Genomic DNA, 112,634 nt, shown 5'->3' with positions numbered 1-112,634 from the left:
TACTGCTGGGAAATAGCAGTATCCCTGCCTCCAGAAATTGCAGATGGAGATACAGAGGTACAGCATCTGTAAGGTTATGATGTACCCAAAATAATTACATTTTTGTAGGTTTTTGGTTTTTCTCCAAGCATTTTTAAACGGAGTTGATATATCTTTTGAGATGAATGCCAGCCTGCAGGAAAGTGGGTGATTTGGCCAACAGCCCTCACTCGTGCACAGCTTCCAGAAAATAAAAACACTTTTTTAAAAGGAATTAACTGAGTATTCTGCACTGAAACAGGTGAACACAAAATAGCTGAGGTTTAGTGCTCAGGTCTTTCTGAAAACCAGAATCCCTCTGATGCTCACTCAGCTGTGCCATTTGAGGTGGGACAATCTTGCTGCTGATTCAGGTACCCCGGCTCAGAACTGCACCCGCCCTGCACAGCCCAACCTTCTGTCCCACTGCTCCTCTGCACAGAGCAGGAATGTCCTGTGGGGCTGTCGGATGCTTCAGCACCTCCCCAGGCTGTTTGGCAGGAGCTGGAATGCCTTTTGTCTGCATCTCGAGGACTGTGAAGGCAGCCTGGGGAAAGAGTCGCAGCTTTGCTGCTATTCAGCACATTCTTTTTTTTTCTTTTCCTCCCCTGCTCTCATTAATTACTTCCTCATGTGCTGGTTCCTGCCTGAGAAACACTGGGGATTCCTGAGGTTTTGACAGAGAGGACTCTGGAAAAGGTTAAAATCCTGACTTAGGGAATGCCAGTCTGAGAGCTTCAGCTGATAAAGCTGCTGCAGTCCAGCACTTTTAACTCCACTGTAAGATATTTAGTTCCATATTTCTGCACCAGATACAGAGCCAGGGAAACTGTGCAGCCCAGCAGAGAGCAAAAGGGATTGCTTCTCACTCGTGCTCTGAGCTGTGTGCCTGCTATTGGAGTCCCAGCACACTGTAAGCAGATCCCACATCCCCAGCAGCCAGGGATAAAGGCCTTCCTTTGGGTCCTCAGGAGCAGCTCTCATCTCAGCCTCTCCAACATTAAGGGAAAGCCAAACCATTCCTTCCTTCCTGTAACAAGAAGTGACAGCTTCTAATTAGGATCCATTAGAAGGTACCATAGGGAACCAATGGGTCCATTTCTCATCAAGGAGAACAACTAAGACATGGAGCCATAGAAATGGAAATCAGCTCCTGCTCTATATGAGGCCATCACACTCTCCCCACAGCCAACCATCAAGCTGATATTAAAGTGGTTACAGAAAGACCTCTACACATGAAAACTTCTTACCTGCCAGTATTTCCAGCTCTACTTGTCTGACCAGTGTGAGAGTGTCAAAGTACTATTGCCTCTTTCCTCCCTGCACAAATAACAGAGGCCATATTTGGAGATAAAATCTGCACAAGTGCCTGTTGCTCTCACATCGTGTGGCTGTACACACAATCAGCCCATTTGGCATGCAGGCACTCAGCTCCTGCACGAAAATGCATGTTGTAGCCAGCACTGCCTGTAAGCTCAACCTCAAGAAGCAATTATAATCACAGAAGTTCTCATTCTTACATAACACCAAGTAACAAACCTCATGGAAAGTGATTCCACAGGTTCTGTTTACAAGATTTAGAAAAGGAAAAGCCCCTTTGGTGCATACACATCCAAGGCCCTCTTCTCTAGACGATGAAGGACTGTTAATGGTGAGCTCAACTGAGCTCTGCTGAATACCCCAAGGAGCACAACACTGGACAGCTGTGATGATACTCAAGCTTTTTATCTCTGAAACCCTGTGGCTGCTCCCATCTTTCCTTACTCCCCGCTCATCTGCCTGCTCAGTGGTGCTGTCCCCTCTGACAAGGTCACCAGCATCTGTGCCAGGAGTAGGGTTTCATGGCCTGGGTTTTCAGACACTGGGAAAATGCAGGAAAAATGAAAGGTTAGCTTCCTTCTCTCCTCTGTGACTGGGAAAAGAAGGCAAAGTCTTGATTCGTTGCTGATGTAATCCCACTGACTTCACTGCAGTCACACTTGGGATCACTTTGGGATGTTGAAGGCTATGGTGATGCTGCAGGATGCTGCATTCACAAGCTTTCTCAAGCATTAGCATTCTGATGTGCTAGAAATTCATGACACAATATAGCACTGAGAGTCTTAAGATAATAAGGAGGCAAAGCTGCCTGCTGTCACCATTGCTACCTAATTATAGCAGCATGGACAGACTTTCCTTGTAGAATTCCATATATCACACTCATCCAGCATGACAAATAACCGTTAAAAAGAGAAGACATTTCTGATTTTGGAACCCTCTAATTTTAAGGCTAGAAATAGATTAATTGAATGACCATTTACTTATTTGTATCATGCAGCTTTCCCTCCTGCTTCTAGGTGTGCATCTGCTGAAGTGGGTGGGGTGGGAGTCAGGGACAGAACTCATTTTTTGGTAGTTCATAAAGTTTCCTCACTGGACTCCTCCTCTCCACCCTGAGCTGGAGAGAGCCATCCCAGACCTCCACCAGCCTTCCCCTCTTGGGAGACATAACAAAGGCCAACTGCTTAGCAGAGATGGAGGAATTTTGCAAGGAGAGCACCACGAGGGCTGATAGTGACCCCTCATACAGAGAGTAGTCCCCGGTCACCTGCTCAGACACACTTTGTTTAGATGTGATCGTTTTGTGTGGCTGACTTCCTCAGTAGCTCTGGAGGAATCACTGCCCAAAAACTAGGAAGCTTTGAACAGAAGAAGAGTGCCTGTCCTTGCATAAAAGAGCAATCCACCTTTCTTTGGACCAGGACACCTTGCCTAGCCCAGGAGCTGTCCTTCAGCCATCCTCAGTCTGGTTTATATCCAGCTTTACACTGTTGACATCCTTGCATAATCTCCTTGTGGAAATGTTGGCATATTTTTCCTATTTTTCTTTGTTTCTCCAATGTTCCAATAGAAATATTCCTGAAGTGCTGGGAGCTGAGCTAACTTTCTTCAAGACCACACTGCATCCATCAGTTCATAGCAGAAGAATGAAGGCACGATACATTTCTTCCATTGTCTTTCAGCTTATATGGGACTAGAATGCTATGTGCTTTTTGGTACTGTTTTGTGCTTCATTTGTGTTTGTGAAAATGACCGTGTAATAGCAGCACAGACTCTGGCACAGATGAGTCTTTATGTTCTTTGTCAACAGAAACTTCCAGTGCTGCTCCCAATGTTTTATGCTATTGCTCCATATTTTTGGGTAAAAGAGCCCAACACACACAGCACAAATACTTAATGTGTGAATCAAATCAAGCATGTCCTCTTCTGACCCAAAGAGGTGGCTTTCACCTTCCCTAGATGTTACTTTTAAACAAATTAATGCAGATAATTCCACAGTGTGCTGGGAACTCTTCCAATCAGTTTTTCAAATACCTGGTGCAAAACGTTAAAACAATATCACTGCCTTGGTCTTACTTGCCTGAATAACTCATTTAATGATTACAGGCCAGTTGTACTACATTGCTTCTAATTACATCATTTTAAAGCTGTACACCTCTACCAAATTCAAGAGTTATCAGATTTACGCCCCTGCACGTCACACAAAGCTGGATTCATACTTTTCCTATTATTTGTCAGTTACCTTATTTGCCTTTAGGTTTATTAAGTACAGATGGTGTCCCAGGACACACAGGCCTTTTAACATATACATCTATTAGCTTTGAAAAGATTCCTGGTTTATTTCAAATCTCCTATTGTTTAGACTTGCTTCTGAAAGGCCAAGGCTCAGGATATCAGGGAACAATTCAGTTGTTAGAACCTCGAAGATTCAACCCCTAAAGTCTGTATTAACCTCAAGTCATACTCTCTCCAGTAAGAAATGTGGTTTAAAAAAAATCAGGATAGCTGTTTTTCAGTGCTGAAAGGATCAGAGAGGGATTCCCCTTGGGTGTGGATTCTATTAGGCTGTGCTTCCATTTGCTTCAGAGAGAGACTTAGGAGTTGGACTTCCTCAGAGTTAATTCCCAAAGCTGGGTGTTGGATGTAGGTCACTTTCTGGCTTGTTCTGAGACTCAGCTGAGTTTGAAATACTGCAGTTCTCACTGAAGAGTGGAAGCCACACATATCCTTTTTGTTCTATCCAGGTCATTGCCTCTGAAGGCATCACCACAAGGCATACTCACAGCTTCAGATTTATGACATGTGAACCAGGGGAAGGTGCCATTTCCAGGCTTTGCTTTTAGGGAAATAATTCTCTGATCCAGTCGTTCTACATGCAAATTCTGGCATTAAGCATGCAAAATAGCCAGGATTTAGCTGCTGAGGAAAGCATCCCATATATGACCCGACGTCGCATCTCAGACAATCTGTTTTCCCCTCAACAGCCTATGTATTTTTTCCAAAGTCCTGTCCAATCATCTTCAGAAAACATCTCCAGATTTCTGCTGCTGGAGTTGCCATCCTGGGGACAAGGCATCTCACCACATGCTCACATGGCTGCAAAACGTTAAGGGGAGCTTCTTCCCAACAAAGTCTCCTTAGCAGGGCTGAATCCACGCAGCTTGGATGCCCCTGAGCGGCTCTCCGTGCCCGTTAGGTGAGGTGCCCGGGGTCTAAGCCTGCAGCCTGCGACTACTTCTGTGTAACAGCGGCATCCAGTGGGCAAGAAGAGATTCCTCGCAATACGTTTGGAAAATCCGGCCGGGTCCTTGAAGGAGGAAAGGTTTCTCTCCAGCATCCAGAGTTACGTGTCCTTCCTTCACCGGGATGAGACTTCCAGAGGGCAGAACTGCTTACAGACGAAGGCGACCAGTGGCTCACAGTACTTGGCCACGTTTTCTGCAGGAAAATAATAGCACAAAGCCACAGTGCAACGCCTTCTGGGACGGGAAGGTGCTATTAGACAAGAAGTCCAACTAAAGTCTGCCAGATTTTATCTACTCCTTTTTGTCTTTGCATTGTCATCCCAGTGTACACTTCAGTGGTCCAACCAACATCACTTTTACACAGCACAGTGGACAAAAGCCAACATGGAGCTCTCTTTGGCTTTTACCAAGCACCACTGAGAAGTTTGGCTTAGCGCGGTCTTTGCTATGGCAGCAGCTGCAATGCTGCAGCTTTTTCCTCAGATTTTTGCTCTTCTTGGTCTTTATAAGTGCAAAGCAGTGCCTGTTGTGCAAAGCCCTTCTGAGCACAGTGCTCTGGGCAGCGTTGCTGGCAGAGCAGGGCAAGAATCACAGAATCGTGTGGGTTGGAAGGAACCTCTAGAGATCATCGAGTCCAACCCCCCTGCCAAAGCAGTTCCCAACACCAGGTTGCACAGGTAGGCATCCAGGTGGGTCTTGAATATCTCCAGATAAGGAGACTCCACAACCCCCCTGGGCAGCCTGTGCCAGTGCTCCGTCACCCTCACTGTAAAGAATTCATGTGGATCTTCCTATGCTGCAGTTTGTGGTCATTTCCCCTTGTCCTGTCTCCACACGCTGCTGAAAAGAGTCTGTCCTCACCACTTTGCCCCCCACACTTCAGATATTTATAAACTTGGATCAGGTCCCCGCTCAGTCTTCTTTTCTCAAGGCTAAACAGACCCAGATCACTCCGCCTTTCTTCATAGGGGAGATCCTCCAGGCCCTTCACCATCTTTGTGGCCCTGCACTGGACTCTTTCCAAGAGATCCCTGTCTTTTTTGTAGCGAGAGCCCAGAACTGGACACAGTGCTCCAGACGAGGCCTCACCAGGGCAGAGTAGAGGGGAGGATCACCTCCCTCGACCTGCTGGCCACGCTCTTTTTAATGCACCCCAGAATACCATTGGCCCTCTTGGCCACGAGGGCACACTGCTCATGGTCAACCTGTCGTCCACCAGGACACCCAGGTCCCTCTCTGCAGAGCTCCTCTCCAGCAGCTCATCCCCAGCCTGTACTGCTGCATGCGGCACTCCACAGCCACGCTGCCGTACAGGGATAAGAGATCCACGGGAGCATCTGCAGCGATCCTGCAGGAAAAGCTCCTGAGCTCGTGCAGATCGCCCTTCAAATCCAACACTCAACCGCTTCGAGAAACGCCTAACTCGGACCAAACGCCGCCATCCTCCACAGCGGCCTCAGCTCAGGCGCTCAGCCCCGAGGCCTGGAGGGCCCGGCCCGCGCCGCGGGGCTCCTCCCGCTGCCTCACGGGATTTGTAGTCAGCTGCGCCTCCCGGAGCGCGGAGCGGCGCGCGCGAAGAACTACACATCCCAGCGTGCCCCGCGGCCGTCAGCGCGCGGGGAGAGGCCTGGGCGGGGCGCGCGGGCGGCCCCGGGGGAGCGGGGTCGAGCGGAGCCGCCGCTGCAGCAGCGGCAGCCGCGGGGCGGCCCGGCCCGGCACGGCGCTTCGGCCCCGGGGGTACGAGGGGCGGCGGGAGGGAGCTGCGGGAGTGCAGGCGGGAGCTCGCGGGGCCGCGCCGCCTGCGGGCTTTGGGTTACCTCGGGGAGGTGTGCGGCCACCTCGCGGCCTGGGCGGCACCGCGGCCCTCGGGGTGCGGCGGCCGCGTTGTGTCGGTCCGAGCTCCTGGTGTCCTCTGTCCCCAGAGCGGCGGAGCAGGTCAGCGTCCGGGCTCCTGCAGCAAGGATGAATACGGGAACGACACAAACGCGGCCGTCGGTTCAGGACAGCGGCTGTGTGAAGGGCTCTCTGCGTTTTGCTCTCTCTGCTCTCTGTCAGGTCTGTGCCTGTTATTTTTTTGTTCCTTTTTTTACCTACATTGGGCGCTCAGCTCTCGGTGGCTGCTTTTCTTTCTGCTGCACTCAGCTAAGGGTGAGCCTGCTGTGGGATGTGTCTGCTTGCTCCTGCTGGATTCCTGCTCCCTTTCCTCTGGACAGCCAGTGCTAGCTGCCCCGCAGGGTGTGAGCGTGGCTGCTCCCTGCTCTGAAGCAGGTTCTGCATTTGAGTTCTGCTTGCTATGATGAGAGCTGACTGAAGCGTTGCAACTGATTCCTGCTGAGCATTTTCTAGTGATAGAGTATATGCTTTGTTATGAATATAGCTTGGAACTGAAGCACACGTGTCTTTGTTCCCCCCCCTCCCCCCTCCTTTGTTTTTATGATATTTGCAATATTTTCTGAACTGACAAAGAGCAGTGACAGCAAAGGACAAACTTAAAGGAGATGCTTCAGCTGCATTGCGAGCACGGTGTGCATTTGGTCTGATTTCTTTGCTGACACTCAACTCTAGAACTTACTTTCTTGAGTAAGAATTAAATGAGGGCCTCATTTACTGTAAGTAATGCATGTCTTTAAGGTTGGAGCGGTGCCCTGTGTCATATTGATTGCAGAAATCTAAAAAAGAAAGTTTCAGTAGTCTGGGCAAAGCTAGCAAGCTGCATGCCCTGATGGGGTTCACTTTGTGCTCTGAGTTATAGCTGTCTACTTTTGTGTGTAGAGCAGCTAACTCCTGCTGGGCCAATGACGTTTCCCTTTGGGAAGTTCTTCCTGAAGATGGACAATTAATTTGGCAGTAGATGGCGCATCAGGTGACTCACATCGTGGTCCCATAACTCCTGTTGTTGTGGTTGGCATTTGGGAGTGTAAAGGAACAGCATTGCCTGTTTTATTGGTTTGATTCTTATCAAAACTGCAGCTCTGTTAGCACTGGAGTGTTCTCCTGCAGAAGGAGTTGGGTGTGTGTTTGTACTTCAGTCAGGTAAATAAACGAGGCTGGAATGGAGAGAGAAATTGACATGTATCAGCTCAAAAGTGGGCAGAGATTCCTTAGATCTGTGTGGATATTTCAGCTTCCTGAGTAGCCAAAAATGTATATATAATTATTATGTATGTAATCTTATGAGTTTGTAATTATTCTGTCTCTGTACTAGAGACCATTGGATGTTCTCTTCCTTAAGCAAAGATTGAGAACGTGGATTCTGTTGTTTCTTGGGAAGCTTACAGAATTTAAATCTTTTTGCTTTCTCTGCAGTGAGAGCTGTGGTTTTGTTTGAAATTTCCCAGAATAGGGAGCGAGTCTTCTAGCATTTAGCCCAGCTGTATGTGGGAAGAGGCAGCAGTGGAGTTGTATTGATGCTATCAGGACAGTAAATAGCTTGATCTTAGACCTTGATCCACATTTTCTTGCTTTTTTTTTTTTTTTTTTTTTGCCTATGTGACTACTATGGGCCAGACTCTGGAGAGCAGAATGAGAACATGAGTTCTCTTGGCTCTGTCACCAATTCCATCTATAACCATGGCTCCAATTCCCATCTGTAAAGCTATCCAGAGCTGAAAGATAACATCTCTGCTTCTGAAATGTGCAGAATTGTAAGAGAATTGGTGTATGTACTGACCCGCAAACCTTTATTGAGTACCAGGAAGGAAAGTAACAGCTTACTAGTCAATTCATTCTGCTCCTATGCAGCTGATGTCTCTCTAGCCAAAGGCATGTCAGGATAGATTAGACTTAAACCTTTTGATCTGCTTCCAGTGCACAGAAAGGGCGAGTTCTAGGCTGGAAAATGGCAGGAGTGCAATGTTGACTGTTCTGAAAGCCTGAAGGGGAATCTGGAGGTTGGTAGGACGAGCTATCAAGGCTCAACAGAGGTTCAGATGGTTTTATGCTGCAGCTTGCTCTAAGTGAGTAGATTCTTTTTGATTTAAAAGGTTGAAGAAAATTCTGTTCTTGAATGGTTTGTGATCCTGTTGAATCACCACTGAGGGCATCGGAATCTATAAAACCTACAGATAATCACAGAATCACAACAGTGTGTTTTCTCCAAATCACTGCTCAGCCCCATCAACTTGATTTCAGGGATGAAATCTTCCTCTTGATTCTAACTTGTGCAGTAATGTTAGTGTTCTGTTTTTTAATGACTTGTTAGGGGAAATAACTGCCGTTCTGGACAGATGAGGCAATAGTGCAAGTAGGTTAGAGGACTGTGAATTTTTAAGTTATTGAACCCTTGTTTTCATGGCAAAATAGGACTTGACAGCTGGTGTGAAGGACACAAACTTAGCTTCTAGTGCTCAGCACCAGCAGCTATGGGCCAGATGCTCTTGACTCTGAGAAATAGATCAATGTCTAAGAAAGAGCACACTTGAAATCTGGGGAAAGGAGAGATTACTGGGCTTTGGAATATGTTTCTCTATGGTTCTGCATTTTGAGGTGATTGAAAATAGGATCAGATGGGATTTTCCTGAGGTGACCAAGCCCATGCTTTGCCACAAGGCACAGTAAGTTACATAGCAGCCGTTCCTAATAGATGAGTTGAGCTCGTTCTTTAAGGAGCAGAGATATTTCAGTTTATCTGGATGAGTTGTACTTGGTTTATGAAATATGCTATTGAGGAAAAAGTAGATTTTGCTCAGCTACTGAGCTTTTCAAGGCTTTAGGCAGCAATCTGCAAGCTGTCAGGTCCAATTAAAGCAAATGGCTGGAGCTGATATGTTTTTCTCCCTCCTGGAGAGAGCACAGTTCATCAAAAGCCAGAAGGAAATTTCATCAGGCTCATGAGCAATTATCTTATGGGATGTAATAAGAGATGCACTAGATGCCCAGTGTGAACTTTCATTTATAATCACTCTTAATTCTCCAATGAGCAGATGAGCACTGATCCCACCAATTTGGAGCCTGAAGTTTTTATGCTCAGTAGAGGGAAATTGTTTTGTAGAATTTGGCTGATGGTGACGTGTAACTCTGAATGTCAAGCATGCCTGACTTGACAGAAGGTCTTCCACGTCTCTGTGGTATGCTGAGCATCTATTGTGGGAAGCTTGTGACAGCTGTTGATTTTTGGTTGACCTGAGGTGTCTCCTGGAGGTTGTCTTCTCATTTGTAGGGGCTAAAGTAAATACTGACCTACTTGCAACTCTGTATTCCATCAGTCCCAGATGTTAGTCAACCTTGAATTCATTCATTACAAACAGAACTATTTCTGTTGGTGGTGGTAGGAAGTGTGGCTTACAGTGTCACTTTCTTTTCACACATTTATCAGTAAGGAAATCAGGTCTTGGTCCATAGGTTGTGGTGGCAGAACGTAGATGGACTGAGGTTATGCAGATGAGTGCTTAGTTTTCAAGGTAAGGAATCAAGCTTCTGGGAAAGATTTGCACAAAAATACTGTTACTGATTATGAACAAAATATTAACAAAGCTGCTGCTTCTTTGAAGTCAGTACTCTTTATCAGGCTGGAAGAATAAATAGTCAAATTGGTGTGATGACCACAGAGGGCAACGACATGAAAGCCAACGCTCTCATCTCACAGCTCAGTACTGAAATACAGTCAGTATAAGCTGAATGCAAAATTCATCTTAGGCAGAAGGGATGAGCAGGCTGGCATCTGTAAAGGACAAGTGTCTATTGTGGAGGTGAAATGCAGTCAGTGGGACTGTCCTTAAGCACAGTGCCTAGCAAGTTATTTTTAGTGTTTCCCCGTGTCCCAGTATTTCAGGATGTGTGCCTGCTCTTCCACAAAACAATTACAGTGGAGTTGAAATGACAAGATGTTAATCCCTCAGCAAAGGCTTTTAATCACCTGCTTTATTCTGTTTATGTAATACAGTTAAATGTACTTTGAGAGCAGGTGAGGGATGGGGTTTGGGAATGGTTTAACCTCACTCAGGCTTTTTCATGGTTGATAGGTTTTAAAAAGCAGCTAGCTATTTTTAATTTTTCTTTCTGCTGAGAGTGGTCTTTCAGTAAGGGTGGCTTCTTTGGGCTGATGGTGATACTTTACCCACAGAAGCATCTCTGCTCTTCCCTTCAGCTCTGTGCCAGTGATGCCATTTTGCAAAACTTGGGTTAAACAGCAATCCTGACAGCACAAGGGAGAATATCTGGTGAGCTGTGAGACGAAGTGTTGCTGAGGCCTTGTGGCTTAGCAGTGCAATATTAAACTGTGTACTTCAGCCAATTCTGCAGCTCCTTTTGGTGGGCAAAGGAGGAGTTTCACAAATTTATGAATTTCACAAAGATAAAGCAAGTGGCTTTTGTCTTGACATCACAGAAATAACTGCAAACCAGTGAGGTCTGTCGTGTAAATAGCATCTTTTTTTTTTCCTGAGGGATATGAGTTGAGGACCAAAGAGCAAGCACAAACCTGCTCGTTTGCTAATAAACCTCACAGCTGGAGTTGTGCCCACTAAGGCCGTATCAGCGCCGACCCAGAAGGGTCCTTGTCCTTTCAGCATCCTGTGAATGTTTGCATTCCTTTTGTCTGATTGCTGCCACTTGCAGCTGTTGATTGTTATGGCACTGTTACACCTGTAATCATTTGAATGCTCTCTGTTTTCAGTGGAGCAGTCCCATCAGCATTAACTCACTGTGCTGCTGAGGCTCCTTCTGCCTTCTTTGCTTCACAGAGTGTGAAATGCCTTGGGAACTGCTGAGATGCAAGTTCACTTCCAGTTCCTGCAAGCCAGTGTGATAAACTCAAGGCTGTGGTTAGTGCTTTTTGGGGGTTTCGCTTTTGTTTCACTCTTTCATGACAGTTGAACTCAGGGAGGAGTTATGGGTCTCAAAACAGGATTTAAAACTCCTTGGAGTTAGAGTTCCACTTCTAATTAAAATAGGCTTTACCCACCTCCCAGTTGTGCTGAGGATGCAAAAGTTCTTTAACTCGTTGCGTGGTGTGCCATGCCCAGAAGGTTATGGGGAAGAGTGGGTTTGTGGCCACGTGGCACTGCCGTGAGCACAGTGCAAACACACGGGTACTGAGCAAAGAGATACTGTGCTTTGGGCAGTGATGATGTGCCTGGTTTTGTCAGGCAGAGGACGGAGTGTTTTCTCCTCCTGGTAATGTTATGTATTTGGTGTCCTTGAGTGGGAATTTGTGGAGGAAACCTTGGCTCCTGCAGCAGCTGCCCAGTTCCCTGCGATCCACCGAGGGGAGGATTTCACCCTCAGCTGCTGAGCTCTGTGCCTGCTGTTCCTGTGTGCCACTGGAGCACTTATTCGGATGAAATAGGAATGTTTGTTGTTGCTGTTTTACCTTCTTGTTTATTGCTGATCTGAAGGAGGAAGAGGTGGTACAAACCTCATGAGGTTTTAGTTTCATAAAAGCGATAAATATTGGTGTGCTTCAAACTCAGCAATATTGCATCCACCTCCACAAAGGGATTCAAGATGAAAGTGTTGCCCAAGGCGTCTGTTTGTAATGATTAGATCTGAAGATGCCATGGAGTTCACAAGGACATCTGCTTTTGGTGCTGTTTGCGTGAGAGGTGTTGGGAAGTCGCAGTGATGTGCAGCAGAAAAAGCCTGAAGCTAGAGAGATGCAGTGACTGAACAGAAGTCAAGCTCTCTGCATGTTAGAAACTCAATTTTGCATCACATTACTCCTCCATACATTTAAAAGGGGATATTTGGCTGGAGGAAGAGTTTATTTTTAGGTCCCAGCAGTTTCACTTGCTTTATTGGTAGGCAGTAGTGTTAACTGCATGTCACATGGCACAGTGCTGCTGCTGTGTCTGAGTCCATGTCCTGCCTGCTCAGCAGCTGCTCTGTCAGCCTGGGCTGAGCTGCCTCTGTGTTGTGGCACTCGCTGAGATTGCCTGCGTGTTTGGAAGTGGCACAGCTTGGCCCTTGGCCTTCTGTGGTTCTGCTGCTTGTGAGTTTTGGTTTTGTCATTTGCTTTATTTACATATTTCAGCAAATATGGATGTTAGCTTGAGAGGGAGACCCAGGGATGCCCGAAGGTTGCTGGAGCAGATTGTTCCAGAAGTCTGAGCAGCAGCTCTGGCCCTCAGTATTGAAAGCTGTATTCCTGTAGTTCTAGTAATGAGATCTGTGAACCTATGAACTGGGCTTTGACAATCCATTTGATTCAATTCAGAGCTGTGGATGTGCTGCATCCGTGTGGTGTTCACCTCATTTACTGATTGTCATGGCAACAGGAGGAAAGGCTGTCCCAGGCTGCTACTGATCTCAGTCTGCAGTGCTGATTGCATATCAGCTGCCCACCCCTTGTTCCTGCTATAGCTAGCATTGATAAACAGCAGCAAAGATGCTCACACCCATCATGCTCAGTGCTCTGCGATGGATCTTTGGGTTTCTTATGCAGGCATCTGTGTGCCTGAGTGGTCTGGCTAGTTTGCACGTCCTTCCCATGTGTGCTAAAGCTGTGAGCATGCTTTTTAAATAAAATGCAGGTTTATCTATTCAGCAGGTCAGACCTGTTCTGGAGCCTCGTCATTTGGGGAGGGGAGGGGGAATAATTTTGGATTTATTTATTTATTTAGTGGGGTTGGTGTTAAATTTACCCTAATACTATGAAGAAGCATGACTTCTGGTTTCCTTGCTAAATGCAGCTGTCATTTTTAAATCACCAGCTGAACTACAGCTAATATCAAATAGAAGGCAGTCAGATATATCTCAGTAATGTCATTTCTTTACTCGGTGTTTCTTTTGATGGTGGTTACAGCAGAGTGGGATAAATACTTCAAGGTGGGGTTTGCGTTCTTTGTGTTTGAGAAGGGGAATCTAGAGGACCTGCTGGTCCTGCTACTTGAACATGAGTTTGTGTACCAAGGGTAAGAGCTGGAATGGCAACTGCTTGCCTCGCTATGAAAGCTGTTGCTGTGATGTGTTGAGTAACATGGCTTAATTTTATGTTGCCTTTGTAGGTGTGCTGAACATGCAGCAGAAGATGCTGGCTATGCTGCTGTCACTGCTGCCCATCTCCAAGGCCTCCTGCACGAAGGAGTTCTGAGGGTTGTTGTGCAGAGCAATGGACTTGGACCCCTATGCCAGCATGCAGGTTGGGATGCGGGTAGTTCGTGGAGTGGACTGGAAATGGGGCAGCCAGGACAGCGGAGAAGGGAACGTTGGGACTGTGGTTGAGATCGGTCGGACAGGCAGCCCAACCACCCCAGATAAGACTGTGGTGGTGCAGTGGGATCAAGGCAACAGAACCAACTATCGGACTGGATTTCAAGGAGCTTACGACCTTCTTCTGTATGATAATGCACAAATAGGTAAGTATGGCATGGAAATGGAGCATAGAAATAGCTCTGTAAAGCCATCTTCTTTAGCAGGTGTAACAATGCCTCACATACTAGCTGGCGTGTGAGCTTTTCGCTACTGTTTGTGGTCTGATGCTGAGCAGTAGTGAAATATGTTTTTTCCCCTTAAAATACGCTACGTAGTTCTAACAGCCTTGTCAGCCTGGTGTATCTGAAATTCACATGGAGTTGTATTCCTTTATTTTTGTCCTAGGCGTCCGTCATCCTAACATCATCTGTGACTGCTGCAAGAAGCATGGCATACGAGGGATGCGGTGGAAGTGCAAGATGTGCTTTGACTACGACCTGTGCACTCAGTGTTACATGAACAACAAGCACGAGCTGTCACATGCCTTCGAGCGCTACGAGACAGCGCATTCCCAACCGTAAGTGATGCTGCTGGGGGAGGCCTGTCGGCTGCACGGTGCTGCTGTCTGAGGAGGCAGTCTGAGCTTTAAGGCTTGTGTTTATCCACCAGATTAGGATGTTTCCTGAGCTTGTGCTAATATGACAATCCAGACAGATCCTATTGTGAAGTGAGTGTCATGATTTCCACTGTGTGTGTTCAGTGGAAATATATATTTATATATTTTACTCTCAGTATTATCGTTAACTCTAGGTAGGTACTCAGGAGTATGTGTTTGCTTCTGCTGTTTGAGTTCTAGTCTCAATAAAATCTGTGAGATGCTGCAGCTTTGGGCTGAACAGTACTTGGGGAGTAGCAGCCCTGAATGCTACATATACACTATTTTTGAGAGGGAAATTGCTGGGCAAGATTGCTAGGTAATTTTCTTCTCAGAACTCATATCCTTTGCAGAAATTGTTTTATTTTCTGAGAAACCTGGATGGCAGAAGATGTAAACAAGCATTGAAAAGAAAATCTGCTTTGTATCTGACATTATCCAGGGTGTTGGTTAAATTAGGCAGCGCAGAGCTTGCTGTCAGTGTGAGAAGAGAGTGTGGAAGGCTGCCTGTAAACTTGCTAGACCTGGTATTGTCCTGTGTGACTTGTCTGACTTTGCCAGCACACTGCAGTACCACTCTGGGATATTGCCTGAAAAAAACATCTGAGCCTTGCTAGGGTCTCTGGAGGTAGATTTTCACTGGAACATTTTTGTATGTTAGCAGGAACTGTCAGGCAGCTAATAAAAATAATTAAAAATAATTCCCAAAGCTACAAAACAAGTGGGGGACACAGTGTGAGTGTGTCAGCTGCCAAAATGCTTGCTGGGAGAGCTGGGTAAAGGGGAGAGTAAAAAGCAGAGGTGGGTGTAACTGGGTTGTATGACATCCTTCCTGCTGTTCGGAAGTGGCAGGTGTTGAGTGTAGCTGTGCTGGGGGACAGAGAAATTAGAAATCCCATAGTGAGGAAACTTCCATTTGTGGAAAGCTGCAATTTCAAAGATGAATGAGAGGCACAGGTTGTTGTTCTTGGCAGTCACTAAGCTTTTAAGAAACCATTTGGGCAGAAGTGCTCTTTGTTTCAGCTCCTTTGACTGAGCTGGGTGGTGGAACACTGTGCTATAACTGCAGTGCGTGTGGGCTTTATGCAAGAGCTTTCATACAGGAAGCTCATCCTAAACCAGTCTTGCTCAGAAATTACTCTGTGGAAGCAGGAAGGAGGAACACCTTTGTTTTAACACAAATATAATTCTGTGATTTTTGTTGTTGTTCTGGTGGTCTTGGACTGCATTAGGGATGTTCTGATTTAAGAAATGTATATATACATAAAACAAATGGCAGTGCTAGTAGGGAAGATCACACTTGAACAATGCTATGAGGTCTGAGCTGCAAAGACACTTTGCCTTAGGCAGTGCAGCATCCTTTTAAAATTGCTTACTTATGAATCAGTGAGGCCTTAGTGTTGTGAAGAGGCTGTCTCTTAGATCATTCATCTCCACTTTTTTTGCTCAATAAAGCAGAAGCGAGAACCTTTGGCAGCTCCCCAAGGACTGAAAGAGAAAAAAAAAGCTCCATATTTAAAAACATGGTAACTGCTTTATGGATTTGGCTTTTCTTGTAGCGTTCTTGTTGTTGTTACTGCTGTTTGAGTGGCTCTGAAGTACAGCACTGAGATAAGTGCCTCTCACCTCCTTTTCTAGCAGAGAAATGGTGATCCTATGGTTATGGAAATGAGGACATGAACGCCTCGAGCACGGCGTTACTCTGTAAGAAAGTTTGTGTGAATGGGGCGGGACATACCGACAGGTCTGACAACATCCCATAATCCTGGTTTCATGCAGTGGTGATGGGTTGATGTGTAGATTGTGCTTGTGTGCTCAGTTGACTCTCTTATGAAGGCCTATGGAGTGCAGCTGTGTTCCAGTGCTTTCACATCTGCTGTCCTTTTAACCAGAGATCAGGAGCTGGGACTTAGTGGGCTCCCTGTGCTCTCAGCCCTTTGTGAAGAGATGGGCTGCCACCGTGGCAGTGTTGTAACTGCTCCCATTGCTCATCTGTTGGTAGAGGAAGACAAGAACCCAGGCAGGACAGCTGCAGCAGTGGTGATGTGATGGCCTTGTGCAGTGAGCTGTTGCCATCCCTACCACGTGACATCTGTGCAGCTAAACATAGGCATGACCAACAAGTACAGGTTCATAGCACCTCACTAATCCTGGGATTTTAAGAGGCCTTAAGTTCAGACACACTGCAGAGCATCCCCAATCAGTTTTCTAAAGAGGTTTTGAAGACACCTTTACCTGAAAGCTATTTTGGCTCTTCACTGACCTACTTTGAGCAGCTGGTGGCAGGAAGTATTGATTTTTGTATATTTTGCCATTTGAACTTCTCTTCCTAGCATCTACCAATTGCTGGCATTCTTTATTGATCTTATTTGGTTTGTATTTTATGACTGTTAATTCTGAGAGTGGCTCTCTTTCTTAAGTTAAAAGGCTGGGCTGCTCAGTTTCACTGCTTTATGATCTTTTATCCACTTGCTGAATATTATATGCTTAGTAATTGGAAGATAAGTCAGGCTCTGTAAGCAAGACAGCAAAGCAGAACTCCCCAGGTTTTGTCCTGTCTAGTTCACCACTTAGACTACTAACTCAGACACATTAAAAGAGCAAGTGTGTGCTGTCACTTACATGTGTGGACTGAAGGCAGCTTTAACAGCCCAGCCTTCCTTCCTTCTGTGTTTGCTTATAATGAAGGCTTGAGCTAATACTGGAGCTGAGTGACAGCTGTTGGGTATTTCATTACTAGATGGTGGAGGGGATGTGTGTTTGTTTACTGGAGCAGCCTCTTCAGTGTGTGTTATTTATGCAGTGTCACATAGAACAAGGAACTCTGGTGTGTGATGTTGAGTTGAATCTGACTATTGTTTGATCTGTTTGGTTCCTAATGTTTTTTTTATGTTTAAATATGATTTTATTGATAGGAATTTATTTATGAATATATTCTGTTAATGAATGAGTAGAATTCTAGCTTTAAAAAGAGCCTGATTTACCAGGTAAACTGAGGCCTCAGACTTGCAGCTATTTTTGTGGACTATACCTTGGCATGGCAACATAGGATTGACAGTGGAAATTTTTGGTAAAGACAGATCTTGAAATAGGTTTGTGTGATCCTGATCCCTCCGTCAGTGTCCTTGTCTTAGCCTGATTCATGCAGGAGCAGTCAGCATCCGCCCGCCATCTGTCAGAATGTCCTTTATCCTTTGCTGGAAGTGCTTCAGGAGAGCTTTGTTAGGGAGGATTAGAGAACCTGCAATTTCTTATGTTGATGTCAGTTTTACCTGGAGGTTTTGCAGGATCTTTCTGCTTTTTTTTTTTTTAATACATCCTAGAGGATGAGTTTGTACCCACTGTCTCTCTAAAGATATGGGATGGTCCCATTAACACAGTACTAATGGCCTGCTGCCTCGCAGGAAACCACCTCTCTGCATTCTGCTCATTTAAGCATTTTCTGCAGTGTGGAGGTCTCTGTCTTGCACAGCTGTGCCTGGTAGGAAGGGGCTATAACTTCTGCAGTAGCAATTTGAGACCCTGCGGATTAAAAGCAGCTCCTTTAAATTTCTCCAGGTGAGTTGTAAAGCACGGATGGTGCCATTTTCCTGGCACAGCTCTCAGTGATGTGAGTGGCTGTGTAAACACCTCATTGAACGTTGAGCACAGGCAGAATATCAGCAGGGGGTGGTTCCCAGTGAGCTGAAGAGATGAATAGCTTCATTCTGTACAGAACATGTTCCCAAATGTCTTCTGGACTCCATAGTAATTTAATATCATCGGAATTTGTCGGACAGAAATGACTGCAGACCTGGAATGGCTGTGATAATTAAAATTGTTATTAAAGGCAATACTGCAGTCATTAAATTTATCCCTTAGGTATTTCTGCCACACACTAATAACTTTGGCTCTTATCCAGCATTTGGAGGAAAACATACTGAATTAGATTAAAGCTTGGGGCATCTGGATCTTGTATCATTCTTCTGAGCTGTTGATCAGCAGTATGGTTCAAGACACCGTCAACATCGTAGTGAGACCAGGGGAGGCAGCAGTTATGGTGGGTTGCTTCCAACACTGAAGTGGAATTGGGGATGGAGATTCTTACCTGAAGATGGTGTTGCTCTCCTGTCGTTTATTTTAGAGAACTTCAGGGTACCTGAGTTAAAGCTGGGGATCTCTTAGCTGTGTATAGCTCAGACTGTCCTGAGGAGGCAAGGTGAGTAGAAGTGGAGAAAATGGAAGAGTTCTTGTCCCTGTTCTGTGGAAGGGATGTAGAGGTGGTGACATGATTTGGTCAAGGCTGGTGGCAGAACAGGAACTGCATTTAGCCCCTGTGTGGTGATATTTTCTCTCTTGCTTCCTACTGTCATGACTGCAAAGCACTGGAAACGCAGTGAAAAACAGTGTGCTGAAGCTCAGCTGTTTCAGGTGTGATACACAATTCCATGCTGCTTTTTGAAACCAGTCTATAGCAGTGTATCCTTTTAAGGCATGGGCATGATACAGCCATTCAAAATAATGTTTTTCATCTTCCCTGTGTAGAGCTATGATCTGGATAATGTGAAATGAATTATTGGAAGAGCGTGTGTACGTAATCTCCCTCTTTTTAAATACTCTAGGCTGTAGAGCACAGGTAGGAATCTGTTAGCAAGTTGAGAAAGGTAAAAGGCTTTTGGTGGATAAGTAAACAACGAGTTCAAGCATAAGCTTTTTATCCTTCTGAGTCTCCACCTTCTCTCTGGAGGCATTAGATGGGAAATGAACACAGTGCTCTGAGGCCGGCCCTATTCCCGGTAGGCTCCCCCCCCTTGCCTTGCAGAGCAGCTGCTGTGGCTGGGAGCTGCTGGGAGCCTGTCAGGACGAGATGGAGAGTGAAGGTTATGGATTGCAGCCCTCTGCACTCACCTAGAAAAGCAGATTTTACCCTAGGAGACCAAACTGAACCAGCTGGTGAGGGCCTTGGTGGCTCAGTATCTTAGAGAAAGCTTTCTGCTAAGGAGCAGAAACTAGGAAGACCAGCAGAGAAGTTGCTGTAACACTATGGGAATTGGAAGCTGCTTTAACAGGACATCAGACCCTCTGTTTACTATCACGTAGGTAATTTTTTTTCCTTAAGATGAGCATGTATGCTTGAAATGCAGGCTGCTGGGTAGATAAAGGTCTTTGTTATCCTGGAAACAGTCTAGCCATAACACTACTCTAATCTGCTCCGCTTTTCAGAAAGTGAATTAGGCAGTGCAGTCTGCAGCTTAAGTTATGAAATGTGCTGAACTCTTCATGACTGAGCTGAGACTTCTTGAGCCATTAATGCTTTCATGCAGTGTGTGCTCTAGTAACACCCACAGACATTGCCTTAAAGTCACAGTGGGGTTCTGGGGCTGCTGAGAGTCAGTGTCCTCCTCTCTCTGGGGCGATGTCAGGCTTTCCAGGGAAATTAGATTCCATCCTTACTGTGTCTTTATTTGCTCCTCTCTCAGAGGCTCTGTTTTACACAAGTTTTTATTGTGAGATCTATGTTAGCTGACTTAGGTATTCAACTTGGGGAAACCTGTGGATTATCCCAAGTGGCACAGCTGGCAATAAAAACACATGCCCTGCTGCTGTAATGTTTAGGATCATTTGATGGTATTTCTTGCAAGGCTTCCCCTGTTCTGTTTGAAAATGATTGAAGGTAAACCCAGATCATCTTTAGCCCAGCGTATTTCTCACTAGTTGTCTTTCTGCTGTCAGTGCAACAGTACATAAGAGTTCTGGCCTTCCTGGTGAGACCAGCTTGTAGGATCATAGTCTCCATTTTTTCCAATTGCTTTAGTTCATGCTTTAGGTGTTTTTCAGAACTCAAGCCATGCTTTGCTGCAAGTATGGATCAGAGCTTCATAAAGTCTAAGTAGTAATAACACATTTGTTTTATTTTGTTTTTCAGAGTCCTAGTGAGTCCTCGACAGAATCTGACTCGTATCACATTAAAAGGGACTTTCCAGGGGGCTAAAGTAGTCCGTGGCCCAGACTGGGAATGGGGTAACCAGGATGGTAAGCTGCTTTTGAGATATCCTATGAAAGACCATTGGACTTTTCTCCCTTCTTTTTGTTTTTTTGCCAGATTGCTAATTGAAAATACATGTGCTGAGTGGTAGCTCTTAGGGGGACTGTTTGGCTGCTGCAGGCCTCTGTTACTTACTGTATTTGTTTAGAAATGTATCTGTGACATAGACACTGTGCATTCATTCAGGGTGTGGGAGGGAAGTTTTGGTGCTCCTGTTTCATAGATGTGAAAACTTCTGGGAGCCATTCTGGAAGACTTACATAGAACAAAGAAATAAAGACCTGAAATAAAGCTGAAAAAGCTTCCACTCAGTGGGAATTAAGGTTTGTCTGACTTTGTGTAAAGTATCCCTTTTGCCTTGGAATGCTTTGGAATATTCTTGTTTGGACACATAAGAACAGTGTTGAGGAATAGTTTGACGTGAAGCACTGATGAAGAATTATTTGCTGTTGTTGCTGGAAAACAAGTTTTTTTGTCTTTTTTTTTTCTGAATTGTAACTTTGGGCTGAAAATACAGAGCCGAAAATGCCTTTACCAGATCTGCTCTTGGACTATAATTCAGTGATAGCAGTTTCTGTGCAGTGCTTTAGGGTTATGACAGTTTTACTGTGTTTCTGCTCTGAGTTTTGTACATGCTGTACTGTTTACAGCTTCTTTTTTTCTCTTGATAATTAAGTTGCAAGTCTAGAGGTTTCACCATTTATTGCAGCTCTGGGGTTCAGTGGAGGACGTGATTACTTGTAGAGTCTGAGAGCAAAAGAAGCTTATGTTCAGTCCAGCTTATCCATCATTTTGAGATCAGATCAACATTTACATGTCTGAGACGTGTGTTGGTTGCGATGGTCATGACCTGAAAGCATTGGTATGTGTGAAACAATTGAGAGGAAATGCAGGGCCAGGTGCTCAGTTGTTCTCCACTGGTGCTGCCTTGTATATGAGCTGTCCCCATCTGCTGCTGTTTGCTCTTCAGAGCTTAGCTTCCTGGTAGCACTAGCACAGCAGCTCTGTTTCCATTTAAGGAAGGAACAAGCAGTGGTAATACTTAGCCTTGCAAACTCTCACACAGGGTCCTGGTAAGTATGTATTAATTACATGGTCTTGTATGTCTCTGCTAAAGACAGTAGCATCTAGTTGAGGAATCTGATTGAATGGTCTTGATTCTGTTTGCATTTGGCTTTTGAATGATTCTGTTGCCTGAAGCTGATTGCAAGTTCTGCTTGCCTGTCGCTAGATTTGCTGTGGATAACAAGTTGTCCCTCGTGGTTGAGGGAATGGCCGTGTGCCTGGGCAGGTTTACCATCTCATTTATGCATCTCCACGTTCTGAGCTATTTCACTGGTGTTCATCTCTGCTTTGCAGGTGCACACATCTTAGCTTATGTTCCTCTACATCACAAATGCTGGGGAGGGGATGAAAGACTTTGGGCAGATTTTACAACGTTGTGTTTTTGTTTTGCCACAGTGTGGTGCCGTGACGCTGTGTTCCCTAGCTAGGCCATGTTTCTGTAGGCCAAGAGCAATGACTGTAACTCTTCTACAGAATTCATCTTTTCCATATTTGTATTCAAATATGTTTCAGTGAGCTTTATTTGGAGATTCTCTGAGCTGATGGAATTGACTTGTCCTGTAGTTTAATTTCCCTAATTAAGGTGTGCCTTCTGCAAATGAAAGTGGAACACGCCAGATACAAGGAAGGTGTATGAGCTGCTGGTCAAGTTTGTGTTGGTTGATTGTCTTCATTGTGTATGGTTGGAGGGCACAGCTTCAGGCAGCAGGATGCTGATGTTGAAGCAGGTGTGTGCTTCAGTTCACCACATAGAGCACCCATGATAGTGGTCTGTGAAAATCCTTCCTGGCAGCAGCATCTGTCAGTTTCATCTTCCCCACCTGCTGACTTTCAGCTTTGTGCTACTGCTTCATGGTGAATAGTTGGAGAATGGACAAGTTTTCACCTTGCTGTTGACTTAGCTAAGGAAAAAGGTTCTTAAATTTTATCTCAGTAAGCATCTCAGAGTCAGGTGTCTGTTGGTCTCTGGGAAAATTCAAGGTGGGCATTATTTTTCTCCCCTCCCTGTCAGGTGGTGAAGGAAAAACTGGACGTGTGGTTGATATTCGTGGCTGGGATGTGGAGACTGGACGAAGTGTGGCCAGTGTCACATGGTCTGATGGTACCACAAACGTCTACAGAGTTGGACACAAGGGAAAAGTGGACCTGAAATGTACTGTGGAGGCATCTGGTGGCTTTTACTACAAAGAACATCTCCCGAAACTAGGTGTGTGAGTACAAGTCTTCTGTTGAGAAATTGTTACTTGCACTGCCATTTCCTGACACTAAAGCTCATTTTGCTTGGAAAGTGGGACACGAGCATGTAGCTCTAGAGAATCTCTGCATGTGTGTGCTTTAAAAAATATGTATTTATGAACACACTGTTTTATTTTGGGGCGGTTAGTGTGTGGGAACTGTTGAATCATGGCCTGAACCACTGATTGATCACCCGAGGTGAGCACTGAGTCAGCTGCAGGAGCACAGGTGAAGGCAATGCACCTGTGTGACTGGAAAGGGTGGAATCTGGCTCCACCTCTCCCAGACCCCATTTAAGGGCTGACCACCACTGGGGAAGGATCTCCTGTTGGAGATCCCTCCCCTGTGGAGTTATTGGTGAACCTCAACCATCTGGAAAAGGTGAGCCTCTCTTTGTTCACTGACTGTCTGTTTACCATCCAGATAAGCCTAGCAAAATATACCATCTTCCTCACTATTTTCTCTGAATACTACTCTTTTGGCTTATTCACCCTACAGTTAGCAAAGTTGTTTGTCCTTTCAGTGGTAAGGTCACATAAGACCATCGGATGCCCATAGCTGTATTCCAGGGGAGGGCCCCAAGGGTCTTCTGTCAGGGCAAAGTCACAATACTGGAGGCTGATGAAACTCCCATGGGAATGCCTGCATCTGAAAGCAGAGAGTTCGATTGAAACGTCAGCTTTGTTAATTCAAAGAGAAGAGAACTCATTTTGAGCACTTTGTGAGTGCTCTGAACAACAGTTTGGGTGACTGAATTGCTGAGGACAGCCACTGATGCCTGACACAATGGGACAGGCATCATTCAAATCCCTTCTCCCCTGGGAAGGGACAAAATTGTGCCTTCTTAGAACTGCCTCATGTTTAATTCATGCCATTATCCAGTTAGAACAAAATCTTTTTGATCTATCTACATCGTGCTGCCCCATAGTGTGTGTACAGCATGCTCCAGAAATAGAGAAAGGGGTTTACATTATCCTGCACCCATTAAACCTTATGCTAATGTGCAAACCGTGTTACAAAGACATACAAGACACAAAATTTATTACTGCATCCCATATGTGTGTGGGTGGTGTCATTCTCCTTAGGAAAACCAGCTGAACTGCAGAGAAAAGAAAGCACAGACAGACATCCATTCCAGCATGGGGACAAAGTGAAATGCCTGCTGGACATCGACATCCTGCGGGAGATGCAGGAGGGCCATGGGGGCTGGAATCCTAAAATGGCTGAGGTATGCTGCAGCTTGCTCCTATTTTCTCAGCACCTTATCACTCACTGTCTCAGATTGCAGAATTAACTGCTCACTAGGAAATAACTGGGTTATAGAAGGTCCCATGGTACACAAATATGATGTGTTGAGTGGATCACAGATAGAAATTCTGTAGTGGTAGGACACTGGAGTCAGTGAACATTGTGTGAGCTTGCATTTAAATAAAATGATAACAGCTAAATGAATAAATTTGCCATTTAAATTAATGGAGTATGCCTTAGTGATGTCATACTGCAGTGTAGTAGCAGTATTACTATCCCACCTTTATCATTTGGGAAGATGAGAAAGTTCGTACTATATTCTCAAGCATTTTTGTTTTGCATTCTTGCTTTCCTCACTATTAAGCAATGTAATTTATGTAGGGGTTTCCTCTGCTTCTTTTTTCCCTCCAAAGTTCATTGGCCAGACAGGGACTGTGCACAGAATCACAGACAGAGGAGATGTGAGAGTCCAGTTCAACAGCGAAACCCGCTGGACTTTCCATCCTGGAGCTCTGACTAAGGTATGTGCTGATAGGTGAGCTTGGCCAGAATAAAATGCTGCAGGGAATAGCTGTCAGCTTGGCCTGCTGTGTTAGGACACAGTGTGTCTCCAGCAAGTGCCAAAGATATTCTACTGTTGTAACAGCAGGGTAGTGTGCACTATCAGTGCTGAGGCAGATGGCTGTGAATTGTGGGAGTTGGGCTTCTGAGCTGTCCAGTTGTGTGAACCTTTGCATTTCAGATGTTGGAAGTTCTTAAATTCTGTTTCTTAATTTCCTTTGGTCAGAGTGGTAATGATTTATGATAATTCAGCTTTCTGTAGTTACTGTTTTCATCTGAGATGAGCCTTTGTCCACTTCATTTCCATTTCATTTTTTGTTCCTTGTATCTTCGAGCTATTCTGTCCATCTTTTTTTTCCCTTGCTTCTCTCTAACTGTTCTGGGTGACCTGAGTCTTTTAATTCATCTCTTCTAATTTTGTGTCTGCATTTCTAAAGCTGGTAGCTCTGGCCTTCCCCCAGGGAGCTGAGAGTTCACAGTGTGGATTGTTAGAAACAGGGCTAATAAGTATGGAGGGAGCTTCAGGAAGAGTACAAAATTGTGAAAGATCTGAACGAGGTCACAGTGAAAAGAGGGGAAAAAAAACCCACAAAAAACCCCAAAACAACAACAACAAAAAGCATCAAGCAAAGTGGAAGGATTTCTTGTTCAGTCAGGATTTCTGGGAGTGGGGGCTGATTGCTATTTTTTTTTTCTTCATCTCACCAAGGCTTATGACTTTTTTTTTCTTGTAGCTCAACACTTTTTGGGTTGGTGATGTTGTCCGAGTGATAGATGATATGGAAACAGTGAAACGATTCCAACCTGGTCATGGGGAGTGGACAGATGAAATGGCACCTGTGAGTACATGTCACTTCCAGGACAGTGCAGCAGCTTCCTCAGTTTTTCTCAGCTACTAGTGATGATGACTGGGCTCACATTGCCCTGCAGTATTCCTGACCATTCTGGGTAATATAACCCTATCACAGCACTCAAAGCAGAGTGGGTAGGTGGGGAATCTGACAAGTGGTTTGGCTACCAGTAAGTCAAATAAGAACTTTCTTCAACCAAAGTCCTCTTATTGCCAAGAATCGTGAAGGGCTTGAGGCAGGAAATAGTGCTTGAGTGGGGAAAAATGCTCAGAGCAGATCAGTATGGCTAACAAATACGAGGGTCCTTCAGGAGTAGTTAAATGCACAGAGGCCTTTCCTAATCCCAATTTGATCAGACCTTGGCTTGTTGTTTCATCAGCTTTTTCCTGACATTTGTAATATGTCTGTGAACCCTTTTTGTGTAAAACCAGTAACAGAGAAACTGCTGAGAACCTTTTGGTATCCTCAAAGTGGGAGCTGTGTTTGTTTAGTGTTTCTTTTCACACTGCAGGTGTGCTGCCTGCAAAACCTCTCAGGAGCACTGCCTTGGTTCTGAGATGCTGCATCTTTCCTTTTAAAAATCATTTCTGTCTTTCAATTGCAGACTCTAGGGCACATTGGCAAAGTGATCAAAGTGTATGGGGATGGAGATCTGCGAGTGTCAGTTGGAGACCAGTCCTGGACGTTTAATCCAGCTTGCCTGACAGCTTATCAGAGAGATGAGGAAGCAAATCTCATGACAACGGAGAATGCAAAGGAATCAAAAAGTGAGATAGTGAGAATGGAGGTCTGGATTGTCAGAGGCTGAGAAATGTTTGTTCTGGTTGTAGTACAAGCACTGCATTTTTGTCGGTTTTAAATTCCAGCTACATGTTCTTCCCTCAGTGGAGCTCCAAAATCAATCTGTGCCTTAATGGGGAAGTAAAGTTGGCCTTGGTGAGGAAAATAGGTAATTCAGGACTCAGCAACGCTAGCCATAGTACTACCCTAGGCTGAGTATTTGCTTCTGCCAAATCTGTTTGTTTCTGGCTGTTCTGCTGCATTTCATGTAGGAGAGTACTAATTCTTAAATGCTTGTGAAATATTCTCAGGTATCTTTGTGCTGTCAAATCACTGAGTACTTACTCAATCTGCTCTGAAGTTGGACTTGGGAGTCACGTGACATGAGGCTTGTAAAGCCAAAGTTTTGTAAGCTTCAAATCAATAAAGCTGTAACTGTGAGCCAGGAGGTACAGCAGGGCCCATACAGTGGCTGTGCAGCAGTACTGTGCCAGCAACACAAATGCATACATGTGGTCTTTGGTGCTCTTAATCTGTGGCTGTTTTTTATTCCTATCCAGGCACTTTGATTACTGTATTGGAGAAATTGCTGTCTCAGAAGACAGAATCAGACCACGCAGGGTGTCTGGTCATTTGGGCAGCACTCAACAATGCAGCCAAAGTTCGAGAGCTCCTTCAGAAGTACCCAGACAAGGCAAGTCCTCATCTGAATCCTGAATGTTTACTTTTTGGTGTGCTTTAAAAATGATATCATAAAATTTTGTACTCGAGTGAGGAGTGGGAGAGAAGTTACAGATTTCTCAGACCTTGTATTAAATAATTTTGCTGCAATTTACTATTAAATATGTAAATATGTGCATGTTGTATGATGTCAGAGTGTGGCATTAAAGCACGACTGGAGCCAGGTCCTTATAACATATTTCTAAAGGTTACTGTTCTCAGATGTCCTGTATGGACACTGCACCTGTAGAATTAGAGAGAGGTGTATTTTATATACATGAAGAGAATAGCAAGATGTTCAGGAATCGAGTCCCTGTGTGAAAAGAGAGCAACAGGTCGTGTGTGACCAAATGCATTTGTCCTTATGTGACCTTGCTAAATGGAACTGTTAGAAACAGGAAAGAGAAAAGCTGCCCAGATTCTGATGCTGTGCATGTCTGTACAGTGTCCTTATCTGGTGTCTGACTGGAGCAGGGAACTGGGCTAGACTTGCTGCTGAACAGCTCATATGCTTGTGATGTGCCAGTCTGTTAGGATCCCATCTACTCATCACTGCTTTTTCAAGCTGTCTATTGGAAGGTTCCATCTCCATCCTTATTTACAAAGTAGATGGGAGCTCTGGAGATAGGAGTAGCTGAACACCTGCGGTTGTTTACAGATAAGGAAGTGCCAAGAGACAGGAATGCTTTGTTACTACTTATCTCTATTAGAGTTCTACTTTATATTCTACCTCTGTTCAGATATTTCTATTAATGTATTGTTATTTGTGTAAGAGATGTACACCAAGGAAAGGCAAGTTAGAATTGTTTGCCTAGGGGTTTCCAGCTTATCAGCGTTGTCTGTCTTGTGTAAATGTAAGAATAACAGTGGTCTCCAAAGCCTCCTTGCTGGAACAACTTACCCATAGTTATGAGTGAATCAGGGGAAGTCTTGCCTGTCCTGCTCTCCTGATTGCTGCACAGAACCAGCTGCAGGAGGAAAAAAAAAAGCTGTTCTGCTTGCCAGTCAGCTGAGGTTCTGCCAGCTCCTTCATCTTTTTCTCTTTAGCCTCCTGCTGATCTCAGTAGCTTCTTTTCCTTTTTATGTCTTGCCTTTCATACAGCCTCCTTTTGTTCTTCAGTCCCTTTAATTTTTGGAAAAGCTCATTGCAGCACCTCAACACTGATTTACCCTTCAGCCGTTGTGCCCAGTAAAGTACCTGGAGTAACATTAAGCAATGGGGACTTGGCATTTTCAAAGCCAATTTGATCTCCTCATGCATTTTCCAATTAGAAAAGGAATAGTTGGCTGCAATGTCAAGAAGTATTCTGCTTGCAGGCATAGAAGGATTTGGCATCGGTGCTGCAGTCAGAGCCCTAGTTTCAAGCTCTGTTTGCTTATTTCTCCCTTCTTGTCTAAATGTACTATCCTTTTCCCCTTTAGGAATATTTAGGGAGAAAGTCAGCCTCATAGCTGATGTAGGTAAAGCAGAGCCAGCAGGGCACAGATTCTGCTTAGTATTTCTGAGTACACCACTGTTCTGCATCCAGAGACTGATACCCTGCTGAGGCTGAACTCAGGGCAAGGTCTTTCCTTGCTGTTTGCTATGTCTCTGTCTTCCCTGTAGGTTGACAACAAGAATCAGGGGAGAACTGCACTACAGATTGCCTCCTATCAGGGGCATCTGGATGTTGTGAAGATTTTGCTGCAGGCACATGCCACTGTCAATCTGAGGGATGAAGAGGGGGATACAGCACTGCACTATGCAGCTTTTGGGTAGGAGATCTTTTTTTGCTGGCTTTGATACAAGACTGGAAGGGCTACAGAAGGACATTTCATAAGCCAAGAATTCAAGAATCAAGGGTGGGGAATTGATTTAAGAGGAGGTGCATGGAGTGGGACTAAGAGGGTACAAAAGCCAAGAAGTTTTATCAGCCTACAAGAAGCGAGAATGTATTGTTTGCACAGCATTGACTCTGTCTTACTCCTTACCTTTAAATCAGAAACCAAGCTGATGTTGCCCGTGTGCTTATTGCTAAAGGAGCTGGTGCAGACCTGTTAAACAACGCCAAGTGCACAGCTTTGTATGTTGCTGTCAGTCAAGGATTCACAGAAGTGGTGCGGGCCCTCTGTGAACTCAACTGTGATGTCAACCTCCCAGTAAGTTTTGAGTTTCAAGGATTTTGTTATTGCTTGTTATGTTTTATGTGTGGTGATGTTTTTTGTTTTGTTTTTTGGAGGTAGTTGCGGGGGAAGGAATTTGATTCTCTTGTCTTGCATCGTTTGTTGCTTTGAATTTGAAGGCAGTTCTCTTTCAGTATGCTACTGTGCTCTGCACTGGGGATGTGTGCCTCTAAATTTAGTACTCAAATTCCAGTTTTGGGTATACACTTTTGTCATTTTTAAGTCTGCTTAGCTCAAGCCAGTAGTACTCTTCTGCTGTGCCTTCCAGTGAGAGCTGATCTCCTAATGTGTGATGTTGAGACTGTCCTGTTCCAGCACTGATGGCACTGTTAGAATTAGCATTGAGGAATTTGAAGGACAGTGGTGGTGAGCTGGATCCAGCCTGGTTTTTAGGGTTTGTTTCTGTGTTTATAGAGCTGGACAGTGCTGGCTCAGTCTCTCAAATATAGGAATTTAAACATGTGTCTACTGAGCAGTGGTATCAAGCTCTGAGAAACTAATTTCACATGAAACTGCTCTGCATGACAGTGATGTTTGATTTGGAGTTGATGTGACCTGGAGGACTATAATGTTCCTGTTTTGCACAGTCCCTCAGTGTGCTTAATTGAACACTCTTAAGTAACCTGTGCTCTGCTTTGATGTTTCTTTACAGGATTCTCATGGAGACACCCCCCTGCATTATGCTATCACTGCAGATTACAAAGTCATCATTGAGATTCTCACTGAGGTACCCAACATCGATTTCACTGTCCAGAACTGTCAAGGCTTCAATCTCCTCCACTATTCTGCTCTGAAAGGCAACAAGCTGTAAGTGAATGAGCAATGGTATGTGTTCCTGGGGAACACACAGATTGGTTAGGCACTCTGAGACTGGGTGGTGATAAAATCTTGCCAAATGCTTATTGAGACAGCTGTGAACCCCAATTGGACAGCACCTAATTGAGGTGGGGGAGCTGTCTGCCTATTAGGGACTTAATGTAGTAAATTCTTTGCTCTACCACTAATTCTTCTGTGGATGTGTGGAGGGTATGTGTGGTGTCTGTGGTGGGGGACAGGTGGCAATTTTGGTGTACTCTGCCTGCTTTACAAAAAGCAATAATCATCTTAAGAATCTGAGACTTTTCCTTCTTTTCCTCCCTTCTCTTGTTTTTAATTGTTATGGCAATATGTTAATTCTCTGCAGAAATGGTTACTCAGCAAAGAAGGGAAAAGCTGAGACCATTTAACTTGCTGCACCCAACCTGAGGTATTTCAATCGATACGAGTGTAGGATTGTGTCCATTAAATTCCAACTTGCTGCACTCCTGTTTTGTTTCTCAAAGCTAACTCTGTGTACAGTCCTATAGATCTTAAATGCACGTTAAACCAGAAATAAACTGAATATTTCATAAGAATTAGACAAAAGTAGCTGAGAAGTGAACATTCCTCACAGTTATCAGCATCAAAAGAAGATAAATAACAGCAAGGTGTTCTGTTCTCTGCCCTCTGCATAATACACAAGCTGTATCTAGCAGCCCATGGAACTACACAGTTCTTGGCAGACCTCAAAAGAGCCAGGAGATCTGTACAAGTACCTACAGCTTGGTTTTCTGGCAAACAGTGCAGACAGGCTATGCCATTTCACTGCAGCACACTTCCTGACAGTGCATGCAGTATTTGAAGGCAGCTGAGAAATGTAATACTCTGCCTTGTTAAAGCTGCTAGCAAAGATCTGTTATAAATAATCATTCAATACCTAGGAGAGATAAAGGCAGAATTTGCCCTGAAAATATGTGTAAGTGTAGTGACACTAGCAACTGGAAAGGAGTGTGGTTCTCTGCAGTGATTGTACTGACAAAAATCATCAGTGTAGGTATGTACTGTTTTATTCTTGTGATTGTCTGCAACATGGTGGGAGCGTTCTGCATCACATCTGCCAGCTCAATTTTAACAGGCATAGTGCTGCTTGTTTAAATTTGAAGAACATTCACAACTGCTGATCAGATGAGGCAGGCCTGTTTCTTCTGCATTGTTTTCCTTCTTGATGAAGTAACCCTTCCATCTCTGGTTTACTTCCAATACTGTAGAGCTATAAAGAAGATTCTAGCAAGAGCTCGACAGTTGGTTGACTCCAAGAAAGAAGATGGCTTCACTGCCCTGCACCTTGCAGCTCTCAATAATCACAAAGAAGTGGCAGAAATTCTCATCAAAGAGGTAAGAAGCAAAACAAAACTTCCAATTTCCAGCTCTTCCACCCCTGAAGTCCCATACTTTCTCCTAAGCACTGTTGAGTTAAACCTGTGTGTGGTGTAGAGGTGTGTTGGTTGTATGGCTGAGATACAGAGGGCCGAATCATTTAGTATTCTCTTGGAGTTAAATTTCTGTCCTGACAATGGACTTCAGAGCTGGAGCATCAACAGGCATCACAATTGCAGCACTCCTCTTCAGTCAAACTCAGCAGCAGCCACAATTCCTCTTGTTTGATGCAATACTTCTTTTCAAGGGTCGCTGTGATGTCAACGTCAAGAACAACCGGAACCAAACACCTCTGCACCTCGCTATTATCCAGGGGCACGTAGGGCTGGTGCAACTGCTGGTCAGTGAAGGTAGTGATGTAAATGCTGAAGATGAGGATGGGGACACAGCCATGCACATTGCCTTGGAAAGACAGCAGCTAATGTCAGTCCTGATGGAGAAGCGTGAGGGGGAGATGGGGACATCCCTCTTTTCCAAGGTGAGCTGGGAATAGGTGACACATGCGTGTGTCACACTGCCCTGGGGGTTTTGGTGTCTCCTTTTCTGGAGATATTCAAGACCCACCTGGTCACCTTCCTGTGTGACATGGCGTGGGGAACCTGCTTTGGCTGGGGGGTTGGACTCGATGATCTCTTGAGGTCTCTTCCAACCCCTGTGATTCTGTGATTGCTGTTGTGAGTATGCTCATATTTGAAGCGTGGAACTTCGTGTAGTCATGCACTAATTTGTCCTGCTACATCCCATGTTTTTGTTAGTATTGCATGCTTCTTTCTTTGACATGGGAAAGGTCATGAATCTGCTCACAGAGCCAAGAGTCTTTGGGTTTAATTCGTGCCCCAGAACCACAGAAATTCATTTCTGTCTGATGGCATGGAAAATAAGAGGCTAGCTAACCACAAGCACCCCAGTTATCTGCAGATGTTAAGCAGGATGTGAAGGATGAGATATACTATGTATGATGAAAGTTGTGTTATTATAAAGCCTGAGCTGGATCTATGTTGCACCATATCCATGAAAATATAAGAAATATTAGGCCGTGGTTGAAAGACATGCCCATGTCTTTCACATCAGCAGAAAATTGTTGACTTCAGATGAGTTTGGATCATGTGCACATAAGGTTGGCTTTTTAAATAGCTACCACTTCAGGTTCTTTGTGCCAACTGCCCATCAGTTGTATTTACTGTGGTGTTTTCAGTATACACTTAGTAATTCTTTTCCACTGACTGAAGGAGTGAATACCCATTAGTTTGGTTAGTAATGATTAGTTCCAGTTAAGACCGGTTTTATACCCACTTGTTCCTGGATCACAGGGTTTGAATCTGCTGTTTATGTGCTGAAGCACATGAATTGCAGAATTGCATTCACCAACTGTCAGTTTGTGTCAGATTAACATTTCATTTTAAATTTAATACAGCTACGTAACAGACTTTTTCTGTTAACAGAGTGTTTCTCAATGTATTTTAGCTGCAGGCTTCTGGCTTTCTTGGAAACATAGAGCTGAATGTTGGAACTGCAATTGCATGTTACTTAGCACAAGAAGGAGCAGATATTAATTATGCAAACCATCGGGGAAAGTCTCCTTTAGACCTTATTACAGACGGAAGGATTGTCCAAATCATCAAAGACTTCTCACAGAAATTCAGGTAAACCATGTCCTCTGGGATAGCTACAGTGTCTTTCTTTGCAAGATGCATTACTGTGGTATTGCTGCATGAAGCTTCTATTCTGAGAAGGATGAAGCAACTCTAAAAATTGATGTAGTTGCTGGCACTGTAAATGTTAGTCATGCCACTTTCTTCATTTCTTTTTGGAAAGATCAGTCATTATCACAACAGGAGTCTGAGCTGTTCTCACTAGTGCAATGAAGATTGACAAGTTTGTGCTACCTGAGCATCTTTGCCACGTATGGAATGTTTGCCAGGGATCAGTGCAGTTTTACCAGGTCACTGAAGAAGGACCTGGAGTATGTGGCTCAAATTTGGTTACGTGTTCTTGGTTGCAGGGAACAGCAGGTTTCTTCAGACTGCTCAGCCATCACCTGCAGCCTTCGCCGTGTGCATACCACTCCCAACACAATGACCAACCTTAGTGTCTCAAGTGTGGCAGTCCCCACAGAGTGCCTGGTCTGCTCAGAGCTGGCCTTGCTCATCCACTTCTTCCCATGCCAGCACAGCATTGTGTGTGAAGGTAAGTCCGTTCTGGCTTTCCTTTCCTGTTCCACCATGTGGCCTCCCTGTCTGGACTCATAAGACAAGGTCTGTTGAGATGCAGAGCTGAAACATGACCTGAAACAGCATGATTTCAACACTGTCATCACAGAGTGTCCAAAGCTATCTGTGATAGGCACAGAGTGATCTGAGCACCTGCTGATAGTCAGCCCAGGCACAAGCTTACAGATGCTGTGGGTAATTCAAGAGGCAGGATGGATGTTTCAGTTGTAGCTGAGAGCACTTTCTACATCAAAACCTCCAGAGAAGGATTTCCCCTTCTCTGACTGTTGTTACTGATTTGCACTTCAGATGTTTTAATGGTAGCTTGCTTGAAAATATCAGCAGGCTTTTTATCTCATTAAGGTGCCTTCAAGTCTGAACACAAGGAGCTTAGTAAGGACTGTGTATGAGGACTGCTTCCTTTTTCACAGAACTAAGAGCTGTTTTGCTTCCAATGTGCAGCAATTCTGCCAACACAGAGCATTGAGAAGTTGTGTTGTTTGCTACTGCATAGGAAAGATTAAAGCATGAGATGAGAATGTAGCTCAGAAAAGAAGACAGTGTCCTCATTTCCATCTCTTAATCATCCAGGGAGTTCTCAGGCCATTTAAAAGCTGATGTTCTCAAGTCTATTTTCTTCTTATTGTTCTTGCACCAGTGGGCTCAATTGTAATCACTCCTTCTATCATTTTGATAGAATGCTCCAGGAGAATGAAGAAGTGCATCAAATGTCAAGTGACAATAACCAAAAAACTCAAGCAAGGTATGTTTGCTGTACCTACTGTTCAGTGCTATGAATTGAGAATGGTGCTTCACAACATTTGTTCCTTCTGGCAGCAATCAGTGATTCTCAGTGGAAAAAATAAAAAAAAAAGAAGAAATAGGGTTGACTTATTATTTTGCAGGAGGAGTGGGGGAGAAAAAGGGATATGGTACCCACAGCACTGATCACTTTCAGAGATGAAAAGTTAGATTCAACTGGCATGAGCCAAACTCAAGCTTCATAGACAGGACAGGATGTTTGCTTTTATCTGTCGGTGTACTAAAAGCTATTGTCAGCTTCTTTACCAGTCAGCAAGATGGCAGCAGCTTTGTTTGCCTTGGAACTAATCCAGGTTGTCCACTGAAGCTTTTTTTCATAGAGGAGATGACAGATGATATCTTCTGTAGCTGAGATGACTCTCAGGGCACTTGTGTAGTGTGTCCTGCTGCTCATGTCTTAATGTTATATGCATCTTGGAGTCAGGTTTTCTGCCTTGATGCCTGGACAAAAGCACAGGGGAGCAGCAGTCTGTCACATGGCATCTGATACACACAGCTGGCAAGGACAGAAATTCTCTTTGGAACAAAATAATGCAGGAAAAAAACAGAACAACAGAAAACAAATTTACATGACAGCAGGCAGGTTTTGTCTGTGCTCCAGACTGCTAAGTGGCATCAAAATGGCAACAAGAATTCCAGAGGGAGATATTTACATGCAGATTTCTGCTGCAGAAGGAGCATCCAGGTCTCTGAGTATACCTGCAGGACTTCCCTATGGATGATGTTGTCAGAGTGCCTTTAGCAAACAGCTGCTTCCAAAACTTGCTTTCCTTCTAAGGATTTGAAGTCACTTCTTGCACTACTGAATTGCAACATATTCCAGAATGTTGAGGAAAGGGGCAACTAAATTGAGATGCAAAGCCACCTAATCCAAGCATAAGGAGCAGAAGATCAAACAGTGATGTATTAAGCTGAAACTGGAAAGAATCTATTTACAAAAGCTGGTGGTTGTTGAGTATCTGAGGTCCTTTCATCTGATTTAGAGCCAAGTATCTTTATAAAGTCTACCAAATTCTGCATGTAGCCTTGACTGTAGGACTGAATTTTGTGTAGCTGCTTGTATGCATGTCAGTCTACGTGGTGTTGAATGATTTCTTCTTGTTTTATACCCCATGTGTCCTGAGAGACTTAAAATTAAATCCCAAGTGTAATCAAGGAGGTTGAAAGAACATAGTGCTGATAGCACTGCGAGGATTCCCAGGCTGTATGACAGAACATCGCAGCCAGCTTTGAAACCTTTCACTTAAAGGTATTGCAGAGCAACGAGGCAGGAGGTATCAAACAACTTTGTTTCCTTTTATTTTCTCTATTTTAAAAAAGAAACATGTGGACTGAAAGAGGAAAAAAAAGTCAGTTGAGCAACAGAACAGAGGAAAGCACCACTGCCCAGTTCATAAAAAGCATCATCTCAGGCTCCATGTTGGCTCACTGAAGAGGGTTTAGTCTGAACAAATTGCTGCTCTTTGAGAGGCAGCCTGGTTAAGGAGATGCTGCATGAGACAGAGCACAACAGCAACTAACTCTCTTCCTGCTCTCCCACCCCTGCAGACAGCACCGAGGTGGAGTGCAGCCCAAGCTCTGAATCCACAGATCAGAGGAAGCTGATGGAGGAGCTGCAGAACCGCTACCGGCAGATGGAAGAGCGCATCACCTGCCCCATCTGCATCGATGACCAAATCAAACTGGTCTTCCAGTGTGGACATGGCTCTTGCCCAGACTGCAGCACAGCCCTTACTGTCTGCCCCATCTGCAGGCAGGCTATCCGGGAGAGGATTCAGATCTTTGTCTAAGGATACGCTTGCTTCCCTCCCCGTTCCCACCTCCTTTACATCCTTTTTGTTTGCATTTTAGATGAGAAGCACCGCTCAGTCTGGCTACCTGCAAAGCCACTGCGAAAGGGGGGAGAATCAAATGTGACTTGGGTGAAAGTGGAGGGGAGGGGGTGTCCTGTGCTCAGTGACATAAGGGTGAGGAGTGGTGCTGCAGGGCAGGCAGCCACCTCACCTTGTGCTGCTGGTCCACTGGAAGGACACGAAGGGAAGAACGCTGAAGTGTTCTGCTGAAGGCAGAAGAGACTTCCAGACCAGAGGCAGATAGGCTTCCACATGCAGATGTTTGCAAGGGCATCCTGCTCCAGTGACTGCATCGTGTCTAGTGCCCTGCAGTGTCAGATTTGCAGCCTTGCATTGCTCTGGAAGGAGATGCTGTAGAAGGATATACCTTTGTACCTTGGCAGGCGGAGGCAAAGTGTATGCTTGCACTTTACACGAGGAGATCGGTCGTGGCCATCAGTCCTCCTTGTTGCCTGTCAGTGGTAGGGAGGTAATGTCCTAAGACAGCATGCTCTCTGAACTAGTACTTAAAGGCTGTACAGGATTTGGACTGACAGACAAATCTGGGTGTGATGAGATCCTAGAGAACACAGTGTGTGTGTGCCTTAGAGATAAAGTAGTGAACACTGATTGGAGAAAATATGTTGTTAAAACAGAAACTTCTCTAAGTGACACTCTTCCATATTTTATTTTTTGCACAACGGTGTGTTCAGAGACTCCTGAGCTTTCTAACCATAATGCCAAAGGCAGGTGTTAAATGCTCCAATCAGAGTGTAAAGAAAATAGAGTAATAATTAAGAAATGAGAAGGAGTTCATTTTTTGTTTCTTTGTTTTACAGCAGAACTTAATAAAATAAAATTATATTTTCCTGAGCATTAAAATGAATGTACAAACAGTAGCTGAAATATGGATCTGGCTGTACTGTGTTTTCCAACTGTCTGACTGAAGAAATATTATCTAGTGAATCTGTCCTATAAAGTAACTGCTGGCAAAAGTGGCATCCTGTAGGGCTAGTGTGCCATGCGTGTGTATGTATACATATGTGTTTGCGTGTGTGGTATATATCTTTAATGACACAATTATACACAAGTGATACTGTTTGTTATACCTTGCAAGCACTATTTAAGTCAAGAAAAAAAAAACAGCAAAAAATACTGTGTTCCTCTGCTATCTTTTTTCATTTGCAAAGAGATGGCAAATATTTTAATGGAATCTTTGTGCAATACGTGGTAGCTACAGCTATGTCTGTTACTTCATCATCCTCCCTTAGTTATGTGAGAAAGCTTTGTGTCACTGTCTCTGATTATACATGATCTTTCTTTAAATGCTCATTTCATGATGCCATATTTCGGGGTGTTTTTGACAGAGCTACACAAAGGGATCAGATTTAACCCCAAGTTGGGATTTAAGCATCCAAATCAGCTGAAGCTGAGTTTCAGAATCAGCTTTGGTAAAAATCAGAGTTACGGGTGCTCACTGATTTATTTCCTAGAAGTTTATGTTGGAGTAACCTCCTTGGGATTAAACAAAACCCGAAGTGTTTGCCCTGTTGTGACAGGGCATCAAGCAAAGAGGAGCATGCAAAGGCTGTTCTCCAAAAGTATGAGACTGAACTGTCACTGTAACGTAAGAGCTTTACCACTGTTTGCTACGAATGAAGATTTTTCCAGAATGTGTACTGCACACCACATGCCAAGTATTTTCTGAAATACAGTTCTTTTATAAACCTCTTCTCCACGTCCAAATGTGATTTACCAAAGGTGGAACCCATTGATGCTGTATCATTTGTGTTAAAAATGTACATGCATGTTCTGGTATTCAGGAGGAGGGTGCAGAGGTGAGCACTGTTCAGTGTTTGCTGTGTTATTCTCATCTCTGACACTTAAATACGTCAGTTTATGCATGAAAAAGCAGCAGGGAGCGTTTCCTTGGGGTTTTTGTGGTATTTCTTTGGAAGAGTGGTGAAAAGGGTTCTGAGCCTTTATTCCCCTTAAAGGAAAAGAATCTTAAAATGGTTCAGTTGGAGGAGATCTTCAGTGATTGAGTCTGAGTGCTGGGCTGCCTTGTTGGAGCATGTTACTGAGGGCATTGTCAGAATGCCTCTCCAACACTGTGGATGTGGAGCAGCAGCTCACCAGGAATCCTGCACCACTGTCTGACCCTCCTCAGGATAACAAAGCTTTCCTTAGTGTGCAGTCCGAGCCTCCCATGGCACAGCTCTGTGGGAAGACTGCAGGTTCCTACATCTCAGTTGCACAGCTGGTGCAGTAAGTTGAGGTTTTGGGCTTTTTCCCCCTACTGTAAAGTTTGTGTTACTAGGTTAGAGTACACTGTGCCTGCTGAATGAATACAGAAATTGTTTGTAAATATATCTTTGAGGTTAGGATTATATTCTTTCATCTTTCTGTTTCTGCTGTGATTGCTTTTGGTGCCTGAGGAGCAGGAGCTGAGCTGTTAAGCAACACTTTGACCCTTTCATTTTCCTAGTGAGAAGAGGAGAACTGCTGCATCACAGCTGAGGAGAAAGGAGATAGGCAGTGGACACACAGAGAGAGAAGCAGAAGGCAAACAGGTGCCTGCACGTGCCAGGTATGTGTTTTGGCAGGCTGTGCCCCCACGGCAGGTTCAGCTCTGTGGGAGGCTGAGGTTCAGGAGGGGAGGAGAGGGTCCTGCTGCTTTCGAGTGTCCTTGTAAGCCTGGCTGTGAGTAGTGCCAGGATCAAAGTGAGGTGTGGCCAGCTGAATGCCAAGCTGGGTCAAGCAGTTATTTGATGTATTGCTGACTTGTGTAATCTATCCTGGTCTGTAGAATAGTTCCTATGCTTTGCTACAGGCTTAAACCTGAAGCATGAGAAGAGAGATCTGTAGTAGGCAAGAAAGGAGCCAAGAATCCAGACTGAGATTGTGAAAGAAGAGGGAAAGGGGCAAGATGGGAGAAGGTGTTGCTTCCTTTTGCTGCCAGTTGATGTTCTTACTGCTCATGGGACAGCAGTGGGTTGAAGAGAGGTGTGGTGATGGCAGTAGGTAAATGGTCCTTTAAACAGCACGAGACAAATACAGCTGTTAGCTGTTCAGCATGGATACTGAATAACTTCGATGTTTCTGTCTTGGTCTCTCACAGATAAGACTGAAAGGTCTTTGGGAAGTTAGATGGGAGCTCTGTGTGTTCCGTGGGTCTTCTGCACCTCCCAGAGTGCAGCTCTGTACCTTGTGCCAGTGCTGGTTTCCAAAGGGAAAGATCACGCAGTATAAAACTTTAGTACGGGGCAGCAGCTGAGATAGGTTAATGCTAAAACTAATGGGCTTTATGTAATCCTCCTAACTGAAATGTCAGCTCACATTTCTCAGCTGACCTACAAAAACAGGAGATGTTTTTTCTTTCCATTAAAAGGGCTCTTCTGGTTGCAATTTTTCTGCAGTATTTAGGGTGGGTGTGAGCGCAGGCTTCTCACAAGGCTGAAACTGGTAACAGTATTCCTAGGATTACTTGAATCCATTGCAGCATTTGCTGATCAGTTCTGAGAGCTCTGGCTGTGAAAATTACCAAGTTTACAAAATGTTCTCTCTCTTTGGGCAGTAGGGGAAAACCATGTGCTCTAATCCGGCATTTGTGGCTGTTTCAGAGTGAGGTGTAATGAATCAATTCTCTGGATGCTTATTTCTGGTTTCTATTCTCAAAATGAGGACTGTCTTTCTCAGTCTCCTGTTATTGAAGAATTTATTTGCTTCCTGTAGAGCACAAAGGAGTCGAGGTGCCACTCTCCCTATTTATTCCATTTTAGTGAAGCCTCAGGAAACGCTTCATAACAAATCTGACCACTTTTATTTTCTTACTTTTTTATGCATGCTGTCACTTAATTTTTTCCTGGCAGGTAGTGTGCTAATCCAGCTGGGAGACTGGTATTTGAGTTGGCAGCTGGTCTCATGAGCAGGCTTTTCATGCAGTTGGATTTTCATGGAAAATTGATTTTGTAAACCTGCCATTATTCTGGGCAAAGTCAGGACACGAGCTCGCAGGGAGGGTAAAGCCCTCTGCCCATTCTTCTGCTTTCTGAAATCTGGAGGTTCTGCCCCGTTTAGAGTCACATATAACCATGTAGAACTGTGTTTGCAGCATTTCCTTTTGCACTGGTTCTCAGTTAATATGTTCTCAGTTAATACAAACAGCCACTGGGGATAGCTTCCATCTGAGCAGACAAAAGATTTATTCAGCACAACCAGGTGACAGCTGAAACTGGAGCAAGCTCATAGTGCAGCCAGTGCTAGGGGGGCTCTTCCCATTTCAGAAAGTATTTTAAAATCACCTTCTTTTTTGCAATTCAAGAAAGATAGATGAACCCTTGCCATCCCTGAAATGAACTGCCCTGCCAAGCAGTGCAATGAGGTTTGCCATCCCTGCAGAGGAGGCTCCTTTCTCTATCTGGGTGGGCATTCAAATGCCATGGAGGTGCTCTGCACTGAGTGCTGCGTTGTTACACCAAGGGTGAGGAATTGCAAGCCCCTCCCAGGGAGCTTCACAGAATGGAAAACACAGCATGTCAAAGGGTTCCTTTTCTGGAAACATCATTAACATCTGCAGCAGTGTGTGAAGCACTGCATCACAGCCTGGAAGACTGGATTCTCAGATAAGGGAAATTCCTTGCAGTAGAGCAAGGTTATCTCTTAGGTCTTCAGTGTTAATTAGCCCTCCCTTAGCAAACTCTTCCTTTATCTGTGAAATAACTTGCTAGTTTTTTCTGGTTCACACACTTCCCTCCTGCTAGTGTCAAAGCCAAGCTCAGTTCTGGGTTGCTGATTGGTTTTCTCAAGGCTGTTTGTTTATAATGTACTTTTCCAACATGGTTTTCAGTCTGTGAGCAGCATTTTCACCCCGAGTCCAGGATTTCATAGTATGCCTGGAGCTTTTTTGTCCATTCCCTCCCCTGTTGCAGTGAGAAGTATTTCTTTCAGAGTTTCTAAAGCACATCCTTTGGAAGCGTGGCCAAAACTCCACAATTTACAGACAGCATGAGACTGTGGGAGTAGAGGGAGGGAGAGGGCTTGTCTGAAGGCAGAGTCATGAAAATAACCCATCACTCCTTTGATTTTCTTCCCACTAGTCTGTTCTTTTCCCATGATTTGAGGAAGATGGGTCCACCCACAAATGGGTTACAACTGATGAACGTAGCCTACCAAAGGGCAACAAGAGAAACGCCCCTACAACCCAGGGAAGTTATTCCTTTGGGGACACACTCTGTTATCTGTACATCAAGAAAAAAGTCTCCTTCATTTCCTTCTTGAAATTCTAACCACTACCTGGCCAGGCCTAGGATGCTGAGCTCCTAACTGGGGTCAAGACCATGTCTCTGGTAACACGAGGTCAGGCCAGCACAGGCACTTCTGCAAACTGCAGCTTCAGATTGACACTTGAGCAAAGTATTCCATTTCCCTTGCCAGCTGGAGCAAGCCCTTGTTTTCAGCTCTTTGCTATTCAGCAGACCATGGATTTTTCTAGGAATATCAGCTGATTGCTGCACGATAGGAAGAAGGTGAATACCTGGGGACTCAAAGAGCATTCTCATTCTCCTCCTCCCTGGGGAGTGTTGCTTCCTGCTACAGCAGGCACAGCCCTTCCTTCCTAGTGTGTGACCTACTGAAAAAGTACAACTTCTAACTGCCATGCCCCCAGGAACCATGCAGGAATTTCTTTTTCCAAGTTGTGAGATGAAGGGATAAATATTTAAGTTCTTTTTAAAATAAAAGCTATATGAGGATTTGCTAATTCTTTTCACATGGGCCACCAAGGAGCCAATATGTGGTAAATCACATTCAGCTGTGTGCATTCCCCCTCCCCTGCCTGTGGCCTGGGTTTGGACCTGTGCCCTGGAGATGAAACACTGGAGCTCTCGGTCCAAGTCACCAGACGTGGTCAGGTCCTTTCTGTCTTCCCCACCCCTGTGTAGGACCTCTCTGTTTAGGACAGGGGAAGCTGATGGGAGCAGTTTATTTCAGTGCACTAATCACAGCAATTAAGATTGAAAAGTGTAAACTGAGACTGCAGTTAACTGACTGCAGTGCCTTAACAAGGGGAGTGTGGTGTGTTGTGCAAATTATCTGCTCCTTTCTGTTCCCCAGGGTCTCTAGCTGACTACTGTGGGTTTTGTGCAGCATTTGTTCCCTTCTGACAGCCGTTCAGAAACAGCCATGTCATGTGACATTTATTGCATGCACAGATCTCAAGATAGTCATCCTTGACTGTGTAGAAAATCCCAGCTCTCTAAAAATGATATCTGGGTTCTTGTCACTGCTTCTGACAGCATGAAAATAAACCAAAACCAGTTCTGTCCCTTGTTTTCCCATTACACCATATGGATTTCCTCAGACTGTAATGTGTTCCACTGCATTTAGACACTGTGCAGAAAATAAAGCCAGGAATACTTTTTCTGACCAAATATAGTCAGGCTGACAGTTCTTGCCTGTAGTCCAAACCAAATATCCACACTTGAGGACTTGGGACTAGCAAAATTCAGAACTCTGAAGTCACAAGAGCACTTTTCCTCTCTTAAATAAAAGCAGTCCTTTTCAGGAGTCAGGATGCCTGGCACTTCACGGAGAATATTTTCAGCTATTGAAAGATCCAGAGGTGAAACTTCAGGGTTTGGACTGCCCTCTGCCCTTTGCATGGGGCAACAGTGGTTCCTAGGAAACATCTCAGAGAGGCTTTGGAAATGGGTTTCTCCAAATGTACTTCTATGGAAGTTGTAGATCCTAACTTTTGGGGGAGATCTGAACTGAGGCATCTGCCTTATAAAAAGCATTCTGCTTTCTTTACAGTGAGACAGAGGAAATTCTTAGGTCCCTCAGGGTACGTGTGAGTTCTCAGTCTGGGTTCAGGTGTGCCAGTCACCTTCAGAAGCAGTAAGGCACCAATGGGGTGCTTGGGAGACCTGGGTTCAGGTTCCAGCTCTGCAAGATCCCATCCCTGACTACACAGAGCTATGGTCTTAACCTATAAGATGCAGATTATAGCAGTATATAATAATAGCAGTATAATAATCATCTGCCCCTCTTCAAGGCAGGTGTGAGGCAAAATGCTCAGACACTCTGGTAGGAGGAGAGGGCACGTGTAACAGAGCGTAAGGTGAGCTGAGATGATTTTCACACAGCACTGACTGACCTTATGGAGGGCAGAGGCACTCACTGCGTGCTTCTCCAAGTGTCTGCCCGGGGCACTCAAGCTGAGGTCCCCCAAATCAGAGTCATTCTGAAGCATTTGTCTGTCTCAGCATCACAACCCCTCGTTAGGAGGCTCCCAAGTGCACAGGGAATTGGCAGGAGTCAATAGCCAAGTTCTGTGGATGAGGGAGTTGATGTTCACTTTTATCTGAGTTTGTAAACTCCCTGACTAAAATTTCCTGACTGAAGAAAGCATGCCTGCTCTTGCACAGCATCTCATTTTTCATTCTGCTCCTGAGGACAGCCTCTGACAAATGACAGCTCCTCTACCATGAAGCATCCCTGATCAGGCATTCCAGGGGCGTGATGCTGGCTTCTGGATTCCTTTTTCTGCCCCCTCCCCCAATTTTTTCATTACATAAAGCTGACAACTGCAGATTTGTCTTGTGTTGATTATACAGTCAGTTAAAGAGGAGAGTTCATGGCCATCCCAGCTTGTTTCACTTTGCTGCTTTTCCTCTGCCAGCCCAACTTTCAGCTGCAGTAATCTGATACGACTTGGCAGAGGCCGAGAGAATCTTTGGCACATTGGAAAGCAGCTTAATGTAAAGTCTGCTTTCTTTTTTTTTTTCTCTTTTTTTTTTTTTTGAGAGAGAGAGAGAGAGCTTTTTGAAACTAGTGGTTCTGCACAGCTTTGGCAGTAATTGCAGGACTCCTCAGAAATGCTCCACATGCATCTGTGAGCAAAAGGATTACCAATGCATTCTGCGAAGGGAATGTCTGAGTGTCTGTCTCATCTCCTCTAAAAAGTGGTAAAGAACGACATGGATCCAATAGAACAACTTTCTGCTGACAGAAAGAAGAGCTTCCTCTCAGAGGACAGTAAAAAGAGCAATGGCTACAGAACCGCTGTGGGATTCCTATGCATATTCCCCGTGGTGGCTTTGCTGGCTATTGCAGGAGATCCAGCTGGAGCTGCAGTTCAGAAAAGTCAGGTAGGGGAAGGATCTGATCCTCAGGAGCTTGGGAGGGGAGTGGGCATATCAGGTGTGTGTGTTCTTTTTAGAAGAATGATAAATTCAGGAAGCAGTCTAACCAATATGCAAGTAACTGTCAAGGCAAGCAGATGTGTTTGTTTATTTGTGCCCCTTTATGCAAGGGATTCTAAGAGGTACTGATGCATCTAAGTAAAATTGGATGTGTGCACAAAAGCTCTATCAGAGCTATAGCTGTCCTGAGTACCTCTGCTTTCCCAGCCTGCTGTGATGTGGCATCCATAGGTTCTGCTTTCTGTGGCAGCTGAGATTCCTAGGAACTCCATAGGCTGGGCTTATGGTTGTAAGATCTAAACTGAGAGTTATGTTAGGTGACAGCAACTGTCCTTCAAGGTTTATTCATTAATACCATATAGTGGGACAGACTGGAATTCAGATGGAACTGGGACACTCAGAAGTTGATCTTAATGTTCACTTTTAGCTTTGAGTTATAAAAAGAGAAAATATTATTTTAAGTGCTTTCATCCCTTCCTGCTGCTTGTGTTTATGGCAAATAGATCCCTCACCTGTGTCACATATTCAGGGCTATTATTAAGTTGGTTCTGAGTCACAGTTATGTTACTGTATAGTTTTGGAGGGGAACTGCATGACCAGAGAGAGAATGACATTTCTTACAAGTCAGTGCAATTAATGGAGGCCTGATTACACATGGTGAATAATGCAGAAGAGGGATGCTGACCTTACCTGCCTCTGTGTGTGTTGGTGCTGCTGCAATTGTGCAGCTCAGACATGAGCAGAGAAGACTGGTTTCCTGTTGAAGTCTCCTGTTGAGATTCAGTCCCTCAGCCTTTCACCAGTCAGGACTGCAGTCATGGAGCATTTTCAGCAGCACCTGGCAGCTGTTGCTCCTTGGCCTTGCCATTGGTTTGCCATAGGCCAGGGATGTGCTGTTTTGCCTCTCAAAGCTTCAGCTGTTCCATGTGTGAAATGAAGACAACTTGCCTTCTGTAGAATGTGCTGTGAGGCTGAGCAAACTCAGACTGGTGTTGCTTTTGTACCATTGCCACTGTACATCCTGCTTCGTGCTTGCCTTGGTGCCTCTGGAGCAAAGATGAGCCAGAGATGGCCAGTGTCTTCTTGCTGAAAAGGGGAAGCAGAGCAGTTAAACTTCCAGAGATCCTTATTGGGTCCTGTTCTTTTTCCTCTGCTACTCAGGACTAAAAGACTCATATAGTTTGAGTCAGGCGTGTCACCAAATGTGATGGCTTTAAGCACACTCCAGGGTTTCCAGGGCTCCAGTTTACTTTGAAGGCATTTCAGATTCACAGTCCAGCTCTATGAAGTGCTCTCAGCACAAAGAGTTGCCTGTTTGATGCATTTATTCAGTATTTCATTTCTTCTGTGGTTAGGCTGGAGAGCAATAGCGAAGTGAAAAGGAAATGAGAGCTTTTCAGGAAGAGCTGCAGAAGAACTGTGGCCAGAAGCTGCGAGGCCTCATTTGTGCTCTGCCTGTGCTGTGCTCCGAGAGGAGAGGAGTGGCAGCAGTGCCCCATTCTGGAGTTATGCAACAGCTCCAGGGAACCACGGTCTGCTCTCTGTGATCCAGCACTCAGGAGTGCCCCAGGAACTCCTCACAGTACCACCCCTCTTTTGCTCTGTCTTGGTTTCGTTCAGTGTGCTCAGAGCAGGCCTGCTTTGCCAAGTCTCATCTCCTGGACACCTTTGAGGGAGTACAGGTTGTGCTCCCCAGCCTCCCAATGCCCCATACCTGGTAGTTTGACTTCTACGCTGTTTAATCCTGCAGTCTCTCCCACCTTTTTCAACCTCCTTTTTTTTTTCTTTTAAGGAAGACACCACATCACCAGGTCTCTGTAAAGTGAGTGCCTCTGCTTTGCACAGCCCAGCCTTCCCTCCTCGGCCTCCAGCACGGAGAAAGCGATACACGATCACACCTGGACACCTGAAATGGGACCACTTCAACCTGACCTACAAGTATGGACTTGCATTGAGGATTTTTTTTTTGCTGTGGGCATGGCTATCAACCATAACATTGCTAATCCTTTTGTCAGTGACTGCATAGCTCCTGAAACCACTCTAAAGTAGGAAGTGTTTCTACAAATGCTCCACCTTGGCTGTGGGCTGTGTGAAGCATCCTTACTGCATTAGAAGCTACTGCAGGCTGAGACTGTCTGGGACAGATTCAGGCTTCAGACAGATGTGTTTCCCAGAGCTGGAACTGCCCTCAGCAGTTAGTGAACTGACTCCTAGTTCTGCCATGCTGCTGTTTTTAGAGCTCTGTATGAACTTAAATCATCGTTGAGAAAAGCTGCTGTTGCAGTCTGTTGGTGCTGCTGAAATGCAGCTGCTTCAATTTGTAGCAACACTGCAGTGGAACTAGTAGATGTTAGGGTTGAAATGGTTTTCCAAAAGAGCCTTGTCTAAAATGATGTGCTAGAAGGAGAACAAAAGCTTAAGTTCAGAAGATATGTGGTCATAGAGAATTTCCATGAGTAAGTTAGTCCCGGTGGGGGCTTTGTTAAATATCCTTAACATCTAGTCCAAGCTACTCCTGTTTTGAACCCATTAAGAGAGTGGAAGGACTCGATTGTCTGCTGCAGCCTAGAGAGCATTCAAATGATGTCTGGGGCAGGAACAGCATTTTCCTGATGCTATTCTGTGTTCCTTCAGGATCCTGTCCTTCCCGAGAAACCTCATAACCGCCAGGGACACGCGCAAGGGACTGGCGGCTGCCTTCCGAATGTGGAGTGAGGTTTCACCATTCAGCTTCAGAGAGGTGCCACGCCATGTACACAGTGACCTGAAAATAGGTGAGGCTGCAGGACTGCTGTGTGCCTGCTGGCTCCCTCCCATCCCATGGCTGGAATTGTGTCTCTTCTCCTCCTCTTCCTTCTGCCCTCCCCCATCACTACACAGTAGTTACCTCCTGTCTTTCTCAAGCCTAGAAATATGTTAGTGCTGAGGTCTTATCTGCTCAGTCTCAAACCCAGATGTAAATTCTTCCTGGGATTTATGGCTTGTGTGCAATAATTATTTCTTGTGCAGATGGCCACGATATTGAAATAACGAGCAGATTTTCCATTGTTTCGCAATTTGCTCTTCAGCCTGCTGTTGCATGACACTGCTTTCAAGCACATGATGTGCTGTCAGGGGCCTGTCCTGCAGCCACTTGTGAGCTCCAGGTGGCCCCATTCCAGTGGCCGCAGTGTGTGCTGTGAAGCTATTGTGATGCTAGCAAAAGGACAGCAAGCAGCTGCAACTCTGTGGCTCTCCGTTTATTTGTGTTTCAAGTTGAGTGATTACATTCTGGGGTTATCATCTCAGTGTCCAACTTCACTCAAAAAAAAAACACCTCAAAGTTTCTTTGTGATGTTGCAAAAAGTGCTCTGTGTTCCTCTCTGAAAAGTAGATTGGTTTATGTGCATCAGAGACAGCTGTAGATCCAAGGTCTTTGCAGAGCTGATTCCAGTTTGCATCACAGCCCTTCTTCCTTGCAATTGCTTTGCACTGATTTTTCCTGTTGTGTATATAAGTTGGAAAGTGTGGGATACAGCAAGAGATTAGTTAGTAAACCACAAGTTTACAGATGTCTGTCCTACCCTGCTAGATGTACTAAATCTGTTCCCTTTTTGCAGGCTTCTACTCGATCAATCACACAGACTGTCTGGAGTCTCTCATTCACCACTGCTTTGATGGAACAACAGGGGAACTTGCCCATGCCTTCTTCCCACCCAACGGGGAAATCCATTTTGATGACCATGAATACTGGATATTAGGAAATACCCGGTTCAGCTGGAAGAAAGGTAAGACCTGTCTCTGGGAGAACACAACAGTGCCAGCAGGATTTATATCTTAGTCCCAAGTGCCACTTCTCCCACTGATTCTCTCTCATGGCAGCTCCATTCTTTTACATGGACGTAGTTATGCAGCTGATACAGTTCAGCCACCTCTGTGAAACCACAGTAGCACTTCTGGGTTCAGAAGGCAGGAGAGTGTGAGGGTGACTTAATACCAGTTAATAATGACTGCTTCTCTTCCCAAAGCTGAGCTAGCTCAGCTATTGGCTTAAAGAAATTTGGAAGCAAAGTAGAATGAAAGTTCTGTTCTTCCAAGTCACGTCAGCAAGGTTTAGGAGAAATCTTCAGGAGACAAAAAAAAAAAACCACCAAGGATTCCTATTTAATGTACTGATAAATTAAGCACGTATGCAAGCTGCCCCCTTCAGATTATTTCTTCCCATAAGCAGTTGGATTTGACACAGGAATTGTGGCCTGTAGTTATGCAAGATATCAGGGTAGGTGTCAGTAATAGCTCCTCTTGTGAGTCATCCTTCAGTTAAAATCCATCTCTGCTGGAAGAGGCTTGAGGGTACTGCTGAGAAACGTCAGTTCAACCCTGTGAGCAGGAGTCAATCAGAGGCTTTTTCAGACTGGAGCTAGCAATCTCACTCGCCATCATTTCCAGTTACAGCTCAGCACTGTGGGAACAAAGCAGCAGAAAGCTGCCCAGAGAAGCCAGGGGAGCTTGCTGCACATTGCAGTCATCAGCCTTACAGTCTTCTGAGTCTGGCAAGAGCTGTTCTTTGAAGTTAGAAGCACGGATAAATAATTTCTTGACTGCTTACACCCAAATAGCTACAGGAAAGTTAAAACTGGCAACCTTTGATAAGGCCACACCTTCCAAGTGCTAAAAAAATTCTTCTTCTGGCTTCACGATGGGATTAGCAAATGTACTTCACTACAGTTAGCTTTTTTCCATTTTTCTTCCAGGTGTTTGGCTTACAGATCTGGTACACGTAGCAGCCCATGAAATAGGACACGCCTTAGGACTCATGCACTCCCAAAACCCAAATGCTCTCATGCACATCAATGCTACTTTGACTGGGAAAAAGACCATCTCTCAAGATGAAGTCTGGGGAATTCACAGACTTTATGGTGAGGAAATGAGGGTTGTGCTCTGGGCTCCTCTTTATACATCTGCCTGAAGTGCCACTCCAATCCTGCGGAGCTCCCACGGCGTTGGGTACTCAGTACTGAGCTGTGCTCAGGAGGAATGTGATTCCCTTTTATGCAAAATGAAAAGGTGCTCCTGCATGAAGTGGCACAGTATCTAGCTCCATGTTCTTCTAGTAGTGGCATCATGTTGTATTATGCTCCCTGTTTTAGATTCCTTCGCACCCAGCACTACCATTTGTGTTGAACAATCTGATTTGGGTGAGATGTGTTTGTTTCTCAGAGGACTGCGTCTCCTGTTTCAGGATGCAAGGACAGATTGTTCATGTGCCCACTGTGGGCACGAAAGGGTTTCTGTGAGAAACGTGAGAAGCTGATGAAAAAGCACTGTCCATTCACCTGCGACTTCTGCTACGGTACCTAACTTCTCTTCTGGGATGCTGGTGGGTTTGGGAGGAGGTAAAGCTAAGCAGCTTTTGCTACACTGGAGATCAGGGGCTGCAAGTGACCAGCCACACCCTGTACTAAGGAGAAGTGTAGCAGAGATATCCTCCTATACATCTGAGCCAAATCAAAGGCTTGGAAATGGACTCGGAGTTTGTTTAATTATTTGTGGACTAGAACATGAAGCCATCCTTTTCGTCCCTAATTTAACTGAGCCAAGGATAGGCAGTCTCTGATCTCATGTCCCAGCTGAGATGCTGATGTGTCAGATTCAGAGATAAGAGATGCAGTACAGTACCTGATATAGTGATGGGACAAGAACTAGCCAAACAAAATCTCAGGCACAGCTCCACAGAAAAGGAGACAATGTTAATCACCTTGCCTAGTCTCAGTTTTATAAATTCAGGTAAGGGACTGATGCACAATCACCTCCTGCTGCTACAGCTGTGGAACTGAGCTTCAGATAATGCCTGCTGTCCTGAAGAAGATGCACTGTATGACAAAAACACAAAGTGTAACAGTCTGTTCATAAACTGAACTTCTGTTCCTCCACATACACAAAGTGGGCAAGTTGATTTTCATCCATCACTGTCAGTTACATGATTCAACTGTCAGAACAAGATTGTTCATGTGCAAATACAGCAGTGTTAAATGTGCATCCCAGAACTGCTCCGTGGGAGGCATTTTTAACAAATAACTTTAAAGTTCCTCAGGTTATAACCTAAGTCTGTGAAAGTGTTTTGGGATGACTGAAGCTTGATAATGAGACATGCTAACTGTCACACTTTCTTTCTCTGGTGGATAGAATTCCCATTTCCAACAGTTCCTCCTACTCTGCCACCACCAAGGACAAAAACCAAGACTGTTTCTGAAGGCAGGAACGTCACCTTCCGCTGTGGACAGAAGATCATCCATAAAAAAGGCAAAGTTTAGTAAGTGCTCTGTCATTTATTCTAACCTTTTAGAACACTTTGCAGCATAAATACCCCAAAGAAGAAAGAGTAAGGAAGTATGACAGCACGAAGTACAGCAGAGTGCAGTTCAGCTTTTGGCACTCTTGAGCAGAAGGAGGGGTGGCTGGCTAACTGTGGGAAGGGAATGTGCAAATACTGTTTATTCCACTGTGAAACATTTATTTCAGAAGCAGAACTATCAGATGTAAGCTCAGCAGAAGAAAAACAATAAACTCCAATACACATATATAGCATAAGGATAATTGTTAGCCCATGTCCCTGGGCTGAATTCTGCAAAAAGCTAGTGTCAAATTTACCCATTTAATTCACAGTTCATTCTTAATAATGAGCACGTTATTTCTGAGTGTATCTGAACTTGAGAGAAATACATCCAAGTCCATGGGTTAGTTTAGACTCAGGAACCAAATTCCCATTTGTTTTCAGTAAGATCCAAACTCCTAAAGTAGTCAGGACAGCACAACCTGTTACAACTACCATCATGTATGTGAAAGAGACAAAAGAGGTTAAATTTTGCTGTCTAAGTCGATCTGTGCTGTGGTGCACCTAACTGAGGCACAGCTCAGCAGCAGAGAGAAGGGCACTAACACATGCTGCATTGCACTGCATCTGTTATAGTTCAGTTTCTATTATTTCTTTTATGACAGCTGGTATAAAGATAAGGAGCTTCTGGAATACTCATATCCAGGTTATTTATCCTTAAATGAGGATCACATGAGCATCATTGCAAATGCAATTAATAAAGGAACTTACACATGTATAGTAAAGAAAAAAGAAAGAATCTTGACCACTTATTCCTGGAGAATCAGACTGAGACATTAACAAGGAATGAGAACTTCTCTGTTTCAAATTCACAACGTTTCTTCAGCATTTTGTATTTAAACTCCAATAGTGCAAATGAACTTCTAAATCAGCTGCTTCCATACCTTGAGCAAGAGAGACTCTGGGACTCTGTTACTGGAAAAAACTCTTCCAAATTAGTTTTAAAGGTAAAGCATCAAGCATGTGCTGTACAGAGAATTAAAAAAAGAAATTAAAAAAAATCAAGTGTAAGATTTTGCAGTTAACCTGGATCAGTGAAAACAATCAGTGCTGAAAAATGAGAACATAACCCTTCAGCAAACAAATGGATGAACAGACTGATGGCTCAGCTCTGTTGCAATGGAATCAGAGGTATTGTGGGAAGGTAATCCGCCCTAAGTGGTTCTTTATCTTTTTTTATATCATGACATGTAAGTTTACAAGAATGTTGTTAAAAGAAAGAATTACTTTTTCTTTTAGTTGTCTGAAGATGTAGGGTCACAGCAAACCTGATTTACTCCATTTCACGTTTTGACATACATACTCAGTTCAGCTGTGCACAGAGTATCTCCCTTCCACATCCCAAACCTGCTTTCCTGTGCTGTGTATTTATCATCTGTGCAGTCTCAGCCCAGCGTAACATCTCCCTCCATCTGCTGCTCCTCATAACTCATCCTTTTGGTGTCTGATCAATAAGCCTTCTTGACCCCTACAACAGAGGTAAGCTCATTTCCATCACACGCCCAGTCACCATCAGGTGAGGTGGATGCACCACATCCAAAAGAGAAATGGAATTTGTTTTCTAGGCAAAGCCCAGGGCACTCGAACTATCAGTGGGGAATTCATTTGTGCAGTTACAAACCCTGACAGTCATTATATTTAATGAGTACCTGAAAGAAAGATCCTTGTCCAGCATTAAAGCAGCCTACTAAAGCAGCCATTCATCCCTTTTTACTTGCTGTCTTGTCTCTTCAAACACATTTCTTCCTACCTTAAGCATCTCATGTATTGAGCATAGGTCAGCATTCTAGGAAGAGCTCTGTATACTAGGACAGCAAAAGCACAAGGGGAAAAGTAAGAAACTGATAAGAACAGTTTGTTTGGTACAATTGCAATGACAGTACTTTTACTGGCAGCCATCTAGCACGAGCTGTGCACATCTCCATTTAACACCACGTGGATCTCAGCATCTTAAAGCAGCTCTGTCTTCAGGCTTTGGAGGAAAGAAACAAGAACAATGAGCTGATGAGCACAGCCTTCAGTAGCCATCACAGGGGATGACAACACTTTAGCTGCCAGGATGCTTAATGCTCGAGCAGATCCACAGTCCTTCATTTCACAGCCTTGTAAAAAATATCATGATTACTGAGTTTTGTGCTGTTTACCTCCCTTGATCTCTCCTCCTGCCCCGTGCTTCTGGCTGGCAGTGTCTGTGCTGGAGTTTGATGGCTACAGGCCTGCTTTGCCACAGGACGTCCTGTAAGATGCCACCTTCAGAAACTGGCTGCTGCCCTCAAGGCCAGTGGAAAAAGAAACCAGGGAAAAAAAAAAATCACAATTTAAGACACCACGCCACGAGACAGCTCTGCAGTCCACCATTCCACAGACACAAATGGCATGGCCCAGCACTCCACTGTGCACATCAGTTCTGGCTGCAATTTCAAGGCTAACCCAACAGATTCTTCAAGGAACTTGGGAAAAAAAAAAAAAAAGAGGAATTTCTGTGAAGAAGACAAGAAAAAAAAAAAGTGGAGCTCCCTCCATCTCCTGTCCAGGACCACTGTGTGACAGCTTCCATCTGCTGAAAATTAGATTTGCTGGTATGGAAAACCTCACAGATTTGGTGAAACCCTCAAGGTAAGCAACAAAACTGCCTTTCTCTTGGAACACTTTGATTTTATAACAATAAAAACTGCAGTAAGCCAACAATAAAATAAATACCTAACCTACAACTGCCCTGTGATTACACTGCACACGTACAACTTTCATGTTTTTCTCAAAGCTTTATCTTTGCAGATTTTCCATGGTTGAAATCACTTATTTAAGATGACATAATTTCAAAGTAATTGAATTCTATTGCACTGTTCCTGCTGAAATAGTCCTGAAGATATTGTCTCTTTGCTTGCCTTTGCATAAATTAAGGTGGTTAAAGCAAACAACTCCTCTCAGAGACAGAAGTCCAGATTTGTTAACCCACATTGGAGCAAATGCTTTCCAACTGGGTATGCTGCACCTGGTCAGGTAGTTAAATGTCATTGCTGGAAAGTAGTTCAGCTTTTATGTCCACTTTCACTTCTCACATCCTTTAGTACAAATAAATAAGCTTCTGCTCTTTACCTTTACCCAGCACAGAGAAACTCTGCTAAAACCATGTGTACCTCAGTTAGTAAACCAGAACAACTGTTCCTCCATGAGTACAAGACAACCAGGCCCAATGAGAAAACACTACTTCACACAGACACACACAAAACAGCTTTGAAAATTTATAGTTCTGGTACTTCCAGAATCCAAGGCCTTCATCCAGGAGAAATAAGAACACATCCAGGAGAAATAGGAACAACAGCACCACCAAAACACTGCTCTTACAATGTACTGGAATGCCCATCACTTACAGCCAGTTCTGACTGCCTGAGCACCCCAGTATTCTCCAAATCTCCCTGTGCCAGAAAAGGATGATAGCATTATAAATTAGAGACTGAGAAGACACTGATGAGGAAAGACTGGAATATGGCAATATACAACCAGTAAAATGAAAAGTTGTTATTTCTATGGAAAAAGGACATTTTAAAAAGAAGTTTCTCTAGAAAATAAAGCTTCATTATTAATTTGTTTGATTTATAAAACAATATAGTACATTTTTTTGCTCCAGTGCCATTGTAAATACATTTATACAACACATCAAACCAGCAGTGCACTCAAAAACATCACTGAGTGTTGAGCCTCACCCAGCTTCATCTCTCCAAGGTACACAACAGGAGAGAAACAGCTTAAACATTACGATTTCTTGACCAAACAATATGCTCAGACACATAGAAGTAACTTTACCCCAAAAACATATGAAGGTTCTTTGGCTGGACTGACAAGAGCTATATAATGTCAGCACAGACTGGGGAGGAAAGAGGGATAAAAAAAAAAATCTTCACGTTTCCACTGTAGAAGACTTAATACCACCAACATCCACGTTTTCTGCATGTGAAGAAATGACATCCTTCATGCTGTTAAACAATTAAAAATGTATTTTAATTCTACAAATTTACAAGGAGAAAACAGCAAGAACAACAAAAAAGAAAAAAAAAATGGTTCAAGGATTGTACTTCAAGTTTTCCTTTGTCAATTTTATAACAATCCTTGGCTCTTCCTGTTAATTCCAGTCCTCTAATGGAATGCAGCAGTTATACTCCAGACCCAGCAAAAGTCTTTGAATCTGGGATGCCATCTGACTTTACCCCTGTGAAAGACACCAGTTCTCCCTGCCGTGAAGAACAGAACTGGGGCACTCAGAAATCCACTCACGTGAACGCTTCTCTTTTTTTTCCCCCTTCACACTGAGTTTAAAACTTGAGGCTGAAGCCAGGCCCAGCAGCAGATGCTCCTTGATTCGTGGTGGTCAGATGAAAACCGGTGTCCTTCAGATCGTCGTCGCCCTGCGGATGAACACAGTTCATTTATTGGTGTCTGTGCACACACGTTCACCTCTCCAACACACAAATAAAAACAAAGAACGAACCCTGAAGTAGCTGTAGGAGAAGATGGTAAGAAAATACTTGATGTAGCAGCACTGTAGCTCAGTTTGATACAGACTGTGCTCTTTCTGTTGCTATTACAGTAGGCCCAACAGCTGCACAGTGTCACAGTCCACGCTGAGACACGGAATCGTTAACAAGCTGCTAATAATTAAGGCACTTGAGACAGTACCATGCCCTACTTCAGAGGGCCTGTTTTTGGCCAGCTTTTTCCTCAAAATTGGCAGCCCAATTCCCACACATCAAAGAGCAGCAGCCTTGTATTTTACAGGTCCCTTTCCAAACACTGGTTTTGTTCCAGCACAGTGGGAGTCAGCGATGCTTACCAGCTGACTGTAGCCAAGGCCTCCCTCGGGTGGTCGGGGGCTAGTGCCACGTTTCACCCTTTGTTGTTCACTTTTGGCTGGCCACGTAGGAAACATGGAGGGGTCAATGGGAAGGGGAGTCTCTCGGAAATACTCATGCTTGAGACCATCTTCAGCAGTAATTCTTCTGGCTGGGTAGTACGTCAAAAAACTGAAAAGAATTCAGGAAGACAATGAATTAGGAGAGAGGACAAAAGACAGCTGGGCAGAAAGGAGAACATCTTCAGCCTCAAAGGTATAAATTCTTCCGAATTCAGAGAGCTTGCACTCACTTGTTCATCAGATCAAAGCCCTGATCAGAGAGGAGCGCTCCAAATCTCTTGCGTAGATTGTTATAGGGATATTCTGTGAATGTCATCTTCTTCACTGCTGGCAGCTCATTGTAACCGGGCCAGATTTTTTCACTTGGAGTACCCAGATCCTACAGATTAAAATGTCTCTTTAATAAACTCATTCCAGAGTGCAGTCCTTCTGCTCATTCATGATTTAGCTACAGGAGTTGATAAATATCCAGAGAAAACTGATGAAACACAAAACATTCTCTTCACCTACCACTGATGCTGTAGAACAGAAAATCAAAGTAGTGAGCCTTTCATTAAGGCTGAATCTCTACAACAAGCACTTCTCTTTCTTACTGCTCCAATACAACTGCCTCTAAAACCAGCCAGTGAGAACAGAAAGGTTTTTAAAATGTTACCTTAAAAACTTTGTTGATCTGATCAATTTCTGACTTCCCTGGAAACAGCGGTTTCTGAGTTAACAGCTCTCCAAAGATACACCCAACAGACCACATGTCTATTGCTGTTGAATATTCCTGCAAAGGAAGAATATACTTTATAAAACCAGAGAAATAATGTAACGAGGTATTCTAGTGGCAGTGCAGCGTTTGGGGCTGTTTTTTGGCGTGGTTCGTGGCACTGAAGCTCTCCAAAGCCATAATGATTTTGCCCAGATTTCAGTAACAGAAGAGGTAACCAGGAGGGAACGTTGCCACAGCGTTCACAGTCCCTCATCCTGTTCTTTGTGCCTGAAATTTCAGACCATGACAAAGAAATCTCGCTGCTTCATGACAGAGACAGTTCCCAGCAGTCCCTGAGAAGTCCACGAGCACTGCCCCAGCAGCAGTCTGAAGGAGAACAGCTCAATCTGACACCCACCCATCCTCTGAGGAAGGCGAAACCTTTTTAGCTTTGTTACTGGGAAAAATAAAACTGAAGTTTCAGAATTTCCACTCCTAAATCAACCTAAAGAATCAAGCACACGTACTCTGCTCATGAACTGGAAGATGAAGTTAGTCTGAATAGTCAATCCTTTAGCTCCCGGAAGAATAAAGAGAGGCATACCTTGGCACCAAGCAACAGCTCTGGAGCCCTGTACCAAAGTGTCACAACCACTGGGGTGTAAGGCTTCAGTGGGGACCCGTATTCTCGGGCCAATCCAAAATCTCCAACCTGAATGAAAATCAGTTATCAGCAGTGTTATCAGCACTGACCACACCAACAGACAGCACCAATAGGAACTGGCCATTCTGGCTACTGTGTGGGCAGCCTTCAAAAACAGCCACACAGATGTTGGTGCAGACAAGGTTAATGGCACTGTCACACAGCAGGAAGAGCTCTGACTTCACAACTGTGCTAGGAGGAATTCAGCACTCACCATACCAGGCTTATGAGTCACATTCTAGCACAGATCTTAAGAGCTGTGGCAACACAGTTTCTGTACCTATTACAAAGTTCACTGTTTTACAACTGCAAGTTTTAAGAACTACACACCTTTAAAGACTAATGCAGAACGTTCTGACCAGCTCCTAACATTGCTATAATGCAGCATAGCTCTGCAATATTGCACTCCTAAGTGTGGAGAATTTCATAGAGTTCTTACCTTTAAAATGCCTGAATGGCTGAGCAGCAGGTTGGAAGTTTTCAGGTCCCTGTGAAGTATCCAGTTGTCATGAAGATGCTTGACTCCTCGTAGTAACTGAATCATCAAGGTTTTCACTTCACCTGAAGTGATTAAAAGAAGCCAAATACATTTAAAATAAGAAGTCTTGTCTTCAGTTGTTTGGTTTTTTTCTTTTAAATTAGAGAAGAAGGACGGAGTTGGGGGGAAAGGAGATGTCACATTAGAAGCACACTAAAGCCTGAAGTATAAAACTGTGTCACAGAACAAAACCAGACCCAAAGAGCTGCTAGTACAGTCTGGATAGCTGGAATGCATCCAAATAACGCTCAGAAATTAATACTTCTCAACATGGGAACTGGCCAAAAATAAATCACAGTGTTCACAGGGGAAACTCCCCTCTCAATTTCACATCTGAACCTCAATTTCACCCTGAGCATGCCAGCTGGATTCATCAGCCTATCATCACTGCACGTCCCAGCACTGCCAGCTGACCTCCCTCTCTTAACCTCTATCAGTAGAATCAAATTGGACAGCAAGACAGCAGCAGCCTCTATTCCAAAGAACACTCAGAGGACATTCCGAGGCCATGGACGTCATCATGCAAGCTAGGCCACTGATGTCAGTGCAGCCCAAAGGGAACGGGGTCTTTCTAGGTCAGTTTTCCACTTCTGACAAGTAGAGGACACTGTGGCCAGCAGTACCTGGTAGAAAGGGCTGTTTCATTGTTTCCATCAGACTCTTGAGATCGTGTTCCACGTAGTTCATAACGATGTAGATCTTATCCATGTTACTGCCTACAACAATTTCCTAAAAGCACAAGAACAGCCATCAAAACACAGCTGATCCCTGCAACACATCCAACTCTGTACAGACGAGCCCGTTTATTTTATGGGTGGTACACTACCAAGCTCTGCTAGGAACGCTATCATTTTTACAAGGCAAGTTAAAAGCCAGCAGGAAACATTTCAAAAACAAAAATCCTAGGAGATGGAAGGTAGCTGGTCTTACTCTGACAGTGACGATATTTAGGTGCTGTGCTTTCAGAATAGTATTTATTTCTCTGAGAGAAGTAATGGGGAAGCCTTCCTTTTCCTTCTCCATTTTCAGTCTCTTCAGAGCCACGATTTCATCTGCAAAGAGAAGAGAATTATTAGCTGCAGACTCCCCGTCACATAGCTAATAAAATACATGCCAAGAGGTTTCCCAGTTTCTTTTACTACTGTAATGTATTTGAATGGAAACCATTACTTGAGACATTAGCAGAGTCAGACTGCATTAACAGAGCAAAAACAAAAGCAAACTGAAAAAAGATTGCCAAGTTGAAGGAAAGAAAACCCACAATAACAATTCAAAAGCTGCATTGTGGGTTTTAGTGCATCCTAACATAACTCACCTGGAAAGACACTACAGCTAAAGCTGATTGGACACTGAAAAAAGTGTCCACTACTCAAAGTGTTACCCAAGTGAGTTATTTCAGTATATCTGCATGTTACTGCAGAGTAATGGCTGTGTCAGCTCAGGATGGCCTCGAGGGAGATACAGAAGAAGGAGCTGATGGCACTTATCCAGTGAATGAGTGACGTCAGAAAAAACACCCCAGAGGGGATCAAAAGGTCACATTATTCTAAAGCAAACAGAAACGGAGGCATCCAGAATTTAACCCCACTGCCAACATCACAGCTTGTCAGCTGGACCTGAGAATAACCATTGTTTAACTGTCAAAGTTGGCTCTGGAACGCAGCTCTGGTCACACATCTCTTCACCATCTGCCACCTCCACTTCAAATCACAGATATTTAATTTACTGCACCTCTGTGCTCTTTCAAAACATCCACATGCAAAACAGCAGCACATCGGGGGGGAAACTGAGGTCAGAGCCAACAGAGCAGACTGTATCTTACATTACTTTTTTCCAAGGGAACAGGGAAGCTGCTCTAATGCCACTTCTGCCACAGCACCCAACCAAACATTTCTTCCACTTGGGCTCGGAAGAGGACCCACGAGTGACCCCGTGTTGGTTCCCATCTTCCAGGGCATGCAGTCACTCCCACAGGATGCTTACTGGTATGGACCAGACCCGAATTTTGAGTTTTCAAAACAGAAATCCACTTGTACATGAAATTTCTTCCGCAGCAATGTAGTGCCCTATACACTCGTGGCACGCAGAGCACTGCTGCTGGGAATGCTCTAAGCAGTGGCTGTGCTTAGAGGGGCACCTAGTGGCACACTCATTTCAAAGCCACTGACCAATCCACGTTAACTGCAGCAAATCACAAACCAGAAATAATTGCCTAATGGACCAGCAAGTGAAATCAAGTTAAGCAGTTCTATGGTGTCATGACTGATACAGAAATTAATTCTGAACTCAAATGGCTGCAAGCAAAACTTATGTCAAAATCCATATCCTAAGAAAAAGCATACGGTGTCCCTGAGAAGGAGCAAAGTATATTTAGAGATTTTGTACATTAATGTGAGGTGCAGAACTACAGTTTGCATAACTGCAGACCTAAAGCTACACCTACGACAGGAGCAGAAATTGGCTACAAGAAAAATTATTACAGTTTTCCCCTTTCTTGAGGCAGAAGACTGATGCAGACATCAGCTTTGTGCTTCAAATGCAATCTGTGTGACAAGAAACCCCAGCTGTACTTCCCACTCTACCCCAGACCTCCTTCTGCACTCCCTGTAAAGTTATTGGGAAGCTGAATTTGTAAAGCTCCCCTGGAGGTGATGCAACAGAACAGCCTGCAGAAATGCACAACACAGCACCTGAACACAGCTGCTTCAGAACAGCAAAACAGGGCAGTGCTGCAGAGCACTGATCCACAGTTCCCAGGATGTGCAAATAAGGCTATTTTCCCCAAATCTCAACTTGATACCAACCCCCACAAGTGACAGGAGCTGTCACAGTAACATACACCTTCAGCAAAATGTTTCTCACCAGGATGGCATTTATGACTGTTAATAGCATGCACACAATACGAACCAGTCTTCTTGTCTTTTGCTCTGTACACCACACCGTATGTTCCCTCTTCAATCCTGTTCAAACACTGAAACTCCTCCACACTACGACAGCCCTGAGAAAACAGAGAGAGAATTCACTCCTCACGCGTCCGCAGGAGCACTGCACTCAACTGTTTAACAAGATGTAAGATAAACCGAAGCAACTTCACAGGAACAGGGACAGTTTACCAACAGAAGCACCAATGCCACACACAGGTGTGCATTTTGTGTGCAATAATGAATCACCAGGACGTATTCTGCCCATCACCTCGTGCATGAACACTACTGCAAACACGTGTTTCCCATCTGAATGAAACCCATTTGCCTATAACGTTTCCAGGCATCCTTAAGAGATCCCCTACCTGAAGGGCAGGAAGGTACTTAGGAAGCTCCTGCTTCAGTTCAATAGGGGAGGAAGCTGGGGAGTCAGGGATGTAGTCCCCTTCAGTCATGGCGTTGGACTGGGGGCTGCCCTCCCCTACCTCCTCTTCCTCCACCTCGCTGCCTGCTGAATCGCGATCAAACCTCGACTCTGTAACTTTAAAAGTCAGAATCAGTCCTGGAAAGAGAGAGTCCTTCACAACAGTTAAGTTCAGCATTAGACAAATAAGGGAAGTGAGAAACTGATGGCTGTGAGACAGAAGGTATGCAACTCCTGCAAGTGAAGCTCAGTGAAAAGAAACTGAACTTCTGTTTGCAGAGACGACGCTTTCAAACGCTCCAGGTCACCATCACATACATGCAACCTTCAGATGAACACAGCACGTCAGAAAAAGAAATCTTTATGCTAACAGAATGAGAAAAAGAGACCTTGTATCTCTCATTCTGATCATAAAGCTCTTCTGGTGAGAGGAAAAAGCAAGGAACCCAAAATGAGGAAGAAGGAAATATCTCCTCGTTAGAACAGGGTCTGATTTGCACTGAACTTAGACCCTGGAAAGCCCTTCTGATTCGGACATCACACAGTGCCTCAGAACCATGGCAGAACTGCACCAACAAATAGATTTGAAACACTCTTAGAAACAGATGTGACTGCACAAACAGAGCCAGAGACACGTTCAGTATTTGCATTGTACCAACTGGGATGTGGTTTCCATTCTCCCGCTCTTCCTCTTCACTCATTTCTTCTTCGCTCACCTCTTCTGCAAAACAGAACCAAGTTCAGCTGGATCAGCCTAACACGTGTGGAGCTCCTTGCAGTGCAGACTGAGCACTCTCCTCACTCATCATGCCTGTTCCACCACTGCCTAATTGCACCACTGCCTAGTGACAGCACATCTGCTGTTTCACTTGGGAAACAAAAGCTTCTTCAAACTCAACAGCATCGGTTGGGAAACTGCTGAATGTCTGCCCAGTCCTTCTGATGGACTTTAAGGAAGCACTCCCAGCCACAGCAGCCTACTGGGCCCTTTTCTGTACTACATAATGACAGCAACAGCTCCAAGATTTTTTAACTAAACCTTTTTTAAATGATTATTATGTTCAAATATTTGTAACAAGCATGAAAACAAATCTGGCATTTGCAACTGACACCATTCAAAACAGCAGAGATATTTGTATGTCACCACCCCCACAGAGTGTTCTCCACAAAGCATTTGTTACTGTGCAACACAGCATCATTTAAACGGTGTTACACCACTCAGGAAGACAAAAACGGCTTTCAGTTCTCTAATCCGGTGTCTTAGACAAATAATTGGCATTACCTCTATATAAAAGGATAGAATATGACTTGTACTTGTTTTTTTCTTTTTAGTTATCTTGACCTGTGAGGTCTCAGCCTATCCTAGACTAGGAGAAAAGGAAAACATTCAAATAAAACACAGAATGAGAAACAAAGAAAAACCAGAAGACCCCACCAGCCCACGTAAGGAGCTGTGTCCTGGTGCTCACCAGCTGACTGCTCCGACACCTCCTCAGAATTGCTCCCCGTCTCCTCCTCCTCCTCCTCCTCCTCCTCTTCCTCCTCCTCTTCTCCCTCTTCCTCAGATCCTTCACTGCTCGACTCTTCTTCCTCTTCTTCTGAGCCCGACCCTGATTCCGCTGAGGACCAATACACAGTAATGAGATGCACTATGGAGTAACAGTGCTTCCTCAGCAGACAGCTGCCCAACGAGCATCTGCTATGCTGCATTTAGTTACCTGATGAAGACTCAGCTGAGCTTGTTTTTCTCTCACTGTCGCTGATGTCTTGCAAGTCTGAAAGAGGGTCTCTCTCTTCTGGTTTCTCTTCTTTCACTGTTGAGACCATAAGAATCAAAACCAAGGTGCCAACAGAATTTCACTTCTATTTTTAAGACTCTGAATGCCTGGATATCTACATTCTCTGGTCATTAAATTGGTGCTGAATGTTCACAGATACACACTGAGCAAACAAAACATTTCAGTGTGCTCAGAAGCTCAAAACCACTTCCCTGAACTGCAGTGGTGCTGGATCAACAGCCGAAAATGTGCAGTGCTGGCTTTTTTTATTTAAAACATGACATACTAAAAAACCCACAAGTGTAACACGATATAACAAACATGACCACAACACAGAGCCCCACTGATGTACACTCACACAGCACTGCAATCTGCGTTTCTATCGCAGTCCAACACTGTGTTTTGCATATGCAAATAAATGCTGACAGATGGGACCAGAGGGTCACTGTCTGCCTGCCTGGGCCTGGAGCTGATGGCACTGTGCATTACCTCAAGGAGTTACAACCATTTTCACAGCTGTACACACGAACAAAGCAGACACAGAGCTTTTCTTCTTGAACCATTGACACTCTTACACCAAGCACGTGGGTTCTCTGCTCACTTTTGGGACCTCCTATGGTCTATGGAAAGGACCACTTTCTATCTCAGAAAACAAAACTCACCATCTAACCAGAACACTGCCTTAAGCACTGCTTTGCTCCTACCATGCAACAGTTAGTGACAGTTGGACTAGATCGTTCCCTGTAAGGTGGACTTTTAAGGTAGCTTATTTCCTGAGAACAACTCCAAGTGGAGTTAGTGCAAACAATCCCTTTTCAATCTGCAAACAAATAAAACCAGCACTGCTTTAGAAACATGTGCCCCCATTCTCAAAACGTCCACGAGCACGCCACCATGGCTGATGCTTCCAATATGGTTCCAGGGATATCTATGTTTAATACTAAAAATTAACCTCTGCCCCAGAACAGCTGCTAGCCCCCAGGCAATGACACTGAGGTGGCAAATGCTACCTGGTTTCCTGCTATCTGCTTGCTCGGGCTTGTCTCTCTGCTGTCGTAATGGGCTGCGACTCCAGGGTCTCATTTTCACTTTGTCTCCATATTCTTCCCTCACTGTTCTATGGTGTGCAGAAACTAGTGAAAACAAAACCAAAACAAAAATTGTTAAACGTCCCTGCCCTAATTAGAAGACTTCAGTCTACCACAACCACCTGCTCTGCAGATTTTTTCCTTTTCCTTACAGAATAAATGGCAGTGGGGAGGGGTGGAAGCAGAACACAACTGCACCTAGGAGCAAAGGACTGTGATTTCCCTCAGGTGCAATGCTATGTGGGTTTGGACCAAACAAAGAAAGGTGCTGCTGTACTTAGCAAGCAGATGCAAGATACCCCTGTGCTACACAGCACACAGCCCAAACCTACGGTGTTAAGGCAGGAGAGAAGTGGACAAACCAGGGAGATGCGTGAAGGAATAAAAGCAGCTAAGGGTTAGAAGCAGCTGACAGAACATTCAGAGCAATAAAGAGCTAAAATGGAAGGCTCGATACAAGAGACCAAGACCAGTGTCAATATCAAACACAAAAAGGAGCTGCTCAGCATGAACAGAACCACAAAGCACAGCAATAAATACAATGACTTCTGCTACTCTTGAGCACTCTGTCAATTGCGCACAGAAACTGGGTTTGGTTTTTACCTCTGACAGCTGGGACAAACAGAGGTCCTTTAAACAAAAGTGATCTGAACCTAGATGGCAAGCAATTAGCCTTACACACAGCTGGAGTGCTTACACAGCCTGCCCCTGTCCCCATACCATTTATATCCCCAAACTTTACTATATTTATGTTGAGACTTGGGTCTCTACCAAATTGGGTTAGACTCAGCCAGAGTTCAGAAGCAACTGCAATCATGACACACACACACACTACAGCGATCACATAACTCTTGTTCTGAAGGAAGCCAGGCCAACAGAGACTTACCAGCCAGCCCCAAAGCCAGCACACTGCTGGCAGTGGGCACTGTTTTATTTCCCTGTGTACAACTTCAAAGATTTATTTTTTCCAGACAGACTTCCCACCCTATTTTATTTTGATAAGTTCTGGGATTAACCTAAATTCAAAAGCTTTCTACATCTCCATTCCCTCACAGCAGCAGACATTAACTCCAAACAGCTCTCAGACACCAATAATCACCTTCTCTCCTGGCTTCCCTCTCCTTACGCCTTTCTTCAGCTCGCCTTTCACGTTCCTTTTGCTCCCTCTGTTCTTTCTGCTGCTCTCTGATTTTTCTCTCCCGTTCTCTCTCAAGCTGCTCCAGGCGATCTCTGGAAGATAATTGTTATCTTTCATTAAGTTACAGTTCAGTACAAAATAAAAGAGAACCGTTTCTCCATAACCAAGAGCAGGGCAATCCTACGTCACTGGCAAGAGCCTCGTACCTCTCCCTCCTGGAGTGCTCCCTCGCCATTTCTCTCCGTTTCTGCCTCTCCCACTCACGTCGGGCCTTATCCTGCTCTTCTCTGTGCCTCTTCCTACGCTCGTGCTCCCGTTCCTTCTCCTTCACTCTGGCATGTTTCCCTGAACAGGCAACAGTGAATTTTGGAGAGTTATCATTCAAAATGTTTTGTGCTCCTACTTTCAGAAAGGGTGGAGTAGAGAGGATAAAACATTCCCATGCATATTCCTATCCTTGATGGAAAAATCCTGATCTGAAAGGGCAGTAAATAAGTAACTGTAAGAGCTCATACAAGTGCTCACATTAAATCAGAAAGAAGGTCGTAGTAATAGGAATACACGGTGGATGATTGGCTCCTTTCCTTCTGGGTACAAATAGCTCATCTCCCTGACACAGTGTGAACACAATGAAGCGTCACAGGCTTCCAAGAAAAGCAAACTGTGCGTCCCAGTGCTGCTGTCCCCTCACACAGACCTCTATCCCTCTCAGAAGGGCACTGAACACAATTAAGGAGGAAAGAAAGAAATCAAATTTAACTTATTTTGCCACATCCATCTGATATGATTTCTCCAGTCTGTAATTCCTGCTATTTCCTCTATATAGGGCCCGCTCAGCTCAGCCCCAGGAAGCTGCAGAAGCATTAATGTGTAGTACCACCTTCTGCTGAATGACTGCGGTGTCTCCGTTTCTCTTTCCTCTTCTCATCTTTTCTATGATGGGTTTTTTCTTTCCGTGACATTTGCTGGGGTGGTTTTATAGCCAAGGAATCATCTTCTTCTCCTCTGCAACACAGACACAAACAGATAAGCTCAGGGAGGTCACGCACAACAGATGACACTACGAGAATCACCAGGTCGTGCTTTAATCTTCAGCAAAGTACGATGTCACCGGGGAGCAGCCCAACCCTGCCTGGAGTGCATGAACTGAGAGCTGCCCCAGCACCACACCCCACGCCCGCAGGACTTTGGAGCACTCTGCTCAGCACTCTGAGCCCTTCTCTCCCCCAGGAGCGGCATCTCTCCGAGCACTACCTGTCCTCCATGGAGTCCTCCCTCCGGTACGGTGAATTTCGGATCGTTATCTCCATGCGGTGATCTCTCAGCTCCCCCTCTTCCAGAGAATCCCGCTTGGAATCCCTATCATCCGACTGCGACAGGAACGCGACGAGGGGTGGAAGCAAAGCAGGGTTAAGGATGAGGGGTAAGAGCACAGGGGTATCCCGGCACAGCAGCAGTGGCGGCGGAGCACTCACGTTTTTCATGCGCTTTATCTCTGCCTTCTCCTCTTGCTCCTTCCTTCGCTTCTTTTCCTGAAGGATTTCATCCAACGTCTTCACTTTCCAAGAATCCTTTTCATCACCCATTGGAGTTTCGAAAACCAAAAAAAAAAAAAAAAAAAAGGGGGGGAAAAAAAAAAGGAAAAAAAAAAAGCTCTGAAAAAAAAAAAAAAAGAGGAAAAGAAAATAAAACAAAACAAAAAAACCCAACGAAAAACAACGAAACGTTACGGACGGAAACGCGGCGCCCGCTGCTGTCGTTAACGCCCGCACTCATCCCCTCCCTGCACTCGGACACCCCCACCCCCCCCGCAGCGCTCCGTCCGGCCCCGCCCCGGCCCCACGCGTGCAGCCGCGGCCCCGCGCTGCCCCCGTCCGCCCCGCACCGCGCCGGGCCCGCTCACCGCCGCCGCGATCGGACACGGACGGGCAGCGCCGCACGAACGCGTCACTTCCGCCGCGCGCTGATGGCGTCGCGCTGCGGGGCGGGGCCGTGAGGAGCGGGCCGCGCGCGGAGCCGTTATTCGCGCGGCGTGACGCTGAGGGGACGGCGGGAACCGCTGCGGCTCGAGCCGCTCCCAGCCCCCACCGGCACGAGTCCTCCTCAGCTCCGAGCGGCGCTCCGCTGGGGGAGGGCTGAGCCGAGAACCAGAAGGTCGCTTCTGTGTGTCCCCCCACCCGCGAGAGTAAAAACATGCTGCAAAACAAACGTGGGTTTTCTGCCAAATACACAGGGCTCTTGAAAGGCACGAAGAAAAACCAAAACGAAAAGCAGATCTCCGTTTCACAGACCACAGGTTTTTGCAAGCAATATACAACAATGCACCCAAACGGAACAGCCTCACAGCGGAACAAACAGCGCACGGCCATGACATCTCCCCCTGCTCCGAGCAGGCAGCCCACGCAGGACCGCCCCGTGAAGAGCACACGGGAAACGTGAGCAGGAGCTGAAATGTCCTAAGAACTCCCCACACCTATTAACCCCAGGGAATGCTCCATCCAGGCTTCTAATGCCAGGCTACGCTCCTTCAAAACAGAGGCAGCAATTAAAAATCAGCTCATTTTGTTCATCTTGTTACCAAAAAGCCCACGGGACGGTTTCTGGTTAAGGTTTCCTTAAAGGGAAGGCAAACAGTTGGCTTTTAACCTCAAAATGTCTCTCAAAACTTCTCCAAAAAAGGAAGAATCCTCAGAGCAGCCTCAGCTCACGGTCCCCTTCCAGCTTTGTCAGATACCCCACGAGTCCTTACACAACTGGACACGTCAGAAATACTCTGCATGTAGGGCAATGACCCTGAAGTCCCCAAAAGGCAGGATTCATGCTGCAGTCCTAGAAATAACACTACAAAATAAAAGCTCACTTCCTCATTAAAAAAAAACACGTAACGAAACGCAGGAAATTCAGATATTAAAATGGTCTCTGATAGAAATACAGACATCCTGTCTCATCATCACCAAAATCACCGATTCGGTGATAATCTGCAACTGCAAACGTGTACTTCAGCACTGTTCACACAGTGCGAGCACGTCTGTCTGTGTATTTGCATTTTAATACTGTAAATATACAGCCAGGATGAAATATTTCCCTTTTGTGCTTCAACTGCACCAACAACAAAGACTTCCCACTGCTAGTTTTGTGGCTGGGAACGGTGGCTCACGGCGCACTGAGACAGACTCGTGTCCACGGTTCACTTCAGTGAGGGCTGTGCCAAAAAAGCCATTTGCTGAGACTGGAGCTGTGGGAAGGGAGGGGTTCCTCCTTCCAGCTCTGCAGCACGAACGGACAACAGAGGATGCAGCATTCAGCAGCTAACACTTGGAAGTCTCATGCCACCATAGGAAAGCCAAATACAGTGATGGGTCAAAGCTTTCACATTGTTTTCCTGGGCAAGGAGGAAGTAATTATTTTCCTACAGGACACTGAAGTTCTTTCTCTCATGTAGGCTTGTGTGGGGTTTTTTTGCAGTCAAAAAGAGATCAGAAAGCCCACATTCACCACATTAATGACACCGGGCCCTCTGCTATTTCAGTTTCTCAGAATATCAAGGCTTCCTGGGTTCTTCTCATGGTTCTCTCTCAGCTTCAAGTCTGAGGACCGACTTGCTGTGAACCTCAAAGGAACCACATCAGCATCAACAGTTGCAGAAGTAATCACTTGTGGGAGGAGCCCCTCAGAGCTGCACTAAGTTGTGAGGATAAGCAACCGTATCAATCGTATGGTTTCAAATCCTTGGAAATCAGTGGCTCGGTGTCTTCAGCTGTACTTGGTGCAGGCTGTGGGGCTGCAGCTGCCAGGCTGTGTATGGTTTCTTGCTGATGCTGCTTTGCCTTGTTATAAAGCAGAACTCCCACCGTCACTAGAACGGTCCCGATGGCTGAGAGGCTTGTGATTTTGTTACCAAACACAATAATACTCAGCCAGATTGACAGTGCGTGCTTCACAGTACTAGCAACACTGGAAAGGAATTACAGAAGTTAAGGCCAGAGAAAGCTCTCCTGTACCTACAATCATGCCTTCGTGCACTGGGATCTTTTTAAATACTGCTCAGACTCCACCTTTCCTAGTTCGGCTAATCCTGCAGCCACACTGTATGTATTCTGGTACCAATATCTTTAAAGACATTTTAATTTAGAATTAGTAAGTCACCTCAGAGTTTTGTTTCTCTGAGATTTTTAAGCATGCAGAACAGTTTTAGCAATTCGTTATTATCTAAAGCAGACACCCAGACAGCATCAACAGAACACCAGCACAGTAACTATCATTTCTGAGTGTGCTGTTACTATTCAGGTAATAAAGTATTATGAGCAAAAAGAAGAACAAATAGCATACCAATAATATTATACCAAGAATTGCTGTATACATAAAGAAATGTTTTTATAGCCTATTATGTTGAGGAAGTAACTTCAGAACATGACAGCAAACTGTCACAAGACTGTAGCAGGGGCACCTGAAGCATCAGACTGCAGAGCCCTTCAAAGCTTCCGAGTGCCCCACAGTGCTCAGGGCTGTCCATGCCAACATGCAATCATCACATCAGGATTGTGCAGGAGCCTCACAGAGCTGCCCTGACAACAAAGGTGGAGCCATCTTCAAAAGACACAAGCATTAAAGACATGCAGCTTGTGCTGGTGCCACGCCTCAGGAGCAGTTGTATGGAGTGGATTGATCATTTGCTGTACTGCAATTTGCTCTACATAGGTATTGCCTTATTATCACTAAAGCAAATGTCAGCACCTGTTCCACAACCTCAACAGCACGTGTCACATGCTGCTCTTCTCACACGGTCCCAAAGCTTCTCATGATGTGGATGTGAAAAGATTTTTCTAACGTTTGGTACATTTGTGCATTTATTTTATTTCTTTCTTTGCACAATGCTCTTACTACCTAGTTTCTAAGCAGAAATACTGAGGAAGAAAAAACATAAGTGTTCCTGGCACGGAAATAAAGCTTTACCTGAAAGTCACAGGAGAGATTTTTCCCATCAGGGCATAGGCTGTAACACTTTGCAGGTGGAACAAAACTCCGTCTATTAAGAGAAGTACAACTACATCTTGGTTGTAGCTAAAACTCTTTCCACTTTTCCCAATCACGGGAACATCCTAAATGCAAAAAAGAGGCTCTTAAGAGTTGAGCTTATAACCAAGCCTGAAAACAAATATCCAACCTAGCCAATACTATTGCCATCAGATATTAGCTTCACATTGAAGTACATGAACAAGATCTGAAACATAAAGGACATTCATGTCCCCCAATTTTTCCCCCCTGAAGATGAAGAAACCCTCTTTTATCTGACCACTGAGATCTTTTTGAACACTGATGCGTGGCAATGAAATGTCAGAATGCAAAGAATACCTATTTCTCCTGACACGTTCTACTTCAGACAAAATAACTAATTTCTCCCTAAAACACTGAAATAAACACTGCTATCTCATGTCTCTGCTGAACTATTTCTTTTAGCGTTTCTCTAGCTCTTGCAAACTAAAAATAAAGCTCTGGTGATGAAGTAGTGACTCAAGTAAAATGGGGTGAATTAAAAGCAAAGTTAAGGTTAAATATGCTCACAAGTAAAAAGTAAATTCGCATTAGCAAATTCAAATTACCATGAAAAATATCCAGGCTGGAATAAGCATAACCACTGCAGCAGCGCTTGTGTAGAACTGAAGCTCTGGAGCCCTACAAAAGGACAAACAAAAACGATTAAGAGTTCCTTATTTCACAGAGCTGAAGAAAGCTGCATCAGATTTACATTAAAACCTCATTGACAGACATCAAGAAGCAACACCAAAAAGCCATCTACCCCATCTGTCAAGCTTTGCAAGCAACACATTCAGCAATCTCTTGCAAAGTGTTCTGTGCTGGCCAAGACACACTGAAAAGACCAATGTTTTCAAGACCCAAACCAGCTGTGAAATCCCACAGTAAAATCCACATGTACTGAGCTCTTGAGGTTCACAGCATCTTAGTCCACAGTAGCCATAAATATATGGTTTCCTCATGCAGCCTCAGGTCAATCCATAACCCAACCTGAAACAGTTTAAATACTTACGAAAATCTGTATTTGTCTCCACTGAGCAATTTCTTGGAAAAGACATTCTGCAAACTGGTAGAGAAACAAAAACACAGCACTGAAACAAATTCACAGCACAAAGGAAGACAAAACCATCATCACTAGGCTCAGTTTATTGTGTATGGAAATACCAAAATTAAAAATCTATGGTTTTTCCCTAGTCCCAAATGCAGAAATAATTACAGGCAATGATTTTATTCCATCTATCAAGGAACATAATTCCTTTATTCCACACATGGCAGCTGCTATGACTTACCAGTCCATGATGTTAGTAGATAAAGCTGCTGAGAAGCCTAGAATGTTGAAACTGATTTCAGTAGCTGTACACAGAGCTAGCCCACCCATAACAGGAATGAGGGAGAGATTAACCAGCAATCCTGCAAATAAAAGAAAAAAAATTAACCCAAGTTAAATTACTATACTCCTAATGCCATATATGAGATAATACCTTGCTAAGTTTTAGTTTCACTGTAACTCCTTCATTTCAAAGGAAAAATAACTTATTTGATTAGATTTACTGTTTTACCAGAACGATCCTTCTAGCTGCTTGAAATTGGCTGCCATGCTTCAGTGACATCTCCCTGTCCGTGGCCAAACAAGTGACAGTATTACACGAAGTAAATATTTTTCAAATGAAGTTTAAGCACCGAGGTACTCACCAGTGTATTCCCCTAATATCATCCGAGACATGATAACAGTAAAAATAGGGGCAGAGCTTTTAACTGTTTCTGCAAATGAAACTGCCACATTTTTCAAGCTGACGAGCCCTAAGACTACTGTTGCAAATCTGAAATGGAAAAACACAAGAAATTAAGCAGGCTTAACAAGGCTTTAACAGCTACACTCTGTGAAAGCAAGAAAGAGAACATAAAAACAGTGCTTCTGACCAGAAAAATGCAAAGAGCCAATAGGAGAGAACTCTAATTGAAGCATTTACCTCATCAGTCCAACGAACAGCATTATCATGATGAAATTGGGCGGGTAAGAGATGCGTGTTTTGTGCTGGTACAAGCAGCATGGAACAAACATTTTTATACAGCCAATGAAGGTGGTTGAAAGCATTTGAACAGCACCTAAAGAGATGGGAAAAGGTATCAGGCAATGATGGGAACGCCACCTATCAAGCTACATGAGAGAATTTCATAGACAGGCTGGTCTGTAGCGATATGAGACTTGAATTCTCACAACAGCCCTTTACTTTTACATCACCAAGGCAGCAGAACAAATTAAATAATTAGATCACAGATAAAATTTTGTTTCCTTATTAAAACAAACTAGGTAAATAAGCCCATTGAATAACAGATGTCACAAAGGGCGGCTTCTGCATTTTCACATACAAACAAATTAATCTTGTTAATCAAACAAGTTAATCAGCACTGGAGACTATCAACTGACTCCATTTTATTATATTTTTCAAGAGCCTGCACTGCCCTCTGGCACAGAAAAACAAACATTTAATTACATTTTCTGTTCTCAGAACACTTTTACAGCTCCTGTCCTCCACCATGCGGAGGGATGAGGAGGGGGCAGTGCTGCCATTACACACGCAGGTTCTCAGCCCCAAGATCCACTCCCTGATCTCCTAACTAGGTCCTTCTGGGGGAGCAAACTGTTTAACTGAAGAGAGCTTTACATGCAAAGGACCTGATATAAACAAATATCTTACTGGAATCGAAGCATAAAAGAAAAGCAGGGTTACCTAGCATGCTGGGCTCTCCTTCCAGTAATGAAAGGATGTATTTGTTAAGAAAAAGAGTGCAAAAGCTGAAGAAAAACCACAAAGTGAGGTAGATGAGAGCATGAGAATTCCAGATGCCTAAGTCTGACTCGATGACCGTAGTCTCCGTGATGGTTATTTTCAGAACGTTCTCCTCAGGTACACTGTCGCTCCTAGCAATTACAAATTTTTCACTCCTGTTAGCAAAGAGCGAACCCAAATTAAACAGTGATTTTCCCTTTGTTTTTTCTTCAAGGAGAGGAGGACTAGGTTCCTCCGGCGTCACAGCACTTGTCACAGTCGACATGCTGACCCTACAAAACTAGAATCTGCCCTTAACACAAAGCAACACTGACTTAGGGAACAGTACGTGGGGGGAAGAAAGTATCATGTGATTAATCTTTCATCTCCAGTGGTCTCCAGAAGTGTATTTGGTCTTCCAAATAACATCTTGCATGAAAATAAATTTCAGATGCTTCTTCATGTGGTCTATTCCATTTTTTTTTCTGCCTAAGAACGAAAACAAAAGAGAAAGAAAGAGAACCACATACAGCAGTGAACATCAACTCCTAATACAACAAAAATATCACATTCTGAAATATAAAAAAAGACCTCGCTTCCTTCTCTTTCAGAATTGATTTTGTACTGCCACTATGACTGTGACCTTTACTTTTCTCAAGTTAAGCAATGTTGTTATCATAACACTAACAAAGTCCAAAGAGAGAAAGAGGACCTGAGAAACTTAACTGTTTTATTGAAACATATGGTCAGAATTAACACTTTCTATTTTGCACTGTGTTTCGTGAGCAAATGCAAACAGAATTAATCAGATGAGAATGAGATGACAAATTATCTATCGCTCCTGGAAAAATAAGCATAAGGAGAAATGAGAGCTGACCTATCTAGAAGCATTGTGCTGGATGCACAGCATGGCAGGCCTCACGCAGTTAAAAAGCCATTACTGGGGGGAATTGATCACTACAGACCTTGGCAAAGCTGCCTGAAATAAGACTGTAACACCACAATGAATCGAAGAACGGCAGCACAGGAGATCATTACTGGCAAGCAAAAATAGCAGAGTTCTGACCAGAGCTAACGCACCTGCCCTGATTTTGCTAACATATGCACAGCACCCATTATTTCCTTCATGATTTTATAATTTTCAGTGTTGCACTTCAAAAAATATCACAAAGATGTACTAAGAGCTAAATACACTGTGTCTCTTTCTGTATCCTACTTTAAAATGAAGGTTTCCATTCCTAGTGTACTCCGTTTCTCTTATTACACACAGGGAACATTTCCACCCCTATCACCATGTCCCTTTCCATCTCAGCAGGAAATCATGCCAGCATGACACTGAGGTACAACACCTTCTGGCACAATTAAGCCCAACAAAATCCCCACTTCGTGCAGCATCAAACTAACACATTTAACATCACCAATTCCATACGTGGCATGAAGCAAAACAACAATAAGAATAAAACCACACCCCTGAATGACTGACCTGCTGCCTTAAATCAGCTGGGAAGCCTTAAATTGGCTGAAAGAGCTCTCCATCTGGAAGTAATTCAGTCCTCCTCCCATAAGAGCAACCAGCAGCTGATGTTTACCAATAGATGAAAACGTGGCAGTAGCTGGTAGACTGTTTCTGTTGGATTACACACAAACATGGAATCTTCCAGCTCACAAGAATGAACAGCATGCAGTGCATTTCAAATTCTTCTTTCTATCTTCTCCCATTTTTAACTACATTACCAATAAGGAAAAAAAAAAGTGTTGTATTAAAGTTGAAAAAAATGGGAGCATAAACTTTTAGAGTATCAAATTTTGACTGGGGAGCAGCAGCTAACTGTTTAACACAGCCCAAGTCTTCCCTTAGAACTGAGACTACAATTGTTTAAAGACAACACAGACAGTGACAAAGAAAAATGCAGTAATGTGAGGAGATATAAGGAGAGGAAATATAACTCAATTTTTTTTTTTAAAGTTACACACATTGTGCCTGGACGTAATTATTGTGAGCATCAAAGATGACATTTCCAGCACTACAGATGCCGGTGTGGCACACGGCCACGTGTCTGGATGCTCCTCGGTGCTGCAGCTGATCTCGGTGCAGGTACCTGTTAGTCAGCAGCTCTGGCCGTGCCGCGGGCAGCTCTGCCCATCACGGTTACGCGTCGCCCGGCAGTTCTGACCGCGTTCGTCCCACGGGCAGAGCTCGGGGCTCCAGCACGAGCAGCATCTGGCACAGAGACAAGGCGTTAGGATCCGCGGGTCGGAAGCACCGCGGCGGTGTCTGCGCACGGAGATGGATGTCTTCGCCCGATGGTGTCCACAAAGAACTCCGCGAGGAGCAAGGACGCTGGAAGATGTCACGGGTGAAACCGCGCGGGGAAGAGGGCCGGGATGCGGGCACGGCAGGCAGCTCAGCATCCCGAGCGAGCAGCCGGCGTCACTCCGCCGAACGGCAGCGAAGCACAAAGGCGCTGACAGATCGCCAACGCCATCTCGCGACTCCTAACGTCTCCCGCACAAAGAAACGCTCCGACGCAGCCCAACGTCGTCCCGCACACCAGCGGCACTCCCGCCCGCCCCTCGCGAGCCCCGGCAGCCCCTCCCGCCCGCCCGCCCTCAGCCTGGAGGGCTCCCAGCGAAAGGGAAGGCGGCTGCGGGGACAGCCGGCCGGCAAGCAGCGCTCCGCCCGCCGTACCGAGCCGTCCTCCCGCGTGCGGCACAGCCCGGGCGGCCGCCGCCCACCGCGCTGCGGGCGGGAGCGGACCGAGCGCGGCCCCGCATAGAGCCCGGCGGTGCCGGGAGCCGCCGCGCGGGAAGTGACGTCCGCCGCCCCGGAAGGGCGGGCGCTGCCCGGCGCGGCGCTGCCGCCGCGGCCATGGAGCGGCCGTGAGCGGAGCATGGAGCCCGGCGGGGACAGGTAGCGCTGCGGCCCGGAGCCCCGCGGCTCTCGGTGCGCCCCGCACTGACCCCGCCTTGCTTCTCTCTCCCTACAGCGGCCCCGCGCTGCCCAACCTCACCCCGCGGCACCGGGAGCTCGTCCCCACGCCCTGCGGACCCGTGAGTACCCTCGCGGCCGGGCCTTTCGTAATTAGCCGTGCGGTCGCGGCGCTAATTGCGGTCGTTTGGTCGGGTACCCGCGGCTCCTTCTCGTGTGGTTTCGCTGGACCGCGTTCCTTGGCTGCTTTTCATGGCTGCCGGCGTGTGCCTGTGGGTGCGGAGCAAGCCCGGTACTAAACGAGCGCTCCCCCCAAATGATTTAACGCTGAGCTTGCTCTAACGCAAGCAGCGCCTTCTCAATTGCTTTCAATTGCTTGGTTTGCTTAAATTAAACTGCGCCTTCAAATGTATGTAAGCACATCAAAGTCTGCGTATATAAGGATGCTTTGTATACCAGCAGCGTTACTAATCTGAACGTGCTAACGGTGCCATAGCTGACCTCTGCCTCCAGGTGACTCCAGAACTGCCGGAGGAAACCCCTGCCTCGCTCTGAGCGCGGTGCTGATCACCACCGATTCATCTCTCTCCGGGATTTAGGCTGCCTGGGACAGACAGAAAAAAACATCTCACTCAAATCTTTTATATGCTGCTTTGAAGTGTGCCCATTTCTCTAGGATCTTCTAAAGTAAAATCTTAGGAAGGTTACGTGCTGAACATTACTGCTTTGATAGGTTTCTGTCTGGGCACTGACACTCCTGATTCCAGGAGATGAAATTAGAGTGCTGCGGGCTTTGAGGCACTGGGGAAAGGGGGATACAGTTTGTAGGGATGAACCCGAAAAGTTGAGGCTCTGGTGGCTTATCGGATGGAGCTGGAGTTCATCCTTCCTCAGCACTTCATCAGTTTCAGTTCTACTGTGAAATGTTTCTCTTCCCTTTTCCCAGGGAAGCCCTGCCCCGGGTCAGTCTGCCCGTTCGCTTTAAGCATTTCTTAGGAACAGCAAACCTGGGAATGGCATTACGAGTTCAAATGTGCTCTTCCTTTACAGATCAAGCCTTGTTCAGAGCTATCATTTCCTGTGAAGATCTACTTCTGTGTGACTATTTTGTCTCTGCTCAGTGTAATAGGGCTAACCATAGAGACACTCGTTCGACAGACTGAGGAAGATTTCACCATTTCTCTCATACAGTTAGTTGGAGTTGGTAAGAAACATACCCTTTGTGCTTTAAAACAAATGCATATTTCTGCTGAAGGAGTGATTCAGGAGCAAATGAAATGTCTTATTTCACTCCTTTTGGCGTGGTACAGGATCTGCTCCTAGTTGAGCACAAGCTAGATGATTTTGCCATTGTTGCTTTCTTCATTAATATATTAGGGAGAGGATCAGTAATAGGTGGCACCCACAACACCTTTGTGTGCAGACAGTGTGGAAAGATATTCAAGTTTACAAAAGCAGTGATTTTGCCTTCACGCAGCCATCACTTTCTGAGAGGTTACTGAGTGGTTATCTGTGCCAGGAGGAACTCACCATTTCCCATTTGAGTCTGCAAGACTTACACTGCAAGACTTACTGTAGAACTGCATTTCCTGAGTTGGGCCATTCTGGGCAGTAGTTGGTTTCAAGGCACGTTTGCAAGAGACCAAATATATGCAATTTGATCTGAAACAAGAAAATAACAAAGGAAACAAAGACAATGGCTTTATCCAGCATCTGTAAGTAGACACATGGATAATACAGTTATTCCAAACTGCTGGTTTGATCAGCAGCTTTTCACATAAGATTTCCATGTGAACAAAAGGTGTGATCTTAGAACAGACCACTGCTGCCTCCCATCTGCCACACTGGTTTTTTTATCAGTTATGTATTTAAGAGAAAAATGAAGAACGTTCATGAGAAACCAAACAAATCTTGATTTGTGAAGGTGATAAAATCCTTTCTACTCTATTTTTCCCTCCTACCTTCTGCAGATACTATTTAGTATAGAGTATTGCAATTACCACAGAGGGAGACATGCACGCTTCCCACAAAACCTCTGGTTTAGGTCAGGACAAACAGACCACTAGGAAGTTATTTCCAAGAGGTTTTGGATTTGATTTGTTGAAACCTTTACTCTTCAAAAACAAGGGGATGTCCTTTATTTATCTCAGAAATGTTCCTATGTCATCTCTGCAAACAGTGGTCACGAAAATGTTTCCAATTTATCTGTGCAGACTTCTGTTTTAGCAGCTGAACTTGCAAAACAAGGAAATACTGTCTCACATCTTTTAGGTCTTCCCAAGGTCATAAGCATGCTAAAAAAAAATCACATGATTCATTATTTAATTTACTGACTGTTTTTGTTTTCACAATTACTTTAGTAATAGTGGAAAAGGAAGTAAATGTACCTTAAAGTTTGTTTAGAGCAACTGAAGTTACCTTGAAAACTTTTATGATCCGTGTCCCAGGCTAACAAAGCTGCATTGTACCATGAGCTGAGTCCCAGAAGCAGAACTCTGGGAAAAAAAGAAAAAAGCTGTTACTTTGCCTATGGTAAGAATGAGCTAATGTTTGCAGGAGTGACTTAGATAGGAACAGCCCGTGCTTGTGAAAGGAAAACCTGAATATACTGTTCAACTGCATAGTTCTAATCCCATAAAACAAACCATAGCTGCTCGTTAGTTTGGATAGCTCGTATGGTGCTATTTTCAGTGTTTCTTCAGAAGTGATTTAAAAAACGTATGAATTATTTCATTCTTTGTATGAGAAACACAGGAGAGAGTACTCACAGCATCTGGTTTGAAGTACCAGATTCAGGCTCCCTGGTGAGAATGAAGGTGTGCTTTTGATTAAGGAAGTGGCACTGTCTTGATACTCCCACTCTGTCATCTGGATCAAGTGCGCTGAAAAATAGCACCATGTGCAACCTGTGTTCACCTGCTCACTGACGTTTCCTTCTCCTTCCCAGTGTTCTGTGTGTACTATGTGACAAGAGGAATCCTGCAGGAGAACCGCCAGGAGCTCATTGTCTTTGTTCTTTCCATCCTGCTAGTGATGTTTCGATCCATTATCAATTTCACAGTTCTCCCTGCTGAGCAAAAGCCAAAACTCCTGGTCAGTCCCCTGCTTTTAGTTAACTTTGCTTTACTCTAAATCTTGGATGTGAAAATCTTAGGAAGGCAAGGCACCTGTAGTAAGGGCACTGAAAACAACATCAGGCCAAATTATTCCTACCAATGAATAACAAAATGCACATCTCCACAATGACAGATCTGTTCCTCTGTACAATTCTGTGGGTTTCTTTATGGCAGTACCTGAAAGGAAAAGACACAGTGTCAAGGCAGGCACTGCCCATCTTTATCTTTCATACCAGTAAAATGTAAAGAAGGAATGAACTGTGTTGCTAACTTTAGTACTATTAACTTTCCCTTGCTGTGCTTTTCTAGAAGTCCTTCCCTTTCATGTTTGCATACTTATCACAAATGCAAGGAGATTCCTTGTTCCTTGTAGTCATCCAAAAATTATTTTTTATAGTAGAGGTTACAGCCTAGGTAGGAAAATTTTCCTGCTTATCAATTATACACTTAGTTAAACATCTACATAGTAAAGAACAGGCATCAGAGATGCAAATTACTTTGAGGTACGTGTCCTAGCTTTCAGTTTATATAGTGAGTAAACAAGTAAAATCTGGTCTAGAAGATGCACTGATAAGGAGATTTTTGTACTATAAAAGTAACTGATTGCTGTAACTCTTCTGCTTCCCAGGCAGAAGTACTGAGCCAGAATAATGCTTACGAGTTTAAACATTTTCATATCATTATAACTATGAAGGACATTTTTCCACTTCAGCTGTCTTTAACATTGCAGACATTTGGCATGATTGACAACAAAGCTGTGAATACAACCCAGCCAAAACTGATCTTGTGTTTAGAAATAATTATTAAGTACAGCATTCAGAGTCAGCCACTGTCCCCACTGACATCAGTGGGGAAGATTCTTACCAGTTGTTTGTGCCATAGGGAAATCTTAATGCTGTCAAAGAGAGCTGTTACTTCAGACTGTTTAATAAGGCCTCAAACAAAGCACAGCTAAAAGCTGTGATGTGTCAGGGATCACAGAGTTTCTGTTTCCCTTAGCTGTTGTAAAACTCCTACGTTGAGGGTAATGTAGGCCAAAACAACCAATGTGAGTTTACACTTAGTACTGAGGGGTTGCATCAAATGCTTGATCAAGCAATTCTTTGTGCCACTTAACAGTGTGGTGAACTGTCATGTTCAACTGTTATTTATTTTAAATGCTGTTACTTAGGTGGTTCAGTTCTTACCCCTTTATTCCTTCATTTCCAGTTAGAAGATTTAAAGATAGAAACTACCACTGTTTCAGCATGAGCAGTCACATACTTATTTTTCTTTCCCATCAGGCACGCTTCATTCTGATCCTCTTGGTTGGCTCCTTTGATGTCATCTGTGCCATCATCCTTATTCAGAGTCAAAGCATGATGGCCTTTCGAGTGGGTGGTGCTCTAGAAAGCCTGCAGTCACAGTACTTCATGCTGAATCTCTGTTTTTCCATGCTGACCTTTGATCTTCAGGCACAGGTATAGAACTCTTCTCCCAGGTTCTATTTTCTCATCCTGTCGAGAATACCTTCAGCTAGCTGAACTGAACTGATAACTTCCTATTGCAGTCCTGTCTGTATCTTACTGGCTAGGTAAGATTAGCCTGATAATGGTCATTTTCCAGGTGTTTGGTGTCAAGTATTTTGATGGGATACACAGTCTCACTCTACAAATTTTAGCAAATCTTTGCCTCTTCTCTTTCAGCTCTGCTTGTGCATTCTGCTGATAAGCCTTCACGAGATCACCCTTCTACATAACATCATTTCAGCAACAGGGGTTCTCTGGGCTTGCCTGAAAGTGACTGTTAGCATCATCGCAGTAAGTGTTAAGCAAACAGCTGCACTATCAAGGATAGTTAACTTCTGAATCCAGAAGTTCCTGCCCTCAAGCAGTAACCAGAAAGTCACAGCTATCCCTTTCTGCATAGTACTGCTAAGTGGAAGGGATGTAGAATAAAACAAGAACACCAGCAATAACAAGCTTTAACGTAGATGTGTGTCTGTCCCCTGAGCATGAAGGATGACACCACCTCAAGCTATCATTACTCCTTTTTGTGGGGAATAGTTTTATTTTCTGTCCTTGGTATTTGTGGAGCACGCAGGATGATAGTATCTTCAATATTTCTACCTCTTTGACAAGGTTAGGTGAAATTGGCAACAGTCCTCCAAATTACTGTGAAGATGGATATACAGACACTGACTGCACAGACCTTATATCCTTAGGGAGCCACACCAGAAAGAGGAGAGGTCCTTTATTGGGGCAGCTTCTTTAAAGACGAATGAGAGTTTTCAGTTTAATAAAAGGATTTGTATGTATCTGGTCTTCTTTTACAGATTTTAAAAGAACTGAAACCTCTAGTGTGGATTTTTCTGTGTCAGAATGTTCCTGAAGTAGTTTTTCTCATCTACCTGCTTTACACGGTAATCCATCAGACTTGCTTGCTTTGGAATGTACTTTCCAGACAGGAAAACTGAACTAGTTAAAGGGAGAGGCTCTGAAACTTACTGCAACTGGCAAAGTATCTGGAACGATTAGGGAAGGATGAAAGAAAGTCTTCCAATGCAGGGTACATAGTTCTGAAATGCCTCCTCTCCTTCACAGTAAGTCTCAGATGCTAGCAGTGTTCAACCAGCTGCAGGGGCTGAAGTCATATTTTAAAGAATATTTTATGCAGTATCCCAGATGCTGACCTTGATGTAGGCAAAACAGTAGACACTGTAAGCCCAACAAAGCCCAGTGTTCAGCATTTTTTGGCATATAATAGCGATACAGCACTTATCACTGGGGCAGTCCAACAACTCCCACAACATGGGAGAAAGGAGGTGAGGAAGAAGAAAGGGCAAAGCACATTGTCCATCATGGGAAGGGCCCAAATGCTAAGAGCAGCTAGTACTTTGTTTCTCATACTTCACACAGTCTCCAGACACTGATAAAAGTCCATTGGCTGCAATCTTGTGGTTTTGTTAAAGGCTGTAGCCAAATCAGGTTCTTCCAGTTATCTACAGGCCTCTTTGATTTGGGAAAGCACAGAAGGACCTCACACTGACTTTGGTGGTTACAGTTGTATTGCAGTTAGGAATGAAAATATGTGTAAGAGTAATGTAGCAATTTGAAAATAGCTAGATCTTCTTAACGTTTTTGCACAGCAACATCTAAGAGTGCCTAGCAAATGAGGGCACTGGTGTACATGGTAAAACTCCTCTCTATCAGATAAATCTGTAATATAATCACTTATCACATGACTTCTGCCAGAAATTTAGAGGTTGATTGCATTTTATGGTTTCCAGCTTTTTGATCGTTGTGTGTCTTTTCTTGTTTTCCTGCAGGTAATAAAAGAGTGGGGCAGAGGGAATTCTTACACTCTGGAAGCTGCTTTCATTACTGGCTCTTGCATTTCTGTTGCAATAAAATCTGTTCTGTTTTGGGCATTGATTCACGTCTACCGTGGCTTTGGGCAAGGACTAAGAGAAAGAAGTAAGTACTCAGAAAGGTTAACTTAACTAAGAAGGTTGTAGCCTATTGGACTCATAATCAATAGAGAGCTTGCCAAGTTAGGAATAGTCACAAAAAAAAGTAGTAACATCAAGCAGTACTGCAGCCTTGGAAGTTACTGGCCTGATGAAGTTCAGCAGGTTGGATCAAATATGAGTGATGTCTCCCTGAAGAAAATTGAAATTTGTCAAATCCAAGCAGTTGCTGCCATCCAAAAAAACCAGCTCTGTGTGGACAAAGTCTCCTCTGTACAATGTGTACTATGCATAAATATCTAAAACAAGAGGGATAAAGGGACCAGTCTGAAACTACCCCTGTCTTTTAAGGAGAGGACATAAATGTTGATAGGCATTGCTATTAGCTGATCTACTTCTTCCTTTCTTCCCAGTGTTTTCTTCCTATGGAAGGATCGACTCCTGAGCATCCCCTTTGCATCCTAACTGCAGCTCTTACAGAGTGAAAGCACAGCTGGGAAAGTTCTGATCAAGTGCATGCATCTGGAATGTAAGATAATGGTTCTGTTTCACAAAGACAGAGGAGGCTGCTTAGAAAAGCATCTTCACACTTCTTATCTTGTTTTGTGCTGTGGGATTACAGCACTGCAGCTGGTAACAGCTTATAAAACACAGTATGCTATGAAAACAAGAGTAATCCTCTCCTACTCAGTGGGTTTTGCTGACAGGACATTGCAGCTTTCACTCAACGTTCCTGATGTAGCTTTGTAGCTGTGGGAGGCTCACGGCACACACGTGAGTGGGGCACATTGTTAACATAAATGCTGATTTTATTGATACACCAACGTAAGAATCTGCACACCTTGCCTTCATTTCTCAACTCAGAATTGTCACTGAACAGAGGTCCTAAATGCTCCACAATACATGCTTTCTGTTCTGCAGCTAACATATGACTTTCATGAGCTGTTTTGACAGCAGCTGTATTCTCCAACATCCACCATGGCTACATGATTGCTTATCCCCAACATTACATCTACAGCTCTGGCTTAAGAATACTTCATAATATTTTTTTAAATCTCAGCTCCATGTGAAATCATGCCCTCTGGCCTATCTAACCACTGCCATTTCACACACAATGGTCATTGTTGAAATAAGTCTCTACAATTGCAATTTAAAAGTTTGGTATTTTACTGATTGGAACCTTTAGCTACTGGTATTGTATTTTTTAATAAAGTTTAAACACAGCTTGGACATGAGTTATTATTTCTTAAATTAATGGGATGAGTTCAGTGGAAGCCTGTTTACAAACTGAAGATGGAGAGCCTGAAATTGCAATCCCTTTGTGCTCTGAACCACGTCACAGTACTCTTCAGCTACGCCTTTAACTGACAGGTACTCATATGCTGCATTAAATGGCTGAAAGAGTTTGTTGTAGCTTAGTAGGGAAATTTGTTGGGAGGATTTCAAGACTTGCATAAAAAGTTGAGAGACAAGGATGAGAAATATACTGAAAAAAAAATCCAAAAACATTTTGTAGACAGCACGGTGCAGGCATGAAGAGGTTAATTGTCTATGGTCAGGCTGCATACAGCTGGCACTTTCAAGAGAAAGCACGAGAGTACCAGCTGATGACTGTGACTTCATTCCACAAGTCCAAATGTGACTATGTATTGTTGCTGAAATGGAGGAAAACAATTAAGCATATTCAGTACTTTTCTAAAATAAGCCAGCATGCATCAGGTCTTGCCTAGAGCAGCAGCAATAAGGGAATATTTAATTTCTGTAGTAGCCCTTTACTTGGCCAAAATTACCTGAAAAAAGTAGGCTTGTACTATGCTTTTTTGTCTTCACAGCAAAATAATGTCACTGCTATTTCCCTGCCTCCTGCACATGCAAGAGTGCCACTGTCATAAAAATGCTGGGTTATCTTTTCAACTATGGACAGAAAGAGTTTGTAGCTAGCCAGGCAGAAGATGAAAAACTCTTGCTAAAGAACCTTAAGTAGCAAATAAATTCCATTTAAAAGCTGCTATATTTACCTAAATGTGATACCTCCACACATTTTTCAACCATTTGGCATGCATCAGTTGTTGGAAAAGGTTACAGAAAACTTGATGAAATCATGAAAGGATATTTAATCACAATCATTAGCCCTGAGTTTTATGGAAAAAGTCTCTAGAACTTGGTCACAATGTGCAAAGGAGAGGATAGAATGGGTATTTAAGTTTATTATATATCCAAATACCTGATTTGGTCTCAGGTTATTCCCTGTGTCTCTTTCCTCACTCACTTTTCTACTTTTGGACCTTCATAAAACTATAGTTAATGTAGCCCAACTAGCTGTAGGGAAGATTTCTTTTCACTTGCACTGCAAATCCAGAAGCTTTTACTTTGAAACTTTTGGGAAAAGACTTGTATCAGACATACACAATCACAACAGCCTTACATACATTTCTAGGAAACAGAAACTGCTGTCCCATGAGACAATGCATCAAAAACCCACACCGAATATTTGTCTTCCAAGGAGGTAACTGTGTATACCCGGTTCATTATCCTCAAGAGTCAAAATGCTGTTAAACAAACCCAACTTTACAAAAAGATTTTATTGAAAGGATTGAAAAATATTTGTTTTCAGCAATATTTAAAACGAGTTTCAAAGCATTAACAATATGTAACAGATTTTTTCCTCTTAAAAATTTAGTACACTCTGCTTTATATCGCACTACATCAGTTTTTAATTGCTTAAAGTCTAGTAGAGAGTGACTTTGTTTAGGTGTTTTTGTTTTGTTTTGTTTTGTTTTTAAACAAATCAATTTCCAAGCTTCCATTTTGGCCCTTTGTAGATTGGAGAAAGGGTTTATAGGTACAGTGATATTTCCAACCCTTACATTAGAAATACCATTCGTAATCAGCAAAACTCTATTTCACTAGCACAGTAAACAAGTTCAGTAAGCTACTTTTATTGCCAATATTACAAAGTCTGCATTAGAGCTTTTATCATGTTCAGATGTAGTTAGAACACAATACCCACACTTGAAGCAGCTAAATATGCAAAAACCTTGAGAGCTGATCACACTTCACTAGCCTGCCTGCGAACTGCTGGTTTGCAGATTAAAGGCCTTGAAAAGGGACTTTGTACAGTTAGGTAATTTGTAACGTATTAACACAATTCCTTTTGCCTTTTTATATGAAGCAAGCATAATTGTAATCAAAGGTGCTTTTCTGAAGAAAAAGCAACAGACTAAAGCCATCGTATGACTTACTTTCCTGTGGTCAGTGACTGTAGCTCTACTAGGCTGAGCAGTGATCCACGTAATTTCATTATCAAGCAGGAAAAGTTGTATAAGCAAAACTGCAGAAGCCTCAAAGCCAGTAATCCAATTGCAGTACGTGATAAATTTAAGGACAACTCCAGCAGATCTAATTTAGAGAAAGTAGTTAGGTCAGTTTTGTTTACATTTCATGAACGTGCACTCTGCAAATTAAAGTTCTGCAATTTAATCAATGAAAGCTTTACTGTTATAAAAAGCATAAATAAAAAGTGCTGAATATAGTTTTATCTTTACAAAAAAAATTAGATACATAAGGCTCATTAATTTTACCTCACCTTTACAAAATGATTTCCACCTTCCTTGTGTGCCTGGTATTCCACTTATTTTTCATCAGACAATGCATTTTTATAGCCACTATACCCTGTTCCTCCTCTCAATTATTGCATGATTAAATAATAGTTTCAAAGCAAAAAGTTTGATGATTCCACAGCTCAAAAAGTAAACAGCTATTTAATAACTGAATACCCCACCTAGAAAACCCGTAAGCAGCATCAAAACAGTGATAAAACAATTACTGCAGATTCAAGTGAAAGATAAATCTCAAAAGCTAATCTTGACATTCTCCAAGATATCACAATTTTTTCTGTTTAGACCAAAGAAAACCAATACTCTATTCTACAAAATTTACAAACTGAATTTATATTAACACCATTTCATTGTGATTTTTCTCATTAACTAAGAGTTTGCTCCTCTTTTATGGAAAAGTGCTCTCATCTTGATTAATAAAATTAGACAGACTAGGGCAGCATCCAAAACATAAGAGACATTTAAACCATCAGAGTACAGCACGTTAGGCAGAGATTGGGAATACATTTCCCACTACCACTTTGGACCACATGTACAACATAAGACAATCATGAAAAGTTATCATTGCTTCTCACTCCACTTCCAAGGAAATCCCACCTTTTTCAGTAAGAAATTACTTCTTCCACAATACAATGACATAGGCTTAAATTCAACTGATAATGTCCATTCCTTTAATGGCCAATGCAGCAACAATGTGAAAATGCTGAAGTTTGGATAGTATGACCATGAGACTGCACCACAGAGAACATAAATGTAAACATTATACTTGGGTTTGATTTTTTTCAGTTAAATTACAGTACAAACCCTTTTTTTCCCCCCAAACTAGGTTGTTGTCGTTGTTCTTTTTCATAAAAGCACATACAATAAAATATGTACATAGAGAAGTTAGAAACATTTGAAAGCATCTTAAAAAAGTACATATGAGACTTAGAATCTTGAGTGTGCTGAAGGCACCATTGTTACTCTGCTGGGAATGTGTCCTCTCATTTATCAGCCTACAAATGCAGTATCCCTTACTGTATTACTCAGCACCCAGAGCTGGAAAATACCTGTGGAATTTGAGGGCACTCAGGGCCTAGTACAGGACACTGTTGTCTTCAGGGCAATATAGTGGCACTAGGCAGTAGTGTATTCCAGATTCTTCATGAATATCTGGAGTCCTTTAAATCATTATTTTATTTTTTTATTACTATTATTATTCAGTCCCTAATGTTACCATTTGTTCCAGAGCATCAAACAAAAATAAGCACATTAATGTCTCCCACCAACAGGAACTGCAGAGCGACAAACTAGCTCAGCTAGAAAAGTGAAGATGACCAAAATAACCAGCTCAGCCCAAGCTAGATGCTTGTTTATGTTGCTGTGTTGGTGGATATTTACACAGCGATGACAGCCAAGGGTCAAACACTGTTCAGACAAATGGGCACTGTGTGTATGTATGTGTTTGCACATGTTATATATACAAACATCTCGAGTTCTTTGCCCTAGTTCCATCTATTCAAAAAAAAAAACATTCTTCTTGGACACAAGATAGACACCTAACTTTTATAATCTTTTTTTCTTGTTTCATCTGTTAATAAAAACATTCCTCATAGGTGTTCCTTCTTCACTGTTTTTTGTCATACTTGCAAATAAGAAGAAAGAATGCTAAGCACTGCCTTGATGGAGAGGTTCTGGGCAAGTTGTATTTAAGCTAGAAAAAAAAGTAAAGCACTTCTTTTTTAAAGTCAATTTCCATAGAGCCTTCATGTGCATAGAAGTCTTAACCAATGGAATTACATATATACCAAATTCAACAGACTATGTTAATGCCTGTTTCCTACTGCCACTTTTCTATTATGTATCTACATACAGCCTACCACATTAGTGATAAGTTATATGTTACAACAGAATCTACAGATGCAGTCAACACCAATCAGAAATAACCCATTTTCAAACTGCTCATTTAAAGAAAATTCAAACTGGATTACATCAATCATAACCTCAACTTGTTCTGTTCTTATTCCTGCTGGATAGGAAGCAGCAAAATAATTTCCAACCATCAGCAGATCAGGCAGATATAAAGTATATCACTCTATATGTGTCTGAGATGGCAACCACACTTGTTAGCAAAAACGTATAAAACAAAACAAAACCAATCAAGCAGATAGAAGGGATACTGCCACTTTCCATTCCCATGAGTCATTAGATGTAGACACTCAAAATTCTTCTTCTTCAACAGCAAAGTTATTTTGCTTCTTCCGAACATTCCAGTGTAAACACTCAGCCAAGCTTTCAAACCAGTCGCTCACAGGATCTCGGAAACAGATCGAAGGAAGGGGATAGCAAGAGGTAGTGATGCTAATACTGCAACAACACAGGAATACCTCAGGTCAGTCATCAGCAACAAACAGCACTGTAATATACATTTATCTCTGTTCAGTAGCCAACCTAGCACTACATTCACTGGGTGAAATCAGAAACCAAGTTTACATGCACACCTAAACAGTGTAAACAAGCTTTGAAACTGTTAACAGAAGTAGCAACAGTTTTCTGATAGAGTGAGCACCCGCTCCAAGATATCCTGCATGGCCCTCACGCACTCAGCACTGGGGCAAGGGAAGATTTAAGCCACCGCCTTGGCCTCGACATTTCAAGTTTCAGCAACACGCAACATGACTAAGAAGTCTTGCTTCTAACAAAGGACCAAATGCCAAACGTGATACTTGAAGCCCTACTTGATCTATTCTATAGATTTTTCAACCTATGAGGAAACACAAACAATTCAAGACAGAGTGTCAGCCAGGAAGAAAAAAATAATCCCAAACAGCATGGCTACCACTCGTGTCACGCAGACACCTTAAATCACCTCCCTTTAAAATAAGCCATGATATTTTTCACATACAAATTGCATTCTGCTCACTCAAGATGAGTGGAATTTCAAGTGGCCACCACCATTCATACAGTTAACATGGTTTAAAGCATATATGATAGTATTCAAAGCCACTGCTTATACACAGCACTTGTTAGTTTACATCTTAAACTTTTAAGACCTTCTAGATGAATTTACAGAAATTTCTGAAGATGTACATCTTCCTTGCTAAGTATGCAATGTTCACATGCTTTAGTCTTACTAATTCATTTGCTTTCAAAGATCTAAAAAAACATAAGAAATCAAACAGCACAGTTTTGTGCTGTAACAGATGTTACTTTATAAAAGCTTTTTTCTTCACCGCCAACAATCCTTAGGACAGTTTAAGCAGAATGAGAGATGTGTGTGAATCAGCACTTCCTGTACTCTGAAGAAATGCTACAACCTAAAAAGATTTTACCTGTCTCCATGGCATATTTCCTGTCTCTTCCTTCCATCAAATGAAACCCATGCTGTATTCCTGGCATCTGGGGAGAGCATAATCTGAAAGAGAAAAAACTGAACTTCAGCTCCCGAACCTATATTTCTGAGTACAGAATTTACTCCTCAAAAACTTTACAACACATCTGGCCATAACAACACTGCAGTAGCACACATGTGAAAAAATAATCTCTTTGCAACCAGATCATAAACCAGAAACACCTACTTAAAGCCAGTGCATGACTTGATCCAGCTAAGTGCATCTATTTCAAGGAAAGTTATGAAGTTAACCCAGAAAAACAGATTTCATTCTTGATAAGTAATAAATGTAAATCTGTCACAGTTAGGAAGTTTTGCTGATATTAAATGTGTATGCCTAACAAGAGGAAAGCAGTTGTTACAACTGGCCAGTAACACTCACTGACTGTGAGTGTGTAGTAACTGTGGTCTGAGAGCAGTATATATCTCTATTAATGTACTCAAAACATGGCATATTTGCTGTTTTAGCCATGAAAGTAATTTCACTCACTTAAATTCTTCTGGGTTTACATGAACTTTAGCAAAAGTGATCTAGTATCACCTTCATCAGAATGCAAGCATACTTCAACTTTGCAGAAGACTACACAACAGAAAGCAATGTGAAGTCTTCTAGCAGGCATATTACTTGAAGCAAAGACCCATTCCTGACCCAGACTTGACCTGGTCCAAATGGAAGAACAGAAGATATGCAGCAGTTCCTGATCTCTTCTGTTTTGGTCGGGTTTGCACAGTCATTGCTGAAGTTTTTAACTTGAAAAGAGAACTAATATAAGCTAACCTTGAGTTCCACTCCAGCAGGAACAACAATAGGTCTGAAAGACAGTGAGTGAGGGCAGATTGGGGTGATCATTATTGCAGGAACATTTGGGTGAATCATAGAAGCTCCTGCAGCAGCTGCATATGCAGTGCTACCGGTCGGTGTGGAGACAATGACTCCTGTGGAAGAAGCAAAAAGTTCACTTAGTTTAATGTTAGGATCAGTGGTGTTATTTTTGGATAAAATCTAAGAAACATGACACTTAATGAAAATGAAGCAGAGACTGTATCAGCTTGTATAACCTACAGCTCTTCCATGAAGCACACAAGTCAGAAACTCTTCTCATCTGGCATGTTTGCCCTATCAGCTCACACAAAATGCATTAACTTCTAAATCCCAGGTTACACATTTTTGTAACAGAAACATCTGTCTGTCTGTAAGAACTACAGATTAAGAGCTTTTAAGATGTTCTGTATTATATCTTTTGGGAGATTTTAGTCCTTCAGCAAGTTCCAGATACCTTCTGAGCTATTTCTTCTTCTTTCACCTAACGTATTACACCCAAAGAAGCTTCATAGTCCATAAAGAGAAAGTTTACAACACTGAATGCTTCCTTGATAACTTAGGCATTCCACAATGCAAAGCCTTACCTATTCTTTGCAACTTTGTGCTTTATGCCACCAGTGAACTCAAGCCTGAGATTTTGTTTCCATGTGCAAACACAGCATTCAGCAGTAAACACAGCAGTCTACAAATGAACTGGCAAGCAATTTAACTCATGAAGCAAACTTACCATCTCCTTGCACTGTTGTTATCAGGTGTCCATCTAAAAAGACATCTACATTGGAAAGGTAAGAAGAAGGACCACGATCCACCACAACTTCATTTAGGACCTGCCATAACATCAGATATCACCACTGATGATTTGGCAAGGGATTAAATGATAAGCAGAAACATACTTTTCAGGATCAACTTTTCAAAGATCTGGACTTTAGTACCTGCTGAATTAGATTCCCTTTACAATTTTGTAGTCACTTTTATTTATCTAATTATGGGATGTTATGAATTAAGAGAAACCAGAAAACACTTACTAGGTTTTCCTTTCCACTTACAAAATCTTTACTGCATCCCACTTCAGAGCTGCACATTTATCTTCAAAGTAGAAGTAAAATACTGATACAGCAAAGTACACTGTTAGCACTTATGGCTGCAGAAAGTAGTGAGGTGCATTGTTTTCTCATTACTGAGTGCATGTATTGTATACTATACCAATAGGGATCTGTCCCACACTACTGGGCTAATGTAAAGTAATGAAAATGGTGAAGTGATAACAAAACACATATAAAGCAAATTACAAAGCACATGCTAGTTTCGGGTTTTTTTTGAACTCTGACCTGATATTGCATGATTTGCTTGCCCACTTCTTTCTCTATATTTGTAGGCACTACTCCATTTTCTTCTATGCCGTTTTGAACCGTCATCTTCTCTCTGTGCTCTTTCACCACTTTCACTTTCAGTCTACTTCGCAGAACAAGTGCTGCATTGCCTAGAAGTGAAATACAGGAGAAAGTACACAAGAATGATATGCTACTATAGTAAATAACACTGTAATGACTAGCAACCTGTATGAAACACCATCCATCTATTCCCCCTGCAATGTTCCCAGTTTCATTCACAAGAGAACTGTCTACACCTAGACAAAGCTCTAACCAGATCCTTAGTATTCATGAGCAAAGATCAAGTCAAATTTGAATCTTCCTCCCTCTCCTTACAATATAAAGAGAATATTTAAGTTCTATACCGTTATAACCAAGATTAGGAAACACTTATGCTCATGTGCTCTTCACTGAGACAAAGGCTTAGCTTAGAGAAAATAAGTGCATTACAAACACATATTAAAAGAAAACATGCTAGCAAGGTGAGAATTTTATATAATTTTCAGAAATTTACTCTGGATTTAAATCCACCTCTTATCAAAGGAACATAATATTTCTTCAATTGTTTCAAGTGTTGCCTGACTTCTCACTCTTCAAGCACTGCTCAGAGGAACAAACTACCAAACACTTCATAGCTACACACTTATTACTAGCTTCTGTTACTTGCTTACTCCACACAGGACAAAGTTATTTCTTATCCTTTTTTCTTTACAAAACAGCATGGAAAGCAGAACTGGAATGGGTCAACACAGCACTTTTGTTAGTTTAGTATAAGTTGCTTGTGACTATGGGACTACCTAAATGAGTTGGTTAAGAAAATTAACCAGCCTTGGAAAAAGCTACAGAAAATGTAACAAGAAGAAGCACCACACCTTGTCTCCTTAAATTTACCTTCTATAACCTGAGTGACTTGGGACTGAAAATTCTCAAAATTAAATGGAGTAAGAAATCCAAGGGATCCCAGATGAAAAGCCATAACTGGAGGTACACTACCCTATCAATAAAGAAAAGAATTTAAAAGCTACTGAATAAAAGCAATTCATACTTCAACTAATTGCCTGTAAATATTTTGACTACTGATGTAACTTCAACTGTTCATAATAAAAACATGGTATACTTAAATTAAGCAGCTCATATACACATTATTTGCAGAAGGTATAGGGTAAAACAGGCTTGATTAAAAAAAGGAATCAACAACAAAGGACAAATGCAGTCCTTGATAACAATGGAAAAAATAATCTTCAAATATTTTAAAAAAGAAAAGAGTCCTCTAAGCCTATTCCCAAAAAAGACCAACCTGGAAGAGCGAAGAAGCATAAAGCAAGGTCCCATCTCCTCCCAGGCATATGATAAAGTCTATCTGATTGGAGATATCATCATAATCTAAAAGGAACATTAAAACATAATTCAGAACTTGTATTTCATCACAGGTCAAAATCCTGAGTAAGCGAGGTGCAGCATGCTAACATTCACTCACAAATGTAAAAAAAACTGCAAGTAAGGTGTAACAGCAGTTTGCAAGAGACAGACTGGCTTCACAACTTTGATTCAATACTAAGGAAACATTAAGACAAACAAACACCATGTCTCAATTTTATTTGTAAGAATTTGCTACCATACCTTCTCGAAAGGTACAAAATTTCTTCTTCACTGGTCCAAAATTATCATCATTAGCTATAGCAGGGTCTTCCAATACTTTTTTTTCTACATACACTATCATGTTGTTCTCCTAAAAACAGGTAAGATGAGCTTGTTAGCAACCTCATAAGTACCAAAGTATGTGACCCTCTCCATATTTTGCATCAGTTAAGAATACAAATAAAAATACATTTTATTTTACTGAAGTGATCTGCATCTTTGGATTGCAAGGCTTTTTTTACTATTATTTTTAATATAGAATGTGTGGTTTAATTCTAATCAGAAATCTGCAGCACATGTAGGCACCTGATACATAAAAATAAGCTCTGGAACATGAATTACATGACACAGTAAAGGTTTCCATTTACTCATAGCTTAAAGGATTAAATTTTCTGTCCTACGTCTTGCAATTCAGATCTGCAAACAGTACGAAGGAAACAGTTCTGATTTTACCTCCAAGTAACAGTCTTAAGCTCTGAAACAAGTTTTAGTACTTCCAGTGTAATAAAGTTTGTGCTGTTTGTCTGCACCATGCAATCCTATGTATTTCATATTCAACAGAATTAGTCACTGAAAATAATTTAGATGCAAGACTTCTCATTACAATTAAAAAGAATTGAATTTTCTTTCTGTTACCTCAGTAAGATATACACAGAGCTCTTTAAAAGGCTGCAGCAGACTGGCATCCCTTATCTTTTTAATAACAAGGACACTCTTGGGAGGTTTGTTCCATGTCAACCGCTGGCTTGCTGGATCCTGAATGTGCCTAGAGAAGAGAACACAACGTAACACAAATCTTCAGGATTGTTAGGTTAAAAACAACACTTTTTAAAATCAGAAAATGTCATTATGAATGTAACTATAATTGCAATGATGTCTCTCCCCACATGAAAGCAATACTTTCCCACACTAAGAGTTCATTGACTTCACTATGCAGTCACAGTTTTCTCAGTGCAGCCTGAATTCTGTAGATGCAGGCACAAATTGTGCAGTTTTTCTAATAAGAATTTAATCAAAACCATAGTATCACCAGAAAAGGGCAAATATTTCAATAATTAAGACACAGACATCTGTACTAAATCCTTAAGGCAAGCCTTAACAGCTATGACAAACTGGTATGTAACCTCTACTCCAGGAAGTCTGTAGCAACTCTTATACCTCCTATAATAAAAACTCATTCAACTTCACGTTGCTCTGTGACACACTCTGTTGATTTAGGAACATGCAAATGAGTTTTCCTTCTTCACTTGGATCTGCTGCTGAGCTACATAATTTCTCTGTTGTATTTTGCATATGACAGACACCTCATCCCTTTCCTTACGGTGCAGATATAATCCATAAAGCAAAGTAGATTAGTATACACGCTGAAGAAGCCAAATTTAGAGATTTGAATTTAATACTTCAAGAGTTAAACAGATGGTAATAACAGAGGTGGAATAACCTGCTCATTTTTTCTTTCATGAAAAAGTAAAATATTACATTCTACATAGAGCAAAATCTATAGACTAATTAAGTAGTTTCAGCCACTAAAATTTACTAACAGTGCACTCTCTCTAAAAATGATTAAATAACACTGAAGAGTACGTATGTGCAGTTATACTCAGTATCACATACACTTCATCTCATTGTATCTCACAGTCAAAGAATCACAGAATATTGGGGAGTTGGCAGGGACCTCAATCAACTCTCTAGTTGGAGTCGAGCCTATTTTCCTGGCTCAGTGAAGTCTGAAGTTATAATATTTGGCCTCAAATATTGCCCTAAATTTCAGATTATTATGAATTTGTAAGGCTTCTTCAGACTTGACAGCTATACATAAAAACAAAAATAGAAGAAAATGCAGCATTAAACACATTAATGCAACTTTGTTTACTACTGCCAAACAGCTGCACAGAAACAAGAGCTGAAGTTTTATATGCCAATTCCAAATCAAAATGGGATAAAAGAAATGAAGCTTTGTACAAAGAAATATTTAAGACTGATTTCCTCAAGTCTACATATTGCTAAAAGGCAAGAAAAACATGCAAAGAAACCACCCCTGAAAATACATTTCAGCACCATCAGGCTGCCTTGTAAAGCTGGCAAAGAACTTCAAACCAAAAAGACAATCTGCCTACTTCACCTGTACTCACCAATTCCACGTAGCTCTAATTGAAAAATTATTCATGACATGCTTTAAGACCTTCATGTTGGTTTCCAGAAGTCAGGCAAATGCAACAGCTCCAAAAAAACCCACGCTGAGGCTTTTATCAGATCTTAAGAAACTTCTACCTCAGAAAAAACCCCATCCAGCTAAATATTTTGACCAGTCCCAATAAAATATTGAGGCTTCACATTCTGAAAATTAACTTCAGAAAATACAGCCTTCAGAAAGCAGGTTTTTCAACACACTGACTTAGAGAGACCTTGATTAACTGATGCCCATACATAAAAACTAAGATTTTCTCTTATATTCCCTCCAGTGAAAAGGGACTGCAGAAAAATAAATAAATAAATAAAGCCAAAAAGGATATGGCTGTTTTTAGAAGCCAGGAGACAAACAAACAAAAACCTTACAGTAGGAAGAACAGTTATTTATAACTTGGTTTTCCAATAGCTCTTTCCTCTGATGGCTTGAGGGTGCCCCTACCTCCACAGCTATTCCGCACACTGCACAGCCTCTCCCCTGGCAGGCAGTGTGTTTACTATTGCCTGCAGCCTCTGTGCTCAACTGATCTTGACACTATCATTATATGGTACAAAGCTGGCTCAGCCCACAGGGAGGAGCATGTTCAGCACAATCAGGTGGGTAAACATGCAATGCAGGCTGGGTTTGCAGGTGAACTGCCATAGGTGAACTCACAAGCTTCAGAAGAGAAAGAAGGAAGTTCAGATTCCCCACAAACTGCAAGATTTCTGCCACACCTTCATAGGAAACACTAAGTTACCACTGATGTGTTTTGAGGAAGATCACTACAATTCAGGTAAAGATTTAAGAGAAGAAATATTTAATTCAAATACCTTAAGTGTAACTGAAAGCCAAAACAATAGAACAGGCAAAGAGTTATGTCCTTTTATAAAGTTCTGCTGGAAAAAAAGCCTTATTTTCGTAATAAATTTATCAGCAGAGATTAAAAATAACTTGCCTTGATATTCATACGCTGACAGCATCACAGAACAGATACTACAGTTCAAACTACTAATTCAAAGAGAAGGTTTTCCTCAGATGAGGCTGCACAGTGCACACAATTCCTCTCCCTTTTTTCATGTTGCCCATAACAATCTCTGTCCCTCTGTAGCTGAGCAACAATTTTCTTTATGGAATGAAGAAAATGATACCAATAGCTTCTCTGCATCATAATTAGATTGCTTTATGGGTGTTTGATACACAAGAGTTTACTGTCAGCTGTGTTGGAAAGGCTTCATAATTGCTGCCATTGCTGACCACAATTTAGGAACTGCAGATGATGCAAAATACGTTTAAACAAAACTCCAGTATTTAAAACTATTTGCATGCTCTGCTCTATTTATTTTAAATACGAATTGGCTCATTTTTTTCTTCTTAAAATAGATATGTTGTGCTGAGAAAAAACTCCATTAGTTTAGATAGTGAATCATCAGAACATCACATGAATTAATAAAGTTAAAAGGGTATTCATTTTACTGATTGATGTCTCTCCCACTGTGAGAAGTATTCCAACTGGCAAAACCACTATAAAACCCTACTGAGTAATACTGATTATATCCTATCATCCCTTTGGGATAAGGAAACAAAAGTGACATTTAAGCCCTTACTACACATTTCAGCATGCAGATCAAGGTAATGCATATGTGTGATCTAAACAAGTCAATTTTTGCAGTACAGATCCCAGCACAACAATGTTGGGTTGGGATGAGCACTAGGAACACAAGCTTATCTTCTTTCACATGGAAAAAGTGTAATATCAGTCACTCAACAAGTACTTACATAATTGTTTTAGGATTTTGCAGCATACAGGCCTTTGGTCCAAATGTGGTCACTGGGCATGGTCCATGCAAGGAGCGTGTTCTCCTGAACATAAGAAGTTAGAAAACACAATAAATGTGATGGCAAGCTAAGTATAATTATCTCCCCAAGCACCAAAACCAAATGTCTTTGAAAGAGCCACATTAGTCAATAAAAGACAAAGTCCATTTCTTAAACTTCTATTTGTGGTTGACTAGCCAATACAATTTTACACTCATTAGCTCACACATTTCAAAGCTAAACTTTAACTCCTGTACCTTCTTCCTTGACTGAAGCCTCACTCACAATTCGTGCCCTCCTGATGTGAGCACACACTAAATCCAAGCTCTAGTACCAGGTACACATTTTTCTCGTGTAGACTGAGACCTCACTGTGCACAAAGTCAGCATCACAGCCTCAGCTCACAGCAGTTCTGTGAACCCATGTCAAGCATGTCAAAGTTTCTAGTTAGTCAAAACTCTCCTTGAGATTACATACCAGAACAGTATGTGGGCCTCTCACGGACACAGAGAAACCTGTAGATAAATTCCAAATTATAAAAACAATCTATTTTCAAGGTCTCACTACTGTGAAAAGGAAAAATCCTATGCAGAAGGAAAAAAGCAAAAATAATGGTTTTTTAATAACCAAAAATATTTGTCCGTGTGTTTAAGGTAGCACAGAAATTTACAAACAAGAAATCAATTGCTACTGATCAAATTTACTTAAGTAAATTAAATTAAGAAAGACTAGGTTAATAAATTCAGCCATTTAAGCAGTGGAGTGCCTGTGAGTTTAATTTAATACCCTGAAAGGTAGAAAGACATCCCAACCTGAGATTAACATGCTTTTTTAATCAAGAGAAAACAATGCAATGAAGCATTGCTCAGGCATTTTTGGCTTCTATCATTTAGTGGCACGCATGAATTCCATCACATAAAGAAACAGATCACACAGCAACCTGGCAGAGGACACAGCCTGCCATTTCCAGTGGAAGTGGCAGCACTGGCAACAGGGCACACTCAGCACACCTTGCTTTTATGATACCACTTTAGGATTGCACAGTAACATTACCTCTCCCATTGTATATCAGAAACCCCAACTTGCTAACAAGGAAGTGTACACTCAGGACGTGTACCTTGATCACTTACTAACGAGTGCAAAGGGGAATGTTTTGCAGTAGTTAGAATATTTTACAGACAATTTCCTTAAGCACTGAACCTGAATTAGAAGCTCCAGCAATAGGGGAGAGAAGGAGCAAACAGGAAGGTACCAAAACATCTGGTTTCTAGTAACTTTCAAGGAGCACAAACTATGACAGTCTTAATGCTAAAATCACTATTTTTTCATGTATTTAATAACAGTTACTACAGTATTTATCTTTAGAGGGATTAGATCTGAAGAGTCATTTATCCTCAGACTTAAATTCCACCCAGAACACAGGATTGCTCCAATCTCCAGGATGAGATTATCTGGAGCAAGTCAGAACTGTTCTGCTTTACCTGCCTCCCTCCTCCAGCAGCAAATCTGTATCTGGGAGTAAAACTCACTTGCGTCATGTTGAAACAAGTAAATGCTATTAGAATTATTCCATTAAAACCAAGTGGGAAATGTGCCTTTCCTGTGATTAATTCAATTAACACAGGAACTGGTAATTAACCTATTCCTTGCTAGCAATAAATCACTGCTGCTCTGCCTATTATAGTGTATGTTGTGCAGCAGCTCAGGCTGGCCTGATGACTCACTGTAGCACTAAAAAATCCCACACAACAGATTTCTACTGAAAATCAAAAACAGATGACAGATTAAAAAGTCATAATATTTTTCCCATGTCTAAGAAAATACGTTTGTGCAAGATTTTAATTATGATAATTAACATTATTTAATGTCCCATGACAAATACATAGAAGTTTTATTTAATTTATGTTCAAACATTTTTTCAAGACATATATGACTGTTACTTAAGCATGTTAAAAGTTAAACCTTATTGATATTAAAAGAGAAAAATGAGCAAATACATACACTTGGAGATTTGTAGAGATTTCAGTTAAGGTTTTGCTTGCTTTTATTAGGACTTAATGTATGCACTACTCAATTAACAGAAGGTAAAATGGTTGAGTGACAGAATCTGAAGTTGTTTGTAGTAAACTGTGTTCTCTAAGGGTGAGCAGAAATGCTCTAGAAATGGTACATCTTTTAGAAAACAATACTTGTCCATTTGGAACAGACAGGAATCTACTTCAACTTGAATGCCATACAGCAAATCTGAGAGCAGTCTGAGATCCTGCTGAACACTTCATGACAATGTCACACTACCTTGATCAGCCAGTGCATGTACACAGGGCATCTTAATTAAAAACATAATGCTGTAAGCAATTACCCTAACTTTTCATTAAAAACAATATCAAAAAGAAAAACCAAACCAAAACAAATCCAGCTAGAACACAATACACACAAATTTAAGACACGTTTTTCCACACAGGCATACTACAATCTACAGCCCTAAAGGTTTAAATAGAACAGACAAAAGAAGGCTTTTAATGTAAAGACTTACCTATTGGCTGTGATACTTAACATAGTAGCTAGAAGTATGGTCGTTTCTTACAGTGAATCGACTAAGCTACTCATGCAAAGCAAGTATTCCCAAGTATTAATCCCTTGAGTGAAAGGCTTTTATTACACCTCCTTTCATCACAAAGCTTCCCCTGGGATCTTCAGGTCTCACCCACATACGGTCTGCCTTGCAACAGCAATGCTACCAGCAAAGCAAAGCAGTAACTCTGGAAGAAAATTTCATCTGTTGAGCAACTCCTTTGAGATTCTGTCTGTGCTCCAACCTCATGTCAGATCACAACACAAGTAAGGTAAAGTTCTGTGCCGATCGTGACCCGCTACCACGCCGTGCCATTTGATATTTACAACGGGTCCAAAGACCACAAAATAAAAAGTTCCATCCAAGTTATCCACATGACGAAGAGTACTGCGAACACACCAGGAATTTGGCTCAAAGAAAAAAATACGGGCGTTCCTCAGTGCTGCGATTAGATTTGCAAGCTGCTACTTATTTGTGCTGCCTCATGTTACGATACAACCACCATTCTCACACAGGCTTTTCATACACAGCACTACAGCTCCAGTTAAAGCATTTATAAAAATCTGCAGGTGTGCCTCTGCTATTTTTTCTTTGAGACTATAATCTCTGCAGATAGCAGCTTTAACAGCTGTATCATTTTGATTACAGGTCTGTTCTTAGTGCAGCCCCTGCCTCTAACTTCCAGGCTTCATGTTGGACTAACAACCTTTTAAAGCACATTTTAAGGTTACCTTAAAAGCAAGACTAAATCTACATAAAAACAGAAGGAAAAAACAAGATCTGGACAGATTAACTTCTTCCATTTTTCTTGAAAGTGGGAAGAAACAGAAGCCATACCGGAATTCTTTGGTGCTTCCTAGGGCTGGTGAAGCAGACAAGCTTCGTGACTTCGCTCGTCCCCGGCTAGTACTGCTCCACTCCTCATCATCGTGACACGCTGAGCAATGATACGCACACTCCGAGCTCACGTCAGCCTTACTGGTACACAGTTTCTCCCGACTCATCTCCATACTGGAAGTGAAAGAACCTCAGTGAGGGAAAAATCTAATTCCTGTGGAAAAACACCAGGGGAAAGAGGCAGGTGAGGGAGAGAAGGAAAATCTCAGTATTAGTAGAGTTAATAGAATTGCTAGGCACGAACTGACACTCTGATGGACACTTTGCAACAAGATCTGGGCAGTTGAGAAGTTCTTTGAGGTCACCACAAGACACTGGAAGGAAAACAGACCAGAATTACAGCTCCAGTGTTCCTAGATTTACAAAGTCTCCGTATAAAATTGCTGAGTAACAATTAAAAACAACCTAGATAAAGCTACAGAAGAAAAAATGTCATAGTGAAAAAATAATTCAACAGTGTAACTTCAATAAACTTCAGTACTCTGCAGAAATGAGATTAATACCAAGCTGAGAAGAGACAAAACCAAACCAGAGCACAGTACTGAAGATGCTGAACCATCTGTGACAACGTGCAGAGATGGCCCAGACCAAACAGAACATGGTAAGCACAAAGTATTTCACTTGTACAGCAATCAGCACAAAGGGAGGATAGCGAGCAGCTGGCACACAGCAATTCTGCAGGAGTAAAAAGCAACACGACGCATAAAGACTGCAGTAACCACAAAAGTAATAGGAATCCTCTATTTAAGCTTGTATAATTATCTGAACTAAATAAAAGATTTCTCACAATAAAAATGTGTGTAAAGAAACACTGAACTATGAACAATTACTATCTCAGATGAAGCCTAAAGGAACAGTATGTTCCTCAAATAACTTCAACCCAGGGGAAAATGCTGGCTCATTAGGTATTTGCAGATGTTTCAAAGCAGCTTTCAGCACAGTGTAACAGCCTCTTACTGCAGCATGCACAGAACGGATCAGGGCAATACTGGAACTGCTAAAATAGCCTGTGGCTCTGGAGAACACTCAGAATAATGATCCTTGTCTGTAGCTTAACACAGAACGAGGGACATCAACAATTTCACAAGAACTACACTTCAAAGTATCTCAACATGAAGATAAGAAAAGCATCAAAGCAAGAAACAGTAATTTATTAGGAATACCAGCTCATTACTAAATTAGACAGAATAATCACCTACTGGCAGCAGAGCACAGCTCTGCTCTTACTGCAGATTAGGCTTACCCCAGAGAACGTGGCCACGGATAGGTGCAGTTAGACTCAACTGTTAATAATTTATAAGATCCTGCACTTGTAGAGATATCAGTGTTTAGTTTTCAGTTACACATCGCTCAGCGTTACCAGCGACCATAACTTGGGAAATCCTCCTTTCAGCACAGTTCTGATTTTAATTATTAAATTTCAGAGATTCCAGATAGATGCAAATGAGCACATTTGGATAGTTTTTCCCACACAGACGAGCAGGATTCTGAACGAATGCCTTTCCCAGTCAGACACTGAACTAGCACTGGTTTACCCTCTGTTTGTAATGCACTCATCATTTCCATCAACACACCTAACAGAAAGTCTAGTAGCATAAATCTCAAAAGCAATCCATCAGGTCTGATTCCACATGACTTTGTTTGAAAAATCTTCATCTGACAGATGCCATTTAGGAAAGCAAATCAGATTAGCACAAAACTGGAAGTAAGACACTGCACAGAACTACCACTACGTGCAGCCTAAGAACTTGATATTCCTCCCATGTAATGTTTTCCAATTCAGAACGCTTTAAACTACAGCTGTTTAATTAACATCCCCTCACAAGACCTTCATTAAATAAGCAGATCTGACATAAGGACAAAACTATCACTGACCAGCTCCCAGGACTGGATCCAAAAACACGAAGCACAAGTCAACAAACGAGCACAAAGGCTGCTCTGCTCTAAGTCATGCCCCAGATTAAGAAAAACAGAAAAGATTTAGGAGTTCAGCATTCCAGAATGAAAGTCAACTGAGAGCGAGCACTTCGATGTTTAAAAGTGTGACACACGATAGCAAGTTGAGTCACCTCTCTCTCAGTGTCCTGTTGTCTCTTTTCTAATGCAGTATATCCCATCTTCAACTTCTCTGTCATTACAAAGGATCACTGTCACAAAGCAGAACTTCAGAGAGGTTTTGTCAAACCAACTTCAGATGGGAGGAAAGAACAGCAGAACGCCCCAGATGTTTGACTGCGTTGTTAGACTGTTACTAAGGGATCGCACCCCTGGTCTGCTGTAAGAATCCTGGTTATAAAACAAGTCCAAAACAATTTTACTAAGCCTCCATTCAGATGTAATCCACATCCTGTCGGCCAAGAGCTACACACACGCATCTTAAACCGTGATCTTCTCTGCTGTTAGATAACAGGGAACAGCACACAAACATGCTCCTCCTGATGCAAAGAGCTTCACAAGGAACGTGAGGCTGTTTAAACCATTTTTTAATGAGCATTGCTGGTCAGCTATTTTGTAAGGAAGTTTCTCTGTCAAATCCACAGCCCTACACCATCAGGACGGAGGGTTACCATAGGGTCCATCCCAACCAAACGCTGCTTTTACACGATGCCCAGGCTGCAGCAATTCCACCGGTTTCTTAGGGTTGCATCAGCCATTGAAAACTCATTCTTTAACACACTGTGTGTTATAGCCTTGCTACAGGTCCCCTCTCAACGGTCTAACTCAGTAGATAAGCTTTCATAACGATGATGCTTTACTGAAGAAAGCACTCCAGTAGAGCCCGCACACATACACCTCCACGCCCGAGGCACCGAGAGCAGGGAGCGCTGCTCGGCCAGGCAACGGTTCCCTTTTTTCACCTGACGACAAAAAATAAGCAGCGACATGACAGTGAGTGAAAACCGAGGGGCGTGTCTTTGATAACATCCCACCAAAAAAATAAAACAAAAAAAGAGATAGCGTGACTATCACGTGTCACTCATACCCGGGGAAAACAAGTTCGTTCGTTAACTCCCCGCTGTCACTCGCCGAGGACGGGCTCACCCCGCAGCACCTCCTGAGGAGGGAGCGCCGTGAACCGCGCTGAGCCCGCCCAGCCGTTCCCCTCCGGCGCACCCACCCGAGTCCGGTCGCACAACGCCGGGCTCGCAGAGTTCTCCGTCCGCCCGCGGCTCCAGGGCGGCCCGGCCCCGGCACGCAGCCCCGCGGGAGGCCGCGGCCCGCCCGGCCCCGGGGACTCCGCTCAGCGCCCCGCACTCACCGCCCGCCCGGCTGCTCTCCCGCCCGCTGCTCCCTCAGAGGCCGAGGCGCCGACCGCGGCGGTGGGGATAGGGGTGGTAGCGGTGGTGGCGGCGGCAACGGCTGCCCCCGAGCACTGAGCGGGGCCGGCGGACCCTACTCGCCTCCATCGTCCTCTCCCCGCCTCCTCACCAGAGTCGGCCCCGGGGGCGGGGCGGGGCGGCGCGCATGCGCTGCTCGGGTTCGCCCTGCGCGCTCGTGAGGAGACGGCTGCGCATGCGCAGCGGGCGGGCGGAGTTTCCCCGCCCCGCTGTCAGCGTAATTTAATTTAATTAACTAAATGTAATTAACTCGGCGGCACTGAGCAGGGCTGGAGGTGCGCCTCGGCTGTCCACGTTTGCAACTCTGGCAGCGCCATCAGCACAGCCGTGTTTCACATGGCACGGGGCCCACGCAGATGGGGCAGGGGGAGCTTTGGTTTGCACAGGGCCCTCAACTTCAGTTTTCGAGTAAAGTCATACTGAACTAGAATTAAAAGGCTGCAAAAACAACAGAAAAAAAAGGACATAGAGAACGTCAGAGGCTTAATGAGAAAACTGGAATGTATACTGTATTTTAAATTAGGAACAAATTAAGCCCTTTGAGTATGCAGTAATTTGGGATTTTTCTCTCTTCCTCTTTTTGCGTTAACACATTTCCAGGAAAGCAGGGAGTCGCAGAGGAAGCAAACTTGAAAAAGAAGTAGTTGCTAGATATGGTGAAATACCACAGCACTTTTTGGGAAGTACACTATTTTGAGTCAGAACTTCTCTTTACTCCTCCTTATAAAGCATGCTAAGGGACGGTATGCAAGGAGTTGATGAAACATCACACAGTTCTACAAAGTCAATACCTTGGAGACTCACAAATCTTCCAGGTGCTTTGAAGGCATGTTCAAACTGCAAAGGGACAACTGGACGTGGTGCTAGGAAGGAGCACGGTACCAAAAGTTACACTCCAAAAGTTAACTGAAGAGCGAGTGAGCTGGCTTTGGGGGTGAATTTTTCCAAACAAATAAAGATGTAAAGACTAAAGTGCCACTAGAACTATCTCCCACAAGAACACCTATTGAAAAGTTTTACGGATAAAGCAGCAGTTTTTTCCCCTAAGAAGAGTAACATTGTGCAGGTGCCCAATATGTTGCAAGAGTCATGAACTGCAGACTTGAACACTTATCCTCATTACCCAATGATGATCAGGTAAGAGTGCTAATCAGCTGAGCCTATCCTATTTATAAAAGAGCTACAGTTACAACAGCAGCTCTGAGCTGCCCAGGTTCAGCAGCAACCTTGATAGTTCTGCTTGCAGATCTGAATGGATATAACACAGAGAGACTGGAAACATCTCTCCCCTTCTACACAGACTGATGTGCCATGAGAAATAGAAGAGTATTCTGTCACTTCTGAGCATGCTCTCCTTGAGAACATGATCAGAACAGTATAGCTCACTCTAACAAAGTGGTTCCTTACCTCAAACATCACAAGAAATAAAGATGAACCAAATACATTTAAATTCTGATGAAAACAGTGTTTTGTGTGTGTGACAAATAAGCAGTTACCAATGGTACCAAATTACAAGTATAGAGAAATGCATGCCACTGCTTTGCACTCAGTATTCAGGTTGGTTACGAGTATCTCCAATAGTTACATAAATGTCTTTATCCTTATTTTAAAGACTGGGAACTGGATTAATTGAATTGCACAAGGTTGACAAATCTGTGCCATAGCTGAGATAAGCAATCAGGAATGCTGGCACAAGCCCTGCTCTCAATCCACCTGACAATACAGACTGCCTTTGGTAACACAAGGATGGAACTGAGAGCTGTTGGCAGTCAGTAAAGAAAACTTAGGTAACAGGGAGTGGAGAGATGTACGAGAAACGTGATGTGTAAAGAGTATTGCAAAGGGGAAGCACGCAAAGAGGAAACTGGCAAACTGAGCAAGTATGAAAGGTCAACATTTCAGCACTGTTATTGTATATCACAGTTAACTAGAATAAAAAATACACATTTGTTCTGGCTTGAATTATACCTGCCATCTGAATTATACCTAGGCTGGAAGTCATCAACCCTGGGGAAACTTTGGCAAGTGCAATGTACTCGATTTTGTCTTCAACACCTGTAAGAACTACCCTAAGCTAAAGATCTTCACCTCCATATGAAAATAAGACAATGTAAACAATTATGCAAATCAATCTTGTTTTTGAAAACAGACACACGGGACTTAGCTCCTATCTCATAGCAGGACACAGAAAAACAAGAACTACAGAGAAGGGCTTGGACTATAACTTGGGGTGTTTTGGGAGGTGCTCCCATCTGTCCGTGCGTGACTCAGTTTGTTTTTCTGCCTTCAGAGTAAAGATAGCAGCTACTTCCTTCTTTTTCAATCTCCTCAAGACTGCAGTCTCACTGATACAGGAACTGCCTCTCTGCATGTGTCTGTGAGCACTCGGTCCACGTATTACTGATGTGTTACCAAGCATTGCTCCTCTAATACAAACATTGAAGAAAAAATCTGTTTATCACAAATTTTACCATTCACAGGAGATCTGGAAAAGGCAAAAAAACTGCTGCAGGACTAATTTTCAACTTTCAGGCCAAGTCACTGGCTAGGTGGGCAGTCCAGGACAATTCACTTGTCTGCAGGATCCTTCCAAAGTCAGACATCACTTAAGTCTGTGCTGAGCTACATTTTCACATTGATAAATTTAACTCTGCAGTTCCAAGTGGAAAGATGAATGGGAACTCTAGGGAAAAATTCCTCTAGGAGAGGTTTTCCATTGCATACCTTCACCCTGTCTGGTGACATCTAAGCAACTGATGTTATTCCTTGCATGCAAACCACAAGTGCCTCCAATATCTATAGTAAGAATACAGGAGAGATCCTAACTCAGTAACTGGAGCACTTCAAGGAAACTGGCTTGTTTGCGTTACCTAAGCTGCCTGCACACCAAATCCCATCACTAAAGCAAACAATTTAAAGAATAGTCCAACTTCATCTGCTAGTTTGCTCTTGAAAGTGGGGTGTACTGTTTGTGCTGGGTCCTTTACTTGTCAGGAGCTATCCAAGTCAAACAAGGTAAACACTGTAATAATGGAAGAAGTTGGTTCAAAGCTTTTGTAGCTGCCCAAACTTTGGCAAGAGTGACAAGCAATAGGAGAGAAACAGAGTAAGATGATTCCTCTACATTCAGTTCCTCTTTGTGTGACTGTCAGTCACACTGACACACAGAGACCATTATGCAATTTCAGAATGATTTTAAATAGTGAGAGGTGAGTCACAAAAAGTGAAATGGCCAAACCTGTTCTTGTCACTACCAAGGGTCACCAAGTGAAAGCAATACACTGCAACTTTTTCTTGTCTAGGTAGTGTGCATACAAGAAATGCTATCATTTTTTGTTTGTTTTCAGGGTTAACTGGAAGATTCAGAGTTCTGTTAAGGGTACTACAACAAAATCTGATAGCACTTTAATCAGCTAACAAGCATTTTTGTACAACACACTGCAAACATGGGCATTCCTTACTGCATTACAGCTGATGCTCATGAATTCATTGAGTCAAAACTAAAATTTCTATTCTGAAAACCACTATGGACCCAATTTGCATCCTGGTCATTAAGGAGCATTTTCTTGCTGCCCAGGGACACTAGGAACAAAGTTCCAGGGGCTGTGTCAAGTCCATCTTCAGCAACGTTATGGACATCTTACTCTCAAGTTCTTTGAAGCAAGCACTGCTTGGCAGCGGCTGGCTTATCAGACCACTTACAGAGGAGATTCCTGTACTACATACACTGTTTAAATGAGAAACAAACAAAAAGTCTCTTGAGTTAGGTTACTTGTTCTCTACTTTTCTTTTGCAATTGGGGTTCTTTGTTCTCTTGAGCTACAGGCAGTTCATCCAATAGCACAAGAAATCTATGCAATGCCCTAGTATTCCTGTGATGCTTTTTTACTCCCCCATCCAAAAGCAGCTGATACAGTGAGTGCAACACAGACACAGGTGAAAACAGTTTGGTATCCAAAGCTTCAATATAAGGTTGGGATTAATTGTGTATAAAAGCCCCACAATGCATCCTACTGTCAAAAGCAGAAATGAAAGCAGACTAGTCTCTGCCAACTGCTGGCTCATTTGCATTAGAGTTCTTGACGCCCCAACATTATTAGCATTCATGTATTCAATCCCTTTCTATTTTGCAGATGCTTGGAGAACAGATGCATTTGAAAACCTTCCCATTCAAAACCTTTATTGCAGTCCTCAGAAAGGCACAGAGAGCTGAAGGTAGTCTTTTCCCCCGCACAAAAGGAAATGTATCTATGAAATACCCCGTATTTAAAATCAAAACAAACAGGTGCTCAGGGAACAGAGAAGCTAAATCCTAGTGACCAGGAAGGAAGATGCAGGAAGAGCTGCTCACTCTTGCAGTTAAAACACTGTACAGGCAGTGCCCCCTAGTGCTTAGAAGACAGAGCAAAGGTCTCAAGCTCAAAAAGCTTAAATTTCAACGACAAAAGGCAAAATATTAAACTCAGTAATGCTGGTTACATAACCTCTGTGACAGCAGGACGGCCATCAGACAGAGTATGTGGGTTTTCTGGGTGCTTTTTCCCCAGTTTCCTGCAATTAATTTTAGGTCAGTCCCGTTTAGGACATGCAGGAGGCTGGCTTTGCCATTCTGGTACCTGTTAGCTGCAGAGATGGACAGTACAGAATAAATGGAATCACATTATACTTCTATACAAGAACTAGCACTTTGTATTCTAGGTTTTGACTAAACAGTGCTGTCTGTAACAGTATTACCTAAAGATAGGGATTGTATATGCCCACATCACTACAAAATACAAGAGTCTCTAAAAACATGCAGTGGGATGAATCTCCTGGGGCAAAGCTGCACGTCCCTCAGTGCTGTATTACATGTTCCTAAGTTGTTCATCACAACACGGCTAGAGCATATGAAATATTTTATGAATTTACCTCATTGTAAAGCATCATAGGAAGATGTGCATGTTCCCACAAGGTAATGCAACAAGTGTGACCACATGGTGCTATTTCCAGTCATCCCGAGCTGGTATGTCCCACGTACAGCAGAGCAGCATGCCACAGCACAGAAGAGCAGCTGCCATTCCCATTCCTTGGACCACATCCCGTCCTTGACAGCCTTCCTCCCGCAAAGCACTATGGATCGCTGGGACAAGGCCCCGTGCTAAGCTGGACATTAACACCAGATGGCAGTGTAATCTGAATTTCGGTACTCTGAAGCCAGCAGACACGTTATCACAGTGCCTCATTCCGTTGCACACTACCCTGGGTACCACGGATTTAGTGAGGATGGTTTTTGTGCTCATTGTGGGAAGGTACCTTGTCTTTACGGAAGGAAATTGGCAAGACTGCTCCCCAATGCAGCTTGTGTGCTTCAGAGTGATTTGTGAAATAAGCCTCTGGTTCTTCATGTTCAGCTTGTGATTTTTCCCCACACTTCAAACACATTCTGCTAACACCCATTATGTGATATTAAATAACAAAAGCTTTTTTTGTGAAGCGACAAAGGGAATGTTAACAGGTCTCTGCCTATCAAAGTAATACAGTTTGAACTTCATAGCCAAAACAAGCCCTCCACTAAGTGTTTCTGACTAACTCGAGAGCCTATTTCCCTTTTATCCAAGATTCACTCCCTTTTATAAAATGCACTGGAAAACTCATGCACACTGTCTAGCACCATATTGAAACCAACACTTCAATATAAGGGACCAAAGATCAAACTGCTTGTAGTTAATTATATAGTAATCACTTTCTGATTGTAAGTCAGATGTCATACAAGTCTAGGAAAAGCAGTATTTGAGGTTCACATACAGCATAATCCTCAGTTCCCAGCAGCTGAAGAGTGAATTTGATCACTCATGCAAGCAAAGCCCTTAAATAATGCACGGCACTACTGTGAATTAGATCTTAATGCACATGCTTTCCAGCAGGATCACAAGTCTTTTTATTTCAATCTGCTGCAGTTAAGATAATCTTGATGAAAACAGTGAGATATAAATTAGATTCACTTGCAGAATATTTCACCAACAGATCCTAAGCAGCAGCAGAGAAATGAAAGCTCCTGGTTTTGTGACATGGAAGGGGAAGGAAGGAAAGATCCAAGTAACTTGCAGATACAATGCAGCCACCAAGTTAGGTAACCTTTCAGAGAGCTCAGGCAATTGTTTTATGGTCTGGTCTTCCTACACAGAGCTGAATTTTCATACTATAAAGTATTAAAGTCTCTGAAATAACATCAAGGAAAACAACATCTAAGTGCAACAGATATGCTCATAAATCCCCCATATAATTGCAGAGGACATCATGCAATGAACTCAGTGAAACTCAACTCAAATACAACTGCTACACCATCAGATGGACTTGAGTTTTAATTTCTGTTTTTAGTAGTAAGAATGAGAAGCTACTCTTGTTAGCTTAGGCTTTACAAGCTAGTGAAGAACTTGAGTTTTTACCAGGATAAGAGCTGACATCATACATCTGGCTACCTCCAATCTGGTATTCCTGGTTAGGTAATTCTTGGTGTCTAGAACTGACAAGCTGATATGAAGAACAATCCTTTTTGCTATGGAAGGTTAACCTTCAATTCCACTAAGATGTTTCCTGAAGTCTATCTGTAATTGCTGACTTTTGCTCAATTTCCCATCACCATGTCTGATGCTGTCACTTGATTGAAATAAGCCATGGGAAGATGAAGATAGAACTGAAAATGATTTTTATTTTTTTTAAAGAACTGTCACTAGCACCAGCCAATACATCTCATCCTCCACACCAATTGCTCAGCTCCTTGGCTCCACTTGATAATTCAGCATTCTCACATACTTTGGACAATTCTTTGATGTTACTTGACAGCATGAATCTAGGACGAGATTTGTGAAGCTGTTCACAGTGGGTTAACTACACATCTGATGCAAGCAGTAGATGAAATATAGGATTGTTTGATTAAATAATGCAGTAATTCTTGGAAAAGCTCCCAGATCTCTCATTAGTGCAAACTGGTGTCCATTACTCCCTTCATAACTTATTCATTCAAGAGCTCAGACCCAACTAAACAAAGGACAGCAGCTGGTTAACAGTTAAACAGTTCCTATGCACTGCAGAGCTGTTGGAGGGGTAAGAACTGGCATCTCAATGGGGCTCACAGACTAACCTGCTGATTTCCCCCCCTCAGAAGTGAGAAACAAACTTGAAACAGTTAATGCTTAAAACAAAATACAAACCAGAAAACGTTTAAATTTTCAATGACTGGAGAAAATGGATGGCCTTGAGTACCTGAAAATACTACAAAGTTTTTAGTTTCACCTTGGCAGCAAGTGAACATGTTCCTTTCTTCCTTCTGAAGAAAGTGAGGTGAAAGATACCATTAGGAAGTTTTCATTTCCAAGGTTTCCCTACGTGATCTGAGCGAGTGCATTCATGATTTACAGTCCCAACTACAGATCGTATTTAAGATCAACAAGGCAAGCTACACAACCCCTCATTTCAGATATAGGTCAAATGCCTAGGCCTTGATGACAGGATCAGAATAGATAATTACATTAACAAGATTTGCACTTTCACAGAGAAGGGTCCACAGCTATTAAGCTACTAATGCCATAAGAGCAGTAATGACTGTGTGTAAAAAATCAGTGTGTAAGATTACTTGTTTGTGACTGGTAAAATTTTAGAACCTCTCAGAAATATTTCTACCAGCTTTCAGAAGGTATATATAAAAAAAATCTGTTGGTATATTACCAAAAAAGTACAATTCTGTGCTGTGTATGTATATGCTATCTACACCACTTCATCCCACTTAAGTCCTCTTGGTACTATCATGGTTTTCAGCACTTCCAATGCATTAGGAAAAAATAACACTAAAACTTTCACTTATAGCATTACTCAAGCTTTGTATGTCATATAGTGTCTATCACTCACTCTAAATCCTGTCTGGTTCTTCTCACTTGATTATTCAGTGGCAAAAAACAAAAGCACCAGCTTCAGGGAATCAGATAGCAAGCATGATTATTCCTGTTGGTCCTTGTCTCCACTTCCTTTACAGTAGCAGTGGAAGTACATCACTAAAAAAAGATAAGGAGCTACAGTCAAAGATGGAGAAAGTTTAGATAGATATATGTAGCTACATATAATCACTGTATGACTCACTGTTAAGCACCAACCAGTATAGAAAAGGATTTGCTGCTGCCTACTTGCTCTTCACTCAACATGGAATCCTTATTTTGCAAAGAGAAACAAAAGCTAAATATTACAATTCTTTGTAGTTCTGTTTTTGTTTTTTTTCCCATTAAACAAGGACTTGGAACTTAAGAGAGCTCCATCTGATATACAAACAGTACAATTCCCAATATTCTTCTACAGCAGAAAGATGCTCCACTACACTGCTAGAAGTGGACATCATCTTAATCCCCCCTTCGCAGAAATACCTTGTCAATCAACGTATCTTCATTAGAGACTCCAGATCTCAAAACCTACCTAAAAGCAGAGGAGGAAAGCTGAAAAGAACAAGCACTTGGGAGTAGATTTGTGACAAGGTATGTCAAAAAGTGTTGAGAAGGTACTAAGAAGTTTATGGGGGAGGCAACGGGGAAACAGAGAATTACTGAAGCTCATCATAATCTCCATCCTTAATTTCTGAAATCAGAATTGGATTCAGAGATCATCAGTAGGCCCTGCTCCAATTAACACTGACTGATTTTAATTTCTCCACCTCTACCGAAGTTTTCACATAAAAAAACAGGAAGTACCTATAAAGCCAAACAGAAGGCATTCAAACAAAACAGAAAGAATCAATATGATAGCAAGCAAGCAGCTGCCATTCAGGATACAATAAGTTTGGTTCCATCACCAAGCATACAGCAAACTTCCACAACA

General features: G+C 43.1%; 6 protein-coding genes across 20 annotated transcripts; 3 read left to right on the top strand and 3 right to left on the bottom strand.

Annotated features, from left to right (window-relative positions):
* Window positions 1-6,626: 6,626 nt before the first annotated feature.
* On the top strand, window positions 6,627-36,988 carry MIB2 (MIB E3 ubiquitin protein ligase 2). Its single transcript, XM_065737957.1, has 19 exons — window positions 6,627-6,638; window positions 13,526-13,876; window positions 14,118-14,289; window positions 20,273-20,379; window positions 22,470-22,664; window positions 23,779-23,921; window positions 24,355-24,462; window positions 25,237-25,341; window positions 25,958-26,120; window positions 26,694-26,827; window positions 28,460-28,608; window positions 28,836-28,992; window positions 29,669-29,823; window positions 31,083-31,209; window positions 31,499-31,729; window positions 32,716-32,894; window positions 33,254-33,438; window positions 34,159-34,224; window positions 35,832-36,988. Exons 2-19 carry the CDS (start codon window positions 13,630-13,632, stop codon window positions 36,071-36,073), a joined length of 2,865 nt encoding a protein of 954 aa, XP_065594029.1. The 5' UTR covers window positions 6,627-6,638; window positions 13,526-13,629; the 3' UTR covers window positions 36,074-36,988.
* A 7,001-nt stretch (window positions 36,989-43,989) lies between these two features.
* Window positions 43,990-51,835, top strand: MMP23B (matrix metallopeptidase 23B). 2 transcript variants are annotated; one of them, XM_065737954.1, is made up of 8 exons: window positions 43,990-44,265; window positions 46,112-46,257; window positions 46,954-47,093; window positions 47,919-48,086; window positions 49,053-49,217; window positions 49,541-49,651; window positions 50,485-50,611; window positions 51,298-51,835. In XM_065737954.1, the coding sequence occupies exons 1-8, from the start codon at window positions 44,095-44,097 to the stop codon at window positions 51,470-51,472; spliced, it is 1,203 nt and encodes a 400-aa protein (XP_065594026.1). In that variant the 5' UTR covers window positions 43,990-44,094; the 3' UTR covers window positions 51,473-51,835. The 2 variants fall into 2 exon arrangements, with proteins under 2 accessions (XP_065594026.1, XP_065594027.1); XM_065737955.1 differs by having other exon boundaries at window positions 44,112-44,265; window positions 46,116-46,257.
* Window positions 51,836-53,995: 2,160 nt separating this feature from the next.
* LOC136049584 (cyclin-dependent kinase 11B) lies at window positions 53,996-66,851 on the bottom strand. Of its 12 annotated transcripts, XM_065737947.1 has the most exons (20): window positions 66,792-66,851; window positions 66,364-66,459; window positions 66,143-66,258; window positions 65,766-65,893; window positions 65,095-65,233; window positions 64,850-64,980; window positions 63,673-63,795; window positions 62,603-62,698; window positions 62,354-62,503; window positions 61,540-61,605; window positions 60,826-61,022; window positions 60,447-60,537; window positions 58,470-58,591; window positions 58,163-58,268; window positions 57,441-57,562; window positions 56,903-57,010; window positions 56,257-56,373; window positions 55,832-55,980; window positions 55,521-55,710; window positions 53,996-55,095 (listed from the first exon to the last, which is right to left on the bottom strand). In XM_065737947.1, exons 2-20 carry the CDS (start codon window positions 66,370-66,372, stop codon window positions 55,003-55,005), a joined length of 2,253 nt encoding a protein of 750 aa, XP_065594019.1. In that variant the 5' UTR covers window positions 66,373-66,459; window positions 66,792-66,851; the 3' UTR covers window positions 53,996-55,002. The 12 variants fall into 12 exon arrangements, with proteins under 12 accessions (XP_065594019.1, XP_065594013.1, XP_065594015.1 ...); XM_065737941.1 differs by lacking the exon at window positions 66,792-66,851 and having other exon boundaries at window positions 66,364-66,504; XM_065737943.1 differs by lacking the exon at window positions 66,792-66,851 and having other exon boundaries at window positions 60,826-61,001; window positions 66,364-66,504.
* Window positions 66,852-68,484: 1,633 nt separating this feature from the next.
* SLC35E2B (solute carrier family 35 member E2B) lies at window positions 68,485-73,249 on the bottom strand. The gene is made up of 8 exons (XM_065737956.1): window positions 72,655-73,249; window positions 71,893-72,028; window positions 71,615-71,742; window positions 71,212-71,332; window positions 70,935-70,988; window positions 70,489-70,561; window positions 69,842-69,987; window positions 68,485-68,842 (listed from the first exon to the last, which is right to left on the bottom strand). The coding sequence occupies exons 1-8, from the start codon at window positions 72,977-72,979 to the stop codon at window positions 68,596-68,598; spliced, it is 1,230 nt and encodes a 409-aa protein (XP_065594028.1). The 5' UTR covers window positions 72,980-73,249; the 3' UTR covers window positions 68,485-68,595.
* Window positions 73,250-75,584: 2,335 nt separating this feature from the next.
* LOC136049774 (uncharacterized) lies at window positions 75,585-83,202 on the top strand. The gene is made up of 9 exons (XM_065738268.1): window positions 75,585-75,604; window positions 75,681-75,744; window positions 76,673-76,826; window positions 78,570-78,715; window positions 80,022-80,198; window positions 80,424-80,537; window positions 81,053-81,139; window positions 82,046-82,193; window positions 82,600-83,202. The coding sequence occupies exons 1-9, from the start codon at window positions 75,585-75,587 to the stop codon at window positions 82,629-82,631; spliced, it is 942 nt and encodes a 313-aa protein (XP_065594340.1). The 3' UTR covers window positions 82,632-83,202.
* A 1,546-nt stretch (window positions 83,203-84,748) lies between these two features.
* NADK (NAD kinase) lies at window positions 84,749-103,881 on the bottom strand. Of its 3 annotated transcripts, none has more exons than XM_065737931.1 (12): window positions 103,718-103,881; window positions 100,399-100,612; window positions 96,951-97,034; window positions 93,641-93,770; window positions 92,987-93,095; window positions 92,664-92,749; window positions 92,258-92,360; window positions 91,325-91,476; window positions 90,724-90,823; window positions 89,952-90,109; window positions 89,115-89,197; window positions 84,749-88,149 (listed from the first exon to the last, which is right to left on the bottom strand). In XM_065737931.1, exons 2-12 carry the CDS (start codon window positions 100,569-100,571, stop codon window positions 88,002-88,004), a joined length of 1,326 nt encoding a protein of 441 aa, XP_065594003.1. In that variant the 5' UTR covers window positions 100,572-100,612; window positions 103,718-103,881; the 3' UTR covers window positions 84,749-88,001. The 3 variants fall into 3 exon arrangements, with proteins under 3 accessions (XP_065594003.1, XP_065594004.1, XP_065594005.1); XM_065737932.1 differs by having other exon boundaries at window positions 100,399-100,572; XM_065737933.1 differs by lacking the exons at window positions 100,399-100,612; window positions 103,718-103,881 and adding an exon at window positions 99,523-100,085.
* Window positions 103,882-112,634: the final 8,753 nt, after the last annotated feature.

This window comes from Cyrtonyx montezumae, unplaced genomic scaffold (genome assembly GCF_038088225.1).
Source record: "Cyrtonyx montezumae isolate F1298 unplaced genomic scaffold, pur_monq_1.0 scaffold_21, whole genome shotgun sequence".
NCBI lineage: Eukaryota > Metazoa > Chordata > Aves > Galliformes > Odontophoridae > Cyrtonyx > Cyrtonyx montezumae.
This window is presented reverse-complemented; position numbering and strand designations above follow the sequence as displayed.

Bases quoted from the DNA above. Each gene is read 5' to 3' on its own strand.
- LOC136049774 (XM_065738268.1), top strand. From the start codon at position 75,585: ATGGAGCCCGGCGGGGACAG. The intron at 80,199-80,423 runs GTATAGAACTCT...CTTCTCTTTCAG, and splicing joins CCTTTGATCTTCAGGCACAG to CTCTGCTTGTGCATTCTGCT. The intron at 82,194-82,599 runs GTAAGTACTCAG...CTTTCTTCCCAG, and splicing joins GCAAGGACTAAGAGAAAGAA to TGTTTTCTTCCTATGGAAGG.
- MIB2 (XM_065737957.1), top strand. From the start codon at position 13,630: ATGGACTTGGACCCCTATGCCAGCATGCAGGTTGGGATGCGGGTAGTT. The intron at 13,877-14,117 runs GTAAGTATGGCA...TTTTTGTCCTAG, and splicing joins GTATGATAATGCACAAATAG to GCGTCCGTCATCCTAACATC. The intron at 22,665-23,778 runs GTGTGTGAGTAC...CATTCTCCTTAG, and splicing joins AGAACATCTCCCGAAACTAG to GAAAACCAGCTGAACTGCAG.
- SLC35E2B (XM_065737956.1), bottom strand. From the start codon at position 72,979: ATGTCGACTGTGACAAGTGCTGTGACGCCGGAGGAACCTAGTCCTCCT. The intron at 72,029-72,654 runs GTAACCCTGCTT...CCATCTCTTTAG, and splicing joins AGGAGAGCCCAGCATGCTAG to GTGCTGTTCAAATGCTTTCA. The intron at 70,989-71,211 runs GTAAGTCATAGC...TTTCTCTACCAG, and splicing joins TCTACTAACATCATGGACTG to TTTGCAGAATGTCTTTTCCA.
- MMP23B (XM_065737954.1), top strand. From the start codon at position 44,095: ATGGATCCAATAGAACAACTTTCTGCTGACAGAAAGAAGAGCTTCCTC. The intron at 46,258-46,953 runs GTATGGACTTGC...GTGTTCCTTCAG, and splicing joins CACTTCAACCTGACCTACAA to GATCCTGTCCTTCCCGAGAA. The intron at 48,087-49,052 runs GTAAGACCTGTC...TTTTTCTTCCAG, and splicing joins CCGGTTCAGCTGGAAGAAAG to GTGTTTGGCTTACAGATCTG.
- LOC136049584 (XM_065737941.1), bottom strand. From the start codon at position 66,474: ATGGGTGATGAAAAGGATTCTTGGAAAGTGAAGACGTTGGATGAAATC. The intron at 66,259-66,363 runs GTGAGTGCTCCG...TTCCTGTCGCAG, and splicing joins AGATAAAGCGCATGAAAAAC to TCGGATGATAGGGATTCCAA. The intron at 55,711-55,831 runs GTGAGTGCAAGC...AATTCTTTTCAG, and splicing joins GGCTTTGATCTGATGAACAA to TTTTTTGACGTACTACCCAG.
- NADK (XM_065737931.1), bottom strand. From the start codon at position 100,571: ATGGAGATGAGTCGGGAGAAACTGTGTACCAGTAAGGCTGACGTGAGC. The intron at 92,750-92,986 runs GTATGGTAGCAA...TGTTCCTTTTAG, and splicing joins ATTTTGTACCTTTCGAGAAG to ATTATGATGATATCTCCAAT. The intron at 92,361-92,663 runs GTTGGTCTTTTT...CTTTATTGATAG, and splicing joins ATGCTTCTTCGCTCTTCCAG to GGTAGTGTACCTCCAGTTAT.